The sequence below is a fragment of the Melanotaenia boesemani genome, chromosome 20 (assembly GCF_017639745.1).
Source record: "Melanotaenia boesemani isolate fMelBoe1 chromosome 20, fMelBoe1.pri, whole genome shotgun sequence".
NCBI lineage: Eukaryota > Metazoa > Chordata > Actinopteri > Atheriniformes > Melanotaeniidae > Melanotaenia > Melanotaenia boesemani.
The window spans coordinates 17,781,897-17,904,224 of NC_055701.1; the positions used below are offsets into that span (position 1 = coordinate 17,781,897).

General features: G+C 38.5%; 8 protein-coding genes and 2 non-coding genes across 18 annotated transcripts; 1 reads left to right on the forward strand and 9 right to left on the reverse strand.

Annotated features, from left to right (window-relative positions):
- Positions 1-33,135: 33,135 nt before the first annotated feature.
- On the reverse strand, positions 33,136-35,645 carry rpl13a (ribosomal protein L13a; the record flags this gene model as incomplete). Its single annotated transcript, XM_041972613.1, has 7 exons — positions 33,136-33,381; positions 33,563-33,622; positions 33,800-33,885; positions 34,342-34,443; positions 34,648-34,713; positions 34,788-34,860; positions 35,523-35,645. Coding segments are annotated over 7 exons (720 nt in total), but the record flags the coding sequence as incomplete, so codon positions are not given.
- On the reverse strand, positions 34,533-34,614 carry LOC121631895. The gene has a single exon (XR_006008827.1). It is a non-coding gene; the product is annotated as a small nucleolar RNA Z195/SNORD33/SNORD32 family (small nucleolar RNA).
- A 1,416-nt stretch (positions 35,646-37,061) lies between the features above and the next one.
- On the reverse strand, positions 37,062-38,386 carry atp5if1b (ATP synthase inhibitory factor subunit 1b). Its single transcript, XM_041971451.1, has 3 exons — positions 38,230-38,386; positions 37,485-37,597; positions 37,062-37,376 (listed from the first exon to the last, which is right to left on the reverse strand). The coding sequence occupies exons 1-3, from the start codon at positions 38,296-38,298 to the stop codon at positions 37,235-37,237; spliced, it is 324 nt and encodes a 107-aa protein (XP_041827385.1). The 5' UTR covers positions 38,299-38,386; the 3' UTR covers positions 37,062-37,234.
- A 1,235-nt stretch (positions 38,387-39,621) lies between these two features.
- zmpste24 (zinc metallopeptidase, STE24 homolog) lies at positions 39,622-44,364 on the reverse strand. Its single transcript, XM_041971450.1, has 9 exons — positions 43,968-44,364; positions 42,723-42,869; positions 42,390-42,593; positions 42,102-42,254; positions 41,823-41,964; positions 41,554-41,729; positions 41,202-41,306; positions 40,963-41,106; positions 39,622-40,877 (listed from the first exon to the last, which is right to left on the reverse strand). The coding sequence occupies exons 1-9, from the start codon at positions 44,073-44,075 to the stop codon at positions 40,653-40,655; spliced, it is 1,404 nt and encodes a 467-aa protein (XP_041827384.1). The 5' UTR covers positions 44,076-44,364; the 3' UTR covers positions 39,622-40,652.
- Positions 44,365-44,929: 565 nt separating this feature from the next.
- Positions 44,930-59,061, reverse strand: rlf (RLF zinc finger). Its single transcript, XM_041971405.1, has 8 exons — positions 58,813-59,061; positions 55,725-55,879; positions 53,991-54,072; positions 52,183-52,318; positions 51,887-52,089; positions 50,704-50,840; positions 50,322-50,463; positions 44,930-50,070 (listed from the first exon to the last, which is right to left on the reverse strand). The coding sequence occupies exons 1-8, from the start codon at positions 58,990-58,992 to the stop codon at positions 45,448-45,450; spliced, it is 5,658 nt and encodes a 1,885-aa protein (XP_041827339.1). The 5' UTR covers positions 58,993-59,061; the 3' UTR covers positions 44,930-45,447.
- A 978-nt stretch (positions 59,062-60,039) lies between these two features.
- znf593 (zinc finger protein 593) lies at positions 60,040-61,271 on the forward strand. Of its 3 annotated transcripts, none has more exons than XM_041971407.1 (4): positions 60,040-60,167; positions 60,329-60,536; positions 60,730-60,792; positions 60,892-61,271. In XM_041971407.1, exons 2-4 carry the CDS (start codon positions 60,337-60,339, stop codon positions 61,016-61,018), a joined length of 390 nt encoding a protein of 129 aa, XP_041827341.1. In that variant the 5' UTR covers positions 60,040-60,167; positions 60,329-60,336; the 3' UTR covers positions 61,019-61,271. The 3 variants fall into 3 exon arrangements, with proteins under 3 accessions (XP_041827341.1, XP_041827342.1, XP_041827343.1); XM_041971408.1 differs by having other exon boundaries at positions 60,046-60,167; positions 60,308-60,536; XM_041971409.1 differs by having other exon boundaries at positions 60,056-60,073.
- A 501-nt stretch (positions 61,272-61,772) lies between these two features.
- senp2 (SUMO specific peptidase 2) lies at positions 61,773-71,008 on the reverse strand. Its single transcript, XM_041971406.1, has 17 exons — positions 70,681-71,008; positions 70,272-70,333; positions 70,076-70,188; positions 69,723-69,789; positions 69,559-69,640; positions 69,267-69,441; positions 67,823-67,929; positions 65,143-65,222; positions 64,858-64,906; positions 64,708-64,780; positions 64,466-64,618; positions 64,247-64,378; positions 63,032-63,256; positions 62,823-62,902; positions 62,640-62,724; positions 62,463-62,558; positions 61,773-62,284 (listed from the first exon to the last, which is right to left on the reverse strand). Exons 1-17 carry the CDS (start codon positions 70,857-70,859, stop codon positions 62,222-62,224), a joined length of 1,821 nt encoding a protein of 606 aa, XP_041827340.1. The 5' UTR covers positions 70,860-71,008; the 3' UTR covers positions 61,773-62,221.
- Positions 71,009-74,066: 3,058 nt separating this feature from the next.
- Positions 74,067-110,520, reverse strand: pcnt (pericentrin). Of its 4 annotated transcripts, XM_041971551.1 has the most exons (61): positions 110,343-110,520; positions 109,213-109,242; positions 106,497-106,673; positions 105,865-106,014; positions 104,720-104,869; positions 103,688-104,604; positions 103,210-103,557; positions 102,603-102,921; positions 102,052-102,468; positions 101,757-101,972; positions 101,547-101,642; positions 101,258-101,401; positions 100,704-100,953; positions 100,414-100,493; positions 100,035-100,323; positions 99,634-99,734; positions 99,435-99,546; positions 99,076-99,202; positions 98,754-98,873; positions 98,594-98,663; positions 98,375-98,479; positions 98,170-98,281; positions 98,044-98,084; positions 97,826-97,960; positions 97,513-97,723; positions 97,278-97,428; positions 95,573-96,026; positions 95,250-95,447; positions 95,072-95,143; positions 94,477-94,581; positions 94,078-94,230; positions 91,692-91,838; positions 90,071-90,231; positions 89,627-89,793; positions 89,355-89,536; positions 89,076-89,238; positions 88,659-88,901; positions 88,006-88,238; positions 87,659-87,766; positions 86,998-87,018; positions 86,431-86,667; positions 86,177-86,350; positions 85,774-85,926; positions 85,393-85,572; positions 84,281-85,306; positions 83,193-83,363; positions 82,891-83,080; positions 82,356-82,690; positions 82,180-82,282; positions 81,468-81,640; positions 81,108-81,386; positions 80,700-80,851; positions 79,771-79,900; positions 78,809-79,600; positions 78,514-78,702; positions 78,155-78,370; positions 77,792-78,018; positions 77,580-77,650; positions 77,339-77,483; positions 77,117-77,244; positions 74,067-74,535 (listed from the first exon to the last, which is right to left on the reverse strand). In XM_041971551.1, the coding sequence occupies exons 1-61, from the start codon at positions 110,388-110,390 to the stop codon at positions 74,504-74,506; spliced, it is 12,426 nt and encodes a 4,141-aa protein (XP_041827485.1). In that variant the 5' UTR covers positions 110,391-110,520; the 3' UTR covers positions 74,067-74,503. The 4 variants fall into 4 exon arrangements, with proteins under 4 accessions (XP_041827485.1, XP_041827486.1, XP_041827484.1 ...); XM_041971552.1 differs by lacking the exon at positions 109,213-109,242; XM_041971550.1 differs by lacking the exon at positions 109,213-109,242 and having other exon boundaries at positions 99,393-99,546.
- Positions 110,521-111,377: 857 nt separating this feature from the next.
- On the reverse strand, positions 111,378-111,450 carry trnak-uuu. The gene has a single exon. It is a non-coding gene; the product is annotated as a tRNA-Lys (tRNA).
- A 138-nt stretch (positions 111,451-111,588) lies between these two features.
- On the reverse strand, positions 111,589-120,488 carry atg9a (ATG9 autophagy related 9 homolog A (S. cerevisiae)). 4 transcript variants are annotated; one of them, XM_041971177.1, is made up of 20 exons: positions 120,301-120,488; positions 119,951-120,006; positions 118,781-118,926; positions 118,649-118,692; positions 118,422-118,486; positions 118,108-118,257; positions 117,803-117,944; positions 117,531-117,671; positions 117,316-117,436; positions 116,982-117,157; positions 116,769-116,891; positions 116,341-116,528; positions 115,324-115,477; positions 114,782-114,961; positions 114,460-114,672; positions 114,157-114,380; positions 113,846-113,963; positions 113,475-113,745; positions 113,129-113,274; positions 111,589-113,036 (listed from the first exon to the last, which is right to left on the reverse strand). In XM_041971177.1, the coding sequence occupies exons 3-20, from the start codon at positions 118,881-118,883 to the stop codon at positions 113,028-113,030; spliced, it is 2,568 nt and encodes an 855-aa protein (XP_041827111.1). In that variant the 5' UTR covers positions 118,884-118,926; positions 119,951-120,006; positions 120,301-120,488; the 3' UTR covers positions 111,589-113,027. The 4 variants fall into 4 exon arrangements, with proteins under 4 accessions (XP_041827111.1, XP_041827113.1, XP_041827112.1 ...); XM_041971179.1 differs by having other exon boundaries at positions 118,781-118,950; XM_041971178.1 differs by having other exon boundaries at positions 120,292-120,488.
- Between the last annotated feature and the right edge of the window lie 1,840 nt (positions 120,489-122,328).

Genomic DNA, 122,328 nt, shown 5'->3' on the forward strand with positions numbered 1-122,328 from the left:
GATATTTGGGCAGAATTAAGTCAAACAACAGCTCTCCAGCAGAATAGCATGAAGAAGAACTTGTGGTGGTGGTTTTCTGATTCACAGCTCATGTTGCACATCTTCACAACCATTAACTGTGGATGCCTAATATGCCTGCTTTTTGCACAGTCCATTAAAACCTGTCATATTAAATGTGTAGGTTGTACGTTTAATAAAAAAGGGGGATTTTTGGACAATAATTGGAATAAATGGAATTGCATGTGCACATACTGTAGGTATAAGGGCTTCCTTACTTTGTATGGAGCATTGGTTGTACATATCCTCAGATAGTTACACAGGTTAAAGATGAATTTGACGGAGACAAATGGCTGAATATGCAACATCCTTGTTTAGGGGCCGTAAATACCATCTAGAATATTGCAGCTCTTTATAAACTGTAACCTTAAAATCAACCAAATACTGACCTTTCTGTCTCCAAGGCTGTTGTTTACATCATGCAAATCTAAAATCTAGGTAGATTTTACTGGTGTTTCTGCTGGTGAAATACTCAGTAAAAGGTGTAGTACAGCACATTAACAATGGAGCCAGTCAGTTTTGTGAGCAAGAGGGCTGAAAACTGAAAATATTTTCTGGTTAAAAAAATATTCCGAACACACACGGCTCCTGGCAGGAGTAAACCAACAATTCACCATGATCACAGCATCAGAACATATGTCAGTCTGCACTTTTCTTGCTCCTTCTCAAATCTCAAAGCGTCTCCTGGTTTGGTTAAATCTCAGCTCAAGATTGAGTCCTACTACAGGATGATGGGGCAGGTGGATGTTTCCAAGCGTACTTGGGCCATTAAGGGAGTTGAATGTTACTTGAAGGATGATGGAGAAATGGTTATATCTTTCTAGATAGTTTTCTATGGGGGGATGTAAGCGCTGATGGTGGCTTTGTAGTTATGTGATAATATTCAAGATTGGTTTAAAGAATGAGAGTGTACAGAGGAGACAGACATATTGGAGAAAGTCTGATGGGGATTACAAACAGAAAATAAGTGATTATCCGTTGTTTTCAAAACATGAATTGCGAACAATGTTCTTTCTTTTGAATCACAACAGAAGAAGAATCCTTTTGGCCTTTTGCAGCTGATGAGTCTCCACAGCACATTTTAATTTCATACACATGACAAAGGGATAACCCCAGTCAACACTTTCAGCTGCCACCTAATCAATTATTCAATGAACGGTGCAATGGAGAACAGGAGTTTCGAAATAAATAAGTAAATGCAGAGTGGAGGTTTGCTGCAGTGACTGCAACTTTGCATTAATTATAAATTATTTTATCACAATATGTTGTTTTAATAAAGTTATTGTTAAAATGTTTGGTCATACTGTCACATCCATGCTGCTGGCAGATGGAAGTTTTGTCTCCTATCATTAACGGCTCTAATGAGTTGGGGAAAAAAAAGTTTGAAATCAGCTTTATTTTGATCAGATTGTCTACACAAGCCATCAGCACTTTTGTAGCCAGACCTCGCACTTTGAAGCCCCACATGAGACTGATGCAATCAGTGAAACACAATTGCTGGCTGCTCTGTATCCTTCACACGTATAAACAAGGGGCTTTGTTAATTAACCATAATAAAATCTGGAGAAAAGAAAGTTCTATGGAGAATGGCTGCTCTAGATCTAAAATGGTGGACTTAACTTTTAAGCCTTTGAGACGTGAAAAAAAAATGGTTTTTTGAAACTTTGATACCAATCAGTCAGTTTGTTCTGGCAGCAGTTCCCGGGGAGATTAAACCTAGAAATGGTGCTTTTCAATCTTTGTTTTTGAAACTCAGGAGCCGTTTGATTTCCTTACTACAGATTCATGTAGGTTTTTTATTCTCAGAGTGTTTCCCTGGATTTGAATCAGTTGGTTGACAAAACTACACATAATTTGTTACCAAAAGCAGGGCAGGAGGTACAAGAGATGTTAGGAATGACACCAGCAACAATGCATTTGCATATTTTCTGTGCTTGGAAGCAACTGACTCAAACAGCTGCTGCATTAAAAGGTTTGAAATTGCAAGGTCTATATTACAAGCCCTGAATCTGCCACCCCACTCAGATATTTCTAATTTAGAAGTTGTGCTCATGATATGAGAAAACATTGTCAAAAAATGTGGAGGGGGAAAGGGATGGAGTGTTAGATGGTGCATGGCTTAACTTCACTTTGCTCAAACGTTTTGGTTAATTATTAAATACATGCTCATTTAAGTTTTTTTGTTTGTTTGTTTTGTTTGGAGTTGTGGAGTTGTGTAAAGAGTTCAGGAGTAATCAGTATTTTGCTCACAGTAAAAAGCAGTCAGTGCATTTGCAGTTTGCAAATGCAGAGAGGCATTCAGATGGAGAAGCTAAGTTAAAAGTTACTCAGAAAAGGTGGGCAAAAGCAATAACATTTTGTCAACTTAAAACAACTCCCAGAATCCTCTGCACACCAACTCCCGACAGATGGACAGAAAGTGAGTCAACATAAAACAAAGAAAATAATCTCCATATGATTATTGAGTGATTTACAATTGTGATGAAAAGGAATGCTGATGTAGGACACTCTTAAACATTCCCCGCTTTTTTTTTTTTTTTTTTTTATTTCTGTGTTTTCAAAATACAATTAAATTGCTCTTAGAAGATACTGACAACCAGCTCTTTTGAGTTTGCATCTATTAAAGTGCATTCAAATTATTGAAGAAATTACAGTATTAAGGCTTTTTGTTGCCTTCTAGAAAACTTACTTTACTGGAAATTAAGTTTTTACAAATATAATAAATCCTTGAACGTGTTGCTTTATATGGAGAAAATGTCAGCAGAGTGGTCTTTGAGGACATATTCACATTCACACTCCTAAAAGATAGCGTCTTCATGTAGTCTGGAATACATGTGAATGGAATCTTATTCCACCATGGGTGCATTCACTCCTACATCTAAAACTGCCAGGTTAGGCTTTCTGGTGAATGACTATATTAACTCTTAGGGTTGTATCAAACCTTGATATTTCTGGTGTATTTTTTCACTTTGTGCTTCTTTTCATTGTATTCTTCACTGTTATGATGGAGGGTGTCTGATCCTGGTCAACACTAATGTTCTTATGCTGGTAGCTTTCCCTTCACTATTTGCTAATCTGAAGCCCACGGAAGATAAATAAATCTTTCCAGCAGAATTTAGTTTGTTATAAGCCACCGTCAATCAAACTTTGTTTTGATTGTCCCTTGTGGGTTTGTGCAAAACAGAAATGACAGGTCACCAACACCTCCCAATTATTGAGATGCCAGCCCGTACAACTTAGTGTTTGTCTGCAGACAAACCCAGAACTTGAAACTGCAGGAAGAAAAACAATAGATCCTTTCGTTGTCTTCACTGCTGCCACTCAAAACTATCTGCACAAATAAAGGCACAGCTCGTGAAAGTGTGATCTCCAAGAGAATCTTAGATTGATTTGTCTTGTAGAGGGAATATATGGTTGAAAAATACTTTTGAAAAGAAAATCTTGACAAATCGTTTTTACTTCTCAGATCCAAACATAAAGGTGCATCTTTCTCCAAATTTTAAAAACAAAAGTTTAACTTGTTTACAATAAATGTTTCTTATCTTGTCTGCTGATGTTTTCTCTTAGTTTCAAATACAAATTCAGCATGCTACGCCCATATATTAAAAAAGTACGAGTTAATACTAAACCACTTTTGCTACCTCATTAAGGTTAAACACAACAGCCAAAATTACATCAGTATGATGTAAACCAACAAGAAACAATGCAAATGAATGGGTGTTATTTTTACACTGTATTTAATTATTATAATAACAATAAATCCCACAAGTGGAAACAGGGACTCAGAGAACCACTGGACCACAAGTCCTAGAAAGCACTAGGTTCAACTAGCGGCCCCAGGGCCACATCAGGCCCTTTTGAAATTTTTTGTGGCCAAAACTCAGACTGGTTTATATAAATTTGATGCCTAAGTACCAAACACAAATCCGAACTGTTTTGAGAAACTGAACTTCATATTTAGCCAGTGGTGCTTCTAATATATAGACAATCTGTGGGTAACTATGGCAACGCAGAAGAGAGTGGGTAATCCCGCGCGTGCGTAAACACTTATTGGCTGATCCAGTGGCTTGACCTGTGCACAGAACAGGCGGTAAAACTGCTTTTCAGACTGAAGACCACAGCGGAAAACCTTGAAAAGAGAAAAGCTGACAACAAGTTTAATAATGTCTCTTTTGAAGACAAAAAGACGTAAAATAGATTGTGAAATGGACTGAAAATTATTTACTTACATTGCCCACAACCACAATTACGAAACCAGCGTGCCTTCTGCAAGGAAAGCAGAATACAACGTGAAGAGGCACTGCAAGTCAAAACATGCCTCGTTTTCTCAAAGATTTCCAGAGGGCTCAGAGGAATGAAGAAGAGAAGTACAGGCACTGCTTTCATCTTTTTACTTTTGCACTGACAGGAGAGATCTATAATAGCATCACTGTGAGTAGCATGGACATTAACCAGACAGATGAGACCTTTTACAAGGCAGAGAACCATGAGAGATTTTATGCTTGATGTCATTGATGAAATTGTCGTGGATAAAAAAGGAGAATAATCATAAAAATTCCATTATCTGACACAATGACTCTTCACAGCGTGGAATTGCTGACACAGGATGTTTCAACAAAGCTAATCTGAGCTTAAAAAGCCAATATGTCAGTAGCCGTGAATGAATCAACAGATTGTACCAACATGGCCTACCTCTGCATCTATGTGAGGTTTTTCGATGGAGTTTGCTTTCAGGTAGAACTTTTGGGGCTTATTCTACTTGAGTGACACACGACAGATGAGGTGATTTTTGAAAGTATTGTGTCATTTTTAAGGCACATGATCATGATTTCTGGCTGTGATGGGTAGGCTGCATGGTCTGGTAACCAGGCTTTCAACCACTGCCCCACTCATGCAGTTTTAACATTACATCATCCATCAGTCCGTGTTATGAGCAAAGCTCTGCGGTGATTAAAAAATAGACACTGTTATGAGCATTGTAAATTTCGTTCCATCAACCTCAGCTTACAACACCACCTCTTTTGAAAGCAGCTTGTAGATGCAGGTCTGCTAGTTCTAAGCGACTTCAGATGGCTCAGCCAAGGCAAGTTCCTGGACCGTTTCTGTGAACTCTGCATGGAGATTGTGTCTTTTCTCCAAACACAAGTGGGCAACTGCCTTTTTGGATCACATTTTGGATGAACAGTTTTTGTCAGAAGTGTACTTCCTGTGCAACCTTTTTTTTAACTCTTTGAACTCTTTAAACCTGGAAGTGCAGTGGCGGAAAATGTCCATCGCCGATTTAGTTGAGAGAATTTGCGCTTTTAAGACAAAGCTAATAATTTTCTCTTCAGACGTGTCAAAAAAAAAAAATGCTGCTCTTCCCTCATCTTCGCACATTTATGGACAACTCCGAGCGCACAGGTGACGCCCATTATGACAAATTTTATTACAAAAACGACTGAAAAGACTTCAGCATTCCCATGGAGGTGCTGCAGTTTGCTTGTAATCTATGTTCCATTAAACCTGAAACAGAGTCAAAGAGGTGATGTCTTGCATTGATGAGGGCGCTTTTCAGATGAAATTAGTTGATCTGCAGTCCTCATTTGCTTTAAAAAAGCACATGCAAGCCGATGGTGCCATGTACCATTTTACAACTTCCAATCCTTAAATATAAGTGAGGACCTGCAATAAGCACCTCATGTGTTTGATAGTTCTATGCACAGGCTGATTAATACAGTCTGAATGTATGCCTCTGTTGTATTGTTTTGTATTTTGCACAAGGGGATATGAATTTGTGTTCAGATTTCTCATTTGGCTGGATTGATAGTGTCATGAACAAGGAGGTCAACCAGATGGTTCCTGTCACCAGTCATATTTGGTATTTCTGGAAATATTGTTAATATAATGAACATATGTTTTAACAAATGTAACATATGTTTTGTTTCATAGCTACTGTTTTACTGAGTTCATCAACAGTCATTGATATGGATGAGGAAGCTTCTGTATGCTTGAAATTACTGTTATGAGAAGGAATATTAAATCTGAGAAACTGTTTTCTACATTTGATGAGTAATACACTTGACAGATATCTGTCACTTACTTTTTGATGCATTTCGTTTTTTACATCCACAATAAATGCTGTAACATTTAAAACTGTCAGGTATTTATGCAATGTTGCCATTAATATGACGGCAAAGTGGTTTGAATTGAAGGATTTGTTCTATGAATGTATGGTAAGAAATGTTAAAATAGCTTTTATATAAAATGATTGATTTAGCTCACACGCCTTCTGTAATTTTCATATTTGACCCACCTGAGTTCTTTGTACAGGCTGTGGACAACTGTGGATTCAGATCTGAATAATCTAATTGTTTAAATGGTGAAAATGTATTTAATCCATTTGGCAGATCTCCCAGTTGGTGGGTATGACAGATGAGTTATTACTGGACAGCTCAGGTCAAGAGCTTCCTGTAATAGGTCCCATGTCTTTAGCCACTTCTGCTGTTAAATTATAATGCTTTCAAAATGCACTGAGGTAAGGACCAAAAGTCAGTTTGTCAAAGGAGTCACACAGAGTGTTCGTACTGACTTATGTTATTCTCCAGATGAAGACCTTTACAATAATTTATTTGTTTCAGCGAAAGCAAAAGTTTTTATTTTTCTCAATTCATTTACAAAGACTTTTAGAGGCTTGGTTTCAGAGACCACTTGTGAATACCAGTATATAGAACTAAGGTTTGTTTTATTTATTTATTTATTTTTTCCTCCATATTTTAGGGGAAGTATGATCCAGAATGAGTCATCGTTAAAGCTATAATATTATTCACAACTTAGTACATTCATATAAGTTGAAAAGAAGGTATGAAATGCTAGGTCAGCACAGTCTGTGGACCAGAGTCAGGATTACATCACAGATTGTCAAAAATATAAACATGCATAGGCAACTATTTTAATGAACATTGAGAAATTACGTGAAAACAGTAATGAAATTACATAATTTTATTGAAGTGTAAATTAGAATGTAAAAAATAATTTCACAGAATGCAATAGCATATGTTTTTATAGTAATAGTACATGATTTTATGTGCATAATCACATTTTTTCATTATCCCTGTAGTTTAGTGTGTTTCCAGATAAAATGGCTGAAAGACTTAATATTTAGCTTTTTTATTCAATAATCTCATTTGTTTGTGGTCCATTGGGAAGCCTTTTCTTTGTTGTTTTGCTCATACCTTAAATAGTCAGAATTTGAATGCCATAAAAACACATCGTTCTGCATAAAATATACTCATTATCCTGAGGATTTGAAACCTGCAGTGGAACTGGATTTCTGTTGGGCCGGACCGGGAGTTTTTATGTGTCAGAGCTGTGGATCAGCAGTGTGAGTAAATAATGACCTACTGGATCTGCTAAAAGGCAGAGTAAGGCAAGATAAGGCAAGTTTATGTGAATAGTACATTTCATGTACAAGACAATTCAAAGTGCTTTACATAAAATATTAAATAGCGGGTGCAGGAAGCAATAAAAAGTGCATTTAAAAATCAAAATGGGGAAAAAAAAAGCTTAAATAAGATAAAATGCAAGAAATTAAGTTCCAGTGTGAGGATAACAGCTGTTTTGATAAAAAGCAGTAAATAGAAAAGTTTTAATCCTGATTTAAAACTGCTGAGTTTCAGCAGACTTGCAGTTTTCTGGGAGTTTTTTCACATGTGAGGAATATAAAAGCTGAATGCTGCCTCTCCATGTTTGGTTCTGACTCTGGGAACAGAAAGTAGACCTGACCCTGATGACCTGAGGGATCTGGTTGGTTCATAATGAACCAGAAGATCCTGAATGTATTTTGGTCCTAAACCATTCAGTGATTTGTAAACTAACAGCAGGATTTTGAAGTCAATTCTTTGACAGACAGGAAGCAAGTGTAAAGATCTGAGTACTGACGATATATAATCCACTTTCTTGATCTTAGTGAGGACCTTCGCAGCAGCATTCTGGACTAACTGCAGCTGTCTGATGGACTTTTTAGGGAGCCCTGTGAGGACAACATTACAGTAGTCCAGTCTACTGAAAATAAATACATGTACAAGTTTTTCTAAATCCTGCTGAGTCATCAGTCCTTTAATCCTCGATATCTTCTTTAAGTGACAATAGGCTGACTTTACAATTGTCTTAAAATAACTGCTAAAATTCAGGTCTGAGTCCATGACAACTTCCAAATTTCTGGTTTGGTTGTAAGTTTTGAACTTAGCTGTTTGAAGCTGAGTGCTGACTTTTAATCTTTCTTCCTTGGCTCCAAGAAATATTATTTCAGTTTTATCTTTATTTAACTGAAAGTTCTGGCACATCCAATCTTTAATTTGATCAGTGCAGTTGATCAGAGTTTGGATCGGACTGTAATCTCCTGGTGAAATGGTTAGGTAGATTTGTGTGTCATCAGCATAATTGTAGTAAGATATTTTGTTATTTTTTATCATTTGAGCGAGTGGCAGCATGTAGATGTTGAACAGCAGCGGCCCCAGGATGGAGCCTTGGGGAACTCCACAGGTTATTTTAGTTCACTTAGATTTATAGTTACCTATAGACACAATGTAGTCCCTGTGTTTGAAATAGGACTCAAACCAATTAATTGCAGTGCCAGAAAGTCCTACCCAGTTTTTCAGCCGGTCATGTAAGATGCTATGGTTGACCGTGTCAAATGCAGCACTGAGATCTAGTAGTACCAGGACTGAAATGTGTCCGCCATATGTGCTCAAGTGGATGTCATTAAAGACCTTAACTAGAGCAGTCTCAGTATTGTGATGTGGCCAAAAACTTAACTGGACATCAAAACAGTTATGTAGTGTCAGGAAGTTGTGTAGCTGCTGAAAGACAGCTTTTTCTTTAATCTTACTAAGAAAGGTTAGGTTTGATATTGGCCTGTAGCTGCTCATGAGTGACGTTTTCTTTTTTAGTAGTGGCTTGATGACAGCTGTTTTGAGGGTCTGAGAGAACACACCAGAAAGCAGAGACGTGTTTACAGTCTGTAAGATATCTGAGGCCATGCATCCTGAAACATTCTTGAAAATTCCTGTTGGCAGGGCGTCAAGACAGCAAGTGGTGTATTTCAAATGGCAAATGATTTCATCCAGAGTAGGGCCCTGCTGTCCCAAACAAATTAGCTGATAACCAATCATGATGTAGGTCTAGGAGATGAAAGGCAGGAAGATGTAGCAACTAAGACTTTATCCTTCAACACAAAGTACTGCAAAGCAGGAGCTCTAGAAATTAAAGAAGCAAAAGACAAAACTTAGACAACTGATTGTGTTTGAGTTTTGTCTTTGTGTGGTTAACTGCCACCTATAAAGCTTCATCAACTTTGAATCATGTAAGCTTTCATTTAGTAATTTTATCTGAATAGAAGCATAAAGCTTTATAAATATTGTTCCATTAGTTGTTAGTAATTCACATTTCAGAGAGCCAAGGTTATGCTGCAGACACTGTTAGCCAAAAAAAATCACTGTTCTTTACTGATTGTCTGCTGATTGTCTTTATGTTCCTCTTGTGTGTTCACTATATAAGACACATGAGGATATAAAATCCCTAATACTCACATTTATCAGCCACTTGCGTACTGAAGGCATATTATATTGGCACCTTGACTCTTAACAACTCCCACAGTTACACAGTTTCAGCAAGAACAGAACTAGTGATGTCAAAACACCTGAAGGCTCACAGGATTTTCATCCTATATCCTGCTGCCAGAGCCTGTCACATATAACAGATTTAAGCAAGGTTATAAAGGCTTTTATTTACGCATTTTCTCTGCACGCATATTGTGAAATATGTCACTGAAAGTAAAAGAAAATCTCAATTTTGGCAAATCATGGCTCAATCGTTTCTTCTTTTTCATGATGCAGAATTGCATTTCTTTGCTTTTACGCAGGGAGAATAAGATTTGCATTTTAAGTCATGCTCATTGCATGATATTCCAAGACCTTTTGGCCTGTCAGAGCTCAACAAAGAGGAACACACTCAGTTATGCAAGCTAATGGGGTAAGTAGGCATTCAATTTTCAAAATTCTTACTGAGCTCATACATTTTCTATAGTCTTACATTTTCTTTCCAAGTCTCTCAATAAGTTTAACAATTCTGAAGTTGATTTTATGCAAGATAATAAGCCACATGGTTAGTAAATTAGATATTAAAGGTATAATTTTTAACTTTGCTGTAACAGAAGGGGGCAATATAACAAAGGTTGCAACTTCAGCAATTATCTTTTGTTTAAATTCCAACTTCATACTTTACAACAGATGAAAGAAGCACTGCTTAAATATGAGATTTAGAAAGATAAATTGCTCTTACTCTACTTTTTCTAGTTTCATGTTGCCACTGCCTTCCCAGAGTTGTGGGCTCTTAAAGAAAAGCATCTATTTCATGTGGAAATTTTAATGTTAAAAGTAAAACGACTCACAGAGGGTCTTTTAGCATTCCAAGACATGCTCCAATACACGGCTCAAGTCATCCTGAAAATCAAACCTCAGTAAAAAGTAATCAATGAGAAAAATAGCTGTGAGGCTACAGCACAAGTGTTTCTTGGCTTCCCAATTACAGTAACATTTCAGTTCAGTTGTTAACTTTAGCTATTTCTGCTTTAGCAGATACTCCAAACACCTTTCTTTGGATGAAGATGTCATTTATTTTAGATCTGTCTGATATCATCAAGAGTTTTCAATTTAGCTGGACATTTATGGGTCCCTTTTTGCAGCAAGGACATTTTTGTGCCACTGGAAAAGGATTACATGTCTACAATAACACCCTACTGCATATACACATTAAACCCACTTACAGGAGAGGTGAATAACACTGATAACTTCACTACAACTTAATAGAGAATGGGAAGCTGAAGTCACACATTCTTTTATTTGGAAACATTGTCTTTTTTTATACACAGGCCCTGAATTCCATCTTCAGGATAGTACTTTAGTACTTCAACTCATTTTTCCAGCGGCAAAGAACACCCCCAGAGTTTTCATGTCCATGCCCTGAGGGGTAAAGCTTCCTCTGCTTGCAGGTATCTCCACAAATATTGGCATCTTGTTTATTGCCAAAAGTTTGTCTGAATTAAGTTGTACAATTTTATCTTTCAGTATGTAGGATATATCTTTTATTCTTAATTCAACATGTTTTCATCTAAGTTGAATTAATAATATGATATCATTGCATTATTGGGATAGCTGCAAGCAAATATTACAATTTTCATTCGATATAAAACAATGCAAAAGACCTGTATTAGTTTCAGTTTTACTTTAATGTGTGAGCAATGGCATTTTGGCTTATACAGATGCACACGCAAAAAGCTTCATGAAATACATCAGATGACGTTTTATCTTTGCTTTTTAAACTGCCTGACAAAAGTTGAAGCAACCCTGCTTTGTACTTCACTTCTACAACATGCTTGCTTACTTTGGACGTGGATGAAAGCGATCTATTCTTTTTTTTTATCTCTCTGTTAACATCTGCTTTAGCTTCAGTGCTTGCTTTTTCTTCTCAGTCACAAAAATACAATGGAAAACAAAGTCCATCTTACATGTGCATTAACTTTAAAACAGTTGTATTATTGATGGTGATGTATCTGTGTGCAAGTAATTTTTCTACAGGAATTCTAGCTTTCTGTTTCTTCTTTTTCCTAAGATGTTTCACAAACAAAGCATGTAAGAGAGAAATAAAAGGGTGATGAAAGATAGAGAAAAACAGAGTGGTGTTAATAAGAATGTCACAGACAAGAAAGTCATTTGAAATGTTTTCATTTGCAGACCACAATCAGCTGTCATGATTAATCGTCTAAATTTCTTCTTATCATCTCGTCACGCTTCTGGCTTAATTCATTTGAAGCTTAAATAAAGACGTTCCATCACGAGAGTGGTGCTACACATTAACCCATTTACCCAGCAAAAGCAAACACAAATAGGCATCAGCCAGTATGACTTGTATGGTTAATAGAGATTTTTATTTAAATTTCTTTTAAAACTTACCTTAATGGCAAATGCAGACATATTTTTATAAAACATATATACTTAATATTTTTTTTCAATATAACATAGGTAGAAAAAGCCAAATAAAGAATAATCAGATGAAAATACAATACTAAAAAATATAAGCACACACACACATATATATGCATAAACCTATATTTATGTGTCAGTGGTGCCTAAACAAGGCAACCTGGGGTCACAAAGAAACTTCATAGCCACAGTAGTAGTTTTTTTAAAGCTAGCTGCTCACACACTCACTCACAGCTGTCTTTGTTTAACTTATGTTGTAGTATAGCCCTTAAAGACATTCAGGTATGGGAGGAGAGAGAGAGCAAAATCTGACGAAAAAACTGCTGATATAGAAAGAGGACTGGGAACAGCTAACACTTGAGAACTGAAAAGTCCAAAAAGTTCTGAACAAGACTGAATAACTGAATCTGTAATCTGACAGACGGTTGAGGTTGAACCAGGCTCTATAACAGCAGACAGATGATGAACAACTAGTGGCCTGACCACCAGCACCTGTCCACACTGACAGAGTCTGACGGTAAAGGGTTGAGGGGAGGCTGGGTTTTTTTCTTTTGTGCTTTTGCCAAATAATGTTTTGTTTTTTACCTCCGCCAAGGCGGCGGTTATGTATTCAGCAGCGTTAGTCTGTCTGTCAGCAACATAACTCAAAAAGTTCTGGTCAGATTTAGATTAAATTTTCAGCAAACCTCAGAAATTGAATAAAAATGAAGTGATTAGATTTTCAGGGTGATCCAGATCACTGCCTGGATCCAGGAATGTTTAAAGGGATTCTTCACTCTGAAGAGATAAGGATAATTTTGCCATTAGAGCTTCTAACTGAAAAACTAATGTCCACAATCATTAGCAAAGATAAAAATAACAATGGTTCGGTGGAGGTCTGCACTCTCTGAATGCTTCTTGTTTTATTGTGTTTTGCATGTAAAGACTATTGCATCTATTAAAATATTCCAGTCTAGGCTTCAATTCTTTACCACTAATGTCTTTTTTTTTGTATGTTTGTTTTTTATGGCTTACTAAAACAAGACTTCCCCCAGCATCAATGTATTTCTACATTAAACCACAGCAACAAGCTAGAAACAGTCATATCTGTCTAAACAGCTAACCCTCACTACTGTCTTACCTCTGTCGCTTAAAGGCCCATTTAGGCTCGGACGTATGTAAACAGGGACGTCTGTTTCAAACATTGTTTTCTTCGCTGGTCACACGTCAGCTATTCTGCTCAGCACTGCCCCCTGCGATTTCTGGTGGTATTGCTCGTCTTCTGTGTCAAGCAATGGATAGCTATGCTCCCGGAAAACGGACCAAATTAGGTGCGTAACCGATGCAGGAGTCAGATGAAAATGTTCGTCCATCTTTGTATCCATGTTTTGCATCGAGTATAAATGGGCCTTACAGCTGTGGTGCAAGCAAATCCAACAGAATCAAACATCCAAACTTTAGTTTTTTTTCTCCTCCTTCCTTCCTGCAGCTTATAGTTGTCTTTTTGTAAGACTGTAAATATTTTTCTCACTGAAAGGGATTTTTATTCATTTAATCTGACAACAATTAAGGATCTGATAAGTGTATTACAGCTTTAAGTGGAGATTGTCCAGAGGTAAAGTTCATTCTTTCAGCAGCAGGAGTGGTTCACTCAGCAAGCAGTGTGCCTGGTCTAAAGACATCACTCAGCAGTGTTTCTGCTTGTACAGTCAGTGATTTTAAGGAGGTTGACAGAGAAACAGATGCAAACAATGAAAGACAGTATGATTACCGCCATCTTTCGTCATCTTCTTGTTTGTTGAAACAAACAACAGATCTAGTCATGGCCCTCGACTCATTCCTCACCTCACAGCTGATCTCACGGATGATTAAAGCTTTCTTTGATCCCCAAAGCACCCTGCGTTCTCACTGTTGGTCTCACTACCACTCCTCCACACACACTAAAGCTAAATATCACCTGAAATTTATTTCCCATTTCTTATAAGTTAGTATTTGATGTCTACAGGGGCCATTCAAACATCAGTTCCTGAAGCTAGTGTGGAAATAACCCAAGGTTCAGAATTAGGTTACAATAAAAGTAAAAGAGGTATTATACTGTGCTATCTGTAGAATTCACCCAGACAATGCACATAGAAGTCTGAGATGGCATTAATTTATGCAGTTGTCATTGCATTATTAATAGAGAAGTTTAGTTAAGTTTAACAGTTGACTTGCAGGTCGTCTTTTCCACTGAAATCATTATAGTTCAGTCAACCTTCTAGTGTGTGTTGGTGCTAGTCAGCAGTTTCTGCCTTGCGGGGCAATAATACATGCTAAGAATAAAACTATATACAACCTAATGACTTTTCTACCTCACTATAACAAGATTTCTTGGCCAGTTTACTCACTGTATTCATTTTGATAAACAAACCCTTGAGACCATTTCAAACATTTGACTCTTCATCAAATCTGGCTGCAATGTAAATATGCTGGTCTCATTTCTGAGTAAAAAGTTAGAGCTTTACACAAAAGTCAAATCTACCCACTTATTAGGACAGATCCTATATCAGTATAATACTTTGATAATGAACTATGATACACCTGTCATGCACAAATAAAACAAAATAAAAAAAAGTAAATCTCAATAAAGGAGAAAGAGTGAGAAGAGATTAAAACTAAACTAAACCCTAATATATCCTGATAATACAGCATCGTTCAGTGTTTATGCAATCACAGATATTATGAAACAGGCAGCAAATTTTGCTTTTAAGGAGTGTTTAATGATGTAACTGAAAATCCAAATGGAAGATGAAATCATTGGATTCACTCGAACGGGCAGAATGAACACTTGCATTATGATGGTCAATAATTCAGGTTTATTTTGGAAAAAAATAAATAAATAAACCCTTTAGTGGTGCCATATTATAGCAACTTCCGAAATATATATAGTCCTTAGTGCAGATATTGGTGTCATCTATCAGACTCTAAATGGTGCCATAGTTAGCTAAGGTTTATATTGCTGCTATACTGTACATTGTTTTCCCAGGGGCTCAAAAATAGCAATGGAGGCCATTATGCCATAAGAAAATGTTTTCTGAGGTACTAATGAATCTGATGTGAGGTAGTATCTCATTCTTGCAAGCTGACAGTTTTTGCAACCAGAGGAGCAAAAGGTTTATAAAAACATATGCATATGTTTCACTTTTCAACTATTTTTTTGTTGAGTTGTAGCTGCTGTAGTTTTTTTTAGTCCACACCAGACTTTACTGCTCTGGTACAAATTTGTTTAAAAGTTTTGTTAATCTAAATCTTTCAACTTGTATTTTATTGGACAGAACTGTGGTGCTGTCTGTTGCACTGTTGTGAGTTTCTGCTCTTCTTGAGTCTCTTAATGTTGATTTAAGTGTTCCACCTGGAACATTTCTGTTTGTTGGCAACACATTTCACAAGCCTCCTGCAGGTTTCTCCAAATCCAATAAAGAGCTCCTAAGGTGTGCATGAAATCTGACACAGAAGCCTCCAAGACCTGGATTTAGGACCTCCCTGAACACCTGATTTATATGTTGATGGAAGATAGAAGCAGACCGAAGTTAGTTTGTTTGTTTGTATGTTTGACCCGTCTCAGATGTATTATTCAATTACTCAGTTAGATCAACTATCTTTTTCCATAATTGTACACTTTGTGAGCTTTTCTATTTCTGACCTCAGGCATCATTATTCCACAGAAACCTTCTGGATGCTGTACTTTTCCTGCCTTTGTGCTCATTGAAGCTGAGTACTGGAGTCTCAGAGGAATTTAATATGAGACTGACAGCAGAAGTAGAGATCTGCTGATATAATAGCATAATGCATGAGACAAGAGAGACTGGCAAAGGATGCCAATCTGATTTTAGAAAGATTGGAAATTTGATTGTGCAAATATGCAATTTACTCCTGCATTTATTTACAATGTAAGAAGAAAAACATTGAAGGAAGATTTGAGCATACAAATGTGTATTCCAATATGTAACTATATTTCATTACAGGAGGCTTGTAAATGCAAGCACTTCCTCTCCTCCCACTTCACACTTATTCCTATCAGATTTGAAATGCCTTATTTTCGTTCAATTCCTAAATATTACTCAGTAATGTTTAAAAGGAACTATGTGCCCTAAACGGTGCTAATTTGAGAAAAAATGGGAAAATCAATAGAAATTTAACTATAAGACAGGTAACTATTCACACATCAGCACGCATTTAATTATCTATAGCCATTGCCACCCTGGAGACCTTCATTATCTCTTCATTTCTGTCTGTCACCCCCAATCTGTGTTTAAATAACCATCATAGTGCTTAGTTTGTTGTGGTAACTGGATCCAGACCAGGCAGGGACAAATGAGGTGGTCACACAGATTGCTTGATCTGAGAAAATCTGTACTCGAAGAAGCACAGATGAAAGCCTGTACTGCATTGTGCACTTCCTTGTTCTTTGTGGAGAAAGAATAAGCTGTTTTAAAATTTGTGTGCTTGTATTCCATAACATAAGGCATGGACATCCTATCTGTGTCCTGGAAAGCCTGTGTGCACCCAAGAGTGTGTCTTTTAACCTGAGAGGATTTCCTAGTGGCTTTTCCTTTTCTTTTCCGGCTGGGGGTGAGCTTTGTAATGCGCAGTTGTTATGCTCACTCTGAAAATATGTCGAGCATTTCTGTACCCAGAGCCACGTTTCAGGGTTGCAGGGGTTGTGTACATACACTACCAGATCTGACTGATATCATTTTATAAAATAGATAGAAGAAAGGGGCATGTCTCTCTGAGCTGATTAGTCATTATAAACAGTATGCAGTGTGTACAGCTAATGACAATAAAATGCAGTCTTACATTAATTACGATATTATTGTTGGCACTAATGGAGAGTCATACATTTATTTGTAATATATTAAATATATTGTAAAAACACTCAACTGACCTTGGTACATGTCTGACATTTGTTTTGAAGAATTTATCTTCATGAAGAAGTTTCTTTCTCTATGCTTTACTTCCTTCTATGTATAGGTCTAATGTATTATCATTTTAAGGCAATACATATCTGGAATACACATTATCATAGAGAAAATGTGCATAAAACAAAGTTTTATAAAGTTACATTAAATCAAGTTTTGTTCCTATGAAAGGCAAGGCAAAAAAAAGTCTAAGTCTTTAAGTCATTTCATTTTCATTACTTAATTTCATGGCTAGGGATTAGTCTGATTAACATATATCACTGAGCCATGGTGGAATTTGCTGTGATGTCTCAAACCTCCAATGTCCTGATAATGTTGAGAGATCTTAGGTTAGATTATTAGGAAAAGCTATCTAAATTATTCCATCCATCCATTTATCATTTTATCACCCTGTTATTATAACGAATGACTGAATGACAAGCGAATAAGGTTAACTTTCTGCTTGATAAGGGTTGTGTTGATTTGTTCTTTGTACTTGTAGCCACCATCACTTAATGTGGAAATAAGGCAAAGCAAGTTTATTTGCATAACACATTTTATTTACAAGAAAATGTTTACTTTTCATAAAACATTAAAAGCATAACAAGGCACAAAAATGTGAAAATTAATAAGAGAATTAAATTTAGAATGCGGTCATTATAATAAAACATGAAAAGGAATGAAAAAAAATATTAATATGGAAGACTAAAACATACTAAATGGAATAAAAGAAAATAAATAGAAACAAAACAAGATAAAATAGAGAGAAACAGATAACAGAGTACAAACAGAGGGTTACATATTATATAAAAAGACATCACTGGGAAATATATTACCATCATTACCGCTATCAATGTACAATGCAAGAAAATATATTCCGAAAGGAAAAGAGAATAAAAAACTCCATATCTTGATTAAAAGTGGTGAAAACTAAAGAGTTTTCAGACCCAGTTTAAAAGAACTACAGCTTTGATAAGACTTCGGGTCTTCTGGTGATTTATGTCAAATATTAAGAGCATAAAAACTTAAACACTGTTTCTCTTTGTTTAGTTTTAACTCTTGGGATGGAAAGCAAACTTGACCCTGATGACCTAAGAAGTCTTAGTGGCTTATATGGCGTCACCAGAGCAGATATATTGTGGACCAGAACCAAAAGTCTTATATCTCTTATGTACTGCATTGTTCTGTGTGCTGTGAAGCATGTAAACTCAGTGCTTAAACACAGCCGCTGGCAGAGTCAGAGAGGAGGAACCAAATTAGAGCATTTGCAGTCATCACTAAAAAATATGACTTTGTATTCCTCTAAGCCTGAGAACAATTCTAAAATATACTGAGTCAAAGATATGCAAAGCATGCGGTGTCTAACTGGGCTGAGCTCTAGCCCTGGCTCAAATTAACCACTCATCATGAATGGATACTTTCTGTAGTGGAAAGCGATTACAAAAGAATCAGGTTGACTAGAGAGGAGCTCTTTCACTCATAACAGAGAACTTAGTGGTATAACACATGTCTAATTGTAAGAGCTTGAAGATTTATTATTAATTCACAAAAAGAGGTGAATATTTATTCCATCACAGTAGTTTTTGATGCAAGCAACCAGAAGAGACTCCACAAACAATATTTGGGCAGTTGTTCAACTTAAGAAGAGATGATTTGTAAATTTACCTTCACACAGCGACAGGCTAGCAGTTCTTCACTTCTAGTATTTAGCTAAGCAAAGCTAGCTGCTGGCTAGTTAGCTAAGCTTAGCTAACTAGCTGCTGGCTCCTGTTTCATTTTATCCATGCATAGTGTTAATATGAGTGCTATCATCTGCTCTTTTAATGCTTGCATAATTTACTGTGGCTATTATATACTAGCAATTGAGTGATTTAGAGAGCATTTTTACTGTTTTTACTTAATCCAAGTGAAGAAACTTGCATATTTCTTTCACCACTGCTACAAATGGCTACACAGTTATATGTAAAATAACCACGTGTCTCCTGTCATCAGCCATTTGTTATGTTCTCAAAAGCAAAAAGCTATGAATCTAGGTTAGTATTTGCACAAGGAAACTTGCCCAGTATCTAACTGCAATGCACAACCAAGTAGAAGCACTGCATTTGGAGTTTGATAATTAACTCCACCTCTGAGGGCAATGGGCTCAGTGGTCTCTCTCCTGCCCCCTTTCTCCTCTCCACTCTTTCTTTCTCTGTGAGCACTTCCTGCTCTGAGAGAAAACCTTAGAGAAATAAAGAGGAACAGCCTGGGCCAGGGAAGCAGGGGAAATAAGTGATTTATTCTCAGACATTTTCAGGGAAACATCATGAATAAATTCAGTTAGGTAAGCATTCATACATGACTTTTTGATTGTCCTGTCTTATCCCTGTGGGGAAAAGAGCAGAGGGGTATGTACTGTTCACAACGTGTAAAAGTTCAATTCTGAGGTTCTCAGCTGGTAACAACCCACACAAAATATAATAGTAAATACATTCTTTCAATAAAGTTCATGTCATCATTCATCCTACATTCATTAAGTAAAGGGTTTATTGGGGAATTGTTTTTGTTAACATCATAACCAAAATGCATTCCTCATGTTATCCTCCAATCTATTTTCCATCCCTATATTTACAAATAGCATTCAGAGAGGTTGTGTAGTGCAATAATTTTAATCCAGTCTGCTCAACAAATTGATCTCTTATCTGACTGAGGTTGGAGTAAGTTATAAAGCACCTGACCGTGAAATGGTGATAGCATAATTGTTCTGTCTATTGATTGTACTGAATGTCACTGTCTGTGGCGTTGAAGTGGCTGACAGATTTGTGATTGCATTTTTTTCCCCTCTTATTCCAGTTTTTTTTATCAGTTTGGTCTTAGATTTATAGATATGCAATTCTACTCTGTGTTGTAGCCTATTTTCTCTGTAGGGCAGGGTTGCCAACATGACCGAAGTGACACGTAACAAAGTGTAGTCATGAAAGATTAGAAGATCACAGAGAAACGTCTACTAGAAATATTGGAGATATATCTACTAGAAATATTTTTGTTTATTTTGTTAATGTTAACTCAATATTTCTATCCTCCCTCAGTTGTATCAGAGTTTTTTAAAGTGCAAGGCAAAAGTAATAAGAAACCTTTTTCAACTTTGGGTTGGACAAATATTGTTTACTTTTATAATGAAAATCTAAAAATAATCAGATTTCTTGGATTTCCACCCCAAATAGGAATCACTTACAAAGACCTTGAAATTTAACTAGATATCATGATATGGGGGAGGCATGGCTCAGTGGGTAGAGTGGTCATCTTGTAGCCTGAGGGTTGCCGGTTCGATCCTCGGTCTGTTGAGCTCATGTCGAGTTGTCCCTGAGCAAGACCCCGAACCCCAAATTGCTCCTAATGGGTCGAGGTTAGCGCCTTGATGGCAGCTTCCGCCATCAGAGTGTGTGAATGTGTGTGTGAATGGGTGAATGTGATGTATAATGTAAAGGGCTTTAGGTACCATTCCAGGTAAAATAAAGCGCTGTATAAATACAGACCATTTACCATTTTACCATCAACATAGGATGCATTTATGGACAAATCCATAAGGCATCGAATAGTCGCAGAGATAATGGAGGTGAAGTTTTAATAGTTGTATAAATTAACATAGTAGGTGAATTTTTTAGTTGTTGACACTTATCAACACTGCCTACTAACTCTGTACAGTCCACACTCACAGTTTTTATCTAATCAACCTGATCTCAGCTGTACCTCACTGTCCCTAATTCAGCTCATAGTAAATGCAGTCCTTTATTGAGCCATTGATTAAATGACCTTTGCTAAATAAAAACTTGGTAAAAGATGTGGACTCGCCTTTCACTACGAAGAAGGGATGGCATGAGGTGAAAACAATGACGTTGGTGGTTTTCTTTACAACAGTAAAAGAGTGAGGTCATCGTAGACTAAAAATCTTCTCTTTTTTTGTCATCTTACATTTTCAAAAGAGGGCTTCATTTGGGAAGCAGCAGTGCTATGGTGTATAGTAATGAACTCTACATGAGCTAAAGAATCATTCATTAAAGAATATTCTGCAGTGTTCTCTCTGTTAACCAAGCAAGGACAACATTCAAGTCTAATGTGGATTTTCCTCAGGCCAATTAAATGTGACCTTCCTTTAACAGTAAATGGTCTAATGATGAGATGTGGGCAGTAATTCTGGTTTTATGTTTAATATCAAAATGGCATTCTAATGTTGAATAATTCAAAACTTACCCTTTTTTTGCCTCAAACTTTGATCTTTAAAAGAGGAAAAAATGTTTATAAAAGAAAACTTTATTAAAATGAATGAAGCTGAACAGAGGGGGAATGTTGTAGCTTTTGAGTGTTATTGCAGGACAATCTTTGTGCTTGTTGGTGAAATGATTAATGGCACTATCATAAGACGATGTAAAAAGCAGAAGCTCCCCTGTGACTGCCCCGTAGCACAAACACTTCGTATTTGCCCATACAACCATCAGTAATTGTCAAGGAGAGGTTTGAATATGACTGGAGACATCCCCGTATACTGATACAGGAGAGGAAATCAATACTTAATGTCCAACTGAGGGAGTTTCATCCCTGTTTAGCGGGTCCAAACCTATGAGCCTTCCTTGCCTCTTTTCTTTCTGGTTTTATTGATAGTTTTTATATAATTGTTATAAATTTGATCAAATATGAAAAAGTGTCCTTGAAATTCTTCTCTAAAATGACTCTCCTGCTCACAGGTATGCATGTGGGTGAGTGCAGTGCTTTGTTAGAAGTACAAAAGATACAAACAAGGTTTAAAGACTCACTAGGAATGTGGAATTGTGGGTTCCTGAATTTACACATTTTTCTTTCTCAGTCTAAGAAAGTATAGAAATAGATCCCAGGTGTTTTGCAGTTTAAAGGTGGCCAATCACACTGTAACTGTTTGATATGAATTTACTCTTGCCATCTCAGCATCTAATCTGATTAAAACCAAAGAAATGTTCAGGTTCAGTTAGTTTCACTGTCTTATTGACTTTTAACATTTTAACGTCACATTGATTTGCTAGATGGAGTTTCTTTTTGTTAATCTCAGTAATAGCACTTGTAAAAAAAAGGGTGTATTATTAAATAGAGAGGTGATGTTTATGGCCTAATAAGCTGTCTTCTATAACTTTAATTTATTATATATATATATATATATATATATATATATATATATATATATATATATATATATATATATATAATCAAATCATTTACTGTAATAAGAGCACAAAATACAACTTACTGTCCACTTATTGTATTTAGTTCAAACATTTTAGTTGCTTGTTTTTACACATGAAAAGTGTCTATCAATCAGAATCAGCACAGCACACCACTGTCTGTCTTTAAGGAGGCTTTGCTCTTTTTAATGGCACATGAATTCCCTTGAAAATATTTATTTATACATTAATGAAAGATCTCTAAAATCCATCCATCCGTCCGCCCATCCATCCATCTTTTACTGTTTATCCGAGTTCAGGTTGTGGGAGCAGCATCTTAAGCAGATAAGCCTCAGACTTCCCTTTCCCCAGCCACTTCTTCCAGCTCATCCACAGGAATCCCATGGTGTTCCCAAACCAGCTGACAGACATAGTCCCTCCAGTGAGTCCAGGGTCTTCTCCAGGGCCTGGTGTGTTCTGGAAACATCTCAGCAGGAAGGCTCCAGGAGATATCCTGACAAGATGCCCCAGCAATCTCATCTGGTTCTTCTTTATACAAAAGAGCAGTGACTCTACTCTGAGTCCACTCCATTCTTCCCTCCCATGTGAACAAGACCATTTGTTCACAAAAGTTATGAACAGAATCTGTGGCTAAGTCCAGCCCTCGCCGGAAACAGACATGTCTTACAACCAGTAAGACAGACCGAGCTGTGTATGTGTAGATTTTACAGTTCCATGTCCCATTTATTAAGATTTTAATATATATCCACCATATAATTTTTAACTGTTATATTTAGCTCTCTGCAATTGCTCTTCAGAAAGTTTTATACACAAAATATGCAATACAAATCTTGCATATTATCTCCAGAGCAGTCTCCTGTCAGGTTCCATTCATGGCATACATATATGGCACATTATACATTAGACAGACCTCCCTAGGACAGGCTTTTGGGAGAGACTTCCTATTAAGAGTAAGACCTATTTTGAGAGCCTCCAGCTCTTACAGGAGGTCTCATTCTTGATATGCAGACTATTGCCTTTTAATTAGGAGTTTGTTCTAGGACAAATAATCTGCTGGGCAAACCTTATTCTTAGGAGCCTTATCTAGGATAACTGGCTTCAGGTTATGAAAAACAGATATGGGAACTTACTCTTTATATAAGAGTCTGATGTCTAATTCTTTTTGTGTGTTGTTGTTTTATCGTGACCTCAGAAGGTGGGTTATAGCCTGTCTGTAGACCAGCAAAGTGGTTGATCAGCAGCTCTCTTTTACTTTTGCTCTCTTGGAATTATTGAAATGAAAGGTGTCTTCAGAATTTCTCTATGTCATTTTCACAATACTTTCTTCCAAGTACAAGCATGTATGTTAGTAAGCTTGTAATAGGAGGGGATTAATGCTGATGTGTGCTTGAAATTTCACTAGGACCCAAGGAAACACTCATAACATCTAAAGATATACATGCAACATATTACTCTTATTTTTCTCTCTGGTTGAGTGACATTAACAATCTCACTCAATATTTACCTTATTATAGGAAATTCACAAAACAATGACTTAAAGCTCAGAGTGGAAGGTTCAGATTGACTCATTAGATATGTAATTTGTTCTGGATGAGTATCACACACAGACAAACCATTTTGTGCATGTGTGTGTGAACGAGTCTGTGCATGAAGGTGCATCTAAAGCCTTAATGATTTACATCCTGTGCAGAGTTCTGCTCAGCAGCAGAACAGACACATGCCACATATGTTTAAATGCCAGTTTAGAAACACTAATCCTTCTGACAGAGACTGGAAAAGATGCCAGAGAGTGAGACAGGTGCCTCTGGCAAAATCATCAAATCCATGTGAAATACATTTCTGTCCCATACCTTCAGCATGGATGCCATCTCATAAATCATTTAAAGTCTCAGATGTATACCATTATCCATAGTTCATGTAACCCAGTTTCAGAGCAGTGCCTTTAAATGTAATTCAGCACAGTATTTAGCCTCCGTGTTTGAGACTTTACACACTACCTGTGAATTCACAGTTAAAGATCAATACACAGAAATACTTTTATTTCTTACAGACGGCTATTTACTCGTTTTTTTAGTAAGTCATCAGAGCAACATAAAAATAAATCAGAAGCAGCTAAGACTTTAATAATATGACAGAGCTGTATTCCTTGCATCTGCTGCAAGCACATCTGCTCTCACTGAAGATGCTCTCCTCTCTTTCACAGTCTTGAACTGGAGTTGCAGCACTGAGAGGCTCTTTGTTCTTGCCGCTCTCAACAGTGTTCATCCAGCACAGAGTAGGTAAACTTTGTGTCGTGGGATCATCTCATATTGATTAAACTTGTAAACTACAAAGTAACCTCAGAGTTGTAAGTTTTCCCTCTAACTTTGATTTATTTGTATAATCCCACGTGTGCATTTCTTTGCATATCCTTCTGAGTAGTTATGAAAAAAGAAGGTTAAACATACCTCATGTCTGAGACCCATATTCTATCCTGAATATGTCCTGTTGACTATCAAAATAAAGTTGAGTGATGTGGTTAAGGTGATTAAGAATGGTTGTGACCAAATATACATGCATTCAGAATCACTTAGCAAGTTTTAGAGGTAAACTGAGGTGTACAGACCATTTGGTTTGGCCAGTCCTTTTTAATGAATGCTTAAACTGGAATCACTGGAGAGAGCCGAGAGAGGAGACAGGGTGCAAAACGGAAGCCAAATTAGTTTTTGTTAGGGGGGGCAAAGTTTAGTCATGTGGCTTTAAAACAATTTCAAACCACACACACAGACATACACTCATATGTAGTATGATCTCCATATAAAATATAAAAATATGGTTACTAACTATCGAGGTCCTAATGTACCATTTAAATAGAGAGCAAAACAGAATAAATAAAGTTTGGTCAAAAGGTTTAAGCTTGAACTTAAGCTTTGACATCAACAGTTGATAAACTATTTCATATCAATTTAGAAAGACTTACAATGTTTTTTTGTTTTTTTTAAGTCAAACTTAATTAAATCACTGAAACCCAACATCAGTGACTTATTATTTGTTGCTGACCTCGTTCCACTATATCTGACAGTATAAATACAATACAGAGAAATTTATTGACAGCCCTAAATGGTTAAATATCTTAGGAAACAAATAGAAATAAACAATATTTTGATAAGATGCACCAAATAACCGACCAACAGCGTGTCTGCTGGTAGTTTCTGCCACTCATTCATTGTTGTTTTCAAACTCCTATGCTAGCAGGAGTCTTTATGGGTTTGTTTTCTTTTTTCTTGGCAGATCACTTGAAGGTTTTCAGACCTCAGCTTTTGAAAGTCCATCTTTTTTTTTTTTTATGTTTCTTTTGTATTGAAGAGTGTGTGTGTTTCAGGTTGTTGTAAATTTGCTGCTGAAAGACCCTCACCTTAAATCCAGTTTTCTGACACTGGTGTATACATTTTTCCCTAAAATGCCTCAGTAATCTCCTGATTTCATCATTCCTTTGATGCACTCAGTGCCTCTTGTGCCAGAGGCAGTGAAGGAGTCTCGCAGTATGATCTCCAATAAAAACCACTGATGCACTGCATTCCCAAATAGCTTTACTTCAGATTTTATCTTTCCATAGTCTAATATCTCAAAATATCTCTGTCTGACATGTGAACGTGTTTGTAAACATGAAATTTGACCTTTTTGACAATGTTGCCATTGTTTGCTCTCCCATGGAGCACTACTCTGTTCAGTGTGCAGTATTTGATACAGGCTATCACCACATGAGACTGCTGCAGGTCAGCATGAGGGTTATTTTGGTGTTTTTCCACACAACATCCCAGAAGCATCACCATAGTTTTATAATTCTGAACCTCACATTTCTGATGCTCCCATATATAAACCAGTCTTGTGTAAACCAGAGTGAAAAAGAAACTAAAGATAATGTTTTATTTAAGAAACCAATCTGAATTAAAGCTGCAATCAGCGATGAAGGCCTTCGTACCCATGGCGCTGCTCCAGCCTATTGCACCGCCCCATCAGCCGGCAACCTCCCTCCTGCAGCACGGCCACTCTCGCTCGCAGCCGTATGCTCCTTCTTCCAGAGCTTTTCTGCATTAAGGGGGGATTTCCCTCATGAGAGGATCAACTTGCACCTCAGTCTGACCACTGATGATATCTGAACTATTCATGACCTTGTTTCTTACAAACTGTGTTGAATTCTTACAAATCGGAGCTTGATTTCATCAAGAGGAAAATTCTACGCGGCTACTGGGTGGCACTGTAGTAGTTTTTCATGTAGAAATATGTTCAGGTTGGAACTCTAATGAGAACAGGAAAATATCACCTCCTTTTGGTCAACTGACGGCAGGGTTAGAGCCATTTACTGTTTCATGGCGAATGATATAACCATCACAGGAAGCCATTTTAATCATGATGCTGCAAGAAGTCTCCTATTTTCAACCATGAGTTCATGAAGGACGATATTAATGAGTTTTAATTGGTTTTACAGGTATTAAAGGGTTAAAATGGTGGGACTTCCTATTCCCAGGGGGCGGGGCTATGGTGTTGACAACATCAGGACATAAAGAGGCATTTTTGAATGTCCTGGCATGTTATATAAATGAGCTACATTTCATCAATGTCAGTCAAAGCAGTGGTTGGAGCTGATAGATTAAATATTTATAGGGGGCGCTATAGAGCCATATTACCAGTATATGTCTTTTTGAATCCGGCCTGACCACTGTCCTCCCTGCTGAGTTTGGTGGAGATCAGGAGTACATTGGGTCAGTTACAAGTACTTCCTGTTCCATGGTGGTGGACGCCATTTGCCATGGTTTTGCTTGACAAAGGAACTTGAGGTTTTTTTTCTGTAGGATCATGAAAGGGTTTGACCTGATCTGAAGCACTTTTGTGTATGTGAGGTTCATTTTTGAGGAGATGGACCCCGGCGTCTGAGAAAAAGCACTTCCTCTGACCGGAATTGGTCATATGGATCTGTTCAGGGCCAGACCCTGATTAATCCCTGCAAGTCTGATGAGGATTGGGTGAAAATTGAGGGATTTATACTGATTTATGATGTCATGGCGTCTTATCGATGTTTGCCATGGCGCCACGGTCTCGCCCTGCAGCGTAGAGCAACAGTTTTCACTGGATATCATCACCAACTGTCTGACCCAGTTTGGACCTGGTTGTGTCCAAAACGTCAGAGAAATGGGTCTTCAAGTAAAATCCATGACATCCTTTTGCCAGGGGGCGTGGCCAGTTCATAATCCAAATACTGACATGTAGATGTGTTCAGGATGGGACTGGCATCATACGTGGCCATTTTGGTTCAGATACATTGTTTAATGTGGAAGTTATATCACTTTCGTTTTTCATGGCAAGACGTCAACCTTTGAGGCCCCGCCCCCTCTATGCCCTTTTTCCTATTAGAAAAATTTTTGAAAACTTTAAAGACACATGTCTTCTGAACATCCTGAGCCATTTTGGTGGCGGTACGATGAAATCTTTAGGAGGAGATAGATTTTGAACGTCAGTAAAACGCCAAAATGGCGACTATTTGGGGGGTAGGCAAAATTTGGTGAGTTTTCGAGCATGTTCAGGTCCCCTAAAATGCAATTTACTTTCGAAGAGAAAAATAAGAATACGGAAAAAAACGCTACAATTACAATAGGCCTTCGCACCGCCTACGGTGCTCCGGCCTAATTAATAAAAACAATGCCAATTATTGTGTCTAGTGCAGCTTTTCTATCTATATTTTTTGTTTGTTTTCAACTTTCACTTAATTAGCTCGTTTACATTTTATTGGAAAAAAATTACTTCTTACACTTCTGAGGAGTCAAGGCGTCTGACCCGAACACATCTGGCTGCAGCTCTTCATAACTCAAACATCCATGTTATTATGCATGCACAATTTCACTAAACGGATTAGGAATTTCGTCAATAACTGAGGCACAGCCTCAGTTTCAGTCTAACAACAGACCCTCTGAGAGATGCTGCCAGCTTCATGCTCATCTTCAGGAAATTCTTTCCTAATCCCCAAATCAGTTAAACTAAGTGAACCCCATGCTGAGATTGTTTGTCTATTATTGATCAGAGCTTATTCTTTGATTGGTTTATTCTTTTTTACTGTAGATTCTTCTGCTACAATCACTGAGATTGCTGCAGATCAGTTAGTACAACGGCTTGTGTTGTTATAGAGATATTTCCTCTTTCACTTGTATATTACAATAATGTAAACTCAGTGTGCTTCTGGCCACGTTGTGCCTTAACTGCAGGTTGTTAAACACCACTGGCTTCATAGTCAGGTCAACTCCATTCACAGGCAGCAAGCTTCACATTCGCTTTAGCTTGTTATTGATTAGTTATTAGAAAGAGCTATAAAACTGTAGCGTCGGTGTGTTTCAGTAATGACAAAATGTTTCTGTTTTTTACAATGGACACACACACACACGTGCACGCATTGTGTATTTAAGATTTTTTTTTCTTTCCAGGATAGAATTACACTCTTGTCTCATGGGAAAGCAAGAACTGCTGGGTTGAGCATCTGCAACCTATGCAGGTTTTTTTCTGTTTCTCAAGGACTCTTGGGTGTGTGTTCCTGCTTGTTTTAAGCACTAATGTGTGTATTTTGTGTGAAGTTGATAAAGGCTTCTGTGATAGGTCATTTTCATATCCTTAATTCAATTTGTTACCCTGAGAGCACAAGAGCAATCTGTCACCGTCGATTTCTCTCATGTCTAAATTTTATAGCCACTCATGTGTGCGAATAGAAATAATGACTTCAGCATGACTGAGTGAATCAAAATGGACTACTCTCTCCCTCTAAATCATTTCAATTACACCCGGGGTCAGTGAATATAAACAAGGTGAAGACATGCCCTGCGGCACCTCATGTTTATAAAAGTGCATTACTGCTGCACACCTAGCGTACATCATGCAAAAGAGCTTTGCTGAAACGTACTTATGACAGCAGCTCTGTGTGGGCTGGAAACTGTGTGGTTGTGTGTACTGAAATAATAGGCAAGCAATGTTTGTATTTACATATATTATAGGGGAAAACCCCAACTGAGGGTACTGTACATGTATGTGTATAGATAAAAAAGATTTGGTTTTAGTAACCCCTTTGTTATTTTTACCATGTAAACATTAAAATGTCCTACAAATAAAGACAAAAATATTCTAGTAGGCTACTTATTTCTTGGTATTAATGAACCAGTCTTATGTTATGTAAATTAGAAATACTTTACTTTCATTAGCTTGTGTGATTACTTTGTACAATGGTCTCTAACTAAATGTTTTTGGTAATTGTAAATCAGACCTGAATTTTTAGCTCATTATCCTAACAGATGTGGTCCCATTATCAGGCTCATTGGACACAAGACCTATATGAGTCCGACAACCAAAGGACAGGCCAAAGGTAGTTTAATACAAAAACATAATCACAAATAAAAGAAAACTGAAGGGATGTGAGAGCCCCATCCAAATACAAAGAAAAGAGGAAGAAGGCCACAAACCAGTCCTTACATAGATCATGTGGATGTGTGAACCAATCAGATCTTTTAAAAAAAGAAGGAAAAAGATTATTTTTACAAGAAAATGTGAGTTAAAGCTAAACAAGTCACTGGCTGCATAAGTAGCATGAAAGGAGATTGACTTTATTCCTGCATGACCAAGCTACATTATTGGATGCCCGCACACTGAATCGAGACTTGGTTTTTCTGATTTGTCCCTTATATATCACACCAAACTCCATCCTCCTTCTTAAAGCTGCCTTTGAGAATAAAAATAATGTGTCCCCATTTCAAAGTAATTTGAAAACAAACAGTTCAAAATAGGCAAATCTCCTCTGGAGCCTCTGTATAGTCTCCCCCATAAACCACAATTTCATCACAAACAAATTAGACATTCAAGCTGTTCTCCTTTACGTGCTCCTCTATGCTAATCTGATTTTAAAGCTATCTTTGGTTCAAAAATGATTCAACAGTATAAGCTGGAGACGGACTCGATAGAAATAAGACATTACTGAGACATCAAATGGAAGCTTAACAAACCTCTCAGCTCATTCTGCCGTGTAGGAAAGCCTTTTTATCATTCTCATTACTCTCATGCTGTGTTGAAATTGCACAGTGATGAGAGATCAGGAGACAGTAGTTTAATCTTTTAGGTGTTTCACCGTAATGAGGCCAGCTAAATAGAGGTTCATATGGGCCCATTTACACACAAATAGAAGTGGGATTATCAAGTCTGCACTGAAATCATTTGAGAAAATGTCTTCCGTAGCCACATTTTCACCTTATAATCCCAAAAATAGGCATTAATGTGTAAATTATATCCTTATACACGACTCTACAGCAGGGGCACTGGGTGGTGGGGGGTGAAAGGGTCTATAGTCGTTGCAGCCCATAACAGGGCAGTCCTGCATGAGCCATTTCAGGCAATCATGGTCTTCTCAATCTGTTTCAGCTGGTGTGATTAGAGAATAATCTATTGCAGGCAGTAACAGCCAAATATGTCATCTTTGGTGCCGTCACAGTGATTTCTCTGTCTGTTTAACGTGGCATCCCTCTGTGACTCGGGTAGACAGGCATCAGATTGGTCTTGATCTGCAGTGGAACAGTTTTTATGAAAGACAAGTATGGTTTTAGTCAGTAAGAGAGAAAAAGGGACGAACATAGAATGTAAAGGTTGTCTTTCCTGCTTTTGTTGATCGAAGAAATCCTCCACGGGCCATCTGTCTTAATCAGGAAGATAACCGATGTTTCAGCTCATTTGAAGTTACTCAAAATGAGAAATGCTGCATGACTCAAAGGTTCACACATGTGTAGCTAATAGTTTAAAGGCATCACAAGCTTTTTGGAGCAAGTGCAGAGACAGGTGTATAGAGAGGGTTTTTGTTATAGGTTGTCCTCCAGAATCCATCTCCAGGAAACAGAGAACAGTTTCATGGTGCTGTCATGGTTTAAAATAAAAAAGAGTCCTCATCACACATCTTTGATTGTTCTATACTTTTATTAAGTAAAGGAGCAAAAAAAGGAAGAGGAGGTAACCTCAGATTTAGAAATGATTAGTTTAAAAAGAAGCCAAATCTACATCCACAGTACAATGTAGGTCTCCATGGAAGCAGACTAATATTATTTATACATAATAAAATCTGATTAACTTCTTTTAGTAATATTTTGGCAGCGCACACTGATTTTAAATCTCTTTCATGAGCTATAAACTACATCTACTATTATATACATATTAATGTAACACCAATGTCTCCAATCTCCAAATGTGACCCCTTAAACAAAGCTGTTTTTGATATACTGATGCAAGTTGTGACTATCAAAGAGCACTTTTTCCTCTCTACTCCTAATGGATTGCTTAATTTAAACATCATTAATGAGCCACCAGCACCAGGCACCAAAGGCATTTCTGACAGACCCCTCTAGAGATCCCAAAATTCAATAAGTGGTCACAACATGACTCTGAGCAGCCCTGAGAGATGATTCTGCTACACTTTTCCTGCTTCTCCTCATTGCATCTTTTTTCCTTTATATTCGAAAGGAAAGAAGTGTTAAAAATTTCTCAGGGGAAAACACATGACAAAACAAGAAGGGAAAAAAAAAATCATGGGACATAATGAATCTAAACCATGTCTTTCTGCTGAGTAGGATTATGGTCATTTATCCTCCAAAAACAGCCAAAATAATCCAGTACTATCATGACCCAAATCAGGAAAGCCAGAAAAACTATCCTGGCCTGAGTATAAATGATGCTCTATGGTCCCAGTAAGACTATCAAAGAGCTATCATGATGCAAAAGGTCATTTGGGTCTTATCAGGTCAGTTATACATGGTCTATGGCAGGTTCTTGTGTGTCTCAAACATCAGTCCAAACCAGTTCAATCATCTTAAAGCAATACCATTTGTTTTGTTTCCACTTTTAATATGACATGATGAGAAAGTATTGGTGGAGAGAACAGCTGAACTGGGTGGTAATAACCTCAGTATGTCCTAATTTAAGTAGAGAAGCCACAGAAAACTCAACAAAAGTGCATTAAAAGACATACATTCATTCCCAGGAGATCCATTTATATTAGTACAGAAGTTCTACTTCAACTTGTCCTGAATAAATTATACTGTAGAAATCACCAGGTCTGTACAACACAAACTGGTCCACCATAGAATTGCATTAACCACAGCCTGTTGAAACAGGATTGTATTCTGTCATCTTAACTCTGAGTCTTTATCATATCAGCTGAAACAGGCAACACAGAAATGTTCATAACATGCTGCAATCATTTTAAGTACTCTTTTGAAAGATTGCAGCATGTTTGCATTAGGGAAACATTAAAGCCGTTACCCTTTAGCAATCAGACAAAAATGCTTTGGCTGATCCATCCATCCAGCTCCTATACCCACTTCATTCAACTGAGGGTCGCGTGGGGCCGAGGCTGTTCTAGCTGATATCAGGTGTGAAGCAAGGTACTAAAGTTATTATAGGTCTGCTTTGACTAATACTCCAGGGGAAGTTTACTCATGAAGTACAATACTGCCCTCTGCTGGTAGAAGAAAAATGACAACTTCTGCAGCTTTGGTCAAAAAGGTAAATGAACATCTCAGTGGTGTATTTGCATGTTTAATTTGTAATAAATGCTACATGTAATTAACTTTTTAACCAATAAAAACATTTGTGCCAAATCAAACAAGCAAAAAAGTAATCCCCAATAATTGTTTAAACAACTATTAAGTACTAATTTAACCTTGCGGACAACCACTGTGTGGCCTTATCCCCATGTTTGTGTTCATGCCTCCTCTTAAAATGGAGTTGCTGTCAGGCTTCTGATGCATACATCTTTACAATTCCCTTAAGTCTTATTTATATTAAAAGAATAAATTTAAAAAAATCACACAGCTTGGCGCAGATTCAAGTTTTTTTCCATATTCAGAGCATTATCCTGTGATAAAATTGTGGAAGATATAGAAATAAAACACACACCTCCTATAAACATTTATTATTTATTAGCCAGAAGAAACTAGCTCAGACAAGTACACCGTACTGTTTCAGAACGTCTGTGTATTTTGCAATCTTTCCCTCAACGTTCTTCTCTGCCTGCTTGGTCAGCTTGATCACAGACTTTTTCTTGGCATAGCGGAGCTTGGCTTTCTCCTTTCTCTTCTCCTCCAGAGTGGCTGTGATAGCCTGGTACTTCCAGCCAACCTCATGTGCCAGACGCCCAAGAAGAGCAAACTGAACAAAAAAAAGATTATAGTTAATATATTTGACTCATAACTTCATGTTTGAAAAAGTCACACTGATGCAACACTGAAAACCCTTAAATTATTTGGACATGTCCTCTGGAAAATAACCATTTCACACAATGTGTTACCCAATCTCAATATTTCTTTTAAATCAAACATTTTAGACTCACCTTGCGAGTGGGCTTCAGACGCACAATTTTCAGAGCAGCTGGGACAACCATGCGCTTCCTCTGCAATGTAAAACACACTTAGAAAGGGAAAAAACCTCCACTTCTTTACATTTATGACATGGCATGTCTCAGAAATACAGAAATGTCTTTTCATAAACAGTATTCAAGCAAGGGGAGTAAATCACATCACAGACAGCCAATACATAAAGATTTGAAAGATATTAAATTTCAGCACACCTTGTCGTAGGGAGGGGGGATGCCATCAAACACCTTCAGCCTCTCAAGAGCAGCCTGGCCTCTCTTGGTTTTGTGGGGCAGCATACCTGGTTGGAATAGATTCCTCTTCAGTTTAAGACGTTAAAAATAAAACTAGTGCAGTGTTATCGTATTTCAGAACAGGTGTGCATCCTTGCTAAACTCAGCAATCAGATCCGTAATGTCTTGTTCATCAATGATCAGTTTTAAGACAAAGTTCATCACCGTTAAGCAAGGATACACTTGTGATCAGCTAAACCATTGCTGTGCAAAATACCATCTCAGAAATATGCATGTGACTCATAATACCAAGATAAATTCAATTATCTGACATTCAGAGTCTTGTATATAACAACTAAACCACAATAGTAATCGGAGATTTAAAATTAGCCCTGATCTGGTGCATTTATCAATAGAGTAATCAGTACTCATGACATTTGTTTGAGGACTAAATGATTAGATTTATATTGGTTAAGCAGAAAATACACCCATTGTTCCACTGATCCCTGACACCAAATTCTCACCTCTGACTGTCCTCCAGAAGATCCTGCTAGGAGCTCTGAAGTGGTAAGGGCCACGAGAGGGGTTGGTGTTCATCCTCTTACGTAGGAAAGCCAGGTACTTCACTGTCAACATGTATATGATAAGAGGTTGGAGGCTAACTAGATATACCCACACATCTGCCATCAGAAAGTGTAATACATTACAAAAAAATGCTGTCTCAGATGGTAGTGCATGTAAGGTATTCTCATGGTCAGTTAAACTCAAATTATTGAGATAAAATCATCATTGACAGCAAGCACCTTCTAACAATAAAAAGACTGACTTACGTTTGTTACGGTAAAAGTTGCCGGAAATGTTGATGCCTTCACATCTCACCACCACAACTTTGTGTCCTGAAAGAGGAAAAACAGTTGAGAATACAGAGGAATAAAAACTACCAAAAAGTCCCAATGACTTTCAAACTTACCCAGAAGAAGTTGTTTGGCCACAATGGCAGAAAGCCGGCCAAGTAAATGGCCCCTGCCATCAAGCAGCAGAACCTGCAGAATTGATTAAAATTTCATTACTCCAACATTAAAACACTTCTTGGAACGACTGACACAAGCTGACGCTTCCCTCCTGCCCTCTCACATTTATCAGAGAAACAGACACAGCACGGTCAGTAAGGCTAAATAACGCTGACTGGTTAAAGTAATAAATTCCTGCATGGCTTCTAAAGAAATGCAATTTTACTGCTGTAGAAGTTTTAAAAGTGGACATGGACACATGGACACACACCGGTTAATACGTTAGCTTAGCATCACCCTGGGATAAGACGAAACGTACTTCAACATCTTTAATGTTAACAGTAAAGGGCTGCTGCTCTCGTGTAAATCAACAAATTGGTCTGGTAGCTTTTGCGTAAAATTTTCCTTTCCGTGACTCAGTTACAAAAATAATTAAACAAAAGATACGGTTCACAAGGCTGGGAAGCTAACAGCATTTATTCGTTAAGGAAGCTGCCATGATGGAGGCACGTTCACTCAGTTATGAGAGGCCTGGAATATTTTTATGTAGTGACTTGGAGAGAGTGGTTCGAGAAAATAACCACATCAATGGTGCCCAAACTGATCGAACGGTGCTTGCCAAGAACAGTTTTATTTTATTCTGATGACAATATAACGCCAAAAAGGTGCATCGTAAATCCGCAGCAGTTACCCACCTTATTGAACCGGTCCGCCATGATGCGCGAAAAGAAAGATTCACGGGGTTGCTCGTGGTAAAATGCAGGGGCTGGCGGAAGTGATGAAATGCATTTCTTCCTCGTGGGATATTTGATGTGTTTTTAGCGCCGCCAGGAGGAGGGTTAATTCATTTAATTGATTAACTACTGTTGTACATTTTGTAGTTCAATGTTCTCCTTAATCCAATGTAATGCATTTATGATCATTTATTTTGAACGTAAACCCCATGTATCTAATCGCTGTGTCTCAAGAATAACCAAACTCCATATTCTATGTTGGCTGAGACATGTTTTATTCAATGTACAATTCTAAAAGCATGTGAACCACTAAAACGGAGCGTAAACTGAAAAAAGTTGCAATGAGCATTGAGTTTAAACCCAGCCATTTCTAAATTTACAATTTTGATGTAATGTGTCACTTGTGATTGAATCATTGTAGGAAAAATTTTTTTTTATATCATTTTTTTTTTCAACAAGGGTTTTGAGTGGTCATAGTGGACTTGGACTCTCTTGGTGACCTCATGTGGGTACTTGCTGGGTCACAAATGGGAAATGGATAATCCAATTGGGGTCCATTTGGATTTAATTATTTGGTGACACACAAAGTCAATACATCATATGCTAATATTTGGGTCTGAGATACAAGCAGGTAATTAATGTATAAGTTCATGAACACAGATGGGACCCACCTTGATGAACATTGGGCCATAGAAGGACAATTTAAAAGCAGACCCTGCCAACATGTTAATGAACGTCCCACACAGAGTATAGAGTGCAAAATGCTTACAGCACGTTACTTGTCTGGTGTAGACGTATCAACTGAATAGAACCTACAAACTGTAGATGAGCTCAGGTTGGTGCCCGATGTTGGTCCTAAATGGGTCACTCATCAAAAATGAATGCATAGGCTCAAATGGGGTAGCACAACTCAGACTACTTTGGATATAACAATTGAATTAGACTTGGGAAACACTGCCAATCTCATACTGGTCTCTACTACTCACTGGTCCAGGATGGTACACAAATATGTGACTAGTGTATGAATCCAAAGGGACGGATAAGACTCACGTGACCAATGTAAATGGGTCACAAACAGACAAACACAAGTCTACTGATTTGTTGCCAATTATTAATTTACTGAATTATGTTTTGTTTTTTCATGTAGCTCTATCTTGGATTCAAAATATTTCAATAGTTTCGTATTTACATTTCACAAAAGGTCCCATTTCTTTGGGAAACTTGGTTGTAATATGTTGACTGCTGTTAATATTAATCATAATTTCCCAAAAGATGTTGACAAAAAAGAAAAAAAAAACATAAAAAGTAGCAAGTCCTCACATTTGAAAAGTGGTAATTAACTTTTACAGCCTTTAGAAGTACCATTACCATTTGCTTAATGTGTATTGCTTTAACTATATTTTGATGTTTCCACTGCAGCGATCTGTCAACAACAAACAGTGCAACCATGAAGTACACAATAGGGGAAGAGTTTGAAAAAGTTGTACAATTTCTGTAGCATGCCATGGAAATAGTTATTATTTAATGAACAGTTTTAATAACTTGCAAGCATTTACAGAACATCTCCTGCACATTCATAACTTGCTCGTTAATAGAGTGCTTGTAGCAACTGGTGTGATTACTAAAGGCGTCTGGGACGGTGAGAAAAATGAAACTTTTTCTGAAGGTTTTATTCAGTCATCGTGCTTCAGCTTTCTGATCTTTCCCTTGTGGCGGTCAATCTCACGCTGAAGACGTTCAATTTCCTTTTTATGATGTTCGATTTCCTCATGGTGGTGTTGCTTCAGTGCCGCCAGCTGCTCCTGTTCTTTACGCCTTAGACAGGATCACACAAGAAGTTAGAAGACAGAATAAAATCTAACAAAATTAGACAGTCAAAACTCAAGCCACTATTTGGTTGGTGTAGAATAAACTAATACACACTTAAAGTACATCTCCTCCTCAGCAGCCTGCTTCTTCCCCATGGCTCCACCTGCCTCTCTGATGGAACCTCCACCTCCACCACCTTTTCCTGCACCTTTACCCAGCTCTCCCAACTGAGACAGGGCAGGGCACCAGTACAAAGAAAAATGTTTAGAGAATAAACCAGAAGAAAGTAAGAGCTCGGAGCTGTTAGGTTTTTATTATTATTGTTTTCTTTGTAGACTACTGTTGATATAAGGCTTCAGTTATCACAATTCTAGAGTTTATTTCTATCTGAAGTTTAGTTAACACGTGATACTAGCATAAAGTCACTGAAAACCAACTGAAGGTCAAGATTGGATTTGCGTCACATAGGATACAAAGATTATTCATTTTCCAGATGATAATTAATGTATTTAGAACAGTCTAGAATCTTTTTGTAGGAAAACAATGCAGCTACACTGTCAATACACAAAACCACTGAGTTCTTTGAATTCTTCCTGGTTTTTCAGGTGACAATTTGGACAAAACCTGCAACGATCAGAATGACTCTAATATCATGATACAATCTAAACTTACCTTTTATCTGAATTACTACTTTCTTTATCAGACCTATAGTAATACACGTATGCTTAAAATGTTATAATTGATATGTTAACTGCGTTTCTGCTTGTAAAATTACGAAGCGAAGTGGCGCAAAGAAGATTCATACAGCCGGTTGCATCCGGATTTTAATGGAGCAATGTGTTTACGGGACGTATATTACCTGGTCGGATGACATTCTCAGCTGAGAAGTGACAAAACTCCTGATATTAGGCCTCAAAAACCTCGCCATGTTTGATTCTCACATATGAAAAGCTATAGCACTGACACTGCCGCTTGTCCTTGTCCACCAAATTACGCCACAAGACTGTACCATTGTCCAAACGACAGGGGAGACGTATGTGAAGTTGTTCATAAAAGAATAATAAATAACATTTCTGTACTGATATATTATTTCCACAATGGGGTAAATTTTATGTTGTATACGTGGTGAGATATGAAATGAAAAGTAATGAAAACATAATGTTCCCCTCTGTAATGGTACGGTCTAAAAAAACAGCACCTTACGCTTACGTAGCTTCTGATCCCACCTTGATTTGTTCAAATTTATTTCTTAGGCGTGTTTTTTTATGCATTTGGTACACAAAAAAAATAATAGCAAATAAATAAATTATTATTATTATTATTATTAATTCAAACACGTTAAAACTATTATGTACAAAAGTTTTTTTATGCAAAACTTTATGGGTTCAACAAATGATTACACATACTGAGAACAGTTAAAACAAATTATCAACAATGAGACAAAAACAAAAAAACAAAACAAACACACACACATAAATGCAAATGCAAAACATACATCAGCATTAATATGTATTCAAGTCTATATTCAGGAACAGAACAATGAGAGGATTCAACTGAATATGTGATAGAGTTGATGTAATAAGCACTAGGAAGGCATTAATTACATTTTCATGTAAGTTTAAAAGCCTGACATTCTTCTCATATTTTGCATTACGCTTAGGAGATTTAACAAGTGACTTTATTTCAGTGACTTTGTTTATTAAGAATATGGCAAACACGGACTGTTGCTTTAGATATCTTTGTTTATGAATAAAGAATTTAGCATTTAATATGAAAAAGTTAATCACATGTTCAAGGGTTTTATTGGGGGGTTCTAAGTTAAAATATTCAGGTGGTCAAAGAGGTGACTATTGACAAGAGTAAAGAATATTTTGGTTCTTTAAAAAAATATGCATTAGTTTTACCTTCTACCTCATAAAAGAAACATTTATTACATCAACAGGGTAAATTTTGTGAGAATACTAAAATTAATTTCTTTTGTTGGGAACGCAGCATTTACTAGGTAGAAGCCAAGCTATCCCCCCGTTGTCATCTTGAATATAAGATCTCTAGAAAAATGTAAGAAACCCTAAGGATACATTACTTTAAATGAAAAGATTTAGGAGAAATAGCTTTTATTAGAAGATTAAATTATTTTTGAAAAGTTGTCAATACTATTACTTCTTTATCTACATGACGTTTTTTTTCATAATTTTCTATGTATTGTCAGACAATTTATATACAAGTAAAATAAGCGACCAAACTGACAAAATGCTTTGTAGGATTTTAATCAACGCAGCAAAGAAAGCACACCCTCCCTCTTTGAACAAACCAAAATCTGGCTCATGTGGTGAAAGGAACCTTATCAGCCTCCTCTCCAAAGTCCCCAATAAATACTTTACTTGCCAGGCAGGACCAAAATTGATAGAAGAAACTAAACATTGTGTCAAATTAAAATTAAACCACATTCAATGTTTTTACAATTCACTTCATACATCTTAACTCTAATCATCAAAAATACATATATACAGGTATGCTTGGACTCTTGAAGTCGAGCAAGAGCTTAAGAAAAAATAAAATAACCTCAATTTCCTCAAATCTTGTAAAAAAAAATTTAGTTTAACGTCAAATAAATGTTCACTTTTAACACAAAAACAGATGATTAGAGGCACTCAAAGTGTAATGGTGACCGAGCATCTACACAGTTCCTCTAACAAAATATAAAAACACAGCTTGGGGGACAAAACTAAATCTGGCCTGTGCATCTCAAAAGCATTAATAAAAAAATATTCTTCTATATCATCAGTAGTTGGATGTATGTCAGCATCACAACAGTAACGTCTACAGACCAGAAAACTTTTTTTTCCCTTAACTTTCTTTACTCCTTCTTACCTCTTGAAATCATAAAGAACTATTTATTTGAAATGTACATTTCTTAAACAAAATTATCAACCCAATCAGAAGAAAACAGACCAGTATAATGACTTTTTCTTTCTTTAAAAACAAGCATTGTCCAGATATATTGCTCACAGCAATTGCGTAATAGGTGTTTGAAGAGAAAGTGAGAGTAAAGGCCAACAATTTCTAGGCTGCCTCGTGCTGATGTGTTTTGGTTTTGTTGTTAAAGATTCAAAGGGAACAAAATGGAAATCAATGGCAAGTAAAGGAATAGCTAAAATAAGATAAAACTAGATGGTGGGGGACAGATGGGAAGAAAATGATCAGGGTGCATCACAGGGCCAGTAGAGGTCTGCGGAGGCCCTTCGGAGGAGGCAGCGGTCGCCGCTCCCCCTTCCAGCCCCGTCAGTCTTGCTTGACGTTGCCCAGCGCTCTGAGGCGCTCGAGAAGAGGAGGATGGGAATAGTGCCACATGGAGAACAACCAGTCTGCAACGGGGAAGCCCAAGTTGTCTTTGTTGAGCTTGATAAGAGCAGAGTAGAGCTCTGAGGCTTTACCCATACTACGTGCAAAGGCATCTGCCTGGAACTCAAACCTGCGACTCAGGACTGTCAGACAGAAGGACAGGAGCTACAAATAAAGAAGAACAGAAATGTTTAAGCAGCCCCAAACAATGGAATTTAATAAGTCAGTGCTAGTTGAATCTCATAATCACCTCATTGTATGGAGAAAAGATGAACTGGAAGATAATCATCAATCCTATTAATGTGGGCTGGCTGTCAATGAATCCAAAAGCTACAAATAGCTCCCTGCGTCCAATCAGAACAGCAAACAGGAAAAAACACAGGAAGGAATTCATCTGGAGAGAGAAAAGTTTACAGATGATGTCCATCAGCTCTTTGTGGAAAGGAAAAAAAACAACCCACTGAGACATTTGTGTAGACAATTCACTACCTGACTGATCACAATGTTCTTGACAGTATGACCGAGTTTCCAGTGGCCAAGCTCATGACCCAAAACTGCAAGGATCTCAAGGTTGTTGCATCCTTGTTTCTTGTTCTGTGGAGGTATAAAAAAGAATAATACCACAGGATTAAACAGAGAAAACCAGAATAAATAATGTAAAATCAGGTCATCTCAATCTGAGTAATGTTGGTTTCTTGTGCCACTGACACAGTGAGCACCTCACTGTTGCCTCACTAAGGTGCTGCAGCTATCAGGGCTTTTTTTTTCATAGCCACAATATTGGAAATTATTTTATAGTTTGTGTTCATAAAATGGCATCAGAGTTGTCAAGAGAGGCAACCTTGGGCTTGGTTTTTGTGTCGGTGGGTGTCTCATCACTCTCTGGCTGCTCGGGTTGTGGCTCTCCAGCCTTGTTCAGAGGAGAGTAGTCTTCCAACAGAGTATCAAACAGCACAATGCGCTTGTTCTTGAAGAAGCCATAGAAGTATGCATTGCTGTGTGATGAACGTTTGGAACCTGGAAATATGGAAATCATTTAAAGCAATTAACAAGTGAAGAATCTTCAACAACCCTAAATATAAAAAAACACACACACATTTAGAGGCTTACCTTCAACTACATAAATTTTAGTGAGGGGAAAGCTTATACTTTTGGCCATAGTCTCAATTGCTGTCTTTAACTCTCCTTCTGGCAATGGAGTGAACTTGTCAAACAGGGGAGCAATGTAATCAGCATAGATGGTTACAAGCACCTTAGACCAAAGGAAAAAGAAACACTGATTATTAGGAGTACTAAACAACCATAAACTTAGTAAACTGTTTAGTTTTTGAGATACAAGAAAGCACATAATCCTTTCTGGTCTCAGAAAAAGTTTAAAGCAGCACTAACCAGAGAAACAGCCAGGGTAAAGAGCCAAGCATAGATGAAGAAGTAGTCTCCACCGATCTTTATGATGTACAGGAGCAGTGAGGTCACAGGCAGTAGAATACACTGGGTCACAACAAACTTCTTCACAGCGTCCTTGAGGAAGAACCCCAGTGTCTAGGACAAAGATCAGAAAATTCATATGATAAAATACAAACATAAACTAAACTTTTTTACATTTACATTAATGGTGTGGTCTGAAAACATGTTATTTTAACTGATAGTTGGGTGAGTGCTGTTCAGTCAGCGCACCTGCTGATTAAAGCCATGCTTCTCCTCAATGACAAATGTGTTGTACAAACTCCAGGGAAGTCCAGTTAAGGCACTGAACAGGGTGGCAAGTGTCAGAAACACCAAGGACTGGGTGATCTCATAGTCTGGACCAAATCCGAAGCGAACTGTCACAGAACCAGCGACACCCCACAGAAATGGGATTCCACACAGTAGCAGGATCAGCTGAAGAGTTTTAATGTGGGGCATTAGCACAAAGATTGCATTAACCTTAATAATTTATTATTTTTTTGTAAATCAGAAAAGCTTTTAAAGTCAAGGTTCATTTGCTCTTTAATTGACTGGCTGTCTTACCGTCCCTTCAGTCTCAGAATAGAGACCAGACCAAAAGCTGAAGTTGCTTTTATCCAGTTGATAAAGGCGTGACTTCTCAAAGGTTTCAGAGTCCATGATCTTCCCTAGCTCCTGTGGCACATGTGTTGTTGACCTATATATTCTCCTCTGCATAGTAAAAAGAGATGAGCACATTGTTAAAAGATAACTTACATATAAATGTGGCAGCAACATGGAGCTCCACAGAATAAACCCAATCTACATATTTCTGATACAATTGATTGTATTTGTTTAATTAAAACATCTGCAATTATCAGACGGCAGGTGTATACAAACACTTTTATTAATAATTCTGATTGGTTTAGGTATATTTTCCAGATGTCTGTCTGTTTTAAAGATGTATATATTTGTTTTATCTGTGGAAATATGTTGTCTGCCTTGCAACAAATACATATACAGCTAAATACATTTCAACATTCTAGGTTAATCATGTTGAAACTGACATGACTCAGCATTTTCTGCATTAATTCCTGCTTTTAGAGGAACTGCATTAACCTTAAAGGCTACGAATTCAGCAACCATTTTTAAAAGTCTAAAATATATTTAGCACTTTTTATTTATAAGGCTATGCAGGCTTGGAGGGGGGCAGTAAAGGTTTTACTGAACCAAAATATGTAAAAACTAAATAAATAAGCTGTAAAGTCTATATGATTTCAGTTCACCACAAATGCAACTGAAATCAAACATATAGACAGTAATACAACTTAACATTTTTTCACACTAAAGAAATTAAACGATCTTTTGTACATTAATGATGATCTATTTCTCGTACAGCATAAAATAATCTAAATAATGATTTTAATATAAGCAATCTGATTAAAAAAAAGACGAAAAGTAATTGTATGTTTTCCAAGCATTTTCATGTTTAATTTCAATTCATATTTGGAAGATTTTTAAACAAGCTTTTGCTATATATATATATATATATATATATATATATATATATATATATATATATATATTTGAGACCAGGTTTGACGCTTTCTTCAAGACATACTAGACAGGAAAAGCGGGGGAAAGAAACTTGTCAAAAAAGTATATTTTATGTAAACGCAAGACTCCCCCATTCACCTTTATCGTCTCTCCTTATGAAAGCTGCTCATAAGGAGTTACAAATTACATTAGAATAACGTTTTGCTACATGTTTGATTTGGTTCCCATTTTGATCGGGCAATGGAGCATGATGCTGAAAAATTATATCCTTACCTGTCTATAAGACAAGTATGCTTCCCAAAGATACACTGTCCATGAGAACCCCAAGACAGCATAAAATATTTGTTTTTCCACCGGGAGGTCAAATATTGTTTCAACCATTTTTGCTTTGGGTTTTCCAGAGCAGCGCTGACTAGCTCGATTTTTTAGCCTGATTGGTACTTGGGCTAACGGCTAAGTAGCTTCCGCTCCTCACACAAAAACACTTCAAATTTGATTTGGATTTATATGCGAACTACCCTCACGTTTAATCTACAGATTCAGACTAAAAGCACAATCCTGGCACTAGTTTCCATTCCCAAGTCAAGGCTTTTACATCTTATATCATTCCATTCATCGATGCGAACGAGCCTGTCGATAAAAAGTCTCCACGAATTCTACCCCCTATGAAACTCGACTCGAGGAACTTTGGTTCCGCTTTGAGATTATTATTCTGTTGAATCCTTTGAAATTTTAAAATACAAGTTAACTATATAAATTAAAATTCTATGCAAAAATTACATCCCATTCAGATTTGTATAAAATTTAGTTGCTTGACTAACTTATTTGCTGTGAAAAAGAATTAAATCAGTGATTTCTCAGTATCGATGTGTATCCAGTTGGCAATGTACATCAATTGTGCAAACATGGAAAATATATGCAACGGTGGAAAGATTTTTTATGCCCAGTTATTCATCTGCGATGAAATTAGTATTGAGCCTTGTACAAATTTAACCTCAAAAGTACCTGAAACTTCTTTACCCAGCAGGCGGCGCTTCCTGTCACTTCTGGAGAATGATACCACACCCCGTTTCTATGAAAAGTTAATATGTGGCAACCAGGACCAAAATACAATTTCACCCCAAGATCTCCAGAATTTAAACACCCGCAGAATGCAACACATTTTCTTATTGGATTCACTTTAGTGTTATGACATCTGGCACACAAAAAAGTAGATTTTAATACTGACAAGGCTCTGAATTCATTATTTATTTTATTAGAAAGTGTTACATACATGTCTGCCAATGTCTGTCCACTGCATCCAAACACCGATTTAATATAAATTGAGGTGAAAAATAACCAAACATATTCCTCAAGAACATTGTAGTAAGGAAATATTCTTAGTCACTTTTCACACAAGTGAAAAGGCCTTGCAATAAGCTACTGACCAGTTCTAACTATCTGTAAAGCTGTACATTTATCTTAGAGAACTACAGTATATACACTTGTGATCATGAATTAATATATCTGATGACATTTGATATGACTTGAACTAACTGATGCCTAAAAGACAGCAAAACTGGATCTGATGTGTATATTGTTGAGGCTTGTATCTTGTTTGTTTTTATGTTTATTTCTATAAAAACCTATTTTTGGCAACTTAAAAATACAGGAGGAACACACAACATTCTGTTTTGGAAGAAATGTAAATACTGAGTCTTAGCTTGCGAAAATACAAATTAATTTGTCATGTTTACAAAGGTGCTAGGTTAAACTAACTTCCAAGAAGCAGTTTGGTGTTGTTGGTGTCAGAGGGGAAGAGGTCAGGCAACGTGGTGGTGCACACGGGCCTTCCTAACACCACCACCGGCCGGAGGTACTGTAGCTGTTTGATCGCCAGGTCCCCACACCCAGCCAGTGCTTTGTCCAGGATAGACTTCAAGTTTTGTACTGATGTGAAGTCTCCGCTCATAGCGTGGAGCTTCACCAGGGGGGAATGAGCGCGCCTGCTGCGGGTGTGAGAGATTCCCAGCTGGTTGTTCTCCTTAACAGAGCAGCTGCGTCTGAAAGTGTCGCGCCGTTTCCCAGCTGCACTTTTATCTTTTGGAGCTGTTTCTTGTATAAACTTCAGAAATGAGGATTCAAAGCCCATAGGCTTATAGGCAGCAATGTCAAAAGGGCGTGGAGATGGACTTCTAGGTTGAGAGTCTTTCAGTTTTATAGGCTGTTCAGACAGTTCGTTTTTGCGCTTTAATGGCTGGCGGACGGGAGGAGAGAGCAAAGTAGACGTCCCGTTTGTCATTTTACCACCATCTTTGTTGCTTGATGTGTCTTGGAAACCATCCTCAGTAGTAAAGCGCAGTGAGCAGGGTGGTGAGAGGTCAACAGTGACAGGACGAAGAAAAGGTTTGATTTTATCCAAGGTTAATCTCTCCTCTTGTTTCTGAGTGTTCTGCGAGGCAGCAGGTGACTCCTCGGTGTGCCCACCGGCGCTTGCTTCACCATATAGCACCTCATCTGCTCCGACAAGGACACCATTTCTCTCAACAGGTGGAAGTTCCTTCTCTTCTTCCTCTGGGAATCCCAGTGGATCACGATTATCCTCATTCTGCGTTTCAGCCTTGATGGAGTGCTGGCTCATAAGTGCAGGCTGAGCACCTGTGTTTTCTGGCTCGGCTTGGAACTCTGCTTTTCGAACCCCATTAGGAGCGCACGCTCCAGTAACAGTCAGCCTGGCTGACTTCCTCTGAATCAGTTCTTCAAGCTGCTCAGCAGTAAAAATAAGCTTCTTGTTATTCTTCACGAGATCTTCTCGAAGCATTTGGTGCACCTTCAGGTAGTGACGGTTCAAGCTGTGCAGGTACGTGACAACAGAGTCACAGTCCTGAACCATGCATGGGTAGGAAGCACGCATGCAACGGTCTTGACACATCTGTAGCGCTTCTTCATGAGATCTTAAGACAAAACGACTGAAAGAATTTGTTTCTGTTGGCAATTTCTTCTCAAGACTGTCATTGCAGCTTTCTTCCAACTGGGCTGTTGCTTCAGAATTTTGACTTAAAATATTTTCCTGTGTGGTGGGTGAACCAGGTTCTTCTTCTTTCTGAGAGTTCGGTGGTGCCACTATGAGCTTCTTTTGGCACCCAGTGATTGACTTTTTGTGAGTGCTCTGCAGTCGTACCACCAGTGAATCATAGTACTCAAAGTGACTATAAAGTGTATGTTTCTTAAGTGCATCATTATGACTGAACACCCTTGAGCAGCCGTCATATTTACACCTTATTAGCTGATGTGGCTGAGAATGATAATCACGAGTGTGACGCACCAGGCTACTTTTAAGGTGGTACGAGGCGTTACAGTTAGCAAAGTGACATTTGAACTGTGGCTGAGGTTCATCTGAGTTCGGGTGAGACTTTTTCTTTGTGGACTCTTTTCTGACTTCTGGACTATGACGCACATCTCCGTCTTTTTCCAGCAGGAGCTGAGAGCGATTGTAATGATGTACTAATTGCAGGTGGCGTACAAGGCCTCCCTGGGTGGAAAAAGCTGCAGCACAGTTTTTTGCCACACAATGAAAGGGTTTACTGAATTTATCCAGAATATAACACAGATTACTTTTGGCTACCAAACGTCTTGTTGTTCTGACCTGTTGTGTGGCTGTATCCTCACTTTCTCCTTTCTGCTCACTGGCTTCCCCCCTACTCTCCGCTTCATCCTCTCCTTCCTCTTCAGATGGAGAGTGACTGTCAAAGTTGTGTCCATTTTTGCTTATCGCAGTTGAGTTTTTTGTCTCGCGTTGGCGTTGCAGCTTAAAGCTCTCCTTCCTCTTTTTCGGACTGTGGTTTGTCAGGGGTTCTGATGTTTTCTTGGTTGGTGATGTAGGTTCTTTGTTTCCCTCAGATCGGACAGATCCACAGCTTATTTTGTCCACTATACTCTCACTCATGTTATGGGCGGTGATATAATGGGCCTTCAACACGTGCTTCTCTCTGTGACTCTTGGAGCAAAACTGGCAAACGTAAGGCTTAAAAGAGGTGGTTTTCAAAGACGTCATCTTTTTGGCCTCTTCAATGGTACGGCCATGTTTGGTGTTATAATGGCGCAGTAAGCTGTAACTTTGCGCCGTCCTGAAGCCACATGCTTTCACCTCACAGACGTATGGCTTAGCAGCGGCCAGTGAATCGTTACAGTCCTCATCACTGGTTACTAATGCCTCCTCAGTTTGAACTTTTACCTTATCTCCAGGCAGATGGGGTCTATTCTTGAGCAACACAATGGGAGGCTTTGCCATGATGGCCTGATGAAGAGCCATTTGTGATGCGTTTGAGTCTGTGGTGGACTGTGGGGTTTGACTTGGCAAACTGTGAGGCGGTGATGAGTTTAGGCTCAGTTTACTCAGCCTAATCAGAATGTCTTTAAGAGCGTCACTTTTTGGGTTAAGGCTGAGCGAGCTTGTTTCATTGCTTTTAGAATGAGAGACCACCTTTTTCACTTTGCCAGTCTCCGCAGGTTGATATGAAGTTGAGGGCTCGTGTTTTCCCTTTTTCTCACCATCTGGCTCAGTTTTAATGGTCTTTTTGGACTTGGAGTCCTGTTCTTTGTCATGCTTCTGCTCCTTGTTCTCCAGTTTAATGTGCTCTGGGTGAGCACATTTCAGATGTCTCTGGACATCTCTGGCTCTGGAAAAAGTCATTCCACACTTCTCAAAGCCACAAGTGAACTTACTTCCATCAAAACACACAGCCACCAATGTTATTGTTGCCTTTGGCTCCTTGACATCAGATTCTTGTGAAGAGGAGGTACAGCTAACCAATGGAGAGTTGAGGGCATCTCCATTTATCGTGTCTGTTGGATTGACTGACTTATTAGGATGCACCGATGGCTCATTAAAAGTCTTAAAAAGTTTCCGTTTTGCCTTCCTTTGAGCCTCAAAGTCATCTTCTGTGAAAGTGATGTTGTGTGTGGATAAATGCTTTATGAAATCCTTTTTGGACAAGTAGTATTTTCGACATTTAGAACTAGAGCAAGTAAAGGCTGCATCTCTGAAATGCTGTGCTTCATGGTGATATATCTGACCCAAGTCGGAGTAGGTGACGTAACAGCCTTTGAGCTCACACTGGTAGTTCAGCTGATAGCCGTGGGTCTGCTTGTGTGTGACAAGTTCGTTAGACGTACTAAACTGTGCCCCGCAGCCCACAACCACACACTTGTAAGGCTGATCACCAAAGTGAACTCTTCTATGTTTGCGGTGATGGTAAGCTGAGACAAAATGACGCCTACAAAATACACACTTCTCACGCTTGTCTCTCATCTGATGAAAATGCTTCACATTCCCATCACCTATGTGATCTGATTTCAAGTGGACATACAAGTACTTAGAATGTTTAAAGATCCTAGTACACCCGGTTCCTGGACATGGGTACTCATCGCGGTTCTGCAGTTTGAAGTGTTGCTCGATGTAGTCGAAGGTTACGTGCTCGTCATCGTCAGCTTGCTTCTCTTTGACGGTTTTCGCTTTCTCCACGATGTGATGCAACACATCTGGATCGTGTGTGGATTTGTAGTACCGCATCAAGGATGGGTCGATGGGGATTTCTCCAGGTTCAATGTCATCATCCTCATCTATCTGTTTCTGCATGTCCTCGCTCTTCACATCATTTTGGGAAGCAAATACTTCACTCGGAATGTGGTCTTTCAAATGAGGAACCAGGTCTTCCCTGCTTTTGAACTTTTCCAAGCAAACAGGACAGGGGTGACTGTTGTCCCTGGCGTGTCTTTTGGAGTGGTTAATCATCTGCGAGTCAGCAACTGACCTCTTACAAATCTTACAGAACTTCTGCCTGTTTGTTTCAGATACTCCTTTGATATCTGTGTTGTTAGTAGTCTGTTTATTATCCTGATGCTCATAATCAAGACCTCCATTTATTTTGTTTTGGTTCTCAGACTCTCCTCTCACTGCAACTCCTTGTATTTCATGTTGTTTTGCCTTTTCTTGTTTGTCCACTACCTCTTCCTCTTCTGACTCGGGCCTCAACCCTAGAAGGGAGCTGCAGCGATACTTCAGAGTTTTCCAATCCCAGAATTCGGGGTCGAAAGGCCAGTATGCTTTCAGCGCCAATAGCAACTCGCAGCGTAGTGAGTTGGGAATAACCTCGTTTTCCTGGTCATACTTTTGGTCAGGACGTAAGTAGAGCTCCTCAAGACAAGTAAAGGCTTCCTGGCAGGGGCCAAGTAAGAACTCAGTGAGTTGGCAGGCACGCAACACTTCAAGATCATTTGACAGAAGGCAAGACATCGTTTTACAGACAGAAGTTCGTGTTTCAGAGTCATCCTGTTTTGGAAGTTGTAGGGCTTTGACACAAAGTTCTATTGAAGCAGGTATCCCCAGATCTTCCGCCTAAAAAGAGAGTGATGCTGTTAAAGAGTGCCAGGACAATAAAATCACCCTCACCCAAATTTACACTTAGCCACATTTATGCATCTGTGTTGGCAAGATTACAAACAATATTTGTCTGTTTTGACAGGCTACATGCAAATAACGGTGAGGCATCTGTCAGTAGATGGTAATGTATCTAAAGCAGTTTCTCCAAAAATGACAGTAGCTGAACTTCTAATATAATTAATGGACGGCCCTGATGTTTAACTCACCTCTGCCTGAATCACACGGACCAGGAAGAGCAAATGTTGTACTGTTTTGGCAATGGCACCAAGCTGAAGGCATCGTTCGAGAAGAGACATCAATGAAGGGTCGAGCCTCCTCTGAAGTTTACTCCACAACAGAGTCAACTCCCTTTCAATTAAAAAACAGAAAAGAAAAAGGCAAAAAATTTTTTGAATAATTCTAAATTAATGCATACACATGCTTGACTCTGAAAACAACATGACAAATATGCAAACTTTAAGACAACCAATGTGAAAAATGGAAGAGCTTTGATTTAGACATCTAATTAGGTTGCTTTTGGATCAATAATCAGTCATTATATATAACAGCAACCCCACATACAGTCTGAGCCAAACAGAGACGACTCACCAGGAGCAGTATAGACTCTGCTGTTGAAGCTGCTGTGTAAGGAAAGTTGTGCACAGAATGAAGGCTGTATTTTCCTCCCCCTCAGTCTCCAAATTGCACGTGATTTCCAGAACATCCTTACAGTCCAGTCTGGAAATCTGACATGGTACACAAGAAAATGGTGTTTAACTCACAGAAAACACATCTCTAGACATCTGTGACTTAAATACAGGAAAGAAAACTTTAAGCCATAATTCCCTTTTTTAATTGAATGTAAATGTGAAGTGGAAATCAGTTCATTGCATGATGGAGCTGAGGCCAAATGAAATTATATCTTCCAGCAGTATTTAACAAACACAAATTGCTTTGATTCTGGATATCCATGGATCAAAATTGTGAGGTTTCGGGAAAACAGAACTGTTTTAACTGGATTACAGTTTATTCCCAAATATATGAAAGGTTTGTAAACAGCTTAAGACCCTTAAAGGGTCAAATAATTAAGTAGAGTGGGCTGAACTGCTGATAGCTTAGACCTTTAGGAGTTCAATAGTCCTTTTTTTTGTCAAGTCCAGCAACACCTGCAACTTCTTTAATGATTTTCAGTCCATTAAACTGTTATTTACAGCAGACAATAAAGAATCAACTTGATAGATAAGCTCTGTGTTAATCCCCTTTAAATTCCTTTTAAAGTATAGGCTAAAAGGCTGTATATGAAATATGAAAATAGGCCACAAAGAACACAGATTACTCATTCTGCGCATGCTCATAGTTTTCCAACTGAATGCTAGTAAACTAGAGCTCCATTTGCATGAGAATTTGGGGCTCTATTTTTGGAAAGAGTGCAGATAAACTTTATAAATAGGTCCACTGTCAATTACACACAAGTTTGATCTACAAATACAACCCATTCTAATATATTTTTAATGGCACCAGGAGAGGAATACATGCAGTTTGAGACTCTGTATGTGGTACTAAACACAAAGAAATGGTTTTGTCTGTCCTCTAAAACCTGTCTAATGTGACTGGTGCTGTTCTGTTGTAGGATTCCTGACACATTACACCTGATTTAACACTTTGTATCCTACGCTAAAAATAAAATCCAGCAGGATGGTTTGGTTTATCTATGAATAAGTTAAAAAGGAGGATGGTGTCATCAAATCAAGGTGGAGTTTTTGCATGTTAGCTAAGAAAAGCATTTCCATACCTCCATTATGGCTTCTTCATTGGGAAGCAGGTGACAGAGCAGGGAGACGTATGTTTGACGAAACGTCGCTTGGTTGGGAATTAAGCTGCACTCAGTGCAAGCTTTGGCCAACACCACCGCTTTGGCCACTTCCCCCATCTTTTCCAGATGTTTCACTCGCATCTCCATGAAGCCCTCACCCTCCAGGCTTATGTACGCATCAACTACAGACAGAATTAAAACATGATCTCAGTTGAAAGTCATCTATAAAATGATAGGAATTTGGTCTGCGATGCCATGTCCAAGTAGCCCCTAACCTTCCTCTGGGTTGGTGGGCTGGCCAGTAAGAAGAGCAGTGAGGACTGAGTTACTCCATGCTCCACCCTCTCCTGTAATCTGGAGTAAAGCTTGGAGGTCTGTGCTTCCATACTGTAACAAAGTGTCATGTGCAATCTGGAAAAAATAAAAATAAAACAAAAAACACAACAAATTAAATGTATTATAATGAGTTTTACAAATTAATCCCAAAGCCATTAATACAACTTTAGTTACTTCAATGTAATGATTTACCTCCTTAATACAAAGAACATCTTTTAAAAACTTATTGTATCTGCATAGAAAACTGGAAAACAGCTCAGCACAAGGTGCTGCTTTCAAAGTACTTAAAGATAAAACATTTTCCTATTAAAAAAAATCAAAGAATTTAATTATTGAACAAATTGCAAGCAAATACAGCCCACTCAGCTAAATATATTGCAGCAAAGTTATCTGGGTCACATTAAAAGAGCACAAAATCACAATGGAACAGACCCTTTCCAAACCAGGCTACACCTGCAACTCCCTAAACAATGTACAGCACATTAAACAATTACTTACTGTCTGCAGTTAAAAAATAATAATTTGAGTTAAAGTACTTCTGTGTTAATCTGCGTTCAATTTCTTTTAAAGTATGAGGCTAAAAACTCACTTTTAAAACATGAAAATAGGACACAAGTTGAAGGTTTTCAAAATGATAAAAGAATACCAGAAAGAAAACTGGCTCCTGGTGACAGCTTGTATGGTGGGAAATACCTGAAAGGCTATGCTTGATGGACTCTGACATCTGTCTGTAAAGCTGTAAAACTGTTCTATACAAGGTATGACTGAATTGGTAGAGGCCAAACACCAATGTTTTAGACCAGGGGAGCCCAAGTCAGGTCCTTGAGAACATTGTGTCTGATGTTTCTGTGGTGTGGGTTAAGTTAAGAGTGATTTTGTCCGATGCGATCCAGGGGAGAGGAAGAGATCATAGATAATGAACATGCTCAATATGTGCGACTAGAAATCCTGTAGTATGGTGGGTGCTCTGAGAGGAGCCGAGCACGCAAGTGTGTAATGTCACCTGTATCAGAACAAAAGCCAATCAAGACGTGAGTTGACTCAGCTGACTGACGAACGAGGAAGTAAAAAAAAAAAAAAAAAACTCAGCTAAAGATCAAGCAAGAAAAAGAAAAAACAGCATTTTCAGCAGTAACGGTGTTATATTGATGGGAAGAGTGATCGGTTAGATTACTTGTTAGTGAAGGAATGCTGAAGTTTTCAATATGCAAGGTTTTAATACTGAGCATGAAGAACCTGATCCTGAAGAATCGGTTATTGTGGTGTGCTCCGTTGTGCACACCACACACTGTAAGATCAGAAGAGAGAAATCTTGTGCAATCTGTCTGTTGTTATCAACAAGTGTGTGGTCTCTGAATCTGTGAAGATTTGAAGAATCCTGTAATGTGTACCAGCCTTAACCTGCAACTTTTATGCATCCCTTGTCCAATACACCTGAATCACCTGAATTCCCTCCTCCGCATGTCATTCAGCTCTGCAGAGGCCTGGTAATGAGCCATTCATTTGATTCAGGTGTGTTGGAGAAGGGACGCATCTAAAAGTTGCAGGATGGTAGATGTGGAGGACTGGACTTGGGGACCCCTGGTTTAGACTCAACAGGAGGCAAACAGAAAAGCAACACTGCTGTCTTCTCCAATTTAAGCTATGTACTCCCACACTTCTATATCACAAGATGCTTAACAAACATAGCACTGAAAAATAGTATATGACACCACACAATTTACATAAGCTTTTAAAAATCTTCTACCTGAACAGAGTGGTGGAACTGAACCCAGGCTTCAAATGGGATTTCATTTTCAGGCACTGACAGCAAAAGTTCAAAACAGCTCCTGCAAGAAAGAAAAAACACTTTTATTTAACTATAATGAAATGGGCAATGGTAAAAATGCAATGACTAAGACTGAAATAACTTATTTCATTTCTAAATAAATTAAAGTTTTGCTGATGTGATGAGCAGGATGTGAGATTATAAAGACCAACCAGGCTGAAAAAAATCTGGGAATCATGTTTAAAAGTTCAAAACCAGCGTTTAACTAAAAATTAATTTTATATAAGCAGCTTCTGTAAATCCCATTTGTAGCTGTGGTAATAAATACTGCACAGACTTTTTAAAATGTCAGCATTGCTAATTAAACTGACAGCTGTTTACATCACTGTTTAGACTCATTATGCACCATCATTTCTGAAAACCTTAAATATGATTTTGCTGGTTGCAGTTTGCAGTTTATGCCACTAGATGTCACTGCATTTGACACACTGATTCTTTAAAGTGCAACAAGTTGATATTTTTGGACAAATGTGTACAACAAATACTGCCTGAGCAAAGGTGTTTGATGTGGATGTGATGACCCACTTTTAAACTTTTAAACAATGCTCAGGGCCTGTTCACACCAAAATACTAAAACAGTAAAATCCAAAGCTTTTGTTGCACTCTGGTCTCTTGTTTACATGGTAACAGAGTTTTGGGTGGATAAAACTGTCAAGATTTGACAACAGCATCCAGGGTGAAATTTTCTCGCAAGCCAGGTCCTGTCAGTGTAAACTGGAAGTGGAATCTTTTGGTGACGATCTTGAACTGGCGGACCTCCGCATCATGTTTGTGCTGCTACATCTTTTTAATTTATTTGGTGTGTTAAAGGAAAACCTGTTTCTGGTAGGGTCCTTATGTCGTCAGCAAAGACATAGAGGTTACATGTGCCAGATAACTAGCAGCTGACACGTAAAACTTCTGTTGTTGTGTTTTTTCCCAGTCTTATGAGGATGAGGTGCACACCTGCGTGTGTCGTTGCAAAGTTTCACTGCCCACTAATCCTGAAATGCACACTACATCGTTTCTGGTCCTCTTTGTGTTTTCTCCTGCATGGACATAGTTTTCATTTCGCTGTTGTGTAAATGCTTTTTTTTTTTTTTCAAAAATGCAAAGGAAAAATATTTGCCTTTTGCGTGGAAACAGGGCCTTAGTTGATTAAATCAGAAACAACATAGTAGCTTTGAGAGAATTTCAAAAGAAACCCAGATTACATTTTTCCAAGTACGATTTAAAATAATTACATAAATAAAGATAAATCAAGAGTTTAGAGGACGATTGCCCCTTAAACTCAATACGGATCCTTAATCGCTGTATTTTATGCATGCTACGCCACCCCATCTGGCTGCAGAACTATTCATTGATTGAGTCCTTATTCCAGAGAATTTCTGCTGTAAAGATTAAAATTCATTGGTCTTTAATGACATCAATCTCAAGGAAACACCTGAATCAAGATATTAGGCTAAGTATAGATTGTCAGCTTTTGCAGACCGGCTATTAAAATAGAAGTATTTGTCATGCAGGTCATGGTAATCCTACGAGCTTGAATAAAAGGCAGCTGGACTTCAATTCACTCTCTTAGGATAACAAAAGAAAATGTAACCACTTCATCTTTAAACAGAATGATGTGTGTGTAAAGAATAGTTTAATTTAAATATCAGTCTCTGTACTCACAAAGCTAGTCTCTTCAAAACAAGGGCCACTCTGTCGGACTCTGCAGTGAGGTGGGATCGGGCTGCAGCAAAGCAGTTTATAGACAGGCAGTAGACCTCCAGAAGAGGCAGACCATGCTCCATGGAGTTCCTGCTCCCAGCATAGTGCATCAGTGCCTACACACAAAAAACACAACTATTACAAGAGGATAAAAGTTATTAAAACAACCTGCAAAAGTGTGTAAAACTGTTTAGAAAAGGAGATCAGATGGCATGGGCGGAGGGAAAGGGGTTGTTCCTCTGAGGAGATATGCCAGTCTACACCAGATTGATCCCAGTTGACTGTCTGGGGTGAGGGGCTCCTGATTGGGTCTGAGGGGACGTCAAGGTGCGGCATACTGTATGAAAACCCCCAATCTGAACTGCAAAACCCTTAGAGGTTTGTGTAGAACAGATGCCTAACTTTAATATAATAAATGACATTATTATGGTTTTACACCATATGATTTCACCCAATCTGAATTTCTAATTAATGTGAGCACAAGTAAAACTAAACATTCAATCTCAAACAACTCAAAAGATAAAATAAAGTGATAACCAACAACAAAATAGTTTAATTCATTCTTCACCTTTGGCAGTCACGACAATGTTATTTTCAGTAAATATTTTTAACTTTTCCCAGATATGAAGATGTCTACATCTAAAAGCTGTTCATCACCTGTACTTGGATGACAGACATACACATAAAATTATCACAGAAACTTAAATAGCAGCAACATCCCAGGAGTCTCATTTGTCAGACAGCAGAAAGCTTGCTGGTTGGTGCACATGTCCACAGAGGCAATTCCCCTCTGTCTAAATATATGGTACCCACTCAGTGGAGCCAAGAATATAGCCATGTGCAATTTGAATATAATGATATATATAATGATATATATATATATATATATATATATATATATATATATATATATATTTTACTACAACAGACACAAAATTGTGTAATTAATATTTTATGACTTAAGCAGTGGTTGAACAGCTATGAGGTGGCTGAAATTCATTTTGCCCGTTAACCAAGATTAATTGGAAATATGAAAATTATAAGATTTCAAGATGGTACTCTGGAGGATGTAAACCAAAAGAATTTTTCCCTCGTCTTATCTTCTATATTTGTAGTACTAGAGTATAACCAGGACTTAGTAACAGGTTTGATCGCTGTGGGTGGAGCTCACTTATCAAGTGAACTTTGAATTTATACTTTTTAACAGTAATAAATAATATGAATTAATAAGAATTTTAATAATTCCATTTTTGGCCCATGTCAAAGCAGATTATGTATAGAATACAATTAGTAATGTATTATTATTTATTAGTATTTTCCTTTTTTATTGAAGAAAAAAAAAAAAAACTTGCTGACACTTAAAATCAAATCCAGCAGATATCAGCTGCAACACAACAGATTTAACAGAACAATAAAGACAATCTAGTAATTTCAACCAATAACACACGTTATAATTAAATAACAGACTGTCAGTCCGAGATCAGTTAATCAAAAAACCTAAACAGCAATATTTTGAGAGATAGGTTCAGACCCATGGATCTAATTTACACAAAACAACACCAACTTAACAAAACAACACTCACTACAGTTTGTAAGGATGATCTGGACTGAGTTTAATCCAGCTGCAGACCTGACACATGTTCCTTTCTTTGTGTTGGACCACTTTCTTATGTCCATTGTCCAGAGGTATTAGTCTGCTTCATTGAAGCTACCCAATGACTTTGCACTAAATCCCGCAATAATTAAAGAACGGATTATGTGCTTTGAGTTATCATGATGTTTGGTGACTATATGCATAACAAAAACAAGTACATAGTGACAGAAAATGCAGAAATAATTGTACTTATCATTTTTCTTTGTTTACTAGTCACGAAACAACGTATGATTTTATCATACAAATAACACAATATCATAACTAATATGTAAATGTGTCCCAAGTTAAGCTTCATTTATATACAAAGGCCAAATACTGGTTCACTAACTACTTTGGTCATAATTATTCATGTAAAATAGCAAGAAAACTGACTGTGAAGCCGTTCCTTCTCAGTTTTCTATGGGAATATTTAAATAGCTTTAAATATAGATGCCTTTATTTACATTTATACATGCCTGTAATAATTTTGATCATTTATAATTTTCACAAACCAACCAATTAAGTAAGGCTGCAATTGACAAATTATTATTGGTAATTATGTATAATTATAGTAATATGTATAATTATTAGTTTATTATACATTATAAGAGTTTACTTTAAATTATGCTCCCTCAAACTACCTAACTTTCACTTAGATATCAATTTCATTGCAGGACTTCAAATTGCAATTAGTATTTTAACATCGCTGACTAAAGTAAAGTCTTTAAATACTCCTTCCACAGCGTATAGATTTTAATATACAGTCTTTTTTTAATTTAAACAACATCTATTGTTAATAAGGGGGGAAAGAAGGAAGACATGGCAGATGCAAAGCACTGCCAGTCAATTTCAACGACACGCAAATGCTCCTATATACATAGTGTAAAACCACTTCATGTACAGAAAACGACACCCAACGCGTGTAAGATAAGTGCATCTTATTGCCCAACATGGATTTTCGTAAAATTGTGAGTAAATACCCCACAATGCTGCCCCGCCCCATATGCATACAGTATTGCATGATGTGCAACTATGACAATATCATGCAAATACAAAACATCTTATATACGTCTACATCTTTTCCAATATGTTCAAATTCGGAAATAACACGAAGCTAAACGACGTAAATCAAAGCAACTCGAACATGCAAAGAGGCAATAAATTACCCAGCCAATGCAACTGGCCCAATGATAGTGAGTTATTTAGATAAACTGAATACATGAACAGATCAAACTGATTTAAAAAATAATAAGATCGTGCAGTTACTTTCCGAAATAAAACTTAGCAGTGCAACCAGAAGGCCAGCATCCACTGCAAATTATTTTATTTATCGGGCGTATCGGGCTGCGAGAAAAACAGTCCCGGGTGAGCTAACGGAAGGCTAATGGTAGCTTCGATGTTGCATGTACACATTACCTGACAGAAGTTATCGCAGTACTCTGTGGAAGATGCTATGGATATTTCTTGTTGCCTGAGTACATCTTCGAAAGCTCTCAGTGTGGCCAGCAAGGTTTCCATTGCGATTAGAGTATCTTCGGCCGTGTCCAGGGCCCAGTCGTTCCATTCGTGATCCGCTTCGACATTATTCTCCGCCATCTTCGCTCTCCGCCACGGCGCGTATGCAGTGCAGAATGACGCCGCCTTCAATGGCTCTCGGAAATTTGGAATTTATCATGTGAACTTCACCTGGATGACCTGAAAATAAAAATGGGAAGTGTGACTAGAGGGGCTGAGATGGAACTCTTATTAGTACTGCAGTTTACATGCGTTTTGCATTTACTTGATTTTTTCGTTTGTTTTGTAAACTCAGTTATGTTTTATTTAGTTTTTAATGCAATCCTTTGTATTTTTTTAAATAAGAAAATAGTTTATTTGTGCTCCTCATCGCTTTCTGGTTCACCCTGGAGTGTATTCAGATTTGAAAACAATATTGCTACACATTCACTAAATATTTAGTTGAATTTTTAGTTTAAAAGTTATGTTTGTGTGCATAGATTAGTGAACATGCCTTTGGCCTCAAGCTGAAGGCCACTGGGCCCAGCAGTCAGCTGCCAAGAAAATATGTAAATACTGTAAAAGCAACTACAAACTACAATGTGCTGTTGTGGAGACATAAAAAAAGAAAAAAACACCCAAATCATTATATAGCAATGAGAAGGTCAGATCAGTGCGGTAAAATATGCTTAAAATAAATCAGATAAACTAATTAACAAACATGGGTGCTGATCCTCTGTATGGCAGATGATGGGTCCAACATGTCCTTGTTTTATTATAAATCCATGCAGTCACAGGAAGGCAACATGAAATTTAGTGACTGGTCTCCTCACCAGCAAGAAAACAAAAAATAGACATTAGAAAACAAACTTCTATACTCTTTATTTTTACCAAACACGCTTAAGAGAAAATAGTGATCTTTTTCACAAATGTGCCTAGATATCTTTATCTAGAATTTAGTGTAGTGGAGAAACAGTCAGACAAAGCTGGCAAACATGCTATTTCTGTGTGAACGTTTGCTGGTTAGTGTTACCAATGTTATTATCTATTAGCTAGTACTGCATTTTATTCAACCTTTTAGCTTTTTAATGGCATTTGGCGCCACCTGGAGGTAAATAAGAGTACTTCATCGTTCTCTTGACCCGGAAAGACATTTGACTTCCCTTTACAGCACATGTTGAAGGTAAGCAAAGTCTGAAAATCGGTCAGCGAGAGGTTTTAAAGTCGAATCTGCTTTATTATTAACTGAAATCGGTGGACACCGGTTTGTTTATTCGGTAAGGCAAACTTTATTTAATTGTCTCGTAGTATACGTTAATAGTTTGTATTCCATTGTTAATCAATGTAATCTGCAGCTCTGGTGATCCTATGACAAGCAGATGTAAATGTTTTTATTATGCTCCTTTGCCAACAACAGTGTCATATATCTGTTCTGCAGTATCCACTATGGGGAAGTCCAAACAAATAGGAAACCACAATAGTGACAAGAAGAAAAATATCTCAAAGACATGGAAGACAAAGCGCAGGACCAAAGACTTGGACCAGATCCACTCAGACATGAAGCCAGAGACAGCAGCCAAACTCCTGCATCAGGAGGTGGACTACGACGTGACTGGATGTGCGCAACACTACTGCTTACACTGCGCGTAGGTGATTCCTATATTTAACACTGTTCTACAAATATAACATTAATGCTACTTGTCATCTGAAATGAGCGTTTGTCTTGAAATCACAAGCAGCGTTTAGATTTTATAGGGGCTGTTGTGATGCCCACTGTTAAATTTTTTTAATGGTCTTAACATCCTGTGTTTCATTTTATTTATTTATTTTGTCTTGCAGGAGATATTTTGTGGACATGAGATCCTTGAAAGAGCACTTCAAAACTAAAGTGCACAAGAAACGGTAAGAAACTGTCTTGGTTATTGTATATCTTGTGTAGAAACGTTAGATTCCAGTCTTTATCCAGAGTCTTACAGCTTACCTCTTTTTCCCCTAATCCAGGTTAAAACAGCTCAGGGAAGAGCCCTACACCCAGGCAGAGGCAGAGAGAGCAGCAGGTATGGGCTCCTACATCCCTCCAAAAACTGTTGAAGTGAAGACACAGCCTCTGGAAGAGGACATGGATTGAGAACCGCCCCCTTTAAGACATGGACTGGAGCACAAGCATTAACAATACAGATTATGCTTGTTATTGTCATGATTTTTGATGCATCTTTAAATGCTTTCTTTGAGACAAACATTTGTTTTTCCAACCAGCTGTGAGTGTCATCACCCTGGATCAGGAAGATTACATATAATTTGATCCACCCATATAAATAACAACTGTGTGAAATAATAATAAAGTGCTTGAATTGGCTTCATATTAGAGGCTAAAATATAAATGACTGTTTTACTTGAAGATCACTGGCTGCCATGTCTGACTGCTTTTAACTGTCCACCACTTGATGAAAGGTATTTCACTTTATGCTTCAAAGCTGCATGCAAAATTAAGAATGTATACAAGGAAATAAAGAAAAGACTCACTTGAGAAAAGATTTGCTTTTAGCCATCGTAACACGTCCACTATATAAAAAACTGCAGTTATTAGCACTTAGAGTAAAATATCTTTATGTGCATTTAGCACACAGAATATTAGTGTCACTTATATTAAATGCTGGATTCAATTAGCATGTAAAAAATGTTACTCTAGAAATACTTCAGAAAAGTTTGTTACCATGACATCTGGAGTTATCAATTTTTTTTTAACAAAGTTGTGTAGATAAATGGTTCTGTTCCATGAAACTGATTCCTCCTTGATTCTACTAACAAGAAAATCTACTTGTCACTTTCAGATAAAGGAAAAATAAACAGCATTTCAATCTGCATGAATCAGAATTCAATGGAGACACTGATTTGAGATCAAATGTTTTTTTTTTATTTTTATTTTTTGTACACATTTATTTCAAACATTTGTTTGCTTCATTGTCGTTAGAATAAAGGTCGGTCAGCTCACTGCTGGGAGGACGGAGCAACACAATCAGACCTCTGATCAGGCGCTTTTTACAGATAATTAAAATACACTTTTTGGCTCTCCCCATAAGTACAAACACACACATACATGCCCATGCACACAGTAAAGTCCAATAATGTCTCCAATTACAACTCAGAGATTACACATTGTTAATATGTCCCCTACAACAAGGACACAACTAATATTTAAAGGCGTTTAATTTCTCTAGCTCTGGGTTAAATTCCAGTCAGTAAAGTCCACGTCTTTGGCCCATTAATTAATGTGAGATGCACATGTAGTCAGTGTTGCTCCCACTAAAAACATCCTTGTTACAGCAATCTTCTATAGCAGTTTCTGATTGAGGATTTCCCACATCATTAACTTTCTGAAGAATGGCATGTGGCACTGAAAAATAACAGCAGATGCTATTTTAAATCAATGGTACACCTTCCTGCAAATTATTTTCCACTATTTCAGTGAACAAATGATGCTGCGTGGCAAAATATGTTGCAGTGTGTCAAAAATGGTGTTTTGTTTACAAAAAAACTTCCACAATGTCATTTTACGTAGATATATTATGTACCTGTTTAAAGGTTAGAGGCCTTCCTTTTGCAATATAGTCGGCATATTTACAGGCAAAAACACCGCAGTCGCTCCCATTTTTCTGCTGAGGAATTTCCTGTTTACATAACAAAATGTTAATAAACTTAAAGTGAAAAAAAAAAAGATATTAAAAGTGTTTTTTAATAGTTCAACTTACTCCAGCCTTTAAGCTTCCAACAGTCCATTTACCACTGTCAAGTTCTTTGCCTTTCTTTGTTCTGTGCTCCTCTTTAAGGTAAAGTCTAGGAAATTAGCACAATGAGATGATTTATGATACAATTCAAAAGAATAAACATTGAAGATGTCCAAACTGGAGCATAAGAGAAAAATGCGTACTCACAGTAATAGACTACAGACGTCGTCGTGTCTCTGGCCCATTGAGTCGTATGATTTTACTGTCTTTGACTTCAAATCTATCACCTGACAAGAAAGGAGCAAAAGTGATGAAAGCGTGCAAGACCAATCGGCTCCCTACATGTGCCCCACCCTCCCCTTTGTTTTTGTTTTAAGCTCTTGGTTGACTTTTTAAGCATTATGAGCCTGACTTACAGCAAGTGCCCAGTGGACGCCGAGATGCAGAGGGACCAGAATGAGGTCAAAGAGGAAGAGGTCGACAGCCTTGGTCCAGCGCTTCACAGTAGCATGTCCTCCAGCTTGCCCGCCTCCTCCACCCCGCAGCTTTGGGAAAAAGAAGGTGCTGAAGGAGTAGATTTTTAATTGTCCTCCATCTCCAGAGAACCGTTCCATGATTAGGGAAAGGTAGAAGTTCATGACCTTTGCGAGAGACATAGGAACATTTCAAAACATCCATACAGTCATAAAATCTTACTGATTTATTGCAAAGTCAGTAGAAATTACTATTAAATTGGTCGCAGACTAAATAGTAAATAAACAGCAAAGTGAGAACAATCAAATAGGACTGTTTAGATCTCTACAAACCATGTTTTGCAATACTAATTATGGAAAACATGGCATGCAAAAAACAGTTTCCACAGTGACATTCTTCAGCAGTCCTACAGGGACAACAAACTCCCTGTAATTTGTGAATCAACTTTAAAACTGCCAACTCCTGCTTATACAGTCAGAGATATCCAGCAGATTCATACAAGTGTTTTAAAGAGTAAAAATCTGCCTAATATTTAATCAGAAAACAAACAATATACAACAGCATAATCTTAAGGCTGATACACACACACACGAGGATTTTTTTTTTATCTGTTAGAGAGCCCACAAATGAAAATAAAAAAAAAATCAGGCATTCTCGGTGTGCTCCGATAATCTCTGCACAGCACAACACACATCTGTGATCTAACAAAAACGAAAAAACGAATAAACATGGCAACAACTGGAAGAACAAAGAAGAACAATGGCAACAACACAAAAACACAACACCCAGCATGGCAGAGGACATGCATGATGAAGTAATGATGGTGGTCTTGGGACTATTTCTAACAGAAAAAGCCAGAACTGAAAAAATAACAGCGTGAACATGGACTTTAAATTCTTCCTTGCTCCCCAGTCAGCTTGCTCTCTGATTGGCTACATTTTGTTCCACATCACAATCCACACAGTCACAACTCAGGAGTCATCGGCTTTCCACACACACGTGAAGATTTTTGGTCGTAAATATTGAACATGTTCAATATTCCCGATTGTTGGCCACAACCCGTTTTGGAGCCGATTGTCGAGACGAATTAGCTCTTAACACACCTCAGACCTCTTATAAGGAAAATTTTATAAAACTTAAGATAATCAGGCATTTACCTCATCATTGAGCCAGCCGCCTTCCTGTAGAGTAGCCAGGTCTCGTTGTGTGATACGAAGTTTGAAAGCAGCACTTAAAACAAGGTTAGGATCGCTCTGTGCAAGAGCTCCACTCACCTCTGCTGCCATTTCCTTCAAACAGACAAGAAATGCGTGAAGTTACCTAAATTGTTCCTGCGCTTTCTCCAAAACAAAAAAAGCTACATTACTGATTCTCACCTTGGTCAGCCTGGGTATGTCCTCATCACTGAGCCTTGGATGTGTATATGCAGCTTGTGTGTAAGAAACGTTGCCAGCAAGAGTATCTCTATCTACTAGACTGAGACGAGTAGCTACTTCTGTAGAAAGATCCAACTCTCCTGCTTGTTTATGCTGCAACACAGGTCAACATTACTGACAGGATACACACATATTACCACTTAAGATTTGACATATCAGAAGGAACAGAAAGAAATCCCTACCTTTGTACATCTAACAGGCTGTGTGTCGCCTGAAGCGCCACTGAATGATTTACTAAAGGTCAAGCCACTCCACCTGGTTATGAATTAAGAAGTTACTAAAATAATCATAATTATCAATAGCACATGTGCATAAAATGATACTATACCAACCTGTCTACAGTTGCAGATGCACTTCTGTATGTAAACACACTTGGTGAAGCTGTGAAGAAGAGAAGATTGTCATTCGATACCTACTAAAAATAACTGCCCAAGCAAGTTGTGTCTACTGTGGAAATGAGAACGAACAGGAAGTGAATGTGACAATTTTGACATCTGAGATATCTGAAGAGAATAATTATAAAAAATATAATAATAATAATAATAATAATAATAATCATCTAAACAAAAATTGAGAGTTCATCAGTTCTTTTGAAAACAGCTCTTCAAGCATCCTACCTGTGCATCCCAGCTTCCTGGACACGGATTCAAAGGTTTTTCCTGTAGCAGCAGTTTTGTGAACCTGTGACAGCAATTCACTGGAAGAAAAAGAGAAAAAATTACCCAAAACTAATCAGCTTTTATCCAAAGGTATGACAATAAATTTACCTTGTTAAAATTCTTTCAGATTCTACATGAATAAAATGCTAATACTTGTTAATGATGCAAGAGAAGAACTCTGTTCCACTAAAGGCAGAAGTTGAGGCAGATTTACAAAAACAGAATTTTCTACCATTGTCCCAAGCTGGTAAGGTTCAGATTATTAAAATTAATGAGCTACCTAGATATTTGTATATTTTCCAATGTCTACCCATGTTTCTTTTCAAATCCTTTTTACAATTTTAGGACAAGGACAGACACATACCAGCTGGTGACTCGGGACTTCCCAGCCTATTGGGCTACTACTAAGTGGCCAATGTACACAAAATAATTTCATGGTTTGACTCCCTAGTTGGTGCACGATTGACTCAGCCTTGTGTTCAGTATCACTGCTGGCACCTTCATGTAGCACCTTGCCTTTTGACAGCTTACACTTGCAACATAGTTGTCTTTACAACACTCAAATCTGGGCCCAAACAAGGTGGCACTTTGGCTGACCACCGTTCTAGCAACTTCCATCTGTAATAGCCACCCATTCATGCCAGCAAAAATTACAATGCCTGAAAATAAAGTGTTGTCTAGACTCTGAGATTTGTACATCAATGGCTTACGATGAATGTAAGAGATGCTCACAGCCGTTGCGTAACCTTACCCACATGTTTTGGCTGTCATTCTTCAGTGAAATCTTAGATACAATGGGCATAATTCCTTTTGCTGTGGAAATCCCCTCAACCATCATTAATCAAAGCCTTGTTACATGACTCCACATCTTTTGGAACTGGAGAAAACTTAATTTGCGCTTAGAGGTTCATCTGACAGGTTTTATATGGACCATTCTCATGTTTCTTCACTGATCACATGACTTGCACGTCAGGGACGCTAGTGGTTGGCAAAAACATAAAAGCAGGCGTACTGCTATGGGGCTCAGGTCTACAAGCTAACTTTTTGGCGCAAAAAAAAATAATGAATGAGACATCATTATTGTGCCTTTTGATGTTCCAATCAACATCCCAAGGATGAGATTTTAGTTTACAGACTGCCTGCTGACCCTGAACGACGGGCCTTTGTCCCATCTATCTCTGTGTTTGTCTGTACTCCTGAGAAATGGCAGCTAAAGGACAATCTGGAAAAGTTTGAAAGATGACAGCAAGCCAAAAAGAGAAGAGTACAAATTACAATAAAGTATTTTAAAAATGGTCTTGCTCATTTGTTTATTCTTGAACAGATATTCTTGTTCATTCAACAAGAAATAAAAAAAACATATGTGTAATCGGGAGGACAGTCAAATAATAAGTTTATGTGCAAGTCATTCATATGTGAAGCTGCAAATGAACAAAACATTCTCCAGTTTCTCACAGCGTAAATGCGACCACAGTGAAACTGGTTGGATATTCAACGAATTCTACCTCCACAGCGAATTACCATGGCGACGGCAGTTTTCAGTGATAATGAAAGTTGGACGCGTATTTTCCTTTTGTCGTCTCAAACCAAACAGCATTTAAATAGCAATGTTTTCTCACAGTAATTGTTAGTAACGTTAACTCCTCAATATATCACCAGGACATCCCTAATTTTTACATCGCATTAACGTTATCTGCATCTGTTTTCTTACTCAGCTTTGACATGAAGAGGAAACTCTTTGTTTGGGGCACTTTCCACAGCAGAAGGTCTGATACCCATCCTGCCACGAAATATTTATAGTCCTTTAATCTGACTTGTATGCTTTTATTTCTGCCCCTGGGACTGTTGATTGCCTAGGTAGTATGTCAATGTAAGGTGAATCAGGAAGCAATATCTCCATCAGTTGGATGTTTTGGAGTATTTTTTAAACTAGTATTTTGGAAAATAATACAGATTTTGAGTACCAACAAGTGTGGAACTAGTTTGAAAGGTGTTAAGTCCGCTATCGCCATCCCTGATGGGAAACAGTTAATAGTCACTATTTGGATAACGTGGCGGCGTAAACAAACAGTGTGACGTCAGTGAGAATGGTCCATACACTACAAACTGTTGCTTAATTATCTGCCAGCTTAGAAAGTCTTTCTATTAAGATCTACCCACAATTATGTTTGAGATTCTCTCTACACCTTCATGCTACCACATAATAATAATAATAATAATAATATAGCAGACGTTTTTATCCAAAGCAACTTGCAGTTGTTAGGCCGTAGTGTTAAGGGTTCTTGCCTTTAAAGAACCCAGCATAATGCCAGAATAACTGTGAAATAAGCAGCTGCTACCTTTTATTTAGCCAACAACTCAGTTTCTAACACCAGCTCTCCAATTTCATTCAGGTACACATTTATATAACTTTTGGTTGTACACTTATAGAAAAGTAGATGAATCTGTGTATTTATAAGCAAAAATGTGTACAATACATATGTCGTTGTATTCACCACCAACTGGTCAGTGGGTTTGGGAAGGGTGTTCATTTAATATGTTGAAAAACAAAGCAGATTGTACTTGCTGTTTACACTGACTGTTTGACTTGCACTTAATTAAATAAAATGTATAAAATAAATTAAATAACTATACTCACTCTTGTGGTTTTGTTTGGTTGAAAGGTAGTGGTTGGCTTTTGCTGTATTTTTCCGTCACCATCTCCAACAGGCGCCGATAGTGCTCCTTATTCTTTTGCTTTATGGTCTAGAAGCAGAAATAAGAGATTATAGTTGAAAAAGTCAAGAGGCACATCTTGTTAAAGGTCCCATATTATGCAAAATTCACTTTTTAATGGTTTTGGAACAGTCATACTGGTCCCCCCGCATGTGTAGGAGACCCGTAAGTGTGAAACTCTTTCAGGCGCTCTCTCTCCCCCCTGCTCCACCTCTAGGGAAGTAAGCGCTGAATTGAGCGAGTTTGAAAGCCTGTACGTTAAGACGTCATAAGGGACAATAACCACTCCCCACAGAGCGATGGACCCGTCTACCGGCTCTCAAAGCCCGCCCTCTAAAAATCACCTAGCGCCCAGTGTTTATCCTTTTCGGCAACCCTCGTTAGCGGACATGGCTAAGCGACAGAAGCACTGTTCTGTTTGTGGCTGCATAAATGAACACGAAAACGTTTTTTTACTTCCATCCACTGAACCCACGAGGACTGAGTGGATTAATTTTATTTTTGGAGGAAATGTACCCGGAAAACTTCCAAAGGTTTTGCATGTCTGTGGCCAGCATTTCAAAGAGGACTGTTTCCACAACATGGGTGCATGGAAAGCAGGCTTCGCCAACCGTTTGAAGCTGAAGCCAGGTTCAATACCAACTGTCCGTGACACAGCTGGAGAGGTAAGAGCTGGCAGTTATTTTATCGTTTCGGCCTTATTAGTCTGATAGCTTGAAAATATATTAGCACTGTTGTAAATGTAGCCAAGTCACTGTTTCTACTGTTTGTATCCGGTGCCATTGTGCATCAGATTGATGAGCGTAGCTAGCTGTGTTCTCCGTGCGTCACGGTTTGGGTCGGTAATGGGGGCTTCAGGAATGGGTTCCGGTGTTCCGGCGTTTGTTTATCCTTCACTACGCTGTAATCAGCGTCTAGTAACCGCTAAGGCCTAACCTGTCAATCACCTCATGACGGGCGATGCGATGGGCGGAGCCAACAGCTGAGCTGCTCCACCAGGGTTCCGCCCACCATAAACGGCACATTTCTGAAGCTGCTAAAAAGAGGGAGGTGAAGAGAAGCCGCTGCACTCAAACTGAGGGTCGATTTGTCCATACCATGGCGGAAATATTTCATTTAGATATTAATGAATGGTCTCAGATTGGGAATAAAGTGTATAATATGGGACCTTTAAAGCTTGATAAGTGGTATAATACTGAGGATGATTCTACTTCATGCAACTACGGCATTCAAAATAAGCCAGTTATTTTAGGTCTTAGAGCTATATGCAAAAAGAGAGCATTAGAAAAATGAACTACTAATAGAAACATTTTAAATAAAGTTACAGAGTTTTAAGGGAGCTTTGGAGACCAAAAATCTATATTTACCTCCTCCACAGTAAGACTGGGCTTATAGCAGCGGTTGTATCCAAAGCCATTGCATGTTGCATCAGGATTAGTAGTTCCCACCCTGACAGTAGGCCTTGAAGGCAGCACCTGGAGCGAGCCTCTCCTTTCCCTGTCCTTTGCTCTGTCTGGGAGCCCTGCATTGAGCGCAGGACCACTGGATTAAAAAGAGGACAAGTATGTTAGCAATGGAGGGCTATAAAGTGTTACTTAGTTGTTCATTGACTAGCTGTGCCTGCAAGTATTAATCAGTTTCAAATTCCCAATTCCTTGCCTGTATTTCCTCATTAAAGGGGGTAAGGAGCTCTGAAAGGGATTCTTCCCACTCCTGTCATGTAATCCACTTATCGGTTTATCTGTGTAAAAGGAACAAAATGTATCTCAGTGTAGCCAATGTTACACTATCTTTGTTCTGTAATAGCATCTGTCCTTACTCACCCATTCTCCACTCAGAGCTGCTCAGCCATGACGTATGGAGCTCATCTATGCCCATTAGAGTTACTGGCTGGATCAACAGGAAGTATTCAAAAAATTAATTAAATAAGGCGGCAATTGAATGTAATGCTTAGATAAGCTTAATCTATTTTGTTGTCTTAAAATATATTTAAGTTCACACTTAATATTGACATGTATCAACACACTTAATATTAAAATGTCTATCAAATGCACATTTGGAAACAACAAAGCTAAGAACTTCAAATGTCCTCAGTGCAATTTTGATGTATGACATCTCAGTTTACACAGCACTTTCTCAAACGTTTGTGACTGAATGAAGTGGACAGGACACCAACCTGTGTTTCTTTATACTGCCTTGGATTCTCACACCTAGTTGTCAGAGGTTTCCGCAACCTTAGTAGTCCTGCTACTCCAGATAGAGTTTTCTTCACAAAGCTGATTACTACATCTGACAGATGAGGCACTGAAAGTCAACAACTGAACCTCATAAAATATTTTTGGAATTTAAAAAAAAAACATTTTGCCACATACCTCTCTTACGCCTTTTCACCTCTACCTGATCGCTCGTGCAAACACCATCTGAAACGTGAACACTGCAACAAGAAAATAAGTTGTGGTTACATTTGAGAATCCTGTATTCTATATGCTCACTTGCTGTCTTGGCACTTTCTATGACTAAGTTGTGTTTATTGTTGGAGCTCGGAAAAATAGTTTATGCTGCATGCATCCTACATGGGAAGGGAATTTAACAGTTTAGAAACAACTACAGCACACATGAACCATTGCGTTATCACTGATTGTTTACACATCAGCTAGGTTATAGTTAGCTGGTTCTTACAGCCATAGCGTTGGCGTCCAGTGAATAACCCCTGGCTCATGCTAATCTAACGTCAACTGAGCAACCGGTTATTTAAATTACTGAGTATCTTCTTCCACAAACCTCTCGTAGTTTCGTTTAGTTGGTCTCCCGTGGCTCTCCTGCCACCGTGCTGTCGCTTTCAAGCCAGGTCGCGTGGGTTCCTCTTCGCCAGTATTTCTTTTATCGGACCACTCGGTGGAGTTTTGCCCCTTTATGGGCTCAAACAGCGACGAGATTCCGTCAACTATCCATCCATACATCCCAGACAAATACGAGAAAAATGTAACGAGGTCTCCCGCACGGGCCAGGACGATTTCTACGCCCGTAGGTTGTCAAACAACGATCTACGACACAACGTCTACTGTATCTTTAGCTTGTCGTTAGCATCACTGTGCTGAAATGCTAAGGATGTGCGTCACTCCATATTGATGTTTTACGAGGTGCGAATGTTTTGTATGTTAATGAAAAGATGGTGGGCGGTGTTTTCAAGCACAACTGAACAGGGAACCTAGATGAATACCCGAGCACAGGCGGTGTAATTACATCTAATAAACGAGCGAACTTTTATCTGAGCGTCAGATCAGATTCTCATTGGTTGAAGCGGTCCCGTTCAGACGCGGGACGTAACTCCTAACATTAAAGACAACTTTAACCCCCAGGTATAAATAGCGGTTCGGCATCTTAACACAAACTACATAATACATCTCCCAGAAATGCCAGCAGAAACTCACTCATGCATTAATCTTCAGTAGATTGGATTACTGTAATGGTCTTTTAACAGGACTTCCTAAAAAGAGCATTGAACACCTGCAGTTCATCCAAAACGCTGCTATTAGAGTTTAAACCAGGACTATGAGAACTAAACACATCACACCAGTTATAAAATCTTTACACTGGCTTCTAGTCAGTCACAGAACAGATTTTAAACCCTTCTGCTTGCTTAGAAATCCCAAAACGGTTTAGGCCCAGAATACATATGTGACATGTTCAGAGAATATAAACCTAGCAGAGCTCTTAGATCCAAAGACTCTGGTCAACTAGTCCAGACTCAGAATAAACATGGAGAAGCAGCATTTAGCTGTCATGCTGCAAACAAGTGGAACAAACTGCCTATAGAGATTAAAATTTCACCAAATGTATCCATCCATCCATTTTCTTCCGCCTATCCGGAGTCGGGTCGCAGGGGCAGCTACCTAAGCAGGGAAACCCAGACTTCCCTCTCACCAGCTCATCCGGAGGGATCCTGAGGCGTTCCCAGGCCAGCCAAGAGATGTAGTCCGTCCAGCGTGTCCTGGGTCTTCCCCGGGGCCTCTTTCCGGTGGGATGTGCCCGGAACACCTCACCAGGGAGGCGTCCAGAAGGCATCCTAATCAGATGCCCGAGCCACCTCATCTGGCTCCTCTTGATTTGGAGGACCAGCGGCTCTACTCTGAGCCCCTCCCGGATCACCAAGCTTCTCACTTGATCTCTAAGGGAGAGCCCGTCCACCCTGCAGAGAAAACTCATTTCGGCCACTTGTATTCGCGATTTTGTTCTTTCGGTCACTACCCATAGCTCGTGGCCATAGGTGAGGGTAGGAACGTAGATCGACTGGTAAATCGAGAGCTTTGCCTTTTGGCTCAGCACCTTCTTCACCACGACAGACCGATGCAGAGTCCGCATCACTGCAGACGCTGCACCGATCCACCTGTCAATCTCCCGCTCCATCCTTCCCTCACTCGTGAACAAGACGCCGAGATACGTGAACTCGTCCACTTGGGGCAGGACCCTATTGCAGACCCGGAAAAAACACTCCAACCTTTTCCGGCTGAGGACCATGGTCTCTGACTTGGAGGTGCTGATTCTCATCCCAGCCGCTTCACACTCTGCTGCGAATCGCTCCAGTGAGAGGTGAAGATCACGGCCCGACAAAGCAAACAGAACCACATCATCTGCAAAGAGCAGAAACCCAATCCTGAGGCCACCGAACCGGATCCCCTCAACACCTTGGCTGCGCCTAGAAATTCTGTCCATAAAAGTTTTGAACAGAATTGGTGACAATGGGCAGCCTTGGCGGGGTCCAACCCGCACTTGAAACGATTCTGATTTACTGCGGACCAAGCTCTGACACCGGTCGTACAGGTACCGGACAGCTCATACAAGTGGGTCCGGCACTCCATACTCCCGGAGTACCCCCACAAGAGTCCCTGGGGGACACGGTCGAATGCCTTCTCCAAGTCCACAAAGCACATCTAGATTGGTTGGGCAAACTCCCATGCCCCCTCAAAGACCCTGAAGAGGGTTTAGAGTTGGTCCACTATTCCTCGACCGGGACGAAAACCACACTGCTCCTCCTCAATCCGAGGTTCGACTATCCGACGGACCCTCCTCTCCAGCACCCCTGAATAGACCTTACCGGGGAGGCTTCAGATATTACCAATATAATGAGTAGTTTTAATAGTATTTGTGTTATTATGTATTATAATCAAACACAATTACATAACTGCCAAAGCTTCATTAAAATACGTAGTATTAGTTCAAAGTAGATTTCTGGTTCACAAAAAAAAGAAAGAAAGAAAAATACATTTTAACACCATGCTGGTGCAGAAAGTCTGAGGAGTGTAATCCCCCTATAGTTGGAGCACACCCTCCGGTCCCTCTTTTTGAAGAGGGGGACCACCACCCCAGTCTGCCAGTCCAGGGGAACTGTCCCCGATGTCCATGCGATGCTGCAGAGGCGTGTCAGCCAAGACAGCCCTACAGCATCCAGAGCCTTAAGGAATTCTGGGTGGACCTCTTCCACCCGCGGGGCCTTGCCACCGAGGAGCTTTTTAACCACCTCAGCGACCTCAGCCCCAGAGATGGGAGAGCCAGCACCAGCTACCCCAGACTCTGCTTCCTCGGAAGACGTGTTGGTGGGATTGAGGTCTTCGAAGTATTCCCTTCACCGCCTCACAACGTCCCGAGTCGAGGTCAGTAGCCCCCCCCATCCCCACTTTACACAGTTTCGACGGAGCACTGCTTTCCCCTCCTGAGCCGCCGGATGGTGGACCAGAATCTCCTTGAAGCCGTCCGGAAGTCATTCTCCATGGCCTCTTCAAACTCCTCCCATGCCCGAGTTTTTGCCTTAGCGACCGCTGAAGCCGCGCTCTGCTTAGCCCGCCGACACCCATCAGCTGCCTCTGGAGTCCCACAGGCCAAAAAGGCCCGATAGGACGCCTTCTTCAGCTTGACACCTATGCATGAAATCTGAACAGTAACTTTTAACTTTTCTTGCTTTTAATCATTTTAATGTAACTTGTAATTTTATTGTGAACACTAAACCGGACGTGATTGTGATGGCTTAAAACTTTTTAAAACTATTTCTTTGTGCTTAACCTTGTCATCCAGTTTTACAGTATGTCCGTGTCAAAATGACACACCACAAACATGGTTGATTTATTTAAACTTCCATGGAGCAAACTAATAATAAACCAACTAGTTTACAATCACGTGTAAAATTTTTAATAACTTTATGATAAAAACAGATGATACAAAAACCACGTACAAGTCATTTTTATGAAACAATGCACTCACTAGTTATACTGAGCTTCCAGTATAAAACCAGTACACACCTAGATATCTAAAATGAACTTAAGTCTTATTTACATTCAAAACATAATGTGTGGAAAGAAAAAGAGCACTATTTAAAATTACGATAAGCATTTGTTCTTGCAGCATTTCAAGTGTGGCTTTTCAAAATACTTAACACAAATTATATTATAAAACAAAAAAAATCATTTATAGAATTATCAAAACAAAAATAAAAAACAGAATTTAAAATTCAACAAGTGTTGTAATTTCTGGCTTTTTCCTTCATGGGAATAAGGCATTTACAGTTCTGGATCAATGTGCAGACATCCCAAATCCAGTCTCAGTGGTCGGACTATTTTTGGTCGGGCTGGAAGGCAGACGAACCTATGAGAATACAAAAACAAACCAAAAAAAGGCACCATTAGCAAAGACAACAGTCAACCTTTATCCCCAGACATTAACATGACTAAGTTTTCAACCTATGGTTTATAATTTAAATGCAGAAATATTTACTTTTAATATTAAGTCTGACAATCACATACTTTCCAAAGAGCATTATCAGCCTTCATGTATGGATGATTTGTGTAAGCGCGAGTTTGCTGAATAGTAAAAGCCATTGTATAAGAGGTCAAAAGGGGGTAATACGTTTTTAGTTTTCCAGGATATGCTGCAGGTCCAAAGAAACAAAATCGTATTTTGTTCTACTCACAGCAACTAAACACTGATGTGTCTTTACGTTTATAAGAAACATTCCATATATTTGTCCCTGTATTGTATAAAAACACATTTAATAATTAAGATGTTGGAATTTCTTTTCTTATGCGTCATGTGCCATATACAATAACAATAATCATTAAACTCGTCCAATGCTGCAAAATGTAGGCACATAAGCCAATATTAACTAAACATTCAGTTAAAAAAGTGCAATAAAAATAATAAAACAGATTAACAATGTGTGTGATCAGGAAAACGAGCACAAAATGGTCTAGGGGTTGTTTGAGTGTGGCATAAAATTCAGAGTGTTTCAGATAAAGAGCCTACATGGGCTTAAAACTTTGGAACAAAAATGCATCAAGTGTAAAAACCGAAATTTTAGGGCTCATGACATAGATGATGAGAAACATGATGCACTGTCTCACTCATCAGAAAAAGGATGCTTAACCCATTAAGGCCCGACCTATGAAAAAATGGTAAGAAAAGTCAAATTCTTTTACTATGAGGTCTTTATTTGGGACTTTAAAAAAATATAACAAAAAAAAAACATTATTTGGGAGGGTTATCTTCTATTTATTACCATGTGATATATTAAAAATATTATAATGTGGTTTTCTGCTTCTGGATATCTATTAGGGGACAGAAGACAAGTATCAGATTGTGTTCAACAGGATTTTGAGATAAGGTTATACCATAAATTGAAGCAAACTGTCTCAGAAACTGTATGTAACATATATATCACGTCAGGCTCTTATGGGTTAAATTAATTAACAGTCAAAATAAACAAACTGCCACAAAAGGGGCAGTGTATTTGGTTCATCACTGTGTTGAGAATTTCTAGAATCTGATCAAATACCAATAAGCTATTTATTCAACATCAGTCACATTGACATGTATCATCCCTGACAGTAGTATCTTAACTTTTATTTAACCAGAAAAAGTCTAAGCGAGGTTAAAAGAAATATTTTTTTGCAAAATCTTGGCCAAGTACTTGACCAGACAAAGATATTTCAAAATAGTTTCAGAATACAATACTGATTAAAGTTTCCACAGTGTTAAAAAAATCTTTACAGTGATGTTAAAAAGTACAAAGTACTATCATTAAACAAGACATGAAAAAATGAATTCTTAATACAACTAGTTTCATAATGTGCAGAGAATTTGAATTAGCAAATTTAAGAGTACAAACATGCACATATATGTATTGAGACCAGAGTGCCATCACCTCCTAAATACTGAAAATACTAAATACTGAAAACAATGAAATCTGACAAGTCAGCCCGAAAAGGTGCACTTTGCTGCTGTTTTGTTTATGGTGGGGTGAGTACGTTACACTCACACTCACCTGGACCATACAGGTACAGAGGCGACAAGCAGCTCAGGTACAGCCATGTCCTATTCTCCTGCAGCCAGCGCTGCCGATAACCAATCATATGAGGGGAACATGCTGATTGTATCCTCCTTTCCTCTTTATGGGGCGGGGCTAAGTGAGTCTCTCTCACTAGGTTGACAGATAATAAAGCACACAGGTTTTGTGGAATCTGGACATGTTTTCTACCCATGTATCAGGCCACCCATGACAAAAATAAGAAAACTATCTGATGATAATTTATTTTGGACTGAACTTTTATGGAATGGAAACAGAACTGTGTTTATGAATGAATGAAAAAAACACTGAAAAGAAAATGAGGACTTAATTAGGAATGTGGAACCTGAATCAGACTACAGAATATTTGTTTGAGTCGCATTCAACCCTGACTCCACGGTGCTCCTGACATCATTAATTAACTGAAATAATTTTTTTTTTTTTTTTTTTTTTAATATATACAAACTTTATTTATGCACGTGAAGCCTGAACCCTCATTTGGGCCAATATAATGTAGTCTGATGTTTGTATAAGAGCCGGAAACAAAGTGACATTGCTTGCTTTTATTCACTCTCCAAACCCAGTAAAAGTTGTGCTTAACATTGAAGAAGGGGCTGGCTAAAGTGTTTAGATACTATCACCATAGTTATTTCTGTCTGGACCTGCTACTGCTCAGTCTACCATGGAGCCCAGTGCAACAAATGAGACAACAGGATATGACTGTGCCAAATCCATGACCAGTGAAGCTTGTATTAGCCATTGCACCCGTGTACACCAGATTTGTGAAAGCTTTCAAAAAGATTCCTCCAAGTTTTTTTTTTTTACTTTTTTTTCTTCTCCGTGAAGTTCCTCATCTTGTCTTTTCTTATAATAAATGCTGCTCACCTGGCCTGGTTCCCACCAACCGCTGCTGGACTTTCTCTAGATGATGGATATATTCAGTCAGAGATCGTTCAGGATCTTGAGACGTTCCACCTGAATGCACTGAGGCCAAAGTGGTACTGGAATATGATCTGAGAGAGAAAGATTATTAAAGACAAAGACCCACAATTTAAATAAAAATACATTTGTAATGATCACAAAAAGTCACTTGAATAAAAGCCAAACCTGTTGTGCAACCTGAAAGGTGATTTGCTGGGTGGAACGAGAGAGGACACAGTGTCTCTCTGGACGGCATTGCTTTCTCTCTTACGAGTAGTGTCAGAATTTGACCTTGATTTCTGGAGTCTTAAAACTTCAGTTTTCAGACCTTCTGGAAATGGAATGATAAAAAAAATAAATAAACATACAAACCTCACTCACTTATATATAAATAACCAATGATGTATTTAAATTGTCTCAAGTTAACCTTGAGTATGTCCATAAGCAGATGATATTTTTCTGATAGCGCTCTGCCACTTCCTGGTAAGGAACCTCATTCTGAAAACAATACACATTTATACATATACATATATATATATATTTAAAAAAGAAAGAAAACTGGGGAAAAAAAAGATAAAGATTGGAGTTCATTAAGCTTAAGGATGAGGTTGCTTACAAATAATCTAATTTATTTCTTACCTTGAGACTGCCACAACTACTTGAACCACAACCCTAAATCGACCAAGAGGTCTGAGCTGGGATGAGAGAGGGGGTGAGGGTCTTGCTCCCATCTGAGCAATTAGACACAAAGTGGCATGTTCACACTCCCGGAATCCTCCTAACAGCAGCAGCAGGTAACGCTTTTGGAACACCAGAGCTTTCCTGAAGCTCTCAGCGCGCAGATAGCGTTCATAATAAACTTGTAGCTGCAAAACAATAAAAAAATATGCTTTTAATCTCTGTATCATATCACTGCAATTAAAATGACCAACTGTAAATTCCAGTCACAGTGAAGTAATTATATGTGTGTGTGAAAGTTTATGCATGTGTCCCCTTGCTCACCCTGCTGTTGTTGGTCACATTATTGACGGGTCTGTTTTCTGTTTCTGTGGTGACCTTGGCGAGCTTGTTCTCTGTGCACCGCAGCTGTCTCTCCAGGCAGGTGAGTTTATGTTTGTAGGTGGCTCTCTCCTGACTCAGTGATGCCACACGCTCTGTTAACGTCGTGTTCTCTTTCAGCAAAGTCTCCAATTGGTTGGATAACGATGTAGATGGCATCTATAGTGAAAACATGTGTTATATGATTAGTATTGATCAAAACAGAGGAAACAAACAAGTTTCTCAATCTCTTGGGGGAAAAAAGCCACAACTTTGGCCAGTAAGCACCTGAATACCTGCTGGTGCTGTTGTGACGTACTTACCTGGGCCCCATCAGAGTGGGAGTTAATGTGGGAATTCTGTGCAAGTGCAGCTTTGTGTTGCTGTCCTGAGGTTTGTCCAAGCAGCCTCTGAGCAGCCATCTCTTCCTTATCTCTCTCTAGCTCTGCCAGAGTGCGCTGCAGGTCCTGCATGCACTGCTGGTCCTGCTTTCTCAGCGACTCCAACTCCAGCTAAAGTAAAAAAAACATTTATATGCATGTGAGCATCTATCATAAAAGTGTCATTTGTAAAAACAGAGAGTATACACAAGAGGGCCCTAGACTAATGATGACTTACCAGTTTGTTATTGGTCCTCTCCTGTCGTCTTTCTTTTTCCATCTGCTCCTGCCTTCCCCTTTTCCTCTCCCTCTCCCACTGCTCCTCTCTGTCCCTCTCTCTGTCCTTCAGTTGTCGTAGTTTTTCTTTCAGTTCTGCCAGTTCCATCCCTTGGCGTCTGGACCGCTCTCGCTCTGCATTTAAAGCACAGTTGATTTCCTGTTCTTGCTCCTTCAAAGTCTTCATCATAACTCTTTGCCTGGTGACGGCCTCCTGCTCCCTCTGAAGCTCCTCCCACCTCGTTCTATCCTCTTCTTCCCATTTCCTCCTGCTCTGAAGTAACTCACCCCTTAGTTTGTCGGTCAAAGCTGCCAGCTCCTCTCCCTGCCTTCGCTCCTGCTCCAGCTGGGAACGCAAATCTGAGATGAACTTCCTGTCTCTGGCTGCATCAGTCTCATGTCTGCGGCTGAGCTCATCCACCTGCCTGGACCAACGGTCTCCCTCTTCATCAAGCTTCCTGTGAGAATCTGCAAGCTTAGAGTGAGTTTCAGCCAGGCGAGACTCTGCTTCGTTCAGGAGGCGCTCAACGTGATTTTTTTCCTGCAAGTTGAGCTCTTGTTGATGGACAGAGCGTTGGCGCTCATCTTCTAGCATCTTCTGTGTCTCTTCTAGGCGCTTCTCTAGTAGCAAACTACGGGACTGTTCGATCTGAAGCTCACGTTTCAGATTGCTACAGGTCACCTTCTCCTGCTCCACCTGACCCTTTAGGGACAGGACCTCAGACCTATACTTTTCAAAGGATGTTTGCATAGCCTGGAAATGAAAACAAAGAGGGGGTTATCTTTCAGGATGAAAAATAGGATGTTTAAGCACTCCATCTTATTGGCTTGAAAGAACAACAACAGCCTTTTTTCCCCCATTTTACCCCCCTCCTCATCCAAAAAAAAACAAACAATATTGTATGCAGTTAATTCTGATCTTACTTCTTTCATTTCCTCCTCCAGTTTGCCTTTACGGAGACTAAGAGCGCTCTCCTGCTCCAGTTCTTGTTGTAGCTCCTGGACTCTGATCTGTTCCCTCCTCAGAGCTTCCTCACTCTCTTCTACAGTCAGTCTGAAGAAAGAAACAATGAATTCTAACTTGAGTTCGCACCATTCATGTTGAACTCTGCCTTGAAAACAAGGTTGTCCAAAGCAACAACAGAAATAAAGTTTAACAAGAAAAAAAGAAACAACAATTGATCGAAGTACTGCACCAGCGATTCAAGAAAGAGGAGGCTAAGACTTCTGGTACATTGCTTGAAATGCAAACAGTACTTTAGTCGATGACACCTTATAACAATGACAAAACTTTGTCACAACTTTCCAGGTTCACAAAAATGATGCTCCACACACACACACACACACACACACACTAGCATCAAGACTGATATGCGGTATGGGATTAGTGGGTGGGTAGGTAGGTGGGGGTGCTATTCTGTGCTTTACCTGTGTGAGTGTCAGAGATGATAATTGGATGTGCATCTGTTTTTAATTGGGTTGAGTTATATCCTTGGGTATGTGAAGGCTTATCTTTAATTTTGTTTTGTTGTTGATATTTAGTTATTGTGTGAAGCACTTTGTGCTGCTCTTCTGTATGAAAAGTAGTATATAAATAAAACTTTGATTGATTGGATTGTGAGATCTGATTTGAAGTGAGGGATACATTACAGAAGTAGACTTATTAGATGCTGTTAATGGGAGTGTATTATTCCAGGTAGTACTACAGATCCACAGACATTCAAAGCAAAACAAGTACAACCAGATTCCATTAACACTTTGCTTCTACAGAATGCGGGGGGGGGAAATACGATCTTTAAATGATTTCAACTCCTGTTGAAGAAGAGTGCCGTTTTAAAAAGCATGTACTATACCTGAGTGACAGTATTTTGCTCTTTTGATCTTGCAAAGTATCTTGGGCACATTTCAGCTGTTTTCTGCTCTCCTCTAGCTCTCCCCTTAGTTGAGATTCAACCTGTCCAGCCTGGAGCTGAACTCTGTGCCAGTTATCATCAGTGTAATCAGTCTAAGAGAAAGACAGAGAATGTCATCAGAGCAGTAAGTCTTATTAAAATATTGAGGTCAAATTTTTTGTCATCTTAAACCCAATAAAATAAATGTTTTACTAATGAACTAAAAACTAAAATATCTATAAAAATATCCTTTTAAGATCAACTATGACTTGAAACAAATGTGCCTTTAAATTTTTTTTTAATTGAACCTTTATTTAAACCAGGCCTTCGCTCAGCCTAAATCTTTACTGTTAAATCATGGAAACTCACTTCTGTGCGTCTCTGTGCCATTCGACAGAGGAGTTCTCTAAGAGCAATCACAGTCTCTTGCAGTGCTCTCTTCTCCTGTTGCCAGCTCATGGGAGGATTTGACAAAGTTGAATTATCCCTGTGGTCCAGTGGAGCAGAGCCATGTTCAGAGTAATGCTGCCTCTGACTCAGTGAAAAGGCTTGTAGGTCTGAAACATTTTGTTGGATTGAAGGAGCAGCACGACGCTGACTCAAAGTGAGAATTCTGCAGCTTTCTTGATAGACCTTTTTCAACAGACCCTGTAAGAAAATATAAGAATTAAATTAAGCTTAGGCAAAATTTAATTCTAAAAGTATTATCAAGTATTTGCACAAGCTTACTTGAAGTTCAGGTGACAGCAAATCATCACTGTAGCTCATACTGCCTGCAGCACTGTCTGTGTTAACTGTGGGGTTCATTCCTCTGCAGCGGAGATATTCAACAAATTGAGCATCCAGCCTTTCAGTCTGTTCAAGCTCCACTCTCAGCCTGGCACCCAGTTCTGAACTCACATCTGAAGCACAGAAAGAAAACAGAGAGTCAAGTCTTTAGGTATTGTATATAAACACAAAACCAGTGTACCGTACTGTAGCACTGGTTGGTATGGCCGTGGTTGACGCAGGCACTGCATTTTAGTTCAAGTGATCTCAGATTAATCCTAATATGCTTAACATTTCCGCTCCTAAATATAAAAAACTTATTCAACGAAAGGACAATACAATAAAAGTTACGTACTCAACAATTTCACAAAATAGTTTCTTACTACATATTCCTGTCCAGTCTATACGGAATTAAAACTATAAATGGGCAAAAGAAAAAAAAAAAAAAAAAAGTGTATAGTCATTTGAGAATATTATTATACCAAATGGAACATAACACAATGGTCTGACATGGTTGACTAATGGATGTAATATTAAAAGTAATTTAATCCAGTAGACTCCCTAATCTAAGTTAATTCATTTTATTTTCATGAAGAACATGAAAATATACCAAAACCTGTCAATCCAAACATACACCACATTATTATAGTCATCAGGTTTTGGAAAAACTTACTACTTCCATAACCATCACTGGCCCATTCTTGAGCTGATATGGAAGAGGTGGAGCCAAGTGGAGATGGAGGTGCTGTTAGGTCAAGTCCTTCCAACTCATGCACCTAATAAATAACATAAGATGTTTTTAATAGAAGCTGAGAAAATCGCGCATGCAAAAACTATTCGACTACATACTTTGTCAGTGTCCAGTGAATCGAGGACGGAGAAGTTGTCAGAGACTGATAGAGAGCCTGGTGTGTGGGTACTGTGTGTGACAGGATCTGGGGTGATGGTTCTGGAGCGTGGAGGCTCCATTACAACCCTGGGAGAGGTTTTGACCTGCGGGGGATCTGGGCCTGTGATGTTCAACTTGCTGAGCTCGGACAGTCGTGAATCGAGAACCGAGGTGTGAAAATGTTCTCGGATTCCATCCTCGGAGCATTCAAGTCTTCTTAAAACCTCTGGAGAGCTGATAGAGGCTTCTTCATGAGAGACTGTCAAAACATCCTCAAAGGTTGTGAGAGAAATATCTGCAGATGAAGGTAAAAATGATCAATATGAGAACAAGCATATGTTGTAATGTTACAAAATGCATTTGAATCTTTCATGTAAGCAGAATCATATTAATAAGCATCAAAAGTCCCAAATCAAAAGGTGAGACTTTAACAATCTATATTTTAAATTAATCATAAAGCAACAAATCATCTGAAAAAATTCATTTTGTGTTTACCCTTCTGTGGGTATTCCTGGTGATGAATAAGTGTGTCCTGTTGGTGACACTGTTGTCGGAGCTGCTCCAGTCCTTTTTGCTGATGGGCTAGTTCCTCTTCCTGTAGAGCCAGGTCCTCCTGAAGGCACTGGAGTTCTGCCTTCAGTCGCTGGTTGTCAGTCTCCAGGTCAACAAGGACACGATCTTTTGTCTGAAAGACAGAACAAACTGACACTGAAGTCCAGCTGTAATGCTCAGGACAAACTAATTTACAAAATTACATGTTAATTTTAATACTTTGTTCTCAGCTCTCATATTCTCACCTGTGCTTCCTCATGAAGTTTTTCAGCCCTTTCTGTGCTAGTACTCAGTCCTTGTTTTACTGCAGCTAGCTCTGCTATCAGCACCTGATGTTCTGCCTTCAGCCTGGTAAACTCAACCTCCCTTTGTCTCAAGGCAGCATCAGCCTTAGCAAGGGTCACATCTGCATGGGTCTGAGAAAAAATAAAATATGCTAAATAAATATATATGAACCAGAACAGCAAACCAGTGCAGACATTCATCTCTCACTCTTCTGCTTTTTCTCCAAAGCTGACAGTAAATGAGAAATGAATAACCGGTCTTGTGTTTTAAGTTGTAATATAAAATGTTCCATTTTAACAATTTTAACCATACAGCATTGTAGTACACCACATTTACATATAAAACTTGTGTAATCTTTTATATCCACTAAACAATAAACGTACCATACACATTTACTGCATAAAGTAGCTTGCAAAAGTAGCTTGCAGTACGCATTACTACAAAACAGAGCTCAGTTGAATTCAGACATGCTTCAACCCAACCCATAAAATGCAGTTTTTTTAAAGACTACATCTGCTTCTTACCACATCCTGCCACGACTGAAAACCCAAATGAAAAAAGGTGCTTAAAACCCAAGAGCTAGTAAAGCTTCTGTGAAGCTAGTTTTTATTCTTCCTAAATGTATTGCAACTTCCTCTGTGTGAATTAGTTCCTGCAGTGTCAGCATTCAAGGACGTCATAATAGCAACACCCCTAACTGAAAGCAGATGTGGTCTTGCCTGTTGATATTAGCATAGCTTTCTGCTAGGAGGAAAAAAAAGAAAGAAAAGAGACCCCCCCCCCAAGACCATTTGTTATCTGGACTTCAGACTTTTTTAAGCAGGTTCACAATTATGTGGGTAAGTTTTAATAAACCCTTTTCTAATAAACTGTTATGTTTCTTGGTCAGATAAAATATATATATCTTCCATATAGCATATAAACCATATAAAAGATTAACATAAAGATAATAAAATTAATAGAAATAAGAGACTTCTTGAGTGCTAGATCACAGTAAGGAGGAATGTTTGCAAACTTAGAAGGAAAAACAGTAAACACTGACAATTACCAGAACTTCCTTTTGAGCCTCTTCTTGATTGGTTTCTTGTTCATTCAGCTTATCTGTCAGATCCTGAATAAGGGCTTTCAATGAAGTCACTTCTTGTCTTAGTCTTTCAATTTCCTGCTGGAGCTGACCCTCTCTCCGCCTCAGTGCCTCACGTTCAGCAGAAAGCTCCCCTTTCACAGTTTGAAGCGTTTCGATTTTTGCCCTTTCCTCTGCAACCAGTTCTTCCATGTCGACCATCTCTGCTCTTATCTCCTGAACTTGTCTCTCAAGAGTGAGACTAGTTTCTCTGAGGATCTCCATCTCCATTTTCATCTCCCGCTCCTTTGCTTTGAGAGTCTCAATCTCTTTCTCTCTCTCCTTTTCATCCTTTTGCAATTTGAACACCACAGAGTTGAGGTGGGCTTTCTCTTCATGCAGGGTGCTTGCCTCTTCAGCTTGAATAATCAAACTGTCCTTCTCTGCCTCTGAAAGTTTCCTCTTCTCCTTTTCCTGCTCTACTTGGGTTTTGACATCTTTCAGCTCAGCTTCCATCAGCCTGAGGAGACTTTGGTATTCATCCGACTTTCCCCTCTCATCTTTAAGCCTCTTTCCAAATTCTGCCCCTTGTGCTCTGTACTCTTCCTCTTGGGTGACCAGTATTCGCTCCATTCCTTCTTTCTCTGCCACAGCAGTCTCAAGCTGATTTTGAAGGGTCTTGAGACGAGATCGAAGGGAACGTGAGGCTGCAGAATGACTCAAGCTGAGCTCGTGCTTCAGGCTGTTTGGTCCTCCCCTCCGCTCTTGTTCTTGAACAGTATACTGTTGAGGTTCAGGGCTGGGAGCAGGTGAGGGATTGATGCTGTCGCCGTCCTGTGAGTCACTGACTTCATGCAAGTTGGGGCCCAAGGTGGCCAGCTCTGCTTGAAGAGTGCTGATGACCTCGTGAAGGCGCTCCTCTTCTTCCTGTTTGTCGTGCCGCACTCTTGTAATTTCAGACTGAAGATGTTCAACCTGAGAACGTAGATCCTCAAGCTCCACCTCCAGGGCCTATTGTTTAAGCAAACATTTTAATATGGGCTAAACTATGTGGACATAAATGCTATCTAAAGTTTCCCTTGCATGTTTATACCGACCTTATTGTGTCTGGCATTCTCCAGCTCATGTTCCATTCTTTGGATCTCACAGTTGAGGTGGTCTATCTCCTGGTTTTTCTCCTGAAGAAGTGCTGAGGGAAGGCTTTCTTCCTCACTTTCTTTCATATGACTGTGTTCTTCTTTTTCCTCCGTTAGTACGGTGAGGACAGACACCTTCTCCTGTAACCAGAGTTGTTCCTCACAATTTACTTAGGAAGTTGTACCCAAACAGAATACATTATAGTTAACACTGTGTTTTAGTCACAATTTTTAAAGCAAAGCACAATTATCAAATACTATTAATTTGTACAGAAAACTAATTTTATTTGATTGATCCAAACTTTAAACACCTCTGAACAGGAAAATATGCACACATCTTACCGTGAGGACTGAGATCTGTTCTTGGAGCTCATGAACATGTGCTGTGTTCTTATTGGACAGCAGCTCCAGCTGAAGAGTGAGGTGTTTTAGTTCAACTTCTTTGAGACTCAAGTCTCTTTGCACAGTTTCTAACTGGCCAAGCAAGACTTCTCCCTAAAAGAAAGAATAGAGCTTATTTAAAGAAATGAAACAAAATACAAAATAAAGTTTTAACTGCAACATATGATAGTTTTCTATAGTACACTGAAAATGTATAATTTGAAAAGTAGTGGTATTAGACAACAGATCTGATTAGAAATTCATATTTGTACCAAAAGGTGGTGCTGCAATCAAACATGGGAATCAACCACCTTTTCTCTGCCCAAATCATCCATAAACCAGCTTTATATCAAATCTGACAGACCTCTTGCTCTTTGCTACGTAGATTCTGTTGAGCAGCATCCAAAGCGTCTCTAAGCTCTTGGGTGGGGTCACGCGTGTTGTCATGGTAACAGTGCCTTGTTTCATCCAGTTTTGACTGCAGAGCTGAGATTTGAAGCATGCTGGAAATCTGCTGCTGCTCCAAAGCGAGCTTATCCTAACAGGAGGAGAGGATCAGTAATAAATAGAGTGTGTGCACTGACAAAATTACTAAACTGAAAGTTTTTTTGTTCTTACCTGTGTGAGCTCCTGTTCTCTCAGTTTCATTCTGTGTAGTTCTTGCTCCATTTGACTGACAGTTCTAACACGATCAGCACTGTTTAGCAGTGCTTGTTCCAACTCTCTGATTCGCCCGGCTAGCTTGTCTATCTCTTCATTGCGCTCGGCAAGATCGCGCTGAGCTTGCTGATGGGCTGCAAGTAAAGAGGCGTGGTCCTCCGTTTTGTCTTTGATAATGGCTTGTAGACTGTCTAACTGCAAAGAGAGAGTAAACACCACTTTGAGTAACAGTTTTTTCAGGAAACAAAGCTGGGTTTATAACTACGAAACTACATGATTTTAAAGAGAAGCCATTCCAAATCTGCAGCCAAAAACACAAGTTAAGCCATTCTAGAGAGCAATGATGTGGAAATGAAAGACAAATGAAATGTGAAAAATAAGCAAATGAATAAAGGGAAATGGGTGAGATTGGAAAGAACATGACTCATGATGCGCATGAATTAAAAAAAATGTAGATAATGAAATACACATCATGCACAAGAATCATAGCAACTAAGAGAAATGGGCTAAACCCAAGTTCCATACCTGTAGGTTTAAGTCCTCAAACTACAGCAATCCATTCAGCACAGGAATAAACACACGGCAACAGTCAGGCTCATTGGCAAATACATAATGCATTAATCACTTCAACTTCTGTTAGCAGTACCATACGTGCTTCAGTTAACCAATTTGTAACATCGAATTTACAAAAACCCGAACGGGAAAACAAAAATAAAAAATAATATAAAAATATATATATCACAGCTGATATATAAAACCCCACAGACACTCCAACTGCAACACATTTGATTTTTTTTTTTAAGTATTGATACATTTAAGCACTTCCAACGATAAGATCCTGCCTAATAGATCAGTTGTTAAGAAAAATATAAAAATAAAAAAATAAGGTAAATTGTTGCCCCATTTGTAAATTTTCTGTAAATTATTCTGCAATTTAATCACATTGCACTCCACATGTTGCCCTCTGATCAAAATCCAACAGATGTTTCCTCTCAAACAATAAAACAAATCTGTTACAATTTAGCTGATGCAATTGTGCTACAATCAGTTGCATCAGCTACAAACTCACCCATGCTTTCTACAACGGCAATGCTACGCAACTCAGAGAAATGAAGGTGGGTAATGGTAATATTGTGACAATCACACTTACTTTATATAGACATTTTATAAAGTTAATGGTTCTTACCCTTTGTCCTTTATTATCCACAGTAGGTGTCTGTCGTAGTTTAGCCTCAAGCCTGCGGATTTCCTGCTGGAACTCATCTCTCTCATGTTCACGCTCCACAGCCTGCTCCTATATATGTCAGAGCAAATTATATGAAAGACTGTCTGCTACATTTAACAGCAACATGCTTTAGAAAATAAACCAAATAATAACGGAAGATATACTAAGAGCTCTATGACTAGTTTAGATCAGCAAACCAGTTCTGAAAAAACAGCAGATTTGTAAAGAATTACAATGACATCAAGAGATTTTATTTTGAATTTTACATAAATTTTTAAAAACAAATAAATGCATAAAAAAAAAATCACCTCTATAAACTGCCTGTTGTGTTTCAGCTGCTTCTCCAGTGCTTGGACATGCTGGTTGAGGTCCTCAGTGTGGGTCTTGTGATGCAGCTCTGTCTCCAGGTCCTTAGTCTCCTGCTCTTCAAGCTCCCTCTCCAAGGTCCTGAGGCGCAGTGACAGAGATTTGTGGTCTTTCTCTGCCTGCCGCTGCAAGTCCAGCCTATCTTGGGTCAAACGCTCCGTCTCTGCTAACAAAGCTTAAAAAAAAAAGGTTAGTGTTAGGAGTATCATTTTTCATTTTTAACCATACAACCAGAAGAATTGTACAAGATGGTGAGACCTCAGAGGACATCTTAAATGCATACAATTACATAGACTCTGCATAAAGAAATAATAAAAGACACTGCACTCCGATAAGATTAACTAAAAGCTACTGCCACTGTCAGTATTACAAACAGCAATCTCACACAGCACTGCAAATTCATCCCCACCCCCCATCAGACACACTCATACTCCGCTCTGACCCACAAACCTGCGTCAGGATCTAAAATGAGCCAATGGCCTACGGAGAAAGGGCACATCTGAGCACAGACATGACATAAATATATGGTCACAGACTCTCAAAGAAATCATGGAACATGCAAACACAAAATATTAAGTTTTTTTTTTTTACCCACCTTTCTCCCTCTCCCCAAGCCCACTGGAGAGATGCTCCTTCTGGCGCAGGAGAATTGCATGCTCCTCACTGAGCTCCTGATGCTTCGCTCTGAGGCTGTCCAGCTCTGCAGTGAGACCCTCCATCTTGTGCAGTTTCACTTTCAGGTCCTCCAACTCCTCGACTAGCCTTTCCTCTTGAGTCTCCTTCTGCTGCAGAGACTCTTCTAGTGTAGCCTTTTCAGCAATGTATCCCTCCAAAAGCCCTAAACGCATCAGGTTGTGTGAAAGGCATGTGATTGAGATTCTCAAAAAGAGTAACGCTAAAGTTTAAACTTAAGTACAAGTCTTAAATTTAAAGCAAATTTAATGTTCACAGTCAATGGCAGCAGCATATAAGTTCACTTTGAGAGATCAACAATATACTATACAATACTCACCCTCTGCTTTGTGAAGCTCCAGCTGAAGGTGACTTCTCTGCTTGGCCTCCTGATCAAGCTGCTCTAATAGGAGTTTGTGCTGCTCAAGAAGGTGGGCTGAGTCTTCTATGCCTTGGGAGAACTTTTCCTCCAGAGAAAGATGGACATTGCGAGTCTGTTCCAGCTGAAGGAAAATAAAAAACACCACATTCATTTCACAGCAAACAATGAAAATATGGGAAAAATGATCAGATATTTGTGTGGATTACTGAAGTATCAGCAAATGTGTTGTTTCTTTACCTGTGTATTTGCCTGGTTGAGCAGATCCAGCAGGGTGTCTACTGCGTGACGCAGCCTGCTACAGGCATTTAGAGCCGACTCTTCTCCTCCAGGGTTGATCTGAGTATCTGAAACCAGCAGACTCTCACAGAGCAGCTGGGTCAGCTCAGAGTCATCGGTTGAAAAATCAGCAACTGAGATACCTGAAAAAGGGAAAGTCAGAATTCATTCATATCAATACATATACAGAAATCTGTCTTGTTCCTTAAGATTAAAATCTCAGATCAACAGACCTGATTCTTGGTGATCTTTGTTCCCTGGTGAGGTCCCCGATAGAACAGCCTTTTCAGATGTTTTCGTTCTTATCTTTTGTCCAATCAGTTCCTCTGTTGCTATGATACTGCGCAGCATCTCAATCAGCACCTTACCCAACTTTTCATTTGAATGGTGAAGTTTGCATCTAGGGGAACAAAAATAAAAATGTACAACGTGCACAGAAACTTTACCGATAAATTCATGATGTTAGAGAAGAGAAAAGATATATGTAAAATCCACCTTTGTGTTATAATGCAGCAGAAATTGACGTGTTATTAAGTGAGGTTTGCTGAAATGGCAGCAAAACCTAACAGAGCAAGTTTCATTATAAAATATTAAAATCCCAAATACACATTTTAAAAAGCCACCTACACGAATCACACACACAAACAAAAAGCTCATTTAAAAAAAAGACAACTTACTTTTCCTCTTTAGCAGTCTGCAAGTCGTCAGTGAGCATCTTCAGAAGGTTTCCCCCCTCCTGACTTTCTCGCTCCCTTCGTTGAAGGAGGGTGTCCATGGTCTCCATCTCTACACGCTTTCCTTGTAGCTCTCCTTGCAGACAACCAACCTCTGCTCGCAGCTGAAATAAATAATAAACAGTACTATCTTGTTAAAGACAGTATCTATAACAAACTTAATAATTCATCTCCATCTTTCTCACCTATTCAACATATTTTAAAAAAAGACATTTGCGAACATCTAAGGCATGGCAAGTCATTCAAATCTGAATGGTAAATTATCAAAGCCCTCCCCAACACAATGGGGCAATGGTTATTGTTCCTGAACTAACTTTGATACAACACCTAAAATACACACTTTCTTTAAAAACAGCTTAAAGTACACGTGCACACACACACACACACTCTCTTGCACACTAACTGTTAGACATCTTGGCAGTATAGCTCTGCTCATGCACCAAGTCAGTTGAGCAGAGGTGCATCTAATTGCTGGATGTTTGAGCATAGACGAAAAGAAAAGAAAAGAAAAGAAAAATTCCATATCTGCAGTAACTCCGTTACCTTCAGTGTATGTGCCTTTTCATTCTCTCCCTTTGATATCACCATTCCCTCTGTTTTTGCCTCTCCCTCCCAACAAACACCTCTCTAGCAGCTACCTGCCTCAACAAAACAATACCATTGCCATGGCAACAGCCCCCTCCCAAACTCTCTTAAAGCTCTCTATGCCACTGTCATGGAGACCCGAGTACATGTTAATAATCTCACAACAAAGAGTGAAGCTGAATGAGTGCCATAGAAACAAATACATCAGATAACACATTTATGCCCCTGACTGTTACCAGAATGAACACAGATTTACAGAAGTAGTACAAATAGATGTAGAATTTGTACATTTGTTAAGCCTGCCATATGCAATCAGAAACTTAAATGTCAGGGTCTGGATATAAAGCAATACCCCTGTTAGTAACGAAGAAGATGCAAGTACACAAATTCCACCAAAGAGATCTATTAATCTGTTGATTGTCTCAATCTTTCCTTCTAAAAACTGAGAAATAGTAACTTTTCTTGAAATAATACCAAAGTCAAATGTTTGACTAAAAATGTTAAAAACAACAAAAAATGCATAAAAAAAAGCTAAAACAGAAAAAAAATAAAATCCAGAATTAAATTTTTTTTGCATTTTTGCTTGAAAGATTAATAAAAAGATTAACTCATCCTTGGCACTCGTATACATCCAAGACTACTCAGCAGTTTGTAAATACCTTTATCTCTTTTACAAGCTGTAATCTGATGTAAGGATAAGAAGAAAATCTAGACTATGGATGCACTGATTTGCAGAAATGTTCTTTTACCCTCAAAACCAAGACCTCCTCTGATGGCCTTTAGTTTCCACATGACTGTACCCTCTCATTAACCAGAGTAAGTTTGTCCTTTCGATCATTTTAACCATTATACAATATCTTTCTCAAGCTTTCTCAAAGTTTAACAATATGCAACACTTTATTCAGAGTCTCTATTGGTACATTCTATATGCATGAATGGTGGAATATCAGGCATTTTAATGTAGGTGTGGATCCAGTACCTGAGCCACCACAGCATCTAGTTGCTGCAGCTGGGCAGTGAGCTGGCTCATCTTGTCTGTGTAGCTCTGTTCCTTTTCCTGTTGTTCTGATGTGAAGCTCCGCCTGAGCTGTTCAAGCTCCGCCTCCTTTTGCTCTTCAAATTCCGTCTTCAAAGAAAGAAGTGATGTAGAAACATGAATTTAGAGATGGAGATCACCAGTAAATGCAGTTGCATACACTGTAGGTTTATACATCCCTCAGGTCTCTGACATGCTCACTGTCTTATAGCCGACTACTGGCTTTAACATTGCAGATGGTCAAATGCTAAATATATGTAGGGAAAATAAATAAATAAATAAATACCTTCAGCCTTAAAACCTTTTGCATCAGAGGATAAAAAGCTTATATCCATCCCATTTAGTCACTGTTTAGATGGTAGCAACAGAAACACGTGCACAGCCCACAAGCACAGACTGAGAATTCAGAGACAGACGGACGTGAACGCTTCTAAACATATGATGGTGAGATTACGTGAAAATGGGGTTTGAATAAAGCTCGAGTGGGAGCCAGTCCAAGGGAGGGAACTATCCTTAGGACTGAACTGGTGCAGCTGGAGCTTAGCATTGCTACCACTTACACACACATACCAGCTCCAAATAATCCGTCCCATTACATAATGTTTTTAACAAACACTGAGGCAAATAAACACGTGTAAAAAGAAATTAAAGGGGAAAGAATGTTACTCCATCTTTGTTGATGTTATATATATATATATATATATATATATATATATATAGCCATTATCATAAATGAATGGACGACACGGAGTCCATTCATTTATGATAATGGCCACCTCGGAGGGCATTATACCGCTTATACTATGGTCCATTAAGAAAGAAAAAAATATTAAATAAATTATTAATGCGTTAATGTTGTTTTTTTTTACCGGTAAAATCGTAAGTTTTTCCACAAGAAGCGGCTGAGTGGACTATTTCGTTGTGACGCGTTGTCAAGGTAACAGGCTCTGACACAGGACCTACATCTCGGTGGGCAGTTATGTTACACAGACAGTTCAGAGGGCGGGTGCAGCTCTTATAGCTTGTGTGTATCCAGAGGATGATGCGACATGTTATTTCAAACAGTCAAAGTCCACAGATAGTTTCCTACATGTTTAATAAGCCTGCAGGCTGCTATGATCTGGCGTGTCTGCTGCCCGGCATCTGAGTTTCTGTTGCCACGGTTACCAACTACCGTTTAGTCAGCGCAATAATTTACAACAATAATTCTATTTGACTGGAACTTCTTTCATAGGTGTCCATTATCACTTTTTAATGGACACCTTCCAGCTAATCAGAATCGAGTATTCACCCAGACCATGGTGTGTATATATATATATATATATATATATATATATATATATATATATATATATAGACATGACATTGTGTCCTTATTTCACAAAAACTAAAGCCAAAATCCAGAAGCAATGTGTGAAAATCCAACATCACCCTTACTACTTGCACTGGAGTTAACTAGAAATCAGCTGCTGTCAATCAAATGCACTTGTTAATTAATCATCATCAAGTATGTGAACCTCTATAAAAGCAGGTGTTTCAGCAGTTCCCTTGTCTGGAACATTCAGGTGTGTAATAAAACAATGTCACTATTTTAACACACCAGAAAAGACTGGCAAAGATGTTGAAGAAGCAATTGCTGCCTCTTGAACATCAGGAGTGGACATTTGAGCAAGTTTGCCCCAAGATCACATCATGCAATCCTCAGAGAAATTGCAATAAGCTGAAATGTTACATCTCAGGCCTCATTAGAAAATATTCATTTAGACTCTTATCTCTTAAAAAAAAAAAAAAAAAAAAAAAAGTTGATGCACAGCTTATATTTACAAAGTTGAATTTGGAAAAAGCTCTAGATGTTGTGGAACAATGTCTTTTGGACAGATGAGACCTAAGGCACCTCATATAAAGTGTCTATGGTGATTATGGTGAAACACCTTTCTGCTCAGACCTCACAACTTATGTTAAGTACCAAAGCTCAATATTATAAGCTTCCAAGATGGTGTCCACTACCCAGAATGTGCCACGCCAAACAAACACTGTGGCCCTTTCTCTCTGGGGTCATTTCAACAGGACAACAAAGCACACCAGAAAATCTACAACAGTGGATGAAAAAGAAAATAATGAAGACAGTGGAATGACCAGGTCAATTACCAGTCAAAGTCCAGATATTAACCTGGTTTAATTGCTGCTAAAGGACCTTGGGGGGTAGGGGGTGAGTGAGTGTACATGTAAAACATGGCTTCCTCAAAGATTTATTCAATTTAAGATGTTAATCAAAGTGACATCTGAGCTACATATCTTTTTATCTTCTCTACAATATATTCTCTCTTACCTTTAAGTGATTTATCCTGTCTTGTAGTCGTTCTTCTGATTGAACTTTAAGGAGCTCCACCTCTTCTAGGAAGTGTTGCCGTTGCCTTGAAGACTCTTCTTCAAGCTCCCTGCGACAAGCCTCCAATTCCCGTGCAGAGGTTCCCTTCAGTTCCTACAGCAAAGGGGAGGGGGGGGATACATACTAAATACATACACCATCTCTACAAACAAATACAACATTACAGAGGATGAACAATGATTCAGTATAATCCTCTCTCTAATGGGTCCTAAGAGCCACCAGCACGAGAACTCTGGCAGCAACCATTAAAGGCAACTTGTAGCTCATGAGCTAAGTGTTTGGGTGTTCACACACAGAAGACCAAATGGTCCAAGACAGTCACCCAGATGTAACACAAACCTGAAGCTGGAGTTGCTGTTGCTCGATAAGCTGCTCTTTTTCAGATGTGTAGGTGTGTGAGAGTTCCTGCAGAGCATAGCTGTGTTGCTGCTCGAGCTCCAAAACCTGAAAGGAAAAATTAAACCATTAAAATAATATTTTAATGCTGGAATGAAATAGAAGCATTAAAACATGGATTTCTTTTGTTTGTTGCACATCCAAACACAAACATCATAATAAATACTGATGAAATGAAAATATGATTTAGTTTAAATGTAGAAACAAAAATGTAGAATTTAGAGATTAAATTCAATTAGCAAACTTCTAAAAATGTTTTAATTTAGTAACCCTGCTCCTTAAAAGCAGATTCTTGAAACTTTAGTCAATTTTATTTAATGTTTTATATATATATATATATATATATATTTATATATATATATAAACCACTTTGCAATGACTCATTTGTGAATTAAATGTGAACTTTTTTGCTCTTTTGCTTTAAAGTAAAAGAAAACAGAAGTATAAAGTCTAGATTTTCTATGTCAGAAACATTTATGAAAAATGTGATGAATTAGAAAAATTAACCATAATTATCCAAAAACAACTGTATAGTTACCTGCTTCTTAAGTGTTTCCAAGGCTTTGCAGTGTTCAGCATCTAGGGCCTCTTTCTGAGCAGCCAATTCAGTCTAGAAGAGCAACACACAGTGAAGTCACTTTTTCATATAGATTTTCATTTATGCTTAAAAAATAATTTCACTGAATATTTTTTTACAGCCAATTTCACTTTCTCACCTTGTGAACGTGGCTTAGTTCAGCTGCCATGGATCTAAACTTCTCCATGTGTACCTTAGCCAGCTCCTTCCTCAGTTCCTCCCTGATTGACAGCTGCTCGGCTGTATGCCGCTCCATTAGTTGTTTGTGTTCTGAATTCTGGCAAATCAGGTCTTGCCGGTGCCTCTCCTCAAGTTGAACTATTTCATCACGCAGAGCCTGAGATTATAGAGATGAATACATTAATTGAATAGTATTTACAAACTGAGAAAATGAATCAGTGACTGCATTTTATATTTTAAAATGCTTTCAAGGATTTTACTTTTATGCTCATAATTCCTTACTTGCACTTCCTTCAAGTAAGTGGCCTCCAAAGTGTCCATATTACCCAGCATCCTCTTTTCCAATTCATCCTTCTCTTCCTGGTGTTTGCGATTCAATTCTGCTTCTAAAGCTTCCAACTGTGCCCGACTTGTCTCCTGAACAACTGCTTCCAGACTCTGAAGGTCTTTCTTACATTTAGAGTTGATGGCGGCTTCCAAGGCAACAAACTCAGCCTTGTGCTTAGTTTCAATCTCAGCGGCCATAGCTGCAAGCTGATCTCTGTGACTGGCACTGAGTGAATAAAGTTGTGCTTTGTGTTCAGCAGTGAGTGTGTCCATCTCTTGGTTGTGCTTATTCAGTAGTGTTGTTCTCTCATGTTGCATTTCAGCTTCATGCTTGTTCGTTAACTCTGCCACAGAAATGTCATATTTTTGGACCAACTGCTGCTCCAAGGAGGCCTTCTCTTTTTGGAACCTGAACACACAAACAAAATGTATCCAAAAATTTTAATCAGGGCCAGGATTAAAACCACGTTGTTGTCAGTTTAAAAGGAAGTATACCTTATATCCTCAGTGACTTAGGATACTAAATATTCTGTTTTCAAATTATTACAGCAGCACTGCAACTACTTTCTAACCCAGGGCTGCTCAGTATGGTCCTATGAGGGCCATAGTCCTACAGGAGTTCAATGTTTACCTGCTCCAACACTAAACTGAAATTAAATGGATCCACCAGCCTATGGACTTCTGCACAATGACTCATTGAGTCAGGTGTATTGGAGCAGGGACACATTGAAAACCTGCAGGACTGCGGCCCTCATAGGACCAAATTGAGTAGCCCTATTCTAGCCTGTAAATAAAGCTAAAATTTTTAAGATGCAATAAAAACATCAGATTTTCATATTTTCACTGACCAAATTATTAAATTTAGGTATAGTTACATTCCGTGTTAATTAAAAAGAGAAAAAAAGAAACCAGTATAATCAAAGTTTGGTCTTATGGAAAAACATTCACACTGTGGGTTTGTAAACTTTCCATAAAACCAAAGAAAAATCAGGCTGACATCACATGAAAAACATTGCTCTAAGTTAAAAGGCATTCTTCCATAAAATCTGACCAGAAGTTGAATTATTTTGATCAAAAAAGGAGTAATAGAAATGATATCCTTTTACAGTCAAACACCAGTCTTGGTCCTTGATAAGTTTAGTTCATACTACGACATTTTAACCTGATTTCAACTTGCAGACAATTGTTTGACCAGCTGTCGACCACTATCTGTAAAACACGAAGAGATGCCTCCAACTGAATATTTTACTGTTTTCAATATTTGTTAAATGTTTTTGGGATGGAGCTGTGAGTTAGTCATCAGTGAGAAGCAATAACCAGTGATTTCAATTAAGAGATATGACAGGGCGAAACCAAGGAAAGAAAAACAAAACAAATGTGGCACAAATCACAGTAAAGACACAATGGTCAGCCCAGAAAACCAAACAGAATTAGATCAAGTGCTGGTGAGAGCACCCATGCCTCTGATGTTTCCACTGTATAATATCATGGTTTAGATCTGGCCAAATATCTTGGTACTTTACACCCCTGGTCAAAGACCAGCTATGTACTGTAAATGTGCAAGAAATTCAAAATTCCTCAATACAAGATAATAAAGTTTTGGGAAGAACAGTGTGATGGTATTAAAGTCATGTTGTGTGAACTCAGCTTTAGTTCTCACCTCTGTTGGGCTTGGTGTAGTCTCTCATCACCTTGCTCCTGTAATAAAACAGTAAGCTCCTTGATTTCAGCAGACATGCAGTCCTTTGCCTTTTGCAGTTCACTGTCATACTGAGCCGCTAATCTCTGCCTCACCATCAGGACCTGTGGGCCTAAAAGACAAACACCTCTTCAGAGACTGATTTAAATAAAATAAAAGAATTGATGAATAATGTAGATCTTTGAAAAATTCTTACTTTCATTGTTATCCAGAGCAACCTGCAAGGACTTTAACTTCTCTTTTTCATCTTGAAGTGCTTTTTCAAGGTGTGTCCTCTCTTTCTCAAAGTTGGACCTCAGCACAGAAATCTCACTTTCATGCTTCTGTTGAAGCTCTTCTCTCAGCTTCTTTACATTCTCCTGCAACTCCTCCTGTTCTTGTTTTAGAGTTTCCTCAAGAAGGGCAATCTGTAGCAGATAAATTTTAAATGATTTAATAACTTGGTGCAAAAGTCCTGCACGGTATGATTAAATGTTTTGCAACTGCACTATACCGAAGATGGCATATACCTTTTGTGTGTTCAACTGCATCTCTGCCTCATGCTGTTCACTCAGGGAAGCCTGTCTGTTTTCCAGGGAGTGGATGATTGTCATCCTGGTGTCCAGTTCCTCAGAGAGACACCACATCCTGTGTTCTACCTCAACCTGAATAAAGAAAAATATCTTTAAAAAATCACCAAAGCTCTGAATTACAGGTCCATGAACTTTTCCAAGTTAATTTTCCTCACCTCAACCTGCCTTGCTGCCTCCAAACGTACTCTGGTAAGCTCTGAAATATATTTAAAGAGTTGTTTTGTCAAAGTAAATACAAAATGAAAGGTTTATGTTATATCACAAAACGGAGTCTGAGGTACCTAGAAGATGACTGTCAGAAAGTTTGGCTCTGAGGTTCTCTAATTCCAGGGCATGACGAGTCTTCATCTCCTGCAGCTCTTCATAGTAACGGTCAGTGAGCTCTGAACGCACCTGATATACAAAATAATGATTAAAAAGCCTTTAAGTAAAAGAGTTACGGTTCAGTGGGCCAACAATTCACTCAATCATGAAAGCTGATATTACCTGCCGCAACTCTTCTTTAAAAGAAAGAGTCAAAGACGACTGCAGATCGGAAAGGTCCATTACATGTTTCTCCTCTAGCTGAAGCCTTAAAGTGTCCATAATTTCCTGGATGAGACATTCAATAACACAATGCTTAATCCCATCAAAAAAGCAAAGGAAATTAATACTAAAGTATTTGGCTTTAAAACCAAACAATATTAACAATATTCCACCTCTTACCTTCTGTTTCTCCAGTTCGACACTGCTAGAAACATCTTTTTCCTGCTCAGCTTGAACCTGAGACAAAGAACTGAAACAAAGTCCAAAAATACATATTAAAAAACATTCAGTAAAGACGTCACTAAAGAAATTTCATTTCACACGAAACCAGTTGATATACCTGTCATCTGTAGTTTTAAGTAAAGATTCTTCCAAAGCTCCTTCTACTAACTTCAGTTGGAGCAGAGCAATCTCTTCTTTGTAGCTCTCCTCTGTTGCATGCAGGCGCTTCTCAAAATACCTGAGGACAGACCAGGAGAGAATACATATAAACTTTGGCAAAGAAAACCATTTAAAGAGCGATCAATATACAGGTCTGTTTTTCTTGAATAACAAACTTAAAACAGATGATATTTTATTGCCCTTTGGGATAAATAAATAAAATATTTTTCATTTCATTTATGAAATTAAATAAGCCCAAGTGTCTATTCATGTTCTCATACTTCCTCAGGTTTTCCAGCTCAGCCTCATTCTGCTCTTTCATCTCTTGTTTTTGTTCATTAAAATCTGTCTTTAGGCGTTCAATGTCATCAACACGAGACGAGCGAGCCAGCAGCTGCTCCTTCAGCTCTGTTAGATTAAACAGACACAGAAAAAGGTAAGAACGAGACTAGAAATTTATTTAACATCTAATTATTAAGTTGTTTTGATCAGTGTCATTAACAGCAGCCACTACCAAGTCACACAATACAATGTGATTAGTTGAATATTTAAATGAATACTGCAGATGGAAAACACACACAACCAGCTATCAACCCACCCCCAGTCAAACAGATGTCACAGTCTTGTGTATTAATCTCACCTCCAAGCTCTTGGCGACTAGTCCTCATGCTCTCCAGCTGGGTCCACAGCTGACCTACTTCCTGTTCTGAGCTCTGTTTGAGCAAAGCCTTCTCTTCCTCCAGACGCAAAACCTGGTTGACAAGTGAGAATCATTTTATTTGATTTGAAACAAGAAAGAAGCTGAAACTTAAGCTGACGTTAAGGGAAAGAGAACCAACCTCTTGTTGCAGTTGCTGTTCTTTCTCCTCAAGGTGGAGTACTCGCTGCTCTTTTTCATGTAGCACCGTCTTGTGACTACAAGCCAGCTCCTCCAAAGAATCTGATCAACATTCATAATACATGAAGCAAAGCATTTACAATTTGTATTAATTAAATCATGTTTGCAAGAACACTGGGAAATGTACTTTTAGGTGAACACAAGAAAAAAAAATAACTTCAGTTTGATAGGCAGCTTAATTCCTGATTACCATGTATATTTAGCCACAGTACATCAGATCAGACACACAAAAAGCTGTTTTTTTTTTATTATTTTAATTCTGAATTAAGAGGGCTGAGAGGTCTTTAGGGCAGCATTATTTCTTGGTGGACCATGAAGAAGAAACTGAGGGACTCAACTTACAGACAGCAGCATCTCTGTCGGCCAGGGCTTTTTTCAGCTCCTCCTCTAGTTTCTGAGTCTGTTCCTCACTGGAAGTTTGGAGTTCTTCCAGTCTTGCCTGCGTCTCCTGCAGCTCTGACTGTGTTTGGGATAGAGCCGCTTTGGCTTCAGTTAGAGCTGTGCTGGTCTCTGTGAGGGAGGCCTGGGTGCTGGTGAGCTCTGTCTGGGTGGCAGTGAGAGAGTCCTGAACCTCTGAGAGAGACCTTTGTAAGTTTGCCTCAGCCTCCATTTCCAACTGCATTCTTAAAGCCTAAAAAGAAGCAATATTTTGTTACCGTTTAAATCAAATAACTGCAGTTATAAAATAATATATATGTATAAAAATCTATGGAAGTCTTACTTGAATCTCTTTAGTCTGTTTTTCATCCACTGAAGCTCTTTCCTGAGCAATACAAGTCTCCCACTGCTGCTTCAAATCATCTGAACATAAATAAACAGACATGGATTCGCCAAGTCCTGGGTTATATCTGTCATCTAGCTTTGTTATTATTTAACAGCCTATTAAATAATGAGGGTGATTCATCCACAACCACAATGCCACACATGTCGATTGCATCAAGGAACTAGCATGAAAAGGAAAGTAAATAAAAAAATAACACTGAACTGAGAAGCAATCTTCGCTGAACTCACCCATCTGTTGTTGGTGCAGCTCACGCAGTCTCTCCTGCTGCTCCTGACTCTGCTGTTTGATCTGGTCCAGATCAGACTGGTGGGGGGCTTGCAGAAGTGCACTGTCCTGGATAAATGTCTCCTTCCTAGAGGTCTGGCTGAGAGCAGATTCTTGCTCCTGCTGCAGGTTTACATGAGAGTATTCCAGCAGAGATGTGTGAACTGTTGTTAAGCTCAGACGCAAAGCTTCAAGCTCCAAGGTCTTCTGGGCCTAAACACGATGAAATACAGATTGTGGTTAACAGGAGTTTTTCTTGATATAATAATCACAAACTGTGAGGTAAAAGAGGGTTGTACTATACATTTAAATTGACGTCACCATTTTCCTTCACAACTTTTTTTTTTTTTTAAACAGGTTATAGTGAAAATAAAATTTAAAATCAAAGAAATTATAGAAAACTGCTAATAATGACTACCAAGGGCAATAAAAGTTCAGGGAAAAGGAATGAGGAATAAGTGAAATTTTGAAACATATAATATAAAGATGCTGTAAAATGCGTTTGTATATAATATACTTGTGCCTGATGCATCTCAGCCTGGTGAGCTATTTCCATGCTCTCCCTCAGCTCCAAGGACACCTCCGTTCTCAGCTGATCAAGCTCCTCATTGTGTTTGGCAGTCAGCTCTGATATCATTCTCGCATGCTCACGTTCAGTTACCTGGGAGAGAAGAAAGAGAGAGGAAAAAAAAGGATGACATGTAGCAGAGGAAAAGAACATGAACAAATATCCATAAAAATGGTTAAAAAAAAACATGAACACATACAGTATCTTTATGAGGAACAACATAATGACTCACTGGTACCTGTTTGATCATGCCGATCTGTCGCTTCTGTTCATCCTCCATACGGACCTGTAAATTTAGCAGCTGCGTCTCCAGGTGAGAATTCAACTCAGAAATCTAGGAGTTCATGCAGGACAAACATGTCATAACAAACACGGCTGCACAATCCTCTTCTTTTAATGATTGAAATATTAAATCCTTCAGTTAAATCCTGCAGTGTGTAACTCTCACCTCTTGACTATGTTTCTCTTTTAGGTCTGTTATCACCTGCTGATGAGAAGCTTCGAGTTTTTCTGTAGCCTCCTTAACAACCAGATTCTGCTTATTAAGGAGAGCCTTCACCTCCTCTTTCTTCTCCCTCATCTGTTCCTCCAATAGACGATTCATATTAAGGAGCTTTTCCTTCTCTTGTTTCTCCTCTTCCCATTTTTCTCTCTCTTCGGCCAACTGTTAAAATGATATTGTAGATCATGTAAATGGCTGGCCATGGGTAATTCAAAAGTAGAAAAATAATGTTACACCTCACCTCAGCATCCTTGGCTTTCAGTATGTGTTCAAACTGTTCAAGTTCCTCCTCTAGGACTTGTTCCATCTTTTTTATCTGTTCATCCATCTGTTGTTCTTTTCTTTTGTCCTCCTCCCTCTGCTTCACAGACTGAGTCTGGGCATCTTCCAAACAGGACAGGGTTTGTTTTAGACAGGAGATTTGGGATTCCAGTTCATTTTTCTCTCTTTCAGCACTGTCCAGACTGTCACATTTTTTCACAAGTTCTTGCTGCAGCCTTTCCACTTCTGTTTTTACATGTAGGAACTGTACACTTGTTGTTTCGAGCTCTTCAAGAACAGTCTCAAACTCAGCTGTCTTTTGACTTAACTGGGTTATTGTTGTTTTGTGTTGGATTTTTGTCTCCTCAAGCTCCGATATGAGCTTTGAGCAGTGACCCTTGAGAAAGGAAGAAAAAACAAAATAAAAAATTAAGCTTAACACATCACACAATAGTTTTTCTTGTCAATTTGTGGCCTTTATTTGAGGTCTAACATTTCTACACTCTTATTAAGGTGTGAACACAGGCTTACCTGTAATGTTAGGATGTCATCTCTTGGTTTTGGGCTTTCTTTGGAAGAATCTCTTTCTTTGTCCTTCTTCAGATCTGCCAATCCATCTTCGTCTTGCGATGGAAAAGTAAAAGATATGAGGAGGGAGGAGTCTGTGTTGCTTTCAGTCTCTTTGGCATTTTCTTTTACCCTTTCTTCCCATAAGGCACCAACTTTGTTTTTAAAGTCGACTCGCTCGTGGCTTTTCAACTTTATCTCCTCCTCAATAAGTTTCCTCTTGTCTTTCTCTTCCTCAAGTTCCCAGAGAGCTTGCCTGAGGTCTTCTGTTACTTGGGCCCACCTAAACAAAGGGGATAAAATAAATATGGCTTTATTTCTCTGTTGTAATACTGTGACTAGCTGAATGTTGTAATTTTTTATGTGCTCTTTCACCTGTTGAAACAGGGGAGGAGGGACCAGTTTTAAATGTGTTTGCAAACAGTAACCGGAACTGTTTTGTCTTAAAAATGGTACTTTTAGTGTGCATACATTTTATTCAAAAGGTTAAAAACGTCATGTCCTAATTAATTAAATTTTAGAAATGAAAAGGGATGCACTATTTTTCACATAACATGATCTGCCTTGTTACCTGTCTCTTGCTTCATCCAGCTCTTCTGCACTTTTGATAACTTCTTCTTGTAACACACCCAATTCTCGCTCCTTAAGAGCCAACTCATCACGGAGCTCCGCACACTGTTGATTTAGCAGCTCCTTCTCCAAGTCTGTTTCCTTAAACTGTTGGTCTGACATTCTGCTCAATCCCATTTCATCAGAGTTTTGAAGCCACTGAGAAAGAGAGTGAGAACTGGACTCCGCAGTTTCTGGTGCAAAGTACTGTGAGCTGGTCATGTTCTGGATGTCGTCATTTTCTTCAGAAGGACGGTTTGAAATTGACAGTAGAGGCTGGTCTCCAAACACTTCACTGTTCAGCTCAAAACTGTGGAGAGCCAAAAAGATAAAATGGGAGATTTATTTACTAATCTGTAAAAGTAGCTACAAGTGATAAAGATGTTAAGCAAAAATAAAAACCCATTCAGATACTGAGACAATGCTATAATGTCTCTCACCTGCAGTCTACTGATATGTCCAGCTGAGTGCAGTGATCAATGCTTTCATTTACCACTGAAGATTGGGAGTTTGCAGGTGGGGCTGAGGACAAGTAACGTTCCATCAGAATATCTCCAGACAGTGATGAGTTCATTATGTCCTGATCAGGTCCACTTTCTAGATTTGCTTCATCTATACTCATTCCATCAGCGCTAAAGCCAGCTTTTGCTTGGTTTTGACGGTTCTTAGAAGCTTTAAGTCCTTCTACCTCTTCTTGCCTTCTCTTAAGCTCCTGCTCCCTCTCATCTAACAATTGCCTGACACGCTCAACCTCATCTCTGTGCTCCTCTTTAAGCCTCTTCATCTCTTCCTCCTGTCTTTGCCTTTCCTCCTTAAGACTCTGAAGATGGAGCACAGAGCTGGCAACCTCATCACTTTCTGCATCTTCTTCCACCTGGAGTCTTTTCCTGAGCTCCAACACTTCTCTGTTTAGCTTCTCTTTCTCCTCTTTGTACTGCTCCATTGCAAGGCACTGAGTCTGGACTTGGTTAAACTGGGTTTGGAGGTTTTGCAGCTGTGTATCCCTTTCATTTCGCTCATCTTCCCTTCCTTGTTTCTCTTTTTCTAGTAAATAAAGCACATGTTCGTTTTTCTTTATCTCTCCCGCTAGTTCAGCATATAGATGCTGACTCTTCTTCCTTTCTTCTTCTAGCTCCAACCTTAGCTTGTGCAGAACAGAGTCTATTTCTGTGTTGCTGTCAGTGCTGATGCCTTCAGGATCTGGTTGCGAGCAGGGACTTGCATGTCCTGATCCATGTGATGGTGCCTCTTCATGATTGATGTTTTTATCTTGTGAGGAACAGCCATGGTGATGCTGTCTTAAGTTAAGGACTTCGGCTGCTGATTGATCTTTGATACGTAGAAACTCTACACTGGTCTGTATGAAGAAAATGAATAAATACATTTAAAAAAATGGCAGAGAACATGTAGGTGCAGTAGCTGTAATGGTGGACAAAAATAATCCTGAATTGCTGCTATTCTGAGACACTTACCTGTTGGAGCTGTTTCTGCAGTGCCTGAATCTGACCAGCAAGTGACTGTGCCTCCAGCTGTACCTGGTCTCTACTCGCCAGGGCCTCTTGCAAGTTGGAGCTGAGCTTCGCAATTATTTCATTACGTTTTTCAACAGCTTGCTGTAATTGCTGCAGATAATGGATGGGTGAGTTTTATAAGCAAACAAGACAAAGCCAAATACTTTACTCAAGAATGTTCAACAAACTGACTTCAAAGCATAAATTTATTCTGCTTTATATGGGAAACCAGTTTGTTATGTACTGCAACTTTCACTGGAGGACTCATTTGGGCAGTAGGCAAATCAGCAACTTCAACGTACAATTAAAAGCCATCACTAGGACCTAATTAGAGAGATAACAAAAATAAGTAATAATTGTCCTGTCTGGCCAGCAATCAAAGACGGACAATCTGACTACTCCCAAACACTAACTTTGTTCAAACCAATTAATCAGGCAAATAAGATTAACTTCCTGGTTAACATAAAGAAACCACTACTTTAAATTTTAACACTGAAAGGGCCATGTGACACTATATTAAGCCCAAATACGTCACAAAGCCACCCAGTCATCCTCTACACCTAAAACTTCATATTTTATACAAACTATGTTTCACTTTAAGACTGGAGCAGCCAAGCAACCATGCACAAAGAAACCAATAAATTCCCCATGGGTTGGCGATGACAGAAATTCACAAACTTCTTGCTGAGGCACACTGTAACACCAAAAGACCTCCAGTGTCTTTGCCAATAAACAGAGCATAAAGACAAACCAGACCAAATTATAACATAAGCCAACGTGTGCATGAAACTGTTTTATACAGTTTCATGGCCCAGTTTCAATCTTTGAATACAACCAACTTAAAATTATGATGCCAAGTACATGACATATTTCATGGGACTAAAGTCATTTTGCAAGTTATTTGGACTTACATTTAAGTCTTGTTGTGGTTTTAGTATTAAAACCAGAAAAAGATCCAAAGAAACTACTTGAAATGCAAAACTACTGAGTTATGTCGCATGAAACAGCAATTTTTAGCCTGTCATTCAATATGCACATTATAATAAACAAAATTCCCTGAAAGACAACAATTAATCTGTAAATGTCATATTATAGATGCTGTATACCTTCAGCTGCTCTTTGCCAGTAAGTGCAGCTAATTCCTCTTCTCTCAAATCCAAGTCTTCCACAGGAGACAGGCTTTGCTCCAGGGTAGGAGACTGATCCTTCTGCTGCTCATTCTGCTGAACCTCTGATTTTTCTGGCTTTGGGGCCTCCTAGAGGATCAATCCACATTAGAAATACCTCCCATTTTAAAAATGTAAAAGAACCAAACAAAAAGACATCAGCACAAATCATGCAGTACACATATGTATTAAATTTTATGTAGTTGCTGAACAAAAAAAAAAAAAAAAAACTACAGGAAATAGTTCTTAGTAAATCCTAGCCAGGTTGCTATGGCAACATGTCCTACAGGCATTGTGATGGTTACTGACCCAATTCTCTAATGTATGTTTATCAGACAGGGGGCATGGACAACATGTTAAAGAATAGAGTGTGAACAAAATGACACAAACAAATGGAGGTCAAGCAAAGTGAACTGTATAATGTAAAGCAGTTAAAAAAACAACAACAACAAACTAACAAACAAGCAAATTTTCTGAAACTGAACCAATAAACTGAAAGACAAGAAATAAATTTCTCCAGCCTCCTCTTTAAACAGCTGGCACATGGCTGATAATCTATAGAAAAGGTATACCTCATGGTTGGTCTTGCTCTTTAGCTCTGTGGTATTGGCTGATAGAGGAGCTGGTTCTATGTGACAGTCTTGCGTCGAGCTGTCATTCTTTGAGACAGTCTGACCCTTCCTCTTCTGCGTCTTTTTCGCCGCCCCCGCACTGTCGCTTTTCGCCCGCTTCTGTCTGAAGCTAGCAAGCTGCGCAGGAAGGACAGTGAGAGGTAGATGGAGACATAGGTCAGGACCACAGAGCACCACCAAACTACTAGCATGGTGAAGCTCAGGAGTCCAGGGTGAAGAAGAACTACAGTCCAGATTTATCGAATGAAGAGGTACATAAAATAATTTAAAAAATTATCACCATGCACCATGATGCATAGTATATATTGTTGATCTTCTACAGTGTAGAAGGGAATAAGTGTTGGAAGCACTCATTTTGATGAGTCAGTTCTGAAGAAAAAAAAGTCAGTGCAGCAAGAAGAAGAAATCCCAGATTAAATCCCAAAATATACCTTAACCTGCCGAGACATCCAAGTTCAAAATGGGATGAGGAAGCTAAAAATTCTTGGACCTCCAGAGAACCATAGCATACCCACGAGAAAGGCAGAATTTAATGACTCATGGATAACCCCAGCATACGAAAGACAAAGCAAGATAAAAGGAGGAAAGGAGGAAAAGGAGGAAAAGGAGGAAAATAAAAAAAATTTTCATTTTTAAAGTACTGTCAAAACCAGTGATGCACATTGACTTACTGGAACTTTTACAATGACCTCAAATTCTTCTCCTAAATATTACATACTAAAATATAATTAAAATAAAATTGAGAAGTTACGTAAAAAATCCCAATCAAACTGTTACTGAGGTTAAATTCCAAAGGGATCATTTTTATACAAATCCACTCCAGTCCTCCTCCTATTTCTCGTTGAAACACAATCCCCCTCTTTAATCACTGCCTCTCTCTCTCTTGGCCTATCTCTTCTTTAAGCAGCTTAAAAAAAACAAAAAACAAAAACCCAAAGCATACAGTTTTCCATTGCAACAGAGACCCTGTCAGGGCTCTCTGTCAATATCTGACAATAAGTGATTGATTCCTTTCTTGCCAGTGGCCAGATCTGTCATTTCGTCCTCATCAAGGCAGTTGCTCTGTGGTCCAAATGTAGATCTTAAAATATTCCAGCAACAGCACAGTCTGCCCAACCTCACCGCTGAAGCAAACATTGAGAGCACAGAGCAGAGGGATCTGCAAACTCTGTACAGAGGATGGCACATGTCTACACCAAGGCTAGAGGGTGGAGACTGGGAGACGCATTCGCACAGAGGAGGAGACAGAGCTCTGTGTGTGGCAAGCAGCATCAGTGTGCATGCTCCATTCAATTTGAGAATACACAGTCTCAGGAGACCTACTTGTTGCTTTTTTGCAATGAGTCACAGACAAGATGCATGATTTAATTGTGTGCATGGGTGCCAAAACTTCTTCTGATTAATAAAAACCACATTGTAGGATTAGCTTTGTACTCTCATCAAGCACCACAGTGCTACTTTGTTTTTTACGTGCCTGAAATCAGTTGATTAAAAATAAATAAATATCTGCTTCATTACAAATTGTCTACCTACATCAAGCTGTTGGTTTCATTAATCACTTCAGACCCCACCCATGCTCCCTCCATCTTCAGATTCAGCATCAGCCTGCCAGTGTCACTAAACATTACATCTCAGGCAGACATCCGCCTGATGAGCTGGGTTTACCCCAAGGCCTCTTCTAAAATGCAGAGATTCTGACTAAGCAGCTAACTGGAGCATACTTTAGTGAAAAGCAGAAGTAATTGGCAGCTTAATGGCACTATGTTTTCAACAGTGACAACAACAATGCATGCAGGTTTAGCTTAAAGGAGCTTGTCCTTTATGAAATCTTAATACACGTGTCATGACTGTGAGAGAGAAATCAGAGCTTTCTGATGTGGCAAGCAATACAGGCAACTGACAGCCGTGCATTACCATAGCAACATCATCCATGTGAGATTCAAGCACAACAAATTCAATCTTCTTTAATCTCATGGGCCAAGTACACCACCTGATGGCCTGCAACCAGAATTACAGTGTATGCTAGACAGGTATATTTCCTCTTTAGACATTTCGATTATTGCTGAAAAGCATACTTCATCTCAGACTGACTTGATAATCTTATTATTCAAGACTCACAGAGGTGCATCATTCTTGACAGCATGATGCAGAAAAGCATTAAGAGTCACGATTTCCTTCCAAAGTAGTCCTGTCACAATAACCCATTTAGTCTGAGAAAATTGCCCCAGAAATATCTACAATGAAAAGCAATTGTGCCATCACAAGACCACATATTTAAAAAAAATCATTTAAATTCTGTTTAAAACGCACAAGGCAAGTACACAATTTAAAGATCAATCAATTCTAATACTAGAAAATGTTCAAATATAGAAATTAGTGTGCATATTTTTCTGAATTCTCAGAAACGGACAAAATAGCAGCACTGAAATCTTTATGTAAACAATACAAATGTAAACATAATAGAAAATATTAGGTTTAACAACAAATACCTGGGTAATTAAAAAAAATCACATGATAAATTAATAGCAACGGGATTATTGTGACAGGCCTTCACCCAAGAAAGAAAAACACAAATCACAAGTTGCAATGTACCAGCACCCCAATAATCCCAACATGATGCTACATGTTTCTGCCAGAAACCACTTTCCACACTTACCGACTGGCTTGGAGGCACGTTGGAAGAATTCTGTCATAAGAAATAAATATTACAGCCGAGTTATTTGAAATAATGTGCATCATTCTGATGTACTTATTGTCCTCTGCATGAGTTACACTGCAGATATAAATTAAATGACCTGCTTTGATCAGGTGGCCTAGTTTGATATGAAATTCTTTTCTTGACAATGCGGCTTGTTGTCACTAAAAAGCAAGATATTCTTGACTGTTGGCCCATTAATAATGTGCCCTTCCACTGACTGTTCTCCTTTGTTAGAGATGTCGTAGTATTTTCAAACTTTGGTGAATACTGTATCAAATAGTATACTACCTCCGTTATTATTGTCCATTAACCATTGTCAATCATGAGGCTGGTGTCATTACATACATGTGTAAATTTTCTGGTTGATGGAGGGACTGAACTTTATACTCAAACCATTCAGTGACCTTTCCATCCCCACTGATGGAGGCAGTAATATCCAGAAGACGATATGAAAGAGATTTTTTGTTTGTTTTGGGGTGTTTTTCTCTATTCAATTCAAATTGAGAAGGCAAAATGGGACTATGTCCAAAATTTCAAGTAGACCTTCAAGTAAATCCCTTTTTAAGGCTTTGCCATTCTCTTCCATAAGTTAATTTATTGGGGATCCAGCCGTTTAATTGACTTTCTTGGTGAAATTTATGGACTACTATGTACCATATACAATGTGTATAATTAACAGCACAAAATATCGCAAAAGTAACTAACAAAAACATCACTAGCTCTAGCACTTTGCTATGATGAAGCTCAAATGCAAACCTAGACGCATTAAAACAATTAATGCATATAAACTTGATCTATTAGATATCTGAAAGTAATTTCCTTTGCATTTGTAAATTAAACATATCTTACTATCGCTGCTGGACTCCAAATTTATTAGACGAACCAAACTAACCTAAAGTTTGCTTATTTAGAAAATATTCTAACCAAGGCAAATACCTGTGACTGACACAGAAAAAATACAAGGCACCACTAAACGTACAATATTTTTAGGTGGGGATGTTAGCTGAGAGCAAATGCAAAGATATGACAAAAGAGTTTGCTAGCTGCTAGCATTAAGTATTAGCATGCGTTAATTGTTAGCAACAAACCTTGGCTCTCCCAGCTTCTAATTTCCTCTGCCGCTCATCTTCATCCATGACTTGATTTAAATACAGCCGTTAGAAACATAGGACAAAAGTCCTAACAGCACTGGCCAACACAACAGACTTTCACTCCCCCCAAGACAAAACTAGCTTAAACAAAACGTTGAACCTCCTTTGGATACAACTGTCAACAGATAATATTCAATATGGCCGCCAAGTCGGTTTAACTCCGCCCTTATTGAGTTTCCTTGAATAAAGTGTCCAATCAAATCGTGACTTTCCACGCTTTAAGCCAATAGAATTTGTGCAGAAGAAATAAATTGAAAGTACCGCCTATCATGCTCACCAGCCAAAACTATTATCTCTGTGACCAATTATATTTCAGTATCAAATTGCGTATCTTGGATTGATGGCTTTTGTAGCCAATAATAGTAGAAACATATCTATCGCGCCCTCTTCGGCCTTGTGTTTTGAATGTACAGAAAAAAAATAAATTAAAAAATCCGTCAGATTGGAGCAGCAGCAGCATGGTTTCCACGATTAGTGGAGCTGAGGTTCAGAAAACAACAACGCTAAAAAATGAAACTATATTTTACACAATAGCATATACTTTATTTTTTGTTTAAATGTTTGTATTTCATTAACTGTTTGTTTGTTGTTCTTTTTTTGTTTGTTTGTTTCTTTTATTTTTTTTAGATGTGTGTTCCGTGCATTGTGTTGTGTCAAACGTTTTTCCTTTTATTCCTTTCTGAATCAAGCGAGTTCTGCCCGGAGTCACATTAGACCAGTACTGTTTTGCATGGTGTACAATCCCAAGAAGACATCCGGCTAATTTTTTAGAACAGCTGGTTCAGTTGGTTGAAAGTTATGCCTTGTCTTGCTGACGTACAATGCTACAGAAATTCAAACATAAAATCTTAGCTGCAAGAGATTTGATTCAGCGTTGCGCTTCCATAAGAGTTTCGCCGCTTGATTTTGATTGTAAAAAATAGACGAGTCAAAAATATTAAAAAGAAAGAGGGTTCGAAACGAAAAAACGATCGCCCGAACAGGGACTTGAACCCTGGACCCTCAGATTAAAAGTCTGATGCTCTACCGACTGAGCTATCCGGGCTCTGCACATATAAAGGGACCGTGTTACTTTGAGGAAACACAATACCCTCTGTGGTATTTTAGTAAAGATAGATGATGTTCCTTACTTCTCAGTCACTTTTATATGAATTTACGAGTAAATCACAATTTGAACACAAAATAGTTGCCGTGTCTTTAATAGATGAAATTACAACTGTACAAAATGGCATTACACAGGATCTATCAAAACAAAATCGACAGCAATCACTGTTTTACTGCACCGAATCACCGTCCCTTTATCCACATAACCGTTCAGTAGGATGATAGCGTCTCGGTCCCAAACCAAGTGCACACATAAATCACGATTCCCTGCTGTCGATCACCATGGCACATCCATTGGATAAATAAAATAACTTAAAAATATGTATAAGAAAATATACAATCGAAGTTATGTGACACCTTCTGCAGTGAGAAATTATTAAAGTGCATATCTTGATTTAACAAAAAAAAGTCATGCTGATTAGACAGGATGCGGTAAATGGGTGATCTGGTTTAACTCGAAGTGAGCAGATAATGTTCATGCACTTGCATTTGAGGCCTCTTTTTATGGAAGAAAAAGTAAATATCGCATGCTTTTAACAGCCGTTTTGTTAACAGAAAAGTCTTTAGGCAAATTTTGGAAATGAATGAATGATCAAAGAAAGAAAAAAAAATAGTTTGGTGACAGATTAAAATCAGCTTACATACAGCATCGCTGACTAAATTATATGCTGGTCTTACAAATGTATGACTGACCGATTCAATGTTACAGTTTGCAGATAACTCTACACAGTGCATGTGTGCATGCAGTTTACAGCAGCTCTGTATAATTTATCTTTTAAACACACATCTCTGCAAACTGAGCTAGATTTTGGGTAAAATTTCAGAACACTTAGAAAATTCACTTGTAAAGCAATAAATTCAGATTAAAAAACGGTCATTAGAAAGTGTCAGTTGGACTTCACATACCCTCATATATTTAGCCAAGAGGCAAAATGCAAGCTGACATACAATGCACAAAGTATAATACACACCCTCCTGATTTTTATTAAAAGAACAAATACGCAAACAATGTCTGTGTGATACAAGCATCCTTCTTAACCCCCTTTGGCAAATGCTTTAATTATCAGAAACCTCTCCTCTGATTAATTCTGGATAACGGCAACACACAGAGGGTGCTTCTAGCAATGCTGAGTGTTCACAATTGCCTTCATGTTGCAACAAAACATTTACTTTCCTCTTGTAATATTTGACATAAAATGTTTAAATGTGGTCTGAGGTTATCTGAGGCTTTAAGAAATAACTTGATCCTGTAGGTCCTCTTCTGATGGGCCAATGTCTACTCTGTTTAGGCCGGCAGAAAAGCTACTTACTTTGATATGGATGCCATAAGTCAAATCTGTCAAAATGTTCAAATTGGAACTTTCTTGTTATTTAAAGGATTATGGTTAACTCCCCATTCACATTCCCATCTTTATGTGTGAAGAAAAGGTGTGTCCAGGGAAAAGGTTCAGACAAGGATGAGGATGTGTTTGATTATCTGTGGAAGCTAGACCGCAGATATTTAATCACATGGCCTGCTTATGTGACCTGAAATGAGAGAAGAGACACAAATATCCATTACCTTGCAGCACACATATGTAAAGTTACATTCTTACTCCTGTCAAATAAAGAACATTCACCTTGTGTATACGAGGAGGCATTTCATCCTCTGAACTCTCTTCTGGCAGAGGCTCATGGTGTCTTGGTGCTGTTGGACCATCCTCTGCCCATCCACCCATGGGCACACGGACTGACTTTGCTACTTTACCTCCTGAGCCAAAATGGTCTGGAAAAAGAAGTAAACAAAGCAGTTAAGATGTGTTTTATAGCTTTCCACCCCAAACTACATTTCAGAAAATGAATCATCAACATTTTTATTTCTAAGTATAATAATGCTGCAAGTTCAGAACCATTGGGTATTTTAAAAGGAGTCAGAATTTATGAGATTAAGATTTAAAATATATTAATGTCAGAAAAAAACGGCACCTGTGGCAGGTCCACTGTGGCGCCGCTGGCTGCTGCTGTGTGACTTTGCCCCCTCCTGTCCCATGGGGGTATTATTAGTGGCTGAGTTGGAAGTGGGAACGGAACTAGGACTGGCCATTGTGGTGGGGAAAGTGTGTGAGCGTGGGAAGTTTTTTGAGTGAGGGTTGGGTTCACTCCTTACTTCATCTGGAATACTGTCACTGCTTTCATCGCTCTCCCGTCTGTGCCATGTGTGACGAGACAGCTCTGTGCGAGACTGCTGTTTATGGAGCTTCAGGAACAGAAAACACGACAAAGATGAATCAGGTAAAAGATGGAGAGAATTGGTGAAATATTCATAATACATCTCATAAACTCGCATATAGATTTACCTCATGCATGTAAAGTGCGTGGATGCTCATTTCAGTGGATGCATACTCTGAGAGGACCAAACTGGTAAGCTGACCCTCCCATGCACTGCTGCCTGAGCTCACAGTCCGGGCATCGGTCCTAGAGAAAATCCCGAAAACAAGAAGAAATTAGAAAAACAATTAAGAAAATATTGTATTAAAGTGTTGAAGAAAAGACAAAAGAAGGTTAGTATTAAATTTAAATTAATTCCAAGTAAATCCGATTTTATCCAGCACCTACCTGGGAAGCTGTAACTGGAAAATGGAACAATTCAGAGAAAGCGTTCACTTACCCAGACCCTGCCATTGCTTTGCTAGTGAGACCACTGGCTCTATGAATGGCACTCAAACTGCCTCTCAAGTGAAGACTGCTGCTAATTGGGGAAAGCGAGCGCAAGGCAGACGCGCCATCGCTTATGCCAGTTGCTGCATGGTTGGTTAAAGAGCCGTCACGACCAAAATGAACAGAAGCCAGTGTGGAGGGCCCTGCCAAGAGGTTTGCAACAAGACTTCTTGGCTACAAGAAAGACAAAGGGGAGGAAAGTAAATCAGATATCAGAGATATTATTGTAATACTTTGGCGTGATTGAACCTACTTCAGACTCTGACAAGGAGAGCGGATGTGTATCAGAAGGAGCCCCTGTAGCCTCTCTGTGAACTCTTTCTTTTAACTGACTGATGAAGTGAGTGGTTTCCAGAGGAGGCTGCCAGTGGGGGTTGGTTATAGCAAAGTGCATCAGTGACAACTCTGTTTTCCCGTCCTCTGCCTGTTGGTAGATAGATGCCTCTGTCTTCCCCTCTGACATCCACTGCAAAGAGCATATCAGACATCATTTAATCTTCTGCATGTTTTTTTTTTTACATATAATATGAGCACTTGTCTACAAATTCGTCTTAATCTGTGAGTCAGTCCCTCACCGCTGGATGTCCATGCTGCCTGATGTCCATCTGCGCAAAAGAGCAAGTGTCTCCAACTCCGACCACCTCTACAGTGAAGTTCCTGAAGAAATCAATGATCTCCAGAGACTTCCTCCTCAGACAGAATATGAGGATGATGGGAGTCACTACTGGACTTAGTAGCTCCTCTAGAATAAACACCTGGAAGCAAACAAATGGAATAGCAGAGTAAAATGTGCAAAATGCAAATCACAAAAATATTTTTGACTGAGATAAAGTATAAAAAGACGCTGGATAAATCTGAGTGTAAAGAACAAGTCTTGCTCGCAAGAATGACACTAAAATCTCACCACTTCTGTAGAAGGTACTAGAAGTGTAAACCTTTTTCATGGTCAGTATTTTTTATCATAGTGGAGCACAGGTCAGTGTAAGAATAATGACTTGGTTGCACTCGGTTATCTCTGTGAGCCATGTCCTTGGGCCAATATAATTTACATCACACTGCAGCCACAAGTCACATTAAAGTCTTGACATTTATTCCTGGGTCATTATTTTACACTCACTGCTTTGTACTGAAAGAGCTGCGAGAACTGGTCCCGGGTCTCATATCTATGTGCGTTGCCCTGCCAGTGATCAGGCATGTAATGGATGTGAGCCAGGACAACCCGCAAAAGCTGCTCAGGACAAAACACCATGTGCTTATCAGGAATAAATGACCTGAAAAAAAAATACAGAAGTGGAGGAAAAGAAAGATGTTTTAAAACTTAATACCTTCAGACATGCCAGGACACATATATGGTTTTGCACCTCAAGCCTGATACAAACTGAGCATCATATCAACATTTCTAAGGTAAAAACATTTTCTTTTAAAACATTCATAAACATAAGTACAAAGTCAAATAATTTAATATATTTTATGTTTTTATTTAATGATCTAGTATCTACAGAGGCTGCAAAATAACAGGTTTATTTTGATATGTTTAGTTTCCTCAAAAACTCCTTAAGTTTTAGTTGTTTTTTTTAAATCTCTCCGTTCTGAGGCCTGTGGTCTTCATGCTTAAGTAGACAAAAAATAAGTAGGCTAACTGACTGACACTAAAACTAAAGAAACAGACTAACAAGCTGACAAAGACAAGAGTCCTAAAGACTGAATTCATAATTTAGGAAATTCTTTAGATGTCTAAGATACCCGAGTATGAAATAAAAATCACACAGACAGAACTCAGTTTATGTTATTATTCCTATTTAGGACCTAATTCAGACTGCAAAACTGAAGCTACATAGAAACTAACAATAAGCTGCTGCAGGGCATTAAGATAATAACAGCTCTGGGTAGCTTTCAAAGAACAATAAAAAAAAACTAGCTCATGGTTACTGGTTTACATTAGTAATTATAACCAGTCTTGTATGTATGCTTTCTATTTGTACCTAATGTTTTCTCATTTTAAATAGTAGGAGAACCAGACCCATTTCCTTCATAAACTTTTACTGCAGCATTTAGTAATAATCATTACTTAATCGATTATAAGCATTTGGATTTAGTTAGATGTGAAAAGGTGAAATATTGAACCGATCCTTACCTACACAATGTGATACACACTCCCAGCAGAGTTATTGATGAGAGAACATGTTCCACTGCGAGTACGTCTTCGTCATAGATTGTCAGGGCAATGAGAACAGCCAGAAGAGACCCAGCAAAAAATGCTACATTTTTTGCAACCACTGTCAGCAGTGGTGAAAGAAAACAGTTCATATACTTGGATGCAGCCTGGATAAAATAAAAAAAACAGGAGAATTGCTTAATAATTAACTATATGAGCAATGAAATGAGTCTGATGTAAGTATTAACATAGGAACAATTTTAGCAGAAGGGAAATTTGCATGGTCAACTTTAAGGTCAAGAAAAATCTTTCTTTGGTCTGACCTAAAGAAAATGATTCACTAATTCATGCAAAAATCAGATTTATGGTCCTTGGAAAGGAATGATCAGGACGACAGATGCACCGACCTTATAGCCTTTGCTGAGGCGTGACATGAGTTCGTGGTCCAGCTCATTGAAATGACGCAGATAACATCGACCATAGAGAGACCAACATCTTGCCCCTAGAGAACCAGGTTCTCGCTTTATCACCTACATATACACACACAATAAACTGATGTCATTTATAATTGTTGCAAAATCTAGTTGTTTAAAGTTTTTACATGCGTATGAATCATTGACCTCGGTGTAACTGAAGAAGGCATAAAGAATCTGCCACACAAGAATGACCGGACACAACAGCAGGTTGGCAATGCCAATCCACAGGATACGAGATGCAAGTCTGTCTGCAAGTTCAAGCCTGTTACCTCCTCTCTTATACTCCGGTTTCAGACTCCACTCATTCTCAAATAGAGAGCCTATAGGAAAAACAAAATGAGAGTAAAAACATGCACAGGTACAGGAAAGTGCACATTTACATAAGCCAACCCTGCAATTTGCCTACACAGATATCAACTCAGTGTGAGACAGAGGCAGGTAAAAATTCAATCAAAACAAACACACACTTCTAACACACCTGGTCCCCAAAAGAAGATGAGCTCAAAGTTGTATTTGAGACCCCGGGTGTAAAACACACTCTCTCCGAGTACAGGAAGCCGAAAACGAACAGGAAGGAGTGATTTATTCACCATGGCAACCTGGAGAAGAGCAGAAAGACATTTATGATATGCATTTACAGCATTTGGAGGCAGTAGTTCAGTTCCTTTAAGATTTCAATAGAAATGAACACACCATGTAGTTTTTAAAGCGGAGGATGCGGTGGTAAATATCAAGTTCTGTCAGTTCTTTTTTATGAATGCAGATCTGGTGTTCCTTTTGTATCTCAATTATCCTGGCCTGAACTTCCTGCCATGTTGCATAGGGAAGCTCTGACTGAGGAACAAAGACACAATAGAGGTTAGAGGTCAGGCTTTACTGTTTGTATTTAATGTCAACCCAGCAGGCTTTCACCTGACCAACATCTCCCTGAGAAATAATAACCTGAATAAACATGTCCATCTTACCATGGTCATCTTGAGGGCATTGATGTAGAAGGATCGGATTTCCCAGTAACAGCAGACATTGTAGATAAATTTCACCAAGCGATGTAGCCAAAACACCCCAGAAATTATCAGAACAAAGATCACAAAAGCATTGTCTCGGATACTAGGAAAGAAAAAATTTTTACATCTATCAGGGATAAACCCAAATTTCAACAGTATTAACAACACCTTTTTAATATATTTGCTAAGTATTTACAAATATGGGTAGCATGGATGGAATTATGGTGTCTGCATATTAAATGTACCAAAGAAAGCACAGTACTCACCGGGCACTACAGACATCCATCGGCAGGAATGCATCAGGCAAGGTGACTTTAGATGAATCAGTATGGTTTACAAACTTGTTGGCAAAGAGGACGTCATAATCCACACAGTTAGCTAAAAACACCGTAAAACCAACCACAAACAGCAGTTGACTGCAAACAGAGTGAGAAGAGGAAGCGGCAGGTTGAGGTTAAAAACAGGGGAAAACAAAGAGTGTGAAAACATACATCTTAGGTGCATTAAACTTCATATATTTAAGCTATATAAACTACCAGATTACCTGAAAAATATTATCTATGATGAAGAAGATACATACATTAGCTCAAAAATCTCTCCCAACAGCATGCAGGTGAATCCATTCTTCTGGTGAAGATTATAGACGTAATGAAAATTAAGGAAAATTATTCATTTATCTGAGGTTAGGAAATATGTTTGCATTCAGATATTTAATTCAAAATAAAAGAAAATACACTTCACTTAGCATGATTATTCAAAACACAGCACACAAACTATCTCTGGAGAATTTATTTAAGAAAAGGATATTCTCTGGAAAAACAGGTCCAGATTTTCTATGTGGTGCCACTGGGCTGCAAAAAGTTAATTTCAAATTAGTAATGATGTTGTCTAACAATGTCAGGGTCTTTTTGTTTACAGCTGTATGATTTGTTTCTTTACATTTGGTTCCTTCAGGCACATGCATCAGCAGGTTCTCCTCTCCAGGGGGAGAATCACTGTAGGACGCTTCCAGGCGCTGGTACTCGGTGTCAAAGTGCGCCATAGTGACAGCAGCTTCAGACTCAAAGAGCAGCCACTGCTACAGACTGGAGAGATTAGGAAGAAAGGAGCTGAACAAAAGAGAAAATGTATATCCTAAATTTAGACAACAATAAAGTTATTTTGACATCCTAAATGTTATAAAGCAGTGATACCCAATCTTAGCCTATTTTCCATGAGGAACTCCTTCATGCAAGTGTTTAAAAGCAATAGACCCTCTGCTCCACCCCATGCTTGGTTTTATGCTTTCAAAAGTGAGATTCTCACCACAAATAATGTATTCTGGCTGGGCTTGTCCTTTGATAAAGCCAAAGTTAAATTAACAACTAACTTTTTTTCTTTAAAATATAGACAATGTGTGGACATTAATCACAATGGCTCTGAATGTCCAAAGCCTTGAAAACAGTCTGTGCTCTTTGGGGGGACCCCAGGTTGGAAACCACTGTTGTAGAGTATAACATCCTCTTAGCCCACCAGTACCAATCCTTCCATGCACCTCTTTATATGCTTGTTTTATATGGCTGATTGTCTAGTTAAATTAATTATTTCCTAACCCTGCTAAGAGGTGTTAACAGTCATTATCTGAAACAGAGCAGTAACTAAGAAGCCACATCTAGATTCTTGCTGACAATGTGGAATAAAGCAAGGCATCCTGAACAAAATGCACTCTCTTTATTCAACACATGTTCAAATAGTTTTGGATAAGAACAAATCCTAATACAAAGTAAAAATGTAAGAAGTGGCAAAAGCCTGCATTCACTTTCTTTAAATAAAAGTCTCCCATTGCTTGGAGGATCCTGCAACAATATTAAATCTGCTGAGGACATAAAATTAGAGTAAATATAAAAAATATACTCTGTATTTTCTGTCTCAACACTTGTCTATAATATCTGTATTTAATGTTATAGACAACTAAACATCCGTTGCAATCCATAGACAGAGGGGAGTTCCCAAAGAGCCTTGTGTGGTTCAGATTTATTTGACTCCAGGATTTGGACAGAAGGGGAACCACAACATTACATATTATTTATGGGAAATTTAAAATACAAAAATAAATACATAAAGACTTACATCCATCCAAGTAATAAGTGTCCAAACCATCTCTGGTGGCTGCTCAACATTCCCAGCTTTAAAAAAAAAAAAATATTGATTAAAGGCAAAAATGGCTTAAGATTCGTTTTCTTTGAATTCTGCCCCTTCTTCTATGATATAATCACTATATACCGACGAAGAAGGCAACATTAGAGACAACAAACGCAATGCTAAACCCACAGCATAATAAAACATAGCCGTTTTTTGTTTTGTTTTTTTCCCTCGACAATGTTAATTATCTTTGACACCCTAACGAACGAAGCTAACACAGATTTGATTTTAGGTGGTGTTGAGTTCGTGTTTTGACAACACAGGCCTACCTCCCTCACCAAAAATATGTCACCTCTCCAATCCTGCAGCATGAAGTCCTGACGGTATTGTTCCTCTGGGTCGGTCTAAGACAGTGAATCCTCCAAAATTTTATCTGAGAAGTGTATTATTTTCGTTTTCTCTTCCTTCACTCTTAAAGTCAAACACGAGCCAGTTTCATTTTCGAAACAACTAGCAGTGCGGTGTCTGTCAGCTCGGAACGACTGAAGCATCAGCCAATCAGAGAAGAAGTAGACTGAGCGTCACACAGGATCAGCCAATCCAATTAGTACAAAGGCGGGTTTTAATGGTGTGCGTTGTGGCTGATACGCCTCATTATGGGCCACACGCACTCCCTGTTTTTATCTATATAAATGTGTGTTTGCTGTCACCTCCTGGTCATTTGGTGGTATGTTACGCTACAGTTAATTTGTACAAACGAAAAGCAGATCTTCTGACTGTGGTTGTGGGTGTCATTTACTGTGCTGTCGTATGCAAGGTGAAGTAGCAACAGTATTAGAGATGCAGCAGGCAGAATAAAGAATAAAGTCACCTGTAATGCTGGAAAATGATCAGCTCAAACCTGAAAGCATTTGAGTTGGGGGCATGAGGGCTAGGACAAAACTAGGCAAACAAATTGCTCTCCATTGTAGACAAATCATCCCATCTTTCTACATTTTGTTACAAATTGTGTCATTCTAATGCAATATTTAAATATTGGGACTAATAACAATCACCGATCCATTCTTGGCAGTCAGTTTATTAGTTTGCTGATAGTTTGTGAAAGGAAGGATTTAAAAAATTAAATCAGGCAAACTCATAAAAATAAAGAGGAAAGTCACTGATGTTCCACTTGTACTTTATCGTTTCAAAATTGTTCTATAAGTCTTCATAAAACAAACAAACAAACAAATGAAACTGAAAAAAAAAACAAAAATAAGAAAGAAAAAGAAAAAAATGTAGTATAAGTTTCCATGGTTTCTAAATGAAAGCCTAATGAAATAGAAAAATATATTAAATTCTGCTCTACTTTTGTACCTCTCAGGTTTTACAACAATTCTTGACTAGCAGTGCTTCTGCTACAGAAGACATTTTCTATTTAAGTTCTTTTGTGGTTGGGGACTGTAGAATTGATGAGGTGCAGGAGCTGACTCTGCTGTGCAAAGACGATGCTTTGCAAAGCCAAGCTCACCTTCTGTCGCTCTTGGCCTTGATGAATATTCATATGTGATTGTTAAGCCTCAGGAGTGACAGCTGGGGTTTTGTGCACTGTGTTGCTACTTTAGTTACACTGTTAACACTAATGATTGCTTGTGTTTATACCCTTGAGATTTAAATTTGATTTCATTAATCAATCTCCTTGCATCTGATTAATAAATGAGGGTCTCTCACTCACATTATACAGCAGAAAGATATTTTATCGACACTTTCTTCCTCTTTCCATCGATTAAATCTATAGCATCCTTTTCTTGTGCTTATTTTATTTCCTATTGAAAGAGATTTTATAAAATGCCAAGGGAGTCTTGACTCTGCGGGGGGTGGGGTCAATCCAGTTATTGTGATCTGGGTTATTTAATTTGTTCTAATTAGGATTAGGCTCAATGCAACTAAATACATAAGAAATGGCCTGTCAAAACAACATATATCAGCTGATAAACACCAAGCAATAACTGAGATTCACAAGTAGTACGATGTATTTAAAAGATGCAACAAATAGCCTATCAGTTTTACTATTTAAGCAATCTTGTTTTATATCCTTTAAAAAGCATAATTTATTGATATGATTATACAGAAAACCTGAGCAACATTATAGATGTAGATGATCCATTTAAGTTAATGCCATCATATGTCCAGGATGATTTATTTAGTTGTTCTTCTAATCACAATAGATTATAAAATAATTTTGGTCTGTTTTGTGGGCATGGATTTGTATGTCTAAAAAAAACAAAAAACTTTTAGGTACCAAATATTCACCAAATTCCAGTAAATTCCTGCAAAATAAAACAACCTCTTTTAAAAAATGTAAATATCTAAATGAACTATTAAGA

Excerpts from the sequence above, each read along its gene's own strand:
- pcnt (XM_041971550.1), bottom strand. The coding sequence starts at position 110,390 with ATGGATGAAGATGAGCGGCAGAGGAAATTAGAAGCTGGGAGAGCCAAG. Across the intron at positions 106,015-106,496 it reads AGAGCAAGACCAACCATGAG|GAGGCCCCAAAGCCAGAAAA; the intron begins GTATACCTTTTC and ends TTGATCCTCTAG. Across the intron at positions 100,954-101,257 it reads CTGAGATGCATCAGGCACAA|GCCCAGAAGACCTTGGAGCT; the intron begins GTATATTATATA and ends CATCGTGTTTAG.
- senp2 (XM_041971406.1), bottom strand. The coding sequence starts at position 70,859 with ATGTATGGATGGATAGTTGACGGAATCTCGTCGCTGTTTGAGCCCATA. Across the intron at positions 64,379-64,465 it reads ACATACCCAGGCTGACCAAG|GAAATGGCAGCAGAGGTGAG; the intron begins GTGAGAATCAGT and ends GTCTGTTTGAAG. Across the intron at positions 62,725-62,822 it reads GACGTCTGTAGTCTATTACT|ACTTTACCTTAAAGAGGAGC; the intron begins GTGAGTACGCAT and ends CTAATTTCCTAG.
- atp5if1b (XM_041971451.1), bottom strand. The coding sequence starts at position 38,298 with ATGGCGAGGTTTTTGAGGCCTAATATCAGGAGTTTTGTCACTTCTCAG. Across the intron at positions 37,598-38,229 it reads TGAGAATGTCATCCGACCAG|TTGGGAGAGCTGGGTAAAGG; the intron begins GTAATATACGTC and ends GCCCTGTCTCAG. Across the intron at positions 37,377-37,484 it reads GAGGAGGAGATGTACTTTAA|GCGTAAAGAACAGGAGCAGC; the intron begins GTGTGTATTAGT and ends ATCCTGTCTAAG.
- atg9a (XM_041971177.1), bottom strand. The coding sequence starts at position 118,883 with ATGGCGCACTTTGACACCGAGTACCAGCGCCTGGAAGCGTCCTACAGT. Across the intron at positions 117,437-117,530 it reads TCCGCTTTAAAAACTACATG|GTTGCCATGGTGAATAAATC; the intron begins GTGTGTTCATTT and ends GCTCTTCTCCAG. Across the intron at positions 113,746-113,845 it reads ACGCACTTTACATGCATGAG|CTCCATAAACAGCAGTCTCG; the intron begins GTAAATCTATAT and ends CTGTTCCTGAAG.
- rlf (XM_041971405.1), bottom strand. The coding sequence starts at position 58,992 with ATGGCGGAGAATAATGTCGAAGCGGATCACGAATGGAACGACTGGGCC. Across the intron at positions 52,319-53,990 it reads AGTTCCACCACTCTGTTCAG|ATTGCACATGACACTTTGTT; the intron begins GTAGAAGATTTT and ends TATTTTTTCCAG. Across the intron at positions 50,841-51,886 it reads ATGAAGAAGCCATAATGGAG|ATTTCCAGACTGGACTGTAA; the intron begins GTATGGAAATGC and ends GTACCATGTCAG.
- znf593 (XM_041971407.1), top strand. The coding sequence starts at position 60,337 with ATGGGGAAGTCCAAACAAATAGGAAACCACAATAGTGACAAGAAGAAA. Across the intron at positions 60,537-60,729 it reads CACTACTGCTTACACTGCGC|GAGATATTTTGTGGACATGA; the intron begins GTAGGTGATTCC and ends TTTGTCTTGCAG. Across the intron at positions 60,793-60,891 it reads ACTAAAGTGCACAAGAAACG|GTTAAAACAGCTCAGGGAAG; the intron begins GTAAGAAACTGT and ends CCCCTAATCCAG.
- zmpste24 (XM_041971450.1), bottom strand. The coding sequence starts at position 44,075 with ATGGTTGAAACAATATTTGACCTCCCGGTGGAAAAACAAATATTTTAT. Across the intron at positions 42,870-43,967 it reads CATACTTGTCTTATAGACAG|AGGAGAATATATAGGTCAAC; the intron begins GTAAGGATATAA and ends TTTACTATGCAG. Across the intron at positions 40,878-40,962 it reads TCTTTTCTCCATACAATGAG|CTCCTGTCCTTCTGTCTGAC; the intron begins GTGATTATGAGA and ends CTTTATTTGTAG.